Source organism: Anolis carolinensis, chromosome 2 (genome assembly GCF_035594765.1).
Source record: "Anolis carolinensis isolate JA03-04 chromosome 2, rAnoCar3.1.pri, whole genome shotgun sequence".
NCBI classification, from domain to species: domain Eukaryota; kingdom Metazoa; phylum Chordata; class Lepidosauria; order Squamata; family Dactyloidae; genus Anolis; species Anolis carolinensis.
Window position 1 is genome coordinate 273,004,746 of NC_085842.1, and position 144,179 is coordinate 273,148,924.

At 39.7% G+C, this 144,179-nt stretch overlaps 2 protein-coding genes across 3 annotated transcripts; both read left to right on the forward strand.

Moving 5' to 3' along the window:
• Positions 1–9,214: 9,214 nt before the first annotated feature.
• On the forward strand, positions 9,215–32,609 carry nudt12 (nudix hydrolase 12). The gene is made up of 7 exons (XM_003222986.4): positions 9,215–9,352; positions 13,468–13,676; positions 15,187–15,785; positions 18,237–18,404; positions 26,901–27,014; positions 29,775–29,974; positions 30,939–32,609. The coding sequence occupies exons 2-7, from the start codon at positions 13,471–13,473 to the stop codon at positions 31,047–31,049; spliced, it is 1,398 nt and encodes a 465-aa protein (XP_003223034.1). The 5' UTR covers positions 9,215–9,352; positions 13,468–13,470; the 3' UTR covers positions 31,050–32,609.
• A 19,109-nt stretch (positions 32,610–51,718) lies between these two features.
• On the forward strand, positions 51,719–112,172 carry pdzph1 (uncharacterized). 2 transcript variants are annotated; one of them, XM_062972216.1, is made up of 12 exons: positions 51,719–51,875; positions 58,559–61,042; positions 65,247–65,435; positions 70,660–70,827; positions 72,773–72,874; positions 82,987–83,097; positions 93,036–93,214; positions 103,967–104,124; positions 105,796–105,838; positions 107,926–108,112; positions 108,543–108,678; positions 111,898–112,172. In XM_062972216.1, exons 1-12 carry the CDS (start codon positions 51,818–51,820, stop codon positions 111,995–111,997), a joined length of 3,915 nt encoding a protein of 1,304 aa, XP_062828286.1. In that variant the 5' UTR covers positions 51,719–51,817; the 3' UTR covers positions 111,998–112,172. The 2 variants fall into 2 exon arrangements, with proteins under 2 accessions (XP_062828286.1, XP_016850331.1); XM_016994842.2 differs by lacking the exons at positions 51,719–51,875; positions 58,559–61,042; positions 65,247–65,435 and adding an exon at positions 68,499–68,638.
• The last annotated feature ends 32,007 nt before the right edge of the window (positions 112,173–144,179 follow it).

A 144,179-nucleotide genomic window follows, 5' to 3' on the forward strand; every position in this document is an offset into this window, starting at 1 on the left:
AACAGTTAAAACTGGATACAGATGGAAAAGAAACAGATGGTCTGGAGGAGGAATCAGATAAGACCAAGGACAAGCCGACTGGACAAGAAGCATCGAGGGAGCTGGAGACTGCAGAGAGAGGCGGACCAACAGAGACAGACTTACTTCAGAGTCTATTTGCAATGGGAGATCCAAAGGACAGGGAAGAAAAGAGAACTTTAAGGAATTTGAAGGACCTGGATTTAGAACAAATTAAATCTATAGAAAAACAATTAAGAGATCTTAAAAAACAGAAAATTAGAGAGGAGAATAGAAGAATTGAAACGAGATCTTGTACAGAGACTTAAGAATGAACAGCCTAACATTTGTGGAATAATGAAATTTGGACAAATGGGGTTAAAGGGGTAAAAGATGATGCAGGAGGGGAGAGCAGTGGATGGCAACGCAGTCACCGGTGGGAGGGAGTCTGGGAATGGAAGAGAACAAAGGGAAAACTCTTTCAGGTCTCCCTCTGATGGCAGGAGGGAGAGGTCTGGACTCTGGGGGGCATGGGGGAGGATGGGAAGACAAGCAGACAGGGGAAAGAAACTACAGGAGGGTAAATGCAAATAATACCTGGTTATGGGTGAAGTAGTAATAATGTCTCATAATGTTAATGGTTTATCAACTCCACAAAGAAGGGCAAAAGTTATGAAAATGGTAAAGGATTATAAAGTTGGCATTCTGCTTTTACAAGAATGTCATAAGAGAAAGGACCATACTCCATTATTTAATGATAGGATTTGGGGACAGGTGTATGAATCGAGAGGTTCAAATAGAGCACGGGGTGTGGCAATTTTAATTAAAAATACAATAGACTTCCAAGTGGAAATGGTAAAAAGGGATTCAGATGGGAGATGGGTAATGATTAAAGGGAAAATTGAAAAAATTAGAATCACTTTAGTGTGTATATATGCCCCAAACAAAAATCAAAAAAAGTATTTAAAAAAGCTATTTGGGGAAATTGATAAGTTTGCACAAGGAGAAGTGTATTGTGCAGGAGATTATAACCTGGAATTGGTAACAACAAGGCAAAATAGTAATAGAAAGTTAAATATAAGGGAATACAACATGAATGATTTATTAGAAGGGGAACCAGAGAATAATAGATGGACATATTACTCGGGAAGACATGACACATATAGCAAAATAGATTATATTCTGGGGAAAAATACAAACCAATCAGTGATTCTAGAAGCAAAAACACTTCCAATACATTTATCGGATCATGCACCATTAAGAGTAAAAGTAAAATTAGAAATAGAAAGAAAAGAAAGAACCTGGAGATATAACACAGTTTTAAACAGTAGAGAGGAAGAATATGAAACAATTAGGAAAGAAATAAATAAGTATTTTGAGACCAATGACAATGGACAAGTAACTAAAGATATAATTTGGGATGCAAGTAAGGCAGTGATAAGGGGTCACTGTATAAGTTTAGAGGTAAATCTTAGAAGAAGATGGAGGAATGAACAGGATAAGAGAATAAAAGAAATAGAAACCCTGCAAGACAAACATAAAAGGACTAAGGATAGACAGATTTGGAGAGAGCTAAAGGAGAAAAAAAACCAATTAGAAGCATTTGAGGAAAGGAATATAATAAATAAATATCTATACGTTAAAAGCTATTCCCAAAGTTGGAATATAAAATCAATGAAGAGGATGGCTTACTATTTGAAAAAGAAAAAAGAAAAAACATGGATAAAGAGATTGAAAGACGAAAATGGGAAAGAACAAGAGGAGCAAAGTAAGATTAGGGAGATAATGGCAAAATATTATAAAAATCTATATAAGGAAGAGAGGGTAATGCAAGGGAACTTAAATATCAGAGAAAAAATTGCAGAGGAAGACAGAGAGTTATTAAACCAACCAATAACACAAGAGGAAACAATAAGGGCAATTAAAGGGTTAAAGGGAGGCAAGTCACCAGGGCCAGATGGATTTCCAGCAGAATATTATAAAGCATTTATGGAAGAGTTGGCACCACACCTAACAGAATTGTTCAATGAAATATACACTAAGCAAAAAGTCCCCCTAACATGGAAAGTATCAGAAATTATAACTATACCCAAAAAGGGGAGAGATTTAACACAACCAGGGTCATACAGACCCATTAGTCTATGCAATCAAGATTATAAAATATTTACAAAAATTTTAGCAAAAAGATTGGAAACAATAATGCCAAAAATAATCAAAGAGGATCAATATGGATTTGTGAAGGGAAGAAAAATTGGGGATCCAATAAAAAATGTAGTAATTGCAATGAATCATGCAAATTCGAATAAGAAAAAAATGGGAATTCTCAAATTGGATGTTTACAAAGCATTTGATAAAGTCAATCACAATTATCTGTTAAGATTATGTCAACAGTTGAATATGGGGGAAAACTTTTGCAAAACACTGCAACAATTGTACAGCAACTGTAAAGCAAAAATAAGGGTGAATAATGGAAGGACAGGAGAGATACCAATTTTAAATGGTACAAAACAAGGTTGTCCATTATCCCCCACTTTATTTGTAATAGCGATAGAAATGCTAGCTGAAAGTATCAGGAATAGCACCAATTGGACAGGGTACAAAATAGAAAAGGAAGGAGGACAAAAGGAAGAAATAAGGCTTAATTTCTTTGCCGATGATGCAATGATTATTACAAGTCAACCGTTAATTATGGTAAAAGATATTATTAAAAAACTGGAAGAATTTAAAAATATATCAGGACTATTCGTTAATATTAAAAAGTCAGAGATACTATGTCTTAATACCCCACCAAGGGAACAACTGGAGATTAGGAAAATATCAGGGTTAAGATTAGGATTAAAGAAGCTGAAATACTTAGGAGTATGGATATATAAAAACCCAAAGAGTATAGTCAAGGGGAATTATAAACAAAAATGGAAGGTAATAGAGAAACAGTTTAAGAATTGGGAAGGAAAAACATTAACAAGAGTGGACAGAATAAGGGCACTAAAAATGTTTATAATACCAAAATTGACATATTTATTTCAAACATTACCGAACACAGTAGATAGGAAGACACTAAAGACATGGGACAGGAGAATAAGAAAATGGGCAGTCGGAGGAAAAAGGCCCAGAATAAGGGACAAATGGTTAAATGCAAAAGAGGAAGAGGGAGGCTGGGGGATTCCAAGTTTAGAAGTCTATCATGATGCGTTTCAAATCCAAAGATTATTGGAAATACAGTATACTAAAAAAAAATGGGCAAATATGGAGAAGATAATAAATAATACTAAAGAAAAAGAAATAATATTTAGGGAATGGAGTAGGAGAGAAGAAGCAGAATTTAAGGAACCTTTTAAAGGAACAATAAAAGTGTGGAAAAAAAGAAAGAAGAAGCTAAGTCCAGGCAATGAGAATAAGATGGCAACTATATGGCAAATTAATTACAATAACAACGAAATTATAGGCAGAACATTGAGATCAATTGAAAGTAGAGGGAAAAGGTTAGTGGAGGATTTGTACACAATAGATGGAGACCCTGTAGAACAAAAAGAAATTCAGAATTGGATAGGATCAGGGAATTGGATTCAAAGCTGGGCTATAAGACAGGAAATTTTTAGATTGAGAGAAAAAATTAGAGAACAGGACAGTCCGTTTGAGAAGGTGATTAGGAAATGTTTGAGAGAGGAAAAGAAGGTGGCAGGAGATCTGTATGAACAAATTATAACGGTAAAAGAAGAAATAGTAGAGGAAATTTTCCAAACATGGAGAATGGACATGGAAATTGAGAGGGAAGATATACAAAGGGAAATAAGTAATATAGCAAAAGAAAAGTACAATGTATTAAGGGAAGCAAGAAGGAAAATGTTACAAAAATGGTACAGAACTCCTGCACAACTTTCACGGTTTTTACCAGGGATGAAAGATAGGTGTTGGCACGGTTGTGAACAAAGAGGGGTGTTCAATCATATGATATGGGAGTGCGATCGGGTGCAAGAATACTGGAGAATGATTGAAGGAGAAATCAATAGAATGCTAAATCTACAAATAGTAATAGTTAATAGAAATGTACTACATGCAAGGATAACAGAAGTGAAGAATATACAAAAAGAAAAAATGATTGACAAATTAATAGCATGTGCACAAATTGTTTTAGTGAGCGGTTGGAAAGATAAAACAAAATGGACTCTGACGAATTGGTATAAGTATATAATTGATATGTTAAATGTAGAAATCACAAATTGCAAATGGAATAATATAGATAAAATTGAAAATATTGCAATAATCAAGGGGATGTGGGAACCAGTTAAGAACTATTTAGAGAATGTACTAAGATGTGGAGTGGAAAAATTAAGATTGAGATTGATATTTCAAATGTAACTTCTGTAGTTTGTTGTATAAAGTGTATGTACAAGGGGGGGAGGGTGGGAGGGTGGGAGTGGGATAAGATGACAAAACAACAATAAAAAAAATTAAAAAAAAAAAAAAGAGCTGTCTGAAGAACCTGTGCTAACATACCCATGCTCCTTAAAAACAAAACAAAACAAAACAAAGGCCACAGATTTAAGACAGACTTGATGCTCTCAGTGAATGAAGCATCAGCAACCCTTCAAGTGGTACTATTCCACACATGTCTACTCAAAGGTTGATCCTATTGAGTTTAATAAGACTGATTCCCAGGAAACTGGATTTATGGCCTTAGAGATTTTTTTTCCCAACATTGGTGCTCATTTAAAAAAATCAGTATTTAAAAGTTCTCCACCAATCTGCAAACACGACATTGAAAAAGAAAAGGGCCAAATCCTCTTTAAATAACTAAAATGGAGTTGATTCAGCTTTGGCATATTTTTTAAACAGAGTAATAATAATAATAATAATAATAATAATAATAATAATAATAATAATAATACTTTATTTATACCCCGCCACCATCTCCCCAACGGGGACTCGGGGCGGTTTACATGGGGCCATGCCCAAAACCATACAATATGACAAAATATAAAACAACATATCATAACACAATTTAACTGTACAATAAATAATAACATACATTACAATCCAAATTCTGGGCACATCTACGTTGTCCACTTACCGAGGAATGTGCCCAGATCAGTTACGTGATGGCCAAATGCCACAAGGATCCAGAGTAATGTGAGGCAAGGCAGCCTTAATGCAGCCTTGCCCCACATTAGCCGAAGTTGGCAAATACTCCAAATTCAGAGTATCCCTTGACTTTGAGCCTGTGTAAACTATTGGGCTGTTTCCGAGATAGAACCTGCCACAACTTTTTTCTTTGCCATCCCATGTTTCCTGGGCTTGGGCAGCCCAGAGACATAGGATGGCACTTATTGTCCCTTTCTATCCTCAATGTCATGGCAGTGCCCAACCATAACACGGGTCCTACTGGTCAGTGATGTCAGCCAGGGTGATGGGACAATTGGGGAAGGGAGAGGGGAGGAGAGAAGTGATTCCTCCATCTCCTCCTTTCCTTGTCCCCCCCCCCAATCTCCCTGGCCACCATCACTACAGACGATAGCCAACCAGCAAGGACCCATGTTGCACTTGGAGACTACAGTGACAATGAGAATAGAGGGGATGGTAAAGGTAGCCAGCACTCCCTCCTGTCTTCACAGTGGTCAGGGAGGTACCTGTCTCATCCAACCTAAGACTTATCCGGTATGTGCCATGCTGGATAACCCCCGGGATAGTGGATGACTGTCGGTCTGACCCTGTCTCACTCCTACAGTTATCTACCTTAAAGATATATCTCCCATTGATCCAGATAAACACATACACCAATGAAAAGATGTACGGATGCTATTATTTCATAGCTGTCACACAAAACAATCAACTACCCCTAGGAGATGCTATTCTCTGATGAGATTAAGATGTGAGAAAACTATTTGTGGCTGCCAATTTGAACCAAAGTACCACTTTGAGCAAGACATCATGAAGAGCTACCATTGTTCTTGCCAGTTACCTTCGTTTCAGCATGGTCTCCAGAGAAACATGTCAGGGACAAGCCAGCTTTCCAGGGTAAGATGTGATGACAAGCCATGTTTTAAACAAGCCAGCATTTCTAAGATAAGAACAAGCTTTAGATTCACATTGTAGTTCCATGACACAGTAACAAACTGTGGTTTATTACAAGAGATGCAGATTTTGAGATACCATACCATGGCTTGTTGTGACATGTGGACAGAACCTGTGGATCACAGAGGTATTATAACTAATATTCTTTTTTTCCAACATTCAGGGGTTTAATCATTAAAACCTATGGAATTTCATAAGGTATCATGTCACAGATGTGCAATAATGTCAGGTTAACACTGTTAGCTTTATATTATTTATAATCCACTCATAATTTATGATGGTTTTAAAATGCATTTTTGGATATTTTTAATATTGTGGCAATCAGCATTGCATTACTGTCGTAATGATACCTGGGAAGACAGATGAAATCTTCCCAGAGGAATTAAAGATCAAACACATTAAGGATTACTGGCATAACACTGTCACCAATATTTTTTCTCAAGTGTAATGAGGCACGCAAGTATCTTCAACAAGCATGAAGCATTCTCTCTTTTAAAATGTTGTTTCCAATTACTGTTTTCCACTTGTCTTCCTCTAAAAGGCTTAAATGATTTAATGTCATTTAATTATTTAATAAAGTAACCAACATGTAAAAATAGCAGAGTGTAAAGCAGGAAAGATGCCTTGCGGTTTTCAGTATCAGTAAGTATGGAAGGAGACGGCGCTGGAGCAAAGTTGTGAAACAATAATGTATGTAAAGAAGAGAAACATCCTTGGAGTGTGGTCTTAAGAGTCTAGAGGTGAATTGGTTTTAGGATTAGTCAGAGTAAAAAAAATAAAAGACCTGAAAGCTGCTGACTTCTGCTTTTATAAATTATCATTATTAATAATTAATTCATATTAAATATTAACAGTTTTACACATTTTTTGTTCTGATTTTATTCCTTACCAGCCTCCTTGAATTTTTTAGGTTGTATGGCAGCTTATAAACATTTCCAATAAATAGGATGATGGACAGATGGGTAGATAGTCAAACAAAATGTGTGCTATGATTTAAAGAATGTAGTTTGTTGCTGATCAAAACTCTTTCAGAAAACCTCTAGAAATGAAGGAATTCTACATAAATGCACACTTACACTTGTGGTTGTCAGTGGCCCCTTCTACACTGTCATATAATCCAATTTATCAAAGCAGATAATCCACATTATCTGCTTTGAACTGGATTATATAAATCTACACTGCCATATAATCCAGTTCAAAGTCGATAATCTGGATCGTGTGAAGAAGGGGCCAGTGTTGTCAGTTTCACAGCAAAATGGGCTTCTTCAAACTCCTTAAGACTCAGGCCCCTTCCACACAGCTGAATAAAATCCCACATTATCTGCTTTGAAATGGGATACATGATTGCGTTGCAATGTCCAGCCTCACCCATCTCTTGGACTTTACCTGGACATTGCAACACAATAGCTTACTCGGGCAGGGCAATCACCTCTTCCTGCCCCCCTGGGGAAGAACCCATTTCACCACCCTGCGCCTTTGATGAACAGGACCTCTCGCATCGGAAGGAATCTGCATGTATACAGCCAAATCCCATCCTATGTCATTTTTGCATGATAGTATTAATATGTTTTGTTTCTCTGGGGTCTGGAACCTCCAGGCCAGCCCTATTAAGGGGCCATGCCATGTTCATCTCATAAGACAATAGCATTCCTAGGTAGGGCCAGAGATGCCCTCAATCACTTTATTATTTTTCCTGTTCAGTAAAAGGAATCCCATTTATCGACATTTAATCATCCTTTGTTCCCAACCCACGCTGGCCAGTGGCTGTGTCTGGTCAGAATTAGAGGCTTGGCTGCAGCCTATGTATTAAAAGGGGCTATGAAACTGTATTCTGTATGCTATCTACTTTGTAAATGTATCACTAGCTAGCATCTTATCTGCAGATAATACAGTAGAGTCTCACTTATCCAAGCTAAACGGGCCGACAGAAGCTTGGATAAGCGAATTTGGATAATAAGGAGGGATTAAGGAAAAGCCTATTAAACATCAAATTAGGTTATGATTTTACAAATTAAGCACCAAAACTTCATGTTATACAACAAATTTGACAGAAAAAGTAGTTCAATATGCAATAATGTTATGTTGTAATTACTGTATTTACGAATTTAGCACCAAAATATCACGATATATTGAAAACATTGACTACAAAAATGGCTTGGATTATCCAGAGGCTTGGATAAGCGAGGCTTGGATAAGTGAGACTCTACTCTAAAATCTTCCTTGGCTGAAAATCACCTTCTCTCCTTGCTTGCTGGCTAATTTCAATTGGGCCTAATCTGAATGCTCGCCAAAGCAGGGACTCATTTAAAATGGGCAGTTCAGGAAAATCACTTGTCTGGGTTTCTACCAACAGGCATCTTTCTGGTCTCACTGCCAGGGGTTGCCTCCTAAAATGGGGCCAACGATCTACTCATAATTGCATGTTTTCGAACTGCTAGGTTGGCAGAAGCTGGGGCTAACAGCGGGAGCTCACCCTGCCCCCCGGATTCAAACTACCGACCTTTCGGTCAGCAAGTTCAGCAACTCAGTGGTTTAACTCACTGCACCATGGGGACACGAAAAACTATGCCAAGTTTCATTGCTCTCAGTCCATGGGAAGTGAGTCGGGAAATCTTTAATGAACGCCCCTCACATTGTGCTATTGACATTTTTGGTCCTCCTCAAAAGATTTTGACAGCAAAGACTGAAGCAACTGCGGGGAAGTGTGAGAGGCTTAAGGACTTGTAAACGAGACCTCCTTTTTAGACTTCCCACTCAGAACAAATCCAATACAGAGACAAAAAAACAAGAAAAGCACAATGCCTGCCCTGCTAGGAAGTGCCTGGTGTCTCTTTCAGGCCTGGGCAAACTTGGGCCCTCCAGGTGTTTTGGACTCCAACTCCCACAATTCCTAACAGCCTATCGGCTGTTAGGAATTGTGGGAGTTGGAGTCCAAAACACCTGGAGGGCCCAAGTTTGCCCAGGCCTGAGTAGAGTGACTGAGGCACCCAAAGAAGCAAAGTTTTTTGTTATTATTCTCGAGTAAATGTTGTTTATACATTTCTAACAGATGACAGCCCTGCAGATAAACAAGCAGTTCTGTTTGGAACGGCACCGTTTTCCATGAGGAAACAGGGGAGGCCTAAAAGCCTGGCTTTTCCTGAAAGTAGGTCCTTTGGGAGAACTACAGTTCCCAGGATGCCTTTCTTCTCCACCATGATGCGGGGGAGGAGCGTCCTAGAGAACCCGGAAGTGTCGGCGGATTGCTGGAGGCGAGGTGACTTCTGCAGGTTTCCTGGGCCAGGTAACGGGCATTGCGGCGCCTCTTCTCTCTCTCTCAAGCTGCAGGCGGCTTCCTCCTGATCTCACAGGCCTCCTTCTCTCAGTTCCTCCATTTAAACGCATTAGAGGCTTTGTTAGGCTGTCTTCCTTGGACTTCGGTCCCTGACAGCAACCTAGTCTGTCACTCAACCCAAAGTCAGCAGGAAGAGCAAGGATATCACCAAAGAATGGGTGGTATTCAAGAAAAGGAGCCAGGGATGCAGCAATGCTTTCAAATAAACAGAGAAAAATTCACTGGGTTGCTGTGAGTTTTCCGGGCCGTGTGGCCATGTTCCAGATGCATTCTCTCCTAACGTTTCGCCTACACCTAAGGCAGGCATCCTCAGAGGTTGTGAGGTCTGTTGGAAGCTAGGCAAGTGGTGTTTAAATACCTGTGAAAGGTCCAGGGTGGGAGCAAGCTGTCTGTTGGAGGCAAATTTGAATGATTGCAATTGATCACCTTGATAAGCATTGAAAAGCCTTGCAGCTTCAAAGCCTGGCTGATTTCCCTGATGTAAATAAATAACAACAATAAATAAAGAACAACATTCAGAAAACGGGAATCCCTGACAAGAAACAATCAGGGCCAGTTAACACCTCCCAACAAACGATTCCCTCAGGCAGGAAACAGAAGGGCTTTGGAAGCTGCCAGGCTATTCAATGCTAATCAAGCTGGCCAGTTGCAACAATCACACTTGCCTCAGGCAGACAAGAGTTCTTTCTCCCACCCTTGGCATTCCACAGATATATAAACCCCACTTACCTAGTTTCCAACAGACCTCACAACCTCCGAGGATGCAGGCAAAACATCAGGAGAGAATGCTTCTGGAACATGGCCATACAGCCCAGAAAACTCACAGCAGCCCAGTGATTCCAACCATGAAACCCTTAGACAACACAGAGATAATACAGGTAGAGGATCCTTTTTCCAAAATGCTTGGAACCAGAAGTGTTTTAGAGTTTGGAATATTTGCATATGCATACTAAGTTGTCTCCTGAGAATTAATGCAGTTAGACACAGCTTTAACTGGCTCAGTGCTATGGAATCCAGAAGTTGTAGTTTTACAAGATTTTTCTCCTTCTCACCAAAGTACAATCCCCGTGATTTCATTGCATGCCTCCATGGCAATTCAGAATGTGTCAAACAGCATTGTAGATGCAGCCTTAAGAAATAGGGGCCCAACGCCAAACATGAAATTTTAGTTTGTTTCATATACACATGGCTTTTGAGGTTGGAATATTTGTAATAAGGTGCATGAAACAAAGTTTATGTAACAAAGCTTTCAGAAAGTAAAGGTATCACTATCACTATCAGGATTTGGAAGTCTTTCAGATTTCAGTTTCTTTCATGCACAACCTTATTATAAATATTGTATAAAACTGCATTCAGATTATATGCATAAGATGTATGCATAAGCATCTTATGCATTAGATTATATGTATAATGTGTGATCGGCCCCCTCTTTACTGGCCTTCCGCTCAGAAGTTAAAACCTTTCTTGAAATCAGACCTTTCCCAATAACGTATAATAGACAATGACCAGGCAGCTATTGGTAACACATATCACAGAAGGCCATCTCGAACTTGGCAATGTTTACCCAACCTAAAGAAGTGGAGTTTCTAGGATCTTTAGTATAATGTTTTTATGGATAACCTCAGTGGCCTGAGGCCCAGGGAATTTTAATGGGACAGTACATGTATTTATTATTGTTTGTTGTATATGGTTTATGTAATGTTCTATTTGTTTATTTGTATCATTTGTGGTTGTGATGTTGTGCTTTTGTGTCATGTTATTTCTGTTTTAACCATTGTTCGCTGCTTTGAATCCCACCCATGGGAGAAAGGTGGGATAAAAATAAATAAATAATGATAATAATGGGTTGCTGCGAGTTTTCCGGGCTGTATGGCCATGTTCCAGAAGCATTCTCTTGACATTTCACCCAAATAATAATAATATATGAAATACAAATAAACTTAATGGTTTGCCTTGGGACTCATCTCCAAGATACTCCATTTTGTACATATATGCAAGACTTCCCAATGCAAAGAAAAAAAATCCAACATACTTCTAGCCCAAGTACATTGGACAGGGGATGTTCAACCTGTAGTACATTTTGATATTTAAGTCTTAAGAGCTGTTTGTGCTGTGTGACAGCAATAATACAGGATGGGCTATAAAACTGATGGGAATTATATGGCCCTTCTAATGTTGCTAGATTACAATTCCTGTCAGTCCTAGTCAGTGTTCATGAATTATGGGAGATGTAGTCTAACAGCATCTGGAGGGCTGCATGATTCCCATCCTGACTGGAACCAGATAAATTGACAGTGCAATCCTAGACATCTTTACTTAACAACAAAGACCTGTAGATTTAGTGCTATTCATTGCTAGTTAATTGAAGGTTTTATGTTCATATTCTAGTCAGTTCTAAACACAAGCTGATACCAAACTTCATGTCTGAAAGTTCAGCTGTGTGTGGAAATATTTTCCTAGGCATTGCATTGGATGATGGCCTATTAGATCACTCCTATAACTAAGAATGGATCTGTTGTAGAATTAATACAATTTGAAGACACTTTAAGAGCCATAGCTCAGTGCTATGGAATCCTGCATTTTTGTAAGCCACCAGGACGTTTTGGCAGAGATGAAAGACCTTGTAAACTACAGCTCTTGTGATTCCATAGCACTGAACTATGACAACTAAAGTGATGTCAAGCTGCATTAATTCTACAAATGTACTCTCAGTCTCAAATGTTCTCCAAGATCCAGATTAACATGGCTATGTCTTTGAATTCTATTTGTCATGAAGTGACCGTAGAAATGAAGGACCACCAAAAGTGCAAACCATGAACAACCTTGCAAATATCCTACAAGCCTTGTTCAGGACCCGTCACTGAATCATCAGACCATTTGTAGTTTTGACGACTGCATCAAATAAACATTCTATGTACACACCCACATATATCTTCTTTTTTGGACAGTGTACAAGGGGTTATCCTCAGTGGTGTCAAACTTGGGGCTCTCCAGGTGTTTTGGACTTCATCTCCCAGAATTCCTACCAATTGAACAAGCTGGCTAGGGCTTCTGAGAGTTGGAGGCCCAAACATTTGGAGGGCTACAAGTTTGACATCTGCCCTAGCCCTTGATGTGCCATTCAAAACCTAAGCCTCATCTACAATGCCATAGTTTGAAACTGCATTATATCATCAGTGTAGACTCATATTATGCAGTTCAATACAGTTAAACTGCATTACATGAGTCTACACTGACCATGTAATGCAGTTTCAAACTGCATTATATGGCAATATAAATGGGGTCCTACTCTCCCTCCAGCTCTCATGTCCTGGCAGGGGTTGCTATAACTGCTTAACAGTGAGGAGGAGAGACAACAGGGAAACAATTCAAATGAGATAACTTGCTCCTTATGGCCCAGGAAGGAAAGCAAATAGAAGTGCACTCACAGATTGTACCTTCCTATTTTCCTCTTGGAGATACACTGGTTGAATTGTCTCTTTGCCTTCTCCCCTCTACACTGGTAAGCAGTGACACTGGCACCAGAGGGGTGTGATAGCTATTAGGTGAAAGGTTTTGGACATTACGCAAAGGGCTACAGACTAGAACTTTGCACTCTGTTCTGAAAGTGACATACAGGGCAGATAAACCACCCTTAGTCATGCATATGTCGTTAAAGGCATTACAGCGAATGTATCCTATGTGTGACAGCAATCGTTTTCCTGGAGTTAGTGTGGGTCAAGCTAGACATTGCCAAGAATCCTTATATGCATTCTGGGATTTCTGACAGTGCCTGAGTTTTGCAAAGTAAGCTTGTGGTAATTTTCCACAAAATATAAAAATGCAGAAGTGAGCATTAATATTGGAACAAGAAACACATAGTAATTAGAACAAAAACTAATTTTTTTAGAAGCAGGTATAACTGCTTCTAACTATGTTGAAAGTACTTCTATTTTGACCTGGCTTTTTCTAGATAGGTTCATCTCTGAGAACTTAGAATGACTTTATGCCAGTTTTTTTAATCATACTAAATGCTACCTGCTATATACTAATAACACTTTAAGCTCTGTGTTTTATCCAAACAGATAATGGCAGATATCCAAAGAAATCCAAAACAACAATTAATTTTTGAGCTTCACAATTTAGCTGCTATTGGAGACAAGGCCAGGCTTGTGGCTCTGCTCAGTCATTCCCCATCCCTTATCAATGAAACTGCAAAGAACGGTTGGACGGCATTGATGTTTGCTGCTAGAAATGGGCACTTTGACATTGTACAGGTTCTTCTTGAGAAAGGGTAAGAAAAAATGGAAAATTAATTGTTCATTGTATGCTATATTGAAAATTACAGCAGAATGATTGTATTGTCTTTCCTTGTATTCACAATTCTTATACACCCATACAGACTCTGAACTTCAAAGCTAAAATTTAAAAAATGGGATTTAAACATAGATAAAGTCATGCCCTTTTATATTTCAATCTCTTTTACTCTAAGAAATGTGTGTGTGTGTGTGCGTGCAATCCAGGGAAACAAAGGGTGACATCCATTAACCGTTTTAATGTGTGACACACTTATAATATGGGTTTTTTTCTCAAGATAATTAGCAGATGGCAAATATTCATGTTTGACTATACTGTTAATTCAATTACTGACTACTTAGTTTGTGATGGGGTAGCGCTTAGGATCAAGAGCTAATTACACTTACATCTACGTAAATAGATAAGCATTAGGATTGAGATATAGTGGTGTTTGTTGGCCAGTTATATACATATTTAGAAGTAAATCATGCTGAACATTGGATTGCAGTCCTAAGCATACAACCAAACAGTTAATTGTATTGTAAAGGAAGTAGAGACCCCTGCTGTCTTCAGAGTTGCATCATTTTTCTCCAGTAGCTCAGTTTGCAACTCAAAAGCAGCTTTGCCAGACAAGCATGAGTTCTGCAAACCGTTTGTTCTCCATCTGTTTCAGTTTGATTTTTCCCATTGTGTTACACTTAATGACTCTATGTGGATTTGGCTCAGTGAAAGAAAGCATTAATGTTGGAACAAGAAACACATGGTAATTAGAACAAAAAAATCTTGGTTTTCTTAGTAGCTTGCAAGCAATGTTTGCAGTAGTTCAGCAACCCCTAACTGGGAGCCATGTGTGCTTTATTTAGCCAGCCCACTCTTGACATTCTCATTCCTGATAGGCTACGAGATGGCTTGGAGATACAGTAGAGTCTCGCTTATCCAACCTTCGCTTATCCAACGTTCTGGATTATCCAACGCAGTCTGCCTCCCGCTCAAATCCACAGCTGTTTTTCTAGGCAGCAAGGACTGAACTTTTTACAGTTTTAACTTCCAACAATGTTGTTATTGCAAGTTCATTTTATGCAATTCTACCTTGATTTGTAGTCAATTTGTTAGTAGTCAATGTTTTTATAGTCAAATGTTTTCAATGCATTGCAATGTTTTGGTGCTACATTTGTAAATACAGTAATTACTACATAACTTTACCATGTATTGAACTGCTTTTTCTGTCAGTTTGTTGTAAAACATGACGTTTTGGTGCTTAATTGGTAAAATCATAATGTAATTTGGTGTTTAATAGGCTTTTCCTTAATTCCTCCTTTTTATCCAACATTTTCACTTATCCAACATTCTGCCAGCCCGTTTATGTTGGATAAGTGAGACTCTACTGTTTTTTGAAACCCCCTAATTCCCTGATCACATGACAAGTGGTAATGTTGGTGGGATACATCTGGAAGCTGTTGTCATAAAACTTGAAAATATTGTTGATTTTATCATTTCCATTTTAAAAGGTGTGACAAGTCCATATCCAATGCGTCAAGCCAGACTGCACTGGACATCGCTCGGTTTTGGGGTTATAAGAACATAGCTAATTTGTTAGCTAATATGAAGGCTGGAATGGAGCCATTTTTCCTCAACAGTCAAACCAGAGAGCATGAAAACTACTTTTGCAGGACATTTCTGGATAGGAAGAGTGAGAAGAGGACAGATGTTAAATGGCTAAATGCAAAACAGAAGCTGCCAACTACAGTATATGTTCTTTTTTCTAATTTAAATCCATTGGTTGTATCAGAGCAAGGTGAAGAAGATAATTTCCAATCTCCAAAAGCTAAACTTTTTCGACTTCACTATAAAGATGTAAAAGAATTCCTGGAACACACTGAAACCATCACATTGATTTTTCTTGGAGTAGAACTTGAACTGAGAGGTAGCTTACTTCCAACTTTGAATGGGAAAGATTCTAATGAAGATGAAGATGATGGACTAGTTGCTTGGTTTTCTCTCAGTTTAGATGCTACTTCTGCTGACAAGTTTGTACAGAAACATCAGAGCTGTTATTTCCTTCAGCCACCCATGCCTGCATTGTTACAATTGTCTGAAAACGAAGCTGGTAAGAACTTGAATGTTTCTTTTTACTGAAGTGTTGTAACATAAAACGATTACAATAGGGAAACAATTAAATCCAATGAGACGAAGATATAAAAACATTTCTGACTCGGAGCTGATTTAGCAAAGATTTAATATTCCTTTTTATTTCCTTTATGATTTTGTACAAAGTACTTGGCGGGCTTTATGCCAAAGCCCTAAGTTATGTTCTCGGCACTACTTCTCATTATTATTATTTTATATTTTAGAGTTGCTTCACTATTGGGGAAGGGTGGGGAAGAATATAATGATTTATCACTTAACTGCACATTTCAGATTTTTTTTTCTTTCATGTCATGGATGTAGCCTATCTGGATTTCAGTAAGACCTTCGACAAGGTCCCCCATGACCTTTTGGCAAACAAGCTAGTCAAATGTGGGCTAGGCAAAACTACAGTTTGGTGGATCTGTAATTGGCTAAACAAATGAACCCAACAGGTGCTCACCAATGCGTCGTCTTCATCCTGGAAAGAAGTCACGGGTGGAGTGCCGCAGGGTTCCGTCCTGGGCCCGGTTCTGTTCAACATCTTTATTAATGACTTAGATGAAGGGTTAGAAGGCACGATCATCAAGTTTGCAGACAACATCAAATTGGGAGGGATAGCCAACACTCCAGAAGACAGGAGCAGAGTTCAAAACGATCTTGACAGACTAGACAGATGGGCCAAAACTAACAAAATGAAGTTCAACAGGGATAAATGCAAGATACTCCACTTAGGCAGAAAAAATGAAATGTGAAGATACAGAATGGGGGACACCTGGCTCGACAGCAGTAAATGTGAAAAAGATCTTGGAGTTCTCGTGGACAACAAGTTAAACATGAGCCTACAATTTGATGCGGCGGCGAAAAAGGCCAATGGGATTTTGGCCTGCATAAATAGGGATATAGCGTCTAGATCCAGGGAAGTCATGCTCCCCCTCTATTCTGCCTTGGTCAGACCACACCTGGAATACTGTGTCCAATTCTGGGCACCACAATTCAAGGGAGATATTGACAAGTTGGAAAGCGTCCAGAGGACGGCAACTAAAATGATCAAGGGTCTGCAAAACAAGCCCTATGAGGAACGGCTTAAACAGCTGGGTATGTTTAGCCTGCAGAAGAGAAGGCTGAGAGGAGACATGATAGCCATTTACAAATATGTGAGGGGAAGTCATAGGGAGGAGGGAGCAAGCTTGTTCTGTGCTGCCCTGGAGTCTAGGACACGGAACAATGGCTTCAAACTACAGGAAAGGAGATTCCACCTGAACATTAGGAAGAACTTTCTCACTGTGAGAGCGGTTTGGCAGTGGAACTCTCTGCCCCAGAGTGTGGTGGAGGCTCTTTCCTTGGAGGCTTTTAAGCAGAGGCTGGATGGCCATCTGTCGGGCAGGGCCGGCCGGAGATAAATTTTAATGTTAAGCGGGGGTGCTGAAAAGCGCCCCCCCACCGGCGCCGCCTCCCGTGCCCTGGCCCCGCCTCCCACGCTGCAGGGACTGGAGGGACCTCCGCAACAGTCTGGCCAGCTAGACGGGCGAGGGCGAATAGCGCGGGAGGCGGGGCCAGAGTTGGCCCCGCCTCCCGCGCTATTCGCCCTGGCCCCGCCTCCCACGCTGGGCAGGGGGGCGGGGCACCACCCTGACGGTGCCCCGCCTCGCGCCCAGTGCGCCCTGGCCTTGTGGCAGCTGGCCGGGCAAGCCTTGTGGCCTGGCTGGCCTTACCCAGCCGGCAGCCAGCCAGGCAAGGCCAGCCAGGCCAGGGCGCACTGGGTGGGAGGCGGGGCACCGTCAGGGCGGCGCCCCGCCTCCCGCCCAGCCTGATGGCAACCCCCCGGACCTGCGCCCGAGGCGGCGGCCTCACGTGGCCTCCATGGTGGGGCCGGCCCTGCTGTTGGGGGTGCTTTGAATTAGATTTTCCTACTGCTTGCAGGGGGTTGGACTGGATGACCCGTGAGGTCTCTTCCAACCCTATGATTTTATAATTCTATGATTCCAGAAATGGCATTTTCCTAACTCTTTTTGTCTGTGGAATTCTAGCAGAACCTTGAACTCTCTCCCACAAGACATGATATAGGCCTTTCCCCTGTTCTGCTCTAGATTGATACTAAAGTCTGTCATGTTCTATTATCCCTCATGTAATGGATACATGTTTTGCCATTCATATACTTTTCAGATTTTGTCCCATATTTCCTTGAGTTTTGTCCCATATTTCCAATATTTCCCATATTTTGTCCCATATTTCCTTGAGTTTTAACGTTTAATGTACAATGTAATATTCATTGCCTGCTCACGGAAAGGTACAATTTTATAAGCAGTATCTTTTTCAAAATCATAAATCAATTACATTAATTTTTATGGAAATCTGGAAAGTTGGTGTTACAATAATTCTTTGGTGTCAGAAAACCCGCACTGATTGATTATTTGTTGTGGTCATTTTTCAGGAGTCGTTGCCCAAGCTAGATCTGTTTTAGCATGGGACAGCCGATATCAGTTTTGTCCAACATGTGGCAGTGCAACCAAATTAGAAGATGGAGGCTACAGAAAATCTTGCTTGATGGAAGATTGTGCCAGCCACAAGGGGATTCACAATACGTGCTACCCAAGAGTTGGTAAGATCGCTTTCACTGTTATTCTCTTTAACAGCAAGAAAAATTAAGCATTATCCACTTATAATGTGCAGCCTTAAATTATTATCTACCTTTTATTTTCTTACATTGTTCTTCAAGTAATGCTTACAGGCCTGAAATAGCAAAACTGTAGGTCAGGGGTCCCCAAACTAAGGCCCGGGGGCCAGATGCGGCCCATCGAAGCCATTTATCCGGCCCCCACGGCACAAGGGCAGAAGTGGGTTGGGTTAAATGACCCAAGGGGTTTCTTCTTCTCTTCCAACCCTTCTTCTTCTTCTTCTTCTTCTTATTATTATTATTATTATTATTTAATTATGACACAGCAAACAAGATAGATATTCTGGATTTCGTATCACAAAATCACAAGTCGAACATTTCCCAAGTGTCTAGGACTGTGTGATGTATTATTATTATTATTATTATTATTATTATTATTATTATTATTATTAACATTTAGGCTGGGTGGCCATCTGTCAGGGATGCTTTGCTTGTGCATTTGGTGCCCAGAGGCAAAAGGGGGTTGGACTCAATGGCCCAAAGGATCTCTTCCAACCCTCTTTGATATTATTATTGTTGTTGTTATTATTATTATTATTATTATTATTATTAATTGTTATTAATTATTATTGCTTGGTGGCCAACTATAGTCCGGCCCTCCAACGGTCTGAAGGATCGTGAACTGGCCCCCTGTTTTAAAAGTTTGGGGACCCCTGCTGTAGGTTGTGCTTTAAATGTGCTTCTATCTATTTTTAGTGGGCATTGATGGATGTGAACTGTGGTTAACATTCAAGTCAGAGTCCATTTTCCTCCTTCCATGTGCTACATTTGTATAATGGTGAACCTTGACTTCATGTAAATGAGCTGCCGAGTAATGCTCACGGTTTATTCACATCACCTGTAATGGCTTCCTTTGCCTGGCATCCAAATCTAAAATGCTAGTTTGTTTATCCCAAGACAGGACAGTTATTCTTATTCACCTACTGATTTAGGATTGTTTCAGAGAAAGGATCCAAAATCCCAGGTTCAGATGCCATAAAAGTTTAGATTGCTAATTTAATTACAGTTGAGATCAAGTGAGCTATGGTCATTCAGCTTGAGGATTACTAACAATCTAAACACAACTGTTGTGCTTCATTACAGAATAGAAATGTTTTCCCATAGCCCTCAAGAGGACCCATGTACAGCACATCTTTAAAGCACAAAGGAGATACCAGTACATAATTTCAGTATATAGTTGTTCTATTAGACCCGGAGGAGTGTGTGCATGCTGCCATAAAGTTGTTTTCGCAATCTCCTCAAGCTCTCTGCACCACAACCCCCCTCCCCAGAAAATATTTGATGACCAGAAGTATTCACATCAGAAATGAATGAACAGTCAACCATGATAGTGCATTGGAAGTAGCGCTTTAACATATTTAGGACCAGATAGAAAATAATTGTCTGTAGTGAGCTAGAGTTGGGGTGAAAAAAGCATGACATCCCAGTTTAGGAGATGGGAACAGGGATACATGGGTATGAAGCCCTCCAGCATCCTATATGGGTCTGTTGAGCTTTTGCCCTACCCTGCAATGACAATAGCTTACTCCTGCACTAGATCTGCCTTGTCTTATTTATTTTATTTTGTTGCAGGGGAGTTAATAAAAAGATTGTGTGATCTTTTATTTTTATCTCTTCACAACTTTTTACAAACTTCTATTCTGGGGTTGTCTGCACATTGCTTTATTGTCACATAACTGAGATTCTTATCTGATTTTGAGATAATAGCACTACAAGAGACTTGGCTGGTAGAAGGGGTTGACCCAATACAATTACCTGGATTTCAATGTTGGCACACACCTGCTCAGAAAAGAGGGAACAAAGGGCGTGTCTCAGGGGGCCTATGTATATGTATTAAGGAGGAATTACAGTGGCAAGGGGAGAGATTGTGCAAGGGGGATGATATCCACAATATATTGGCCATTAAGTTTAGTTATAAAGAAATGGAGCTTATATTGATAAATGTCTATATCCCACCATTCACATCCTCCTATTACAGTCCTGATGCCTGGGTACAGCTAGATATAATAGTGGAAGAACTAACAGTAGCGTATACCCAAGCAATAATTATTTTACTTGGAGATTTTAATGCTAAATTAGGCCCATCTATACATGATCTAGCCCAATATGGTGGCCTTCCACATGATTTTATTAAAAATCACCCAAAATGGTACTCAAGAGACAAAAAGATCAATAGGTCTGGTATAAGTCTGGCATCACTGATCTTGAAGTGCAATTTACAAATCCTAGGAGGTAAGAACAATAACAATAATTATAATTATAATTATGTATACCCCTATACATTTCATTCTAGCCATACAAGCAGTGCCTTAGATTTTATATGTGTCTCAACAGGCAAGGCCAATCTTTTTTCACAGATCAAAGTACTTTTGAGGGAAGAAAGTGACCATCAACCAGTGTGTGTGAAATTCTTGGGCCCCTCAGATTTAAGACCAAATAATAGGAATGATAACTGGATTATGGCCAACACTGAGGTGATACAAAACAAAAGACTTGCCTGGACCAAAGTAGACATGACAGCAATAGCCAATAGCCTCAAAACAGAGGATATTACAAACTGGAACTCAATAATTCAGTCACACTCAGCAGATTGGCAGACAGTCTCTAATGCATTTACAAATATCTGTGGTAGTCTAAAGGAACATCTTGTCACAAAATCCACTCCTAAAGGTCCTTACTTGAGCAGAGCGCCCTGGTTTGACAAAGAATGCCAACTTCAGAGAACAAAGCTGAGATTGGCAATGAGACGTGCTCAGGGACAACATCTTGTAAATCCTCAATTAGAAATGTTAACCCTGAGACGAGAATATAAGAAACTTATAAAAACAAAAAAGAAAAATCATACAGTCTCGATCTGGTCAGGGCTTGAGTGCTCAGCTAAGAGTCACAACTCAGCTATCTTTTGGCACACAGTAGCTGGAATTTTGAAGGAAAGGAAATTTACATTTGACATACCTATTCCTGCAGAGGACTGGGAAAATTACTACTCCCACCTGTTTGCCTCCACAGAACCTACAGAGACACAGTCACGAGGTAAAGATCTATCAATAAAAGCCCTGCCCCTTTGGCCACCAGTAACAGAAGATGAGATCAGATGTATTATAAATAATTTGAAGACCAATAAAGCCCCAGGGGAAGATTATTTACCCGCTGAGCTATTTAAAACACATCTGGATTGGTGGGCCCCCCTGTTAGCAGGCTTATTTACACACATAAATAACATCTGCCAGATTCCAGTTGGATGGAAGATGGCTATAGTTGTCCCGGTTTACAAAAAAGGGAACAAAAAAGACCCTGGTTCCTACAGGCCAATTAGCCTAATTGATATTGTGGCCAAGATATATGCCAGATATCTCCTGAACAGAGCTGAATGCTGGGAAAAAGAAAAACATATCCTCGTTGAAGAACAGGCTGGCTTCAGGCAGAATAGATCAACTATTGATAATTGCTTTGTTTTAAATCATACAATTGCAAGATATGTCAGCAGAGGGAAACAACTGTATGCTGCTTTTATAGATCTTAGTGCAGCATTTGATACTGTAAATAGAGAGACGTTATGGAAAAAATTAACTGATCTCAATATGGAACCCAGACTGCTGGCACTAATCAAAGCACTTTACACAAACACCTTCCTGAAAGTGCGATTCGGGACGCAAGGAGCCATGACAAACAGTGTAGAAACATACAAAGGGGTTAGACAAGGATGTATATTAGCACCACTGTTATTTAGCTTATACGTAAATGATCTCCCCGAACAGCTGAAGGACCCAGAGGTACATATGCCTAAGTTGTGTAAAACACACTTTAACATCCTACTATATGCCGATGATATGATTTTATTATCATACTCGCAAGTCGGGCTACGTAGGCTGCTGAGAAGATTTAACACTTATTGTCATAACAACGCTCTAACTATTAATAAATCAAAGTCAAAAATAATGGTATTTGGCAAACGACATAACAGACATAGATGGTTCCTGGATGGTGAATCAATAGAGCAAGTTTGCACTTTCACGTACCTGGGAATTGTTTTTTCTGAGACCGGCTCTTGGCTACCACATCATCAAAGAAGCTCAGTCAGGGCAAGAGTACGTGTAAACCAACTGCTTAAATTAACAAATCACAGCCAACCAGGATCTTTAGACCCACTTCTTAAAGTGTATAAAGCGAAGGTTACCCCCATGCTTTTATATGGAGCTGAAGTTTGGGGTCTAAACCAGGTACCATTATTAGAGCAATCACAATCACAGCACCTGCGAAGTTTTCTAGGAGTACACAGGACGACCCCAGCTGCTGCAGTAAGAGCGGAACTGGGAGTATACACAGTTGATGGCTTATCTAAAATCAGGGCCTACAAGTACTGGATAAAATTGATTGCCATGGCAAATGATAGACTGCCAAAACTGTGCCTGTTAGAGCAGATAGAAAATCAACATCAGTCCTCTTGGCTAGTTCATCTGACAAAATACATTAGTAGTTGTGGACTTCCGATTCTGTATCCAAATCTCTTAGAAGAACTAGACCCAAAAATAGTGGCTCAACGAGTACTGGATATAGAAGGCCAAAAAGACATTGCTACCCTGAGTAAAGCTGGCTCATTGAAATGGTTAAGCCGTTTTAAACACACTTTCCAAACAGCCAGGTATCTAAAGACAGAAATGCCTAAACACCTCAGGAGGGTATTTACCAGAGCCCGTTTTGAGCAGCTGGATACGATGGTCAAACACGGAAGGTTTAATCAAGTTCCATACAACGAACGATTTTGTATTTGTGGAGCATCAGAGGTGGAGGATATCGCACATGTTTTGTTCAGCTGTGAATTGTATAAGAAAGAGAGACACCAATGCCTCGGACCATACATTATTCACAAAACACACTGGGACCCACATATTAAAATTTCATTTTTGTTGGCCGGCCAGAATCCTAAAATAACACACAAAACAGCCCTTTTCCTATTCAAAGCCACACAACTGAGAATTGCATATCTGGAATCAATTGGGGTAAACTGTGCAGGTGATGCAGATATTTGACCTGAACGGGGTCTTGTTAACAGCTTGTTTATTTTAACTTCTTTTTTTTACCGCGGGTTGTATGTTGTATGTTGTATGTATGTCTATGTGTTAAATGTTTTGATACGGCCGATGGGCTAATCAATAAAACGTGGTTAACTTTCTTTTTCCCTTCTTTCTCATTGTATATCATAGGCTTTTCCATTTTCTTTCTTTTGATTTGATATTTTATCTTCCAGATTTTGGCTGATGTCTTAGTTGTTCAGGTTTTACAGCGATGTATGCAGAAAGTGGTTCTTAAATCTTCACAAGCTGAAACAAAGGCAAGAATTGTGAGGATAAGATGTAGATCGCTGAGCCAACAGTTGGTGTTTCTAGTGGCATTTCTTTAACAAAGCTAGCAGTCAGCAGGATTTGAAACTACTGCTGGATGCCATTCAGCATATGTATTTTCCACAGGTCATCAGTCTTTGAAACCTACTTACCTAATAGGATTGTCATATCCGTCATTTTGACAGCAAGGAAACAGTCAGTATAAAATGAAAAGCCAAATGAAAATACTAGCTATACATCTGGAAGGTTGAATATCAAAGTGTGAAGAAATTGAGTTGCCAAGTCAATACTAAAAAGTGGTCCCCAGTTTGTTAAATGCATGAATTCAGAGAGATGTCATCACCACACTTTCCATTGCATTACTTCACTGGTCCTTTTGCACCCCTGCTTTTCCTCTTCTGCTCTCATCTCTCAGCTTAGGCTGACAGAGTCCTGTTTGCTGTAATAGCAGAACAAAGCAAGTGCGCAAAAAGAGAGTGGGAAGGCCAAGCACTTGCAACCTTTGTGGAGCTCTACAATGATTTAGATACAGTACCTTAAGACCCGGAAATTATGTTTTTAAAAAAAACTAGGAAAAGCAACATGGAAATATGGGGGAATGACAGGGAAGTTTGAGAGAGGAGGAGAAAGAAAGCAGATGTAGCAAGAACAAGTCAAGGATAAAGAAAAATAAATCAGGAGGAAAAGAGAAGGCAGAAACATATAGCATAAAGGCAAAATATAGAGTGGGGGGGGGGGAAGCAGGAAAAAGGCTTTTCCCCATCAGGCACTACAATGATACCTAATTTTCTTTCCTTAAAAACAATAGTATTTTATAGTTGAATGTTTTGTAGAAAGTGCATGCCTTGAAATGGCCCTCATGATGTCTAGAACTCTCACAATTGCAAAAGGGATGTAATTTGCCAGTTTTTTTCTCAAAGGGATGTATAAGTTGAGTAAGTTTCTTTTCTCTTCAAGAAAGTCTTCAAAAACTGTGGTTTTCTAATACTATTTGCAATGTGGAGCTTGTGCATAATAATCACACATGGCATTTTACTAAGAAAGCAACATTTTCTGAAGTGGAAATAATTTTTGGACAAGATATTTTTACAAATAAATATAATGTTATGTCCAGAAAATACTGTTTTTGTGCAGAAAATACTGTTTCCCAGATAGAAAATGCAGTTTTCCACACAAAATAGCATTGTTGAACATTTGTGTTCTCAAAATATTGTTCTTTTTGGGTTTCCCAACACTAAAAAACCATGGGTTGTTTTTTATACTTTTAAAAAACATGTTTAAGTAATTTTTTTCATTTCATTTCAATTCAATTTATTATTGACCACTAATAGTCTTCTTTCTGAACTGAGGCACAAATGGTTATATGATAAATAAATTAACAAAGTAAAAAAGAAAAGTTGGGGTGAAATAAAATTAGCTGCTAGAATCTGAAAAAGCAGTTATAGATACAATGCTATCAAAAGAAGGGCCAAAACAAGCAAAAGCATTCTCAAACAATCTTACTAGAAAATAATGCATTCTAGAAATGGTGTTCTCTGTGTTAAACAACAGTTTTTGCAATAAAAACCGATTTTTCATGCAACATTTTTCTTCACACACACACACATGCACACAAGATTTCCAGAACTCCCAACTTTTTGGAATATTCTAAATGTTTTTAGTGCGTTTTTGTATACTGTTTTTCAAAAACAAAATAAAAATGTCATAGTACACAGTTCTTTTACCAATTTTACTACTGATTTCAGTGCTAATTTCAATCAGTCATATTTTATTACATAGAAACATCAGAGCAAGCTATGAAAAAAGTGCACATGGCGGAGCAAATCTGAAGTCATGTTTTGGATTTGAAATGCAAAATTTATATTAAATCATCATACATTTTTAGATGTTTTTATGATAATCAATTTTGCAGGCCTGTTAATTGGTGTTCTCTGCACAAAACATCTAGTGAGTGTTTCAGGAACTCTATTTGTATGTGAAAAATTGTGGATTACACTCAAAAGCTAGTTTTTATTCAAAAGAATGTTGTTTTCAAGGTTTTTTTGTGGGCAAGTTACAAAAGTAAAGGGTTCTTTGCAGATTCATTTTGAGAAACTTTCAATTTCTGTATTTTTTTACATTAAACGTTTTCACACAAAAACATTTTTTGCATATAACAAATGGACAATTTTAATGCAAGGTTGCTGGAAAAAAGTTGCAAACGTCATGAATTTTGCATCAAAAACCACTTGTTTTTTGCATGAAAAGTTTGGATTAAAAAATCTACAATTTTTATTTCTGCCCAGGATAATTTTTGAAACAGTTTGGGATATATATATATTTATGGCTGGACGTACACTTAAAAAATGTACCTGTTCCGACTTACAAACAAATTCAACTTGAGAAGAAAAAAAACCTACTGAACCCGTCTTGTTTGTAACTTGTGGACAGCCTATAGTTTTAGCAACAAAGGTTCCAAACCAATGTTTTGATCTAAACTATGCCAGGGGAAGACTGAATCTACTAGAGAATTTTAATGATTATTATCAACTTACTCCAGGTGAAAAACATTGGAAATGCTTGTCCTCGTGTAAACAGGAAAAGGATAAAGAACAGCATTTCAAACAGGATATGGATAGTGTGAAACAGCCTTGAGAGAAGCCAGTTCATCCGTTTCTTCAAACTCTGCATAATGTTTGGAAATAAATATGTTCCGCTGGTTTATTACTCTGTGACTAGAGGAGTTAAAAGCAAGAATTCTTGCTGATTAAGTCACTGTTTTCTGTTGGGTTTGTAACTAGGTCACCTTTTCCAGTATTTTTAGCAAAAGCATGCTGTCGTTCCAGGTAATTTATCTCCTGAGTTTTCATTTTTGGTCTGTGTAAGTATATTCTGTAAGATGCCTGTGTTACAGAAATAGGTGAATAAGTATCTTTAAAGAACCTGCAATAAGATTACTTGCTATGGGGCTTTTAGAGAATTGGATTTCAGGCTTTTAAAGGAGATAAGAATGTTAAATGAGGATGGGTGCATTTATGCTCTTTGTTGCTATGTTTTTAAAGTGTTAAATATGAATAAATTTCTTTAACCCATATTCTAGATCCTGTAGTGATAATGCAAGTTATTCATCCAGATGGTAACCATTGTCTTCTGGGAAGAAAGAATACATTTCCCCAAGGCCTGTTTAGTTGCCTTGCTGGATTTGTTGAGCCTGGTGAGTTTTTTTTTCGTTCAAATTGTGTAACTCCCCCACCCCCCGGTCTAGGTTTCTATTTGCCCTTTGATATCTAAATAATAGTTTGAACTTTGTTTGGAAAACAAATGTACAGTAATTGCTGAGTCTGTTTTTACTGTTAATACATATATTTTTTACTGGCAAAGCACCTCTGAATATTCCTTCCGAAGAAATTCATGACATTAATGGGAGTACTGTAAATTGTCAGCCAGCTTAAAGATACATACATGCATGCATGCATATAATTTTGCTTTACATTCCAAAGTATCCAAGAGGACCTTTGCTTCCAGAAGTTAGTCTATGATATTGGCTCATTCTTCCTTCTCTCCAGATGTCTATTACTGTTCTATCTCTATCATCTTGAAGACTGTTTTGTACTGCCTTTTGTGTTTTCTTCAGTTTTCTCTCATGGTTAAGGTTTGGGCTTCTTAGCTCTGACTCTAGGATGCTCATGACTCTAGAATCTAGCAAGCTCATGGCATTTTGAAAAGTTTCTCCAGAGAATCTTTCTCTGGAAGATTCTCTGGAAGCAGTTACATGGCTCTTTCGTCTTGTGAGCTTAAAGGAATTTTAAGTCTTTCACATCCAACATGCTTTAGAGAAAAAAGTAGGTTGTGATTGCAAGTACAGTTCTTTATCATACTCCTTGGAAACCTGTGTACAGAGACACAATGTCTCTGGTTCTGAGAGATGGTTTGTAGTCATTCTGGTTAGTAGCCATTGCTGATTGTTATTCTTATTATTTTGATTTATTAATATTCTGCCTTTCTCCCAATAATGGGCTCAAGCTGCTCACAGCATATTAAAAACAATGCATGTTAAAATCAATATAAATGTGATTTAAAACAATTACGTAATTTGTAAAGCAAAGGATAAAATTACTTAACTGTTCCATCCTTGTTGCACTCATCAAATTTCATAAAATCTCATATTAAAACTTTCCAGGTTTACAGTCTTATGAATTCCCCAGTTTAGCTCAACTTTGTCTGTCCTGGATCATCCACCATTTTGCTGTAGTAGATATGTGGAGGTTTTTAGGTTCACGTATTATGAGGAGGAAGAAATTTTAAAAATCTTTGCCCTATCTACCATCTCCTCTTACTTGCCTCAGACTCCTGATTGTTTTGGCGGCCATTCCCTGCATGTTTTCCATTTTCAGATAGAAGTAAAACATTGTTTCAGACTGTTTTTTCTTTGCTCCCAATCATAATATTAGCACAGATGTTACCGTTTCTTTGTGGGCCATTGGATTTAGGACTACTGTTACCTGTTGCTGGCAATAGCCTTTAGGATAACCTCCTCTTAAGACAAAGAGTGTGACTAGTGGAAAGCCACAGTATAAATTACAATCATGTTTTGTCACTCTTGATATCTAAAGATCCCTATGGGTTTGATTGTGATTTAAAGATCTCCTCTGCTAAAACATAGCAATAAGTACTGCAGAATTTGAGGCTAGAGCTACAATTCTCAAAGTATTTTTCAGCCCTTGTTTACTGTACTGAAACTGAAGGTGTTCATGTACTTTTAACAACAAAGATACTCATTGTTAAGCTCATGAAAAGCGATGCCAAGATAATTGAAATTGAGGTTCTAAATCTATAACATCAAACTAGTAATTGAAAGTGTACTGCAGTCTCTAATTGAGATCAGTATCCATTAGTACAGGGCTTGTACATTTCATCCTAAAACAAAACTTCTTAAGGTATTTCACAAGTATTAAGAGTTTATTCAGAATAGTTTTAGGAGCAGTTCTTGAAACTGAGTCGAATTGAAAGTTCAGCCCAAACGTCCTGTTCTTGTTGGCTGAAGTGGGTTTAGAGTGGTACATTGGTGGGATCAAGGGGTGCCTCTAAATGCCAAGGTAAGGTGGCATTCCCATTAAGCTGCTGGAAAATTGCAGCTTGCAGCTGTCTTGCTGGAGATTGCTGGGGGAACACCTGAATAGGGTGCTCCAGGACTGAAGAAGAACCTACTTTGAATCTACTGAATCTAGCATTACTCCTTTTCCCCAAATGGCGGTAATCTACAGGGATCTGTCATTCCACTTCACCCCTGTCCCATTTTGGATTGGCAATTTATAGCCATTTTGAAAAGTCAGTATTTGACAGCAGTGGGCTTTCAGGTTCTGGAATTTGTCTGAGCCTTTGAGTTTAGGGAACACAGTAAAAAATAGAGGTAGTATATTATAATACTATTTAAAACAAAATGTTTGAAATGTATTTTTATATTTAAGAAGTCATTGAAAGGCTGCAAAGAGGTGTGGTAAGAGATGCAGCCCATGAAAACACTAGCTTAATAAATTGATTTCTGAATTAATTTGATGCATATGTAGTCCACTTTCCAAATTTGCAGGTTTAACTTTTGAGTATTTGATTATTCAAATATTTGATTCATATGTTCTCTCTAGGAACCTCTATGTCTTCCAGGACAACTCTCTGGTCCACATTTGCTAGAATTAGACCCAAGAGTTACCTTAGAGAACCTAGAGATTCCTGGGAGAGGTTTTTTTATTTGTGTTTTTTGCACTTTTACCAGAGTTCTTTTTCCCTAAACCACATATGTGGAAAGCTTCCTGTACTGCCTTCCTTTCTTTGTTACATTTCTGACCTATTATACAAATAGTGGCTATTTTGGAGATTGTTGAAGATAGCTTCAGATATTTTGAGGTGCTTTATCTCAAAGAATGCAATATTTACATGGAGCTTTTCCAGTGAACAGTTTTTCCCTTTCTTTGATTAGGTGAGACAATTGAAAATGCTGTTCGAAGAGAAGTAAAGGAGGAAAGTGGAGTTAAAGTAGGCCATGTTCGGTATGTCTCCTGTCAACCATGGCCGATGCCCTCCTCCCTAATGATTGGGTGCATAGCAGCTGCAGTGTCTACAGAAATTAAAGTTGACAACATTGAACTAGAAGATGCCTGCTGGTTCAGTAGAGAACAGGTAAAGTTCAATTTAATTTCCTTTTCTTATTGATTGCCCTCTGACTGTATTGGTTAGGGCATGCAATATGGATGTGCTTTTTCAAGCAGATAAATGAGTCCTCGTACTTTTCCTATTGTACAGCGATTACACTGAAATTGAAAATTATGTGTTACTAAAAGAATTGGTGTAGGCAGTTCATCCTCAACTGAGCCTAAAGATGTTGCCAAAACATTGCATGGAAACATTCCAAAGCAAGCATGAAAAGTGTGACAATTCAATGTGTTGTCGAAGGTTTTCATGGCCGGAATCACTGGGTTGCTGTGAGGTTTCCAGGCTGTATGGCCATGTCCAGAAGCATTCTTCAGAATGCTTCTGGAACATGGCCATATAGCCCGGAAAACTCACAGCTACCCAGTGTGATAGTTTTCTGAACCTTCAGCTTTCCTACATCAGCTATTCTCTAATGCAGAGAGAAAATTAGATGAGGCAATAATATTTTATAAGAACACATTCCATAGAAGTATCCAAGTTCTTAGGTTTTGAATTTATAATTTCAAGGTGCTTAAACTTGCATATTTTCCTTTACTTATGTTTATTGAAAAACAAAACTTCGTGTGCAGATATAAGTTGTTAGGCCCACAACAAAACAAATTTGGAGCAATATATGCATTTTAATGTTTTCAGGAAAATGTCATGATACCTTTCGTCTGTGGTTTCTGACCCAAAATTTAGGAATCATATCTCCCAAACCTTGCAGAAATAGTAATAGTTTATAAAGTACATAAGAACAAGCTAATGTTTGTATAACACTTGTATAGATTGTCTTATTGCACTTCTCTAATGAAATATGTGTAGGCGCTAATCTTTGTAAAGGTTTCACATTATAAACTATTAAATCTGACGAACTACACATTGAATCAAAGAGTTGGAATATTCCTGTGTTTGCATTAATCTGTTTGCATACTGTTTTTATATGTTTCAGGTCATTGAACTTCTCAATAAAAGGAACAAGGGAGCTTTTGTTGTGCCACCACAACAAGCCATTGCTCACCAGTTGATAAAGCACTGGATTGGAACGAGTGCCAATCTTTAAATCAAGGAAGTTTATTAACCACAGCTGTACGTGCACTTACATTTTCAAATTAAATTGTATATTATTAATTACCCATTGTTGTTTATGCATCCCATAAATTTGGAGTCTGAATTCTTTACCCCGACCCCCCCCCCCCCCCCCAAATAAACTTTCAAACTCTTGAGGATCTGATACCACTTATATTTGGGAGAGTTGGAGAAAAGTGAGAGAAAAGTGGAAGTAGAAAAAGAATTGAACAAGTCATAGAACTGATTTACTTCAGCTTCATCTTTTATAGATGTCAGGCCTTTCCTGCAGATAGAGTACAAAAACCACAGATACGAATTGTGGGATCCAAGAGGGGGGAAAGTGTCATGCCAATTTTATTAATTCATTCAGATCTGGTTGTTCTTAATGTTATTCTTGCTTAGAACAGATTTTAACTTTCTCAAACTTTCTCATAGGTGAAATGATTCCATCTAAAGGCTTTCAGCCATTCTGAATGGATAAAACTATGCTTTCTCTGATCTTAAAAAGCATTACAAAGAGTCAGTGTTTTTATGCATTGCAGCAGGCCTTTAAAATTGGCACATGGATACCTATATTTCAGATATTTTTATAATTTTAAGAAAGAAGTCTTATGATCAAAACTGAGAAGGGCGGCATGTAATCAGTAAAGTATCCTCTCTGGGATCTCTGCTATAAGCTAGTGTTCTAAGACTTCCGTATCAGCCATATGCTGCTCTAAAAGCCACTTTGAAGTGATTACTCAAAGGACAGTGCCTTGGGATTGTTCTGAACAGAGAATAACACACTATTACATCCTATTATTTGTGGAACTGGAGTTCGGGCTGTATATACACAGCTCAGATGAGTAATATGACTTAGAAGCAATAAGCTCCCTCTTGTGATTGCACAGGTATGTAATAGTTTAAACTTGCCAGAGATTTGGCCCACATGGAGAAGAATTGTAACGATTCACCAATACTTTTCAGTATAATAGTCCTAACAGTGAGAATATAGAACGCATCATGTTGTTTCCAAATTTGCCTTTTTTTTTCTGAAAATGGAATTGTAGCAAATTACTCACCACTACTGTGTATTTTAAAGTTTACATTTATGAATTTTTCTTGTTACATTCTATAGTTTGATGCTGTTTTGTTTTACATTACATTGTTACATAACTGCTGTACATTGCAAAATCACAGCATTTACTGATCACTTTAAGGAGATGTGGTTTAACTAAATTGTTTTAATAATGACAATGTTTTACTATTTTTATTTTATAGGTTTTAAAATTGTATATTTTCTAAGGTTGTGAGTCAGTCTGGATCTCAGTCACTGAGATAAAAGAGGGGTACAAATAAATAAATGCCCTATTCTTCAATTCTGGAGTTGGATTGTGTGAGGTTAGTCAAAGAAGCGCACCTTACTCACTGGCAAGTGCTCCTCCCCCCAAATATTAAACAATATATTTAAAATGTTAAGTAGCTTAAAATATAATAGAAGTTCCAATATTATTACTGTATGCAACTAAAATGTATCTTTTAATAAAAACAAATAAAATCATTTTTGAGGATACTTTATACTTAAAATTATAATAAATCTGAACAAATAATTCTGATTTGAGTTATTTGAGGCTGACATACATGGTATATGCTCAGATCTTCACTATTTTTTATGAAATCTAAATGATATCCTTATAGTTGTGAATGGGCTTCCTTTGTCTCCTGGCAACCATTATTTTTAGACCCAAGTCCACCACTGACCTCACCCCTGTCTTCTCACCCCTGACCTCCTCCTGTTGACAGAGTAAGTCTGCAGAGAAGCTAGAACTGTGTTCAGGTGAATGCAGTCAGGTTCATGCAATTGGAAATCCTACCCTATCAAAATTCATGAAGTCATAGACTTTGTTCAGTCCGACATGGGTACAGCTCCTTTGCAAACCCTCTCTATGAACACTGAAAGTTATCAAGTGGAGGAGATTGAGTTGAACCACATATTTCCAACTCCCTGTATTTGATTGAAAAGCAGATGTATGAATAGGGCTGCCCTGAAACTCATATTAAGCAAAATTCTGGATTTATCCAACACTTACTGTTACACACTTTCTTGTCTTTCATCAAGAGTTTATTGACATACTCAACTAACAAATATACAACATCAGATTTTTATTGCATATTTATATTGGAAGAGATTTGGCACTGGCACATATCTTAGTGTCTGAATTTTAGCTGTATCTGCTGAAACCAAAACTCTAGGAGTATTTGAAATGTTTTGAAAAAAGAACATTAGAAGCTGACTTATTCTGAGTCAGATCATTAGTCTATGTACTCCAGTAGTATTAATCGTGACTACTATCAGCTCTCCAGGATTTCTTCCTAGTAAGGAGTATACCCAGACCTATTACTTTACCTTCAGTCCAAGGAAAGGGTCTTGGTTCTTATGGACTGGATGAGGTTGAACAAAGTTGAAATTCAATCCAGACAAAACAGAACGTGCATAAGCAATTCTTCTGGCAATCAGGACATTTAGAGCATATCACTTTTAGATAATATTTCTACAATTAACCTCACCATTCAGTTACTATTGAATATTTAAATGACACCACTCTAAAACAGTTCCATTCCATATGATGACTAACTTACACTCTCACTTTTCAGTAAGCTTTTTAAAAACATTTTCCTGACTTTAGCACTAGCTCAAGTAACAATAGACCATTGTCGAAGTTTCTCTAAGCTCCTTTTTTTGTCCTCTCTACTTTACTTAGAAGTCTCATTAAACTCATTGGGAATCAGTCTTGATCTTCTCTTTTGCTTTTCCAGCACATTCATTTATTTTTCATTTGCTGATTCAAGTTCCAGTTTTACTTTTTATCAGTGCATTTCTACTAATGATCAGCATGGTAGCATGTAAATATTAGTTATATACTCCCTGCCTATTGTGATAATGCCCCCTCTCTCTCCCTCCCTCCCCCCCTCCCCCCCCCTCTCTCTCTCTCATATATATATATATGACTGTGCCATCTGGCCCAAGTTATTTCTTGATGTTTTTTAAAAAATATATTGGTGTAATTGTAATTCTTGTCTTTTTAAAATCTATTAAATCACGTGAAGGAAAAAGAAGGAGGGTGCCTCTAGGCTGATTAAAGATAGGCTATTCCTGATACTCCCTGGAATTAAACATACTAATCAGATTCTCAGCTTAAGTGACAAAAATAGTAATGAAAAGAACTAGAGCAGGCCAATAATACTTAACAATACTTAACAAGACCTGTCTAGTCTTTTCTCTGTTTGAATGCCAGTTTTTGCTTTAGACCTCTTGGAAAAATAGAATTTGATGAGGTGAGTAGTTTATGTTTCTTTCTTATACCACTTAGATAAATGACAATAATTGCTATGTTTTTCTCCTTCCCTAGTCAGGACACGTGATTATGTATGTCCCTTTTACACTGTCCCGATTAGAAAGGACAGGAAAGGATGAGTAACAAGAGGAGGGGACAGAGGGTTGAAAAGGGTTTTGAACTTATATACCCTATTTAGTTTTCTATACAGCACCCAGTGCATCTGTGTTCACTTGGAGCACATAATAACTGAGCCATAGATCAGTTGTAGAACATATGGTTCACTTTGAAAGCTGGTATTCTGAAGAAAAAGTGATATTTAGATCCTAACCTCTGTAAGTATTTAAATGAACATGTTATTTTATATGTTGCTATTTAAATGTCAGATAAAACTTATGTAATACTTTTGTTTCTTTGAAATGGAAACATTTTCTAATTTTCTTCTCTTTATTGAGAAAGCCCACATTAGGCTTATATAACTTTTGCAGCATTCAGTTATCACATATATACAGCTAAAATGTATATTCTTACCTGAAAATAGTAAGTCATTCCAAATTCAGTAATATGCATTTCTGAATAGTCATATTGAAGGCTATGTTGAACAACAAGTCCAGAACAAGATTTACTTAATGTTTTTGTATGTATTCTGTTTTTGTAGTCTTTTAAATGTAATTTTTGCTTTATGTTTTTAAAAAACTGAAAAATTATACCCAACCTCATTTTTGTAGTACTAAATATAACTTAATTTTTCAATGGAATTTCCTTTCTACGTCAGAACATGGTTTTACTTCTTCTCCCCAACAATACTTACTTTGAAATGTCATGTACTTTTGACTATATGAGACATACTTTTAAGTAAAACTAAAGACAGTAAAACTAAATTCTTCCTACATTTTTTCCAAATATTTGCACTAATATTGGTGTTGCCAGATATTCAAAATAACAATAAGGTGACAGCAGATATTTATGATTTGCCAGGTTGACAGTCGTGAAGTAACTATTCACAAGTTTTTGATATACCTAAAAACAAAAGTAATTATTTCTGCTAACATTCACATTTTGAACTGCATTGTGTGTTTCTTTTTCTGTTTGTGAAAAGCCCATACCACAAAATATGAATTTTGAAGGCTATATAAAAGGAAAAGCTGTCCAATCCTCATAAAGGAAACAGTCCTTACAATAAGGGATACCTGTCAGCCCTATAAAGAACAAGGTTTCTGGGTCTCAAACAAGGGATATCTTTTACAAAAAGGGGCACATGGCAACATTACCCAGCACAGACCTCCAAGTAGATGTCAAATTTTGGTCAGATTAAATACAGTGGCAAAATAGGAATGTATGTATACTTCCTCCTATGGTAAATTTGAGATATACAAATATTTTTGTCAAGTGTTTATTCATCTTTTGTGGTAACATCTATTATCCTTCAATACACTCAGTGAATTATGTTTTTCAATTCAAACTGGTAAGTATAAGTAGCTTTTATCTAATAAGGTTACTTTTGCTAAAGGAAAGTTAGGGAAGCTCTTTCTGGCAATTACTCCTTTCCTCAAGTTCACTTCAGTTGTTGTTCCTGAAAATGTGCCAATCTTCCAGAGAATTTTTTCTGAGCTTTTAAGGCTGTGTGGAAAGAAGAAAAGGCAAAATGTGAAGAAATAGACTGGATCTAAATGATCAATCTGTATTAAAAAGAAAGTCAACCTGAATAGAATTTTGAATTTGCAGTGGTTTTAAGTATTGAGTTTGTATCTGTCTAAATCAGGGGTCCTCAAACTTTTTAATCCGAGGGCCGGTCCACAATCCTTCAGACTGTTGAGGGGCCGGATTATCATTTGGAAAAAAAAATACAAACAAATTCTGATGCACACTGCACATGTCTTATTTGTAGTGCAAAAACAACAACAACGAAAGAACAATACAATATTTAAAAATAAAAACAATTTTAACCCAACATACATTTATCAGGATTTCAATGGGAAGTGTGCTCCTGCTTCTGCCCAATGAGATAGTCAAGTTAATTAGGATTGTTGTTGTTGATGTTGTAGTGTGCCTTTAAGTCATTTCAGACTTTGGGCGAGCCTAAGTCTAAAATGTATTTATTTAATACATTATATACCTCACAACCTCTGAGGATGCCTGCCATAGATGTGGGTGAAACGTCAGGAGAGAATGCTTCTGGAACATGGCCACACAGCCCGAAAGACATACAACAACCCTGTGATCCCGGCCATGAAAGCCTTCGACAACACATATTTATTTAATATTTATTTATTTACTGCATTTATTTACTACATTTGTATCACACCCTTCTCACTCCAAAGGGGACTCAGAGTGGCTTACAAATTATATGTACATACAATATATTATATTATTAGCATAGCACAATATTAGCATTATATATTACTATATTGAACTATACCACTATACTGTAATATTATTAGTAATATTACATGTAATATAGAATATATAATTAATATTATTATATGGTATTATTATTAGTGTTATATTGTATTACATTATAATATTATTATATTATATTATATTATATTATATTATATTATATTATATTATATATATTATATTATAAAACTGAGGGTGGGGGCCAGGTAAATGACCTCGGAGGGCCGCATCCGGCCCCCGGGCCTTAGTTTGGGGACCCCTGGTCTAAATCTTAGCAATCAACTAATGTTCAGTCTACACGTGGCATTTGGGTAATGTGATGTGATTGGAACTTGTAATCTCTGTATCCTGCAAAATGCACTCGGAGATGAACCATGAAAGGGGTTTTGAAACTTTGGCAATTTTACGATGATTATCCAGGACTTAGCTACAAAGGGGCAGAATAAGGAATTGCCTCCCAAAATCAGAATGTTGGCCTGATAAATAAAATTTACCTTTAGTCCCTACAATTCTAACATTGCAGAGAATAAAACATTAAAATTATTCAGACCAATGATTCATATTTGCAAAGTTTCCATTTCCTTGGTAACTCTACCTCACCTTTTGGATTCCTATACTAAAGGTGCATCTTGTCCCATTGCCCACATTCCTTTCCCACCATGTCATTTTTATTTCCTGGAGGCAGTTTTCTCCAGAGCCTTCTCTATTTGCTCTTGTTGAAAACAACCCTATGACAGAGAGTGCTCTGCTCAGATTAGTAATCATTTTTTAGATCCAGATTTCGATATTACGAGGTGAATCAGAAGGAATCATAAAAAACCTTTCCATTGGAGTTTTCAAGACACTTGTATCATTTTGCATCAGAGTGGACAATTGAGATGAAGAAAAAAGGGCTTTTTAAAGAAATCGATGAGAAATCACATGGCAAGCAAAAGGATCATCTCTCCTATGTTCTGGCTTTGGTCTCTTGCCCTGATGTCTATTACATACATTGCAGGGGCAACTGCCAGCCACAAAGAATGAAAGAGATTGACCTAACCTATGCGGGAAAAAGTTGAGGTCATAAAAGTAATAGAGAGCGCTAAAATTGGATTTTGTGGAGCTTCTAAGTTTCAGGTGATTTTGGAGATGTATATTCTCTCCATTCCTGAATAGCAAGGAGGTTTTGGCCATTATCCTGTGACTAGGCTTTGGCTTTATAATGGGAGAAAACATTTTACAAAACGATGTGGAAGCAGTTTGCCTTATAAAATACAGGGCTTTTTTCCTTTAAAAATGCTAAGAAAGCTGTAAGGCTATAATAGTGTGACTGTTCTGGAAATGTGCTTTTGAACCCAAATTGTTTTTCACCATAGGAAGAGGTAATAGAATAAGTGACTCATTGTTTATTTGTTGTGTTGATTCCCTTCTTGACCTTTCTCAATTTCCTTACAACTTCTACTTCTCTTTTAGGCCATTGGTTTACATTATAAAATTGCTTAGTTTCATGCTTTTCTAACAGCCTAGCAGTATGGGTTCATTTCTAAATGAAGGCAATTTAAGTAAATATTTACCAGATATATCGAAAGTCTAAATGTGTACTGGTGAGCCAAAGGTGCTTTTGCAAGCAAACACCTAAATAACGTAACCAAACAACCTAATACTTACAGTGAAAATTTTATAAAATGCAGTAATTAGGTTGGGCAAGGGTAGTCTGTTATGTCTGTTCCTTACATGGTTATAAATACACCGGATGTGTATTCTGAATCTATCTAGGGTGGTAGTAGTGGTTCAGAATAACCTTGTAACTCGATCACTATTTCAGTATGGCATGGATCTAATCCTGTAAGTGGCTAAGCATCGTGGCCATCTTTAAGTCAATGGAGGCAGGGTGTTTGGTATTTTCCAAGTTTAGCAGCTAAATAAAGACCTGAGCTTACATTCATTCCTGTAATCCTTATTGAAGTCAATGGAACCATTCACATGCCTAAGGATTTCCAGATTAATGTCATTGCCATTAGAATCAATGTATCTTAAAACCTGAACAGAGGCAAGTAGTGGGAAAGTTGCCAAGAACACCATTGAGATAGGGTGGTCCTCTCTGTACTAAGACACATGTAGCTTCCTTCTAAACACATCAATTGCTGTGACTTTGAGTTAGCATTCTTCTAAGACTCTTGTGTGTACTCCTGATTTCATTTTTCTATGGTCAGTGCATGAGAGAATAAAAAATACTTCATTGAATGGTGATTTTAGAAAATCTGAGAGCTAAATGATCTAGTCAAGGAGGTAGTGCCCGAAGTAAAGAGTCCTATGTGAGATCAGAAGTCAAATTAGGAGAATTGGTTACAGGTAAGCTGGAACATGGATCTTCTCATGGTCTTGCACAAAAGGTTAAAGGAAACTTCAAGAATTCTAATAAAATCTGTTGTAATCACTGATACCAAAGTTCTTTTTAGAATAGTTCATACCCACAACAACTTTCAATAGCGTATTGACAGTTCCTAACTGCACACATGTATATGTCTTTTTGTGTAGATGAATTGAAACCAAGTTCAGTATTTAAAATAAAGTCTCAAGTGAATTCACTTGTTAGACAATTTATTATTATTATTATTATTATTATTATTGACACAACGACGTTGTATGACACAGCAAACAAGATAGATATGCTGGATTTCGTTTCACAAAACCACAAGTCGAACACTTCCCAAGTGTCTAGGACTGTGTGATGTATTTTCGGATGATGCGTGCAGATCCCAGCAGGGTGGCCTTTTGCAGTTTGCAGATTGTAATTTTGTCAATGTCTATTGTTTCCAAATGCCGGCTGAGATCTTTTGGCACGGCACCCAGTGTGCCCATCACCACCGGGACCACCTGCACTGGTTTCTGCCAGAGTCTTTGAAGTTCAATCTTGAGGCCCTGATAGCGGCTGAGTTTTTCCTGTTGTTTTTCATCAATGCGACTGTCACCTGGGATGGCAACATCAATTATCCAAACCTTGTTCTTTTCCACAACTGTGATGTCTGGTGTGTTGTGTTCCAGAACTTTGTCAGTCTGGATTCGGAAGTCCCACAGTATCTTTGCGTGTTCATTTTCCACGACCTTTGCTGGTTTGTGATCCCACCAGTTCTTTGCTGCTGGCAGGTGGTACTTGAGGCATAAGTTCCAATGGATCATTTGGGCCACACAGTTGTGCCTCTGTTTGTAGTCTGTCTGTGCAATTTTCTTACAGCCGCTGAGGATATGATCAATGGTTTCGTCAGCTTTCTTGCACAGTCTGCATTTTGGGTCATCAGCTGATTTTTCGATCTTGGCCTTAATTGCATTTGTTCTGATGGCTTGCTACTGGGCTGCAAGGATCAGGCCTTCTGTCTCCTTCTTCAGGGTCCCATTCGTGAGCCAGAGCCAGGTCTTCTCCTTATCAGCTTTTCCTTCAATTTTGTCAAGGAACTTTCCATGCAGTGTTTTGTTGTGCCAGCTGTCAGCTCTAGTTTGTAGTGCAGTTTTCTTGTACTGGTTTTTTGTCTGTTGTGTTTTGAGGAGTTTCTGATTTTTGACTTCAATCAAAGCAGGTTCTTCACTTTGCTTTACATATTCTGCCAGGGCATGTTCTTCTTCTTTGACTGCTTGTTTTACTTGTAAGAGTCCTCTGCCCCCTGATCTTCTAGGCAGATAGAGCCGGTCAACATCACTGCGAGGGTGCAGTGAATGATGAATGGTCATGAGTTTTCTTGTTTTTCTGTCCAAATTGTCCAGTTCCGCAGGTGCCACCTTGACGTGGGGGGGGGGGGGGGCTTAACTGCTCCAATGATGACTGAGGGCTGGCCTGGCGGTAGTGTAACTACCGGCAGGTCCAACCAAGCCAGAGAGGCCTCAGCTGAGGAGCAGAACTAAGAGCACCTAACCCATTAGCATTATGGAGAATCAAACCCAAACGAAGTCTATACTGGCTCGGTCGTCGCCCAGGATAAAAAGGACCGCGGTGGATGCTGCTGATTCTGGACATCCATCGACAAGTGGGCTACGGAATCATCAAAACCCAAATGAACAGTCACAGAAGCGGCAGAAATATAGAATGCCAGAAAACCGCATTATTATTATTATTATTATTATTATTATTATTATTATTATTATTATTATTATTTGAAACACAACAAGATGAGTCCACAGCAGACACTCTTTATGCTCTTGTTGCTTCATGGTCAATGTGCCAGGTGTAGTATAAGCAATGGCCACAGGTTCTTCATGCTCATCGTCTTGAAAAATTCCTGTGTTTTCTTCTGGCTCCATATGTTCAATGGGCTCAGAAGTCATTAGATCTTCTGCAGCTGTCTCCACAGTTGTTTTTTCTTCTGTTTTACAGTTGCTTTTTATTTCTTCAAGTTTGACTAAGCACCTTTTTCTTGGTGATGTATCTCCTCTGGTCAGCAAGCCTCTGTTCAGTTACAGCTGAATCTGAATATTCCAGCTTCCATAGCTGGTACATCCGTTTTTGGTATCCACGTTTTTGTGGTTCTGATCTATAATAGCAATTCATGACAGTTCAGTTCTGTGGTATTGAGAATTTCTGCTGCTTCTGTAGTTGTTTTGCTTACAGTTGCCCTACAGGCCCATGCCCTGGTTGCTCAGCAATTGGTCCTGGTTCCTGTAGCCCACTTGTCAACGGGTGCCCAGGAGTAGCACTTGCCATGGTCCTTATTATCCTGGGCGACGACCGAGCCAGTATAGACTTCTTTAGAGTTTGTTTCACCATATTTAAATGGGTTGGGTGCACTTAGTTCTACTTCTCAGTTGAGACCACTCTGGCTTGGTTGAACCTACTGGTAGTTTACACTACCACCAGCACAGCTCTCAACATCATAGAAGCAGTTAAGCCTCCCGCCAACGACAAGGCAGCACCCAATGGGGGGATGATGGTGATGATTGTTGTTGTTGTTGTTGTTGTTGTATTTTTTACCCACCTCTTCTCATAGTTTGAGGCAGAATACAACATGGTAAATAAATTATATCAATATCAATGTACAGATATGAATATTTTCAATGGCTGCTAAAGGTTCCACAGGCCACATAAAAAATAGGAAAAAAGGGAAATGTGTCACCAGTTTTTAGACTTTTTGTGAAGGATGAACTTTTATAGATAAACCAATTTCTTCAGATCCAATACTGAGTGGTATGAACTTACCAGGCATATAACGTATTTATTATGCATTTGTGGAAGCAATAATAATAATAATAATAATAATAAACTTTATTTTTATATCCCACCCCATCTCCCTGAAGGGACTTGAGGCGGCTCACAACAGGGACAAGCCCGAAACAACAACACAACATATTTGACAAAAACTTAAAACATTCCAACGATACACAAAATAAAATAATGGATAATTGTCAGGACCCAGGCTACAGAACACCAATAACCATGCACAGAGGCCGGATTCTATTTAATATCTTTATTATAGGAATATAGAAAGTCAATAAAAACAAGTGAAGAATATAGTTCAGAAGTAGACCTTTCAGGAAAGGTAAAATATAGTCCAGGAAAATAATGTCCAATATGTGATATTAAAGTCCAAAGTTATAATCCAATAACCGAAACACACACTTTGCCAAGCAATAGTGTGGGGAGAAGACAAGGTCCTTTAGTCCATTGAAGCTTGACAACAAGGCTGGAAAACAAACTAGATACTTGGCTAAACAAGTCTTGATACGAGGCAACCAAGAAGCAAGAACAAGGTCCGTGGCGAGGTCCGGGGAACAAGGCAGGCTTGGAACTTGGTCCCGGAAACAAGGAACTGGAGTTGCGTAGTCCACACACGATCTCACTCCTCAAGCTGACGAGTTGACTCCGCAAGGTTTCCTTCGTGGCAAAACACCTAAATAGGGTCTCGTTTCCCGCCAGAAGAACACTTTCCCTGGAGAACTAGAAGTGAAACCCAACTCTGTCCAGATGCATGACTCCTTAGAATTTCCCAAGGGAAGCAGACCTAATCAGCTAATTGTTTGGCTGCGATTCTGGCGCTCCGGCGATTCGCCTCCCTAGCTCCTCTATCTCTATTATAATTGTCCTTTCGAGAAAACGGGGGAGAATTCTGCCCAAGGCTTGTTTGGCTGACTTCTTGAGGGCAAACATCCTCCAGGTGCAGGGGCTCCAATTCTGGCTGAACCGGTGGAAATCCCATGTTTTCCTCCTCGTCTGCCACAATAGTACTAGGAACAGGACTACAAGGCCCATGAGACATCACAATAATACATTAAAATCCAAGCAGATAAAATCAGAGTAATTAAAAGCAAACCAGTGGGGACAGGTTTCATAAAGTGCTGTATCATGGAAATGAGTAACAGTGATAAAATGCTATACGCTTTTAAAACATAACGAAGTATTCTGATGACAGCTCTGTTTGGCCTATTCATTCAAACGCGCTCTGGAACAACCATGTTTTCAGTTCTCGGCGGAAAATGGGCAGGGAAGGAGCTAACCTGATCTCCTTAGGGAGAGAGTTCCAGAGCCGGGGGGCCACTGCCGAGAATATAATATAATATATATTCAAATTATTCAAATATTATATTCAAATATAATAGGATCAGAAAGATGCAAATCATGACCTTTGCCCTAAATTTTCAATGGGCTGGGTGAAACAACTCTTTCAGTTCTTAGCAGTAGTGAAGGTAATAAAAATATCCTTACTGTAAGTCACTTTCCTAGAATTCAAATCTCTCTAAGAAGAATCCTTTTGTGCAGTAGTGAAAATTCTTGTATTAATATATGTAGTATGCCATGAAGCCAGGCCTGTAGCCAGGATTTTGATTCCGGGGGGGGGGGGGGATTTTGGTTCGGGGGGGGGGGAGTCTGAGTGAGAGAGGATCGACCCTAGCAAACCTTTTGTATCATTATCCCAGGACCCCCGTGCATATGGGATATATTTAGCATGGTGATCAGATCATGATATGAGTTTAAATAATAATAAATGTAAGGCCTTCTCACAGATCAAACTGAGAATTTGGGGGAGGGCTGAATCCCCTCAAGCCCCCCCCCCCCCCCCGACAACATGCCTGCATGTCTTTGGCCATACCTCTGTTAATAGATTAAATCTTGTGAATATAATTCAATTCAGCAGTATCTTGTCATCTTGGTCATTTCCTTGGTCAAGAACCACAACCACTAAATCTGTTATTGTATGTCCAGGAAGATTGAAATGTTTTTCACCTACCCAAGTGGTCCTGAAAGGATGGTTTTTAAGTGAAGCTAGCTGCTTAACAAAAGAGAGGGACCTGGATTTACAATATAGTGAGTTTTGAAAATTAAAATCTAAAGGTTAAAATCTAAAGCTTATTCATTTATTATGTGCTGCCTTTCTACCAAAGTGGAATCCAAGACAGCAAACAAAAGGAATTAGTAAAAACTCAACAGTTGAATTTTAAGACAATTCAAATAATTACATTAAAACAGGTTTTAAAATCATCATATTAAAATAATTTTTTTTAAAAAGCATACAAAATTTAAAAAAATAAAGCACTCCTATAAGAAACAAAATTGTAAGCAACTACGTATTAAAAGCCTGCTTAAACAAAAAATTCTTTGGCTATTAGTAAAATGCAGGATTATATGAATTCACTAAAATCATTGGTAAGTTAGTACAACGAGGCTTGATTAGTAAAAACTGGAAAAATGTTTAGCACCTAAAGATCTCAGGTAGTCCCATCCTATGAAAATGTATGCACAGTGTCCCAGTGGCTTCTATACTATTGAGTAGAATTATTTTCTCTGTGTCAGTATTCATTTTTTGGATGGAAACTGAGCCTTGAACTGTCCTGGTTACTGTTATCCCTCCACATTTGCTGGAATTAGGGGCACAGGATCCTTGTGAAAGTAAAAACCCACAAATAAAGAAATTGCTACTTTTTTCCTAGTAGAACACCTTTATAGGAATATCTAGTTTTCCAGTATAACTCTTACCGTCAATGTCTGTTCAAGTCTAACCATATACTTTTCATTGGAGGAAACAGAGATTCCTAGGAAGGTCTTCTCTCAAAATTTCTTGGTCATACAGCATGATAGGAGGAAGCTGACCAGAGTCATACTGGAAAACATAGAGATTTCTAAAGATATTTTAAATAAAATCTGCAAATAATCAAATCTACAAAAATATATTTCTTTTTGATTAAAAATAACCATGAAGGGACAGTCAACTAAACCTTATCCTCTGGCAACAACATTTTCAGTCAGCCAAGATTCTCCTGTCACAGAATTTTCTAAGTTGGAACACTTACGTACATTATTGTTGTTGGTATGTTCGTTCAGGTAATTTCCAAAATCACCTACATTATCTCTACCTAGCACTCAAGCCCATTTTTCTATTGTTGACCAATACTAATGCAAAATTATTAATAGGGTAATATTATTTCCAGTTCAGAGAGCACTTCAACATCAGAACTTCTGATATCTACGTGGTCTCATGCCACTGTGGGTTCTCCTTTTCTTATTATGATGTTTGACCTAATTTATGTCAGCTTCTGGTATAAAATTAAGATTGGAGACTGGGAGGACTTTACAGTGTCTCTCATCCCCTTTATACTTCTCTCAAGTACTGATATCGAGAAGTAGCAGCCAACAATGAAAGGATCAAGGCATTGACATCTACGGCCCATCCCCTGTTCGGATATCAGCCAGCACACCAACACCTTAAATCAAGAAATAGCTTTCTAAGATCTACAGAGATATTCACAGGAACACCTCAGCAAGCGAGAGTCCAAAAGTGGCAGGCTAAAACCCAGAACCTTAATCAGTGGCTGATGTCAGATGAAAGACTCCCCCCTGGGCACACAGAAGACTGGGCGACTTGGAAGACGCTGAACAGACTGCGCTCTGGCACCACGAGATGCAGAGCCAACCTTAAGAAATGGGGCTACAAAGTGGATTCCAACTGTGGAGAAGAGCAAACCACAGACCACCTACTGCAATGCATTCTGAGCTCTGCTACATACACAATGGAGGACCTTCTAACAGCAGCACCAGAGGCACTCCAAGTGGCCAGCTACTGGGCAAAAGACATTTAGTATTAATGCCAACTTTTTTTCTTAAAAAAAATCTCTATGTTTGCAAATCCATTACAACTTGTACCCTTGGTTTGCTTCTGACATAAAGTCCTGATATCTTGTAATGTAAAGGATGCACAGTTACCACAGGAGCTTTTCTACTATATTTCCAACCATCCTCTGTCTTTTTTTATTAATAATTGTTGTTAACTTAACCATCCTTTGATTTCCCATGCACATAGATGTCCCAATTTTCAACTGTGGAACATTGAAGCGTATGTATGAACTGAGTATCTTGAGGTTACTGAGAACATGAAGTGACAATCTGCATTCTGTTGTGTGTCACCACTGCATCCTTTTAACCTAAGATAACATTGTGATAAATCCCATTGTGATAAATAAATTCTGCCTGGGTTTGATTAAAGAATTTTGTCCCATGATAAGATTTGTTCAGCTAACCTTCCTTAGGATATTGCATGGCCCATTAAAAATGATATTTCCTACTGGGAGAGGTTAGAAACATTCTTTATGGGGAGAAATTGTTTAAAGTATTAGTGTGGCTTTTCAATCCAGAAGTATGATGAATTGCTTTATTATTTCTGTGGAGCTTTGAGAGTACCCATTTTCAGTTGATCCTTTTAAGAAGGTTGCACATTTGGGAGAGACTATATACTGCCATAAACTGTGCAACTGCTGTTTAGACTGAGGGGTGAGGGACCCTGAAAAGCATCTTTTCATCATCTGACAGTTAAAGTGTTCCATTTTTCAAAATAGAGATTTTCTGCGTATCATGTCAACACAAGTGACAGAGCTAAAAACTTCCTATCAACACCTTTCAAAATAAGGATATCTTGCTTTTACACAGCTGCCTCTCCTCCCCCCCCCCCCCCCATATAGATATATATAGATATATATGGCTATATGTGGCATTATAAAATATTTTCCTCTTGCAGTACTGTCAATTAATGTATTTGCGCTATCTCAGGTTTTAAAATTGCACTGCCACTGTTTGACCCTAATAATCCCCTCAAGCAGTTAGGCCTTGCAAGCTTCTCAGCTCTATATGATTTTAATCAGCAATTTAAACACTGTATTCAGTGCTTTACTAAACAGGAAGGTCAAAGAAGACATTAAAAGCCCTGCTGGAATTACCAGTGGGATTAACGGAAAAAATGTTTTGTTCATCTTGAAACAGTTGTTTGCCATACATTCTCATGCTGTGGGTGAGTGATTGATGATTACTGCTGTGTAAAAAGCAGCTGAATAAAACTGAGTGCAGGCTAGCCCCAAGAATTTTGCTGCCTATGATAGAGCAACAGTGGTGCAAACCCTCTCACACCAAGATGCCACCAAGCTACACAGAAGATGCATTTTATCAAATGTGGCATAACAATTCCAAAGCACTTCCTCTCATTCCCAACAATGGCAGATACAACAATAACACATTAAATAGCTTTCCATTTGCTATGATTTAGAGACAAACCAAAGCTGCTGCTTCAGGTGGCTATATCACTGCCTTATAACAAGCACTATGACTGCAGCTTGAGTACTGTAGTAGTAGACTGAGCTCAAGAGCAGAGAGAAACTGGGACATTTTAAAAACAACTTAAAAAGTGGGATGACAGAGGATGGTTCAAGACTGTCTCCCACAAATCAAAACAGGTAAAGGAAGGTCATACAAGTGTGTAAACTCATAGACTAACAAAGAAAAGCTAATAGCATAAGATTTGGTAGACAAAGTCTACTTAGAATCATAGAATCATAGAATAGTAGAGTGGAAGAGACCACATGGGCCATCTAGTCCAACCCCCTGCTAAGAAGCAGGAAATCGCATACTTCCTCAGATGCTTCCTCCTATTAGACTAAGGCAGTGGCAGTAGACATGGGACCTCTTCACATGTGATGTTTCACCGGATTTCACCAGCAAAGGGAAAACACGTGGGGCAGCTTGTGGCACCCCGTGTGCCCTCCCGACTCCCCTCATCACATGGAGGGCAGGAGAGGGTGCTTTAGCAGTCTTTCCCTCCCCTCCATTAGATGGCAGAAAGGGCAGCAATACATGGCAACACGCATTGCCCTGTCACCCTTTATACCATCCTATGGACTCTTTAGACCCAAAATGCAGGTAGCTCCATTGGAGCTACCCAAAACACGATTACCTTCCGTGGTTGGGAGGAAAAGTGGGCAGGGCCTTTTCAGTTTGCCTTGCCTTGTTATCCTAGCCTCAGACATTGAACCTGGGACTCTTTGAAAGACCTTGCTTATTTCCCCACTCAAACTGCTTGGAAGTTTGTGTGTGTTTCGGTTATTAGATTTAAAACTTTGAACTCTAATACTGGACATCTAACTTCATATTACTGGACTATATTTGACCTTTCCTAAAATGACTATTGCTGGACTAAATACTCTGCTTATTTTTTTTTTTTACTCTTTTATTTCTTTAATAAAGATATTAGATTGTTTATTGGCCTCCGTGTCTGGTTCCCAGTGCTCTCGCAGCTTAGAGGCGTCACAGAGGTGTACATTTTTAAAGGTCATATACAATAGTGTCCTGCTCACTTCAAAGGATCAGTCTGAACGCAGATCAGAGATAGCTGCTCTCAAATCCAATCTTTATTGAAGAACACATAACTTTGGAAAAGTCAAGAATGACCCAATGTTTACATACAATCATTTTTATCACCTCTGATGCTACGTAACACCACACGTAAATATCATCATCAATTCCCACCCCCAATATCACATTACTACCATTTTCACACACTAGACCAATTATAATTGTTTATATTTTCAACCCCAAGTTCCCAGGCATATTCTATCTTCTTCTGCCAGGTGCTTCTAGGGTTGTTTATGTTATGACTCCCAGTTCAGGGCTTGGTAATTCAGCCCTGTAACTGGGTTCCATGACATGGTGCCCTCCTTTTCTTCGTCCTCCTCTTCGGTTCTTCTTTCATCACAAATCTAAAACAAACCAAACAATAATTCTATGTGTCCATTTTGTCCAAAGTACCCCTATACTTTTTCAGTAAGCTACGATGGAATACAGGGTGTATTTTCCCTAAACTTTTTGGCAATGCCAACTGGAAAGTCACCTCGTTGATAACACCCTGTATTCTGAATGGTCCAATATATTTAGGGCCCAATTTTTTCGAAGGTAGCCCCAATTTGATGTTTTGGGTACTTAACCATACTAGATCTCCTTTCTCCAATTTATCGCCTTCCACCCTTTTTCTGTCTGCGAACGTTTTATACTTTTTGTGTGCTTCCTTTAATGATGCAGTCACTTGATCCCAGCATTCTAACATTTGATTTTTCCATTTCCCTGCCCCTGTTTCCTCATTCTCTGTCCATTTTGGCAACTGGGGCAGAGGTTGTATTTCATACCCGTAAACTATTTCAAAGGAAGTTTTATTTGTTGCTGAATGTATAGTCGAATTAAAAGCTAGTTCTGCAAAAGCCAACCACCTAGACCAGTCATTTTGTCTCATGTTAGAATACATTCGAAGGAACTGCCCAAGTGTCTGCTGAGTACGTTCCACTGCTCCGTTTGTCATGGGGTGGAAAGCAGAACTTAGACTCCTTTCTGCTCCCAGCATTTCCAAAATTTTTTCCCAAAATCTGGCTGTGAATTGAACTCCTCTGTCACTGACCACTCTACTGGGACATCCATGAAGTTTGTAAATATGATTTATGTATAATTCAGCTAGTTTCTCCGCTGATGGTAATTTCGTCAGTGGTATAAAGTGGGCCTGTTTAGAAAATAAATCTAATACTGTCCAAATATAACGATGTCCTTTGCTGACCGGCAGTTCCCCTACAAAGTCCATAGCTACACATTCCCAAGGTCTGGTAGGTTCCACTACTGTTTGTAACAATCCCATTGGCTTCCCTCCTCTCGATTTATTTCTGGCACAATCATCACATTGAACAACATGATTCTTTATATCCTTCCTCATCCCTGGCCACCAACAATGTTTTGCTATTGCCTGGGAGGCATGGGGAAGGGTTGCATCGGGTTTCCTTGGACGGCTCCTTTTAACACGCCGCGCCCCACTCCGGCGGTCGTCCTGCGCGGCTCCCGAAATTCTGCCGCTGCTGTCGGTCCTTCCACCCACCCGAACTCGGGCCTCGCTGTAGCCCCCGCATCTCGCCGTTCCTCGCCGTACGGCACATTCTCCTCCCCTTCCTGGATCTCCGGCTCCTCTCCGCCTTCATCTGCTAATCCACTGGACCCAATTCCTCGCCCCAGTGGTCTTTCCACCCCGACGCCCATTCGGGGGGTTGGAAGCTGGACAGGAAGTTCTATTGGAGTCGGTGGTCTCAGAGTTCCCCGAGCGTGCTGGTGCTCCACTTCGCACGCCATTCTGTCCCGGAACTCCAGTTCCTGCCAGTATTCTTCATCCTCCTCACTCCTCGCCGCCATGGGACTCTGCGTTGAGGCGCGCTGGCCTCTTTGGCTCCAAACTCCTTCCTTACGTGGCTCTGTCTCGGTGCCATATCGGGTGGGTTCCTTCTGGAGATTTTCTTCCAACAGTGGCACCAACCTCCCCACGGTTTCCGACAGCCTGGATAAATTCGTTTCCAGGATGGATAACCGCAGGGCCACGGTCTCCGGCATGCTTCCTCCAGATCCCCAACTGGTTTCTGCCGCCGCCGGAACGCCTCTTCCTCCTCTGGGAATCCTCTGGGTCACGCCGTCCGGCTTGGGGTACCCCGTAGAGGAAGCTATGGCTTGCAACGTCTCTTCCGCCAACGGCCGAGCTCCTAGCAAAGGCCTCTCTGCTCCGTCATGGCTTTGATCTCCTTCTCCACTCATTATCACTTCACTGCGAATTCGCAGGAGGGTGAGAACGGGATTCTTGACTTAATTGTCCTGCTCACTTCAAAGGATCAGTCTGAACGCAGATCAGAGATAGCTGCTCTCAAATCCAATCTTTATTGAAGAACACATAACTTTGGAAAAGTCAAGAATGACCCAATGTTTACATACAATCATTTTTATCACCTCTGATGCTACGTAACACCACACGTAAATATCATCATCAATTCCCACCCCCAATATCACATTACTACCATTTTCACACACTAGACCAATTATAATTGTTTATATTTTCAACCCCAAGTTCCCAGGCATATTCTATCTTCTTCTGCCAGGTGCTTCTAGGGTTGTTTATGTTATGACTCCCAGTTCAGGGCTTGGTAATTCAGCCCTGTAACTGGGTTCCATGACACAATAGAATGTACACATTTTACCACAGAGGAATACTACAGTGCTGAGAATACTATAGGACTATAGTTCCCAGAATCAAATTGACTACATGACCAGCCATTGTGGTAACTGAGGGATTCTGGAAACTGTAGCCCAAAAAGTCTTTTTTCTGAACACTCTGTTTTGTCTCAGAATATAGGGGTGCTTATGATACCTGTTTATATCCTTGACGTGGCCAGAACAATGTCACTAAGATAGCTATTAAGAATACAGTGCCCAACTTTGCATTGTTTTAAACTTTGTATATTGTCTTTTATGACTGTTTTAACTGTTTTAACGTTTTAGTTCATTGTATAACGGTGTAACGGCATCAATTGCCACTTGTAAGCCACCCTGAGTCCCCTCGGGTAAGAAGAGCGGGGTATAAATAATTGAAATAAATAAAATAAGTAAACTGTACTTTGCTGTCTATTGAACAAAGAGTGAAATGATTTTCTGAACACTTTCTGCACCTTAGGATTGTGTGTGGTCCACACCCTTAGAAAGTGACTTGTGGACCAAAACAACCCAACAAGACAAAATATGATATCTCACCAATACCTCAAGGACATTGGTGGTATGCCAGATTACGTATATGTGAAACCCTTCAACCTCTTGTCAGCTTCAGTTTCTTCTGGACTTCTGATCTCATCTGTGGTTATTGACCTGAAAAAGAAGATACATCAAAGAGGAGAGAGAATCTGAAAGTGAATACTATCTAATGATTATCTTCACATCCCATTACAGATCAGGAGAAAGGCAGAGAAACACCCAGCCTCCATCATGAGCAGAAAGAGGAGAAGAAGTTGTAAGGGAAGGAAAAGTTCAGATACCCAAGAAAGTAAGTTTGCAACAGTAGATCATCTAAGTTACTTGAGAGAAAAATGATTAGAATGACCTAGTCAGAAATTCTTAAAGATGCTTTCTGTCCAAGGTCCAGTCACGGAACTGTGGCTTGTGCCAAAGCTGTGGTTTGAGGAATTGTGGCTTTCTTCCAAAGATATATGATAGAAATCAATATGGTGCAGTGTCATAAAGCTGTTTCCTGCTTGAATTACTTGCGTATTGCTTATCTAAGATTTCTTTATTAAACATTTATAAATGGAAGCAACAGCTTTATGATATAATGTTTCAGCCCTGTAGGGGTGTTATTTATCACTCTTTTGGGAAATTGTATTTTAAAAGTGCTTCATTTTATGGAGAAAAAACCCTCTATCTTTAATTTGTGACTGTAATAAGACTGAATCCATTTTTCCCTGGCATCAATGAGTTCAGTCAACCACAGTTAAGTGGAAAATAGAGCATCTCCAAAGGATGCTTTAACCAATCCTAATTAAAAGTTGCAAATCAATACTGGGCAAAAAATATTTTTAATGCTGCTTATGTTTAATTCTATTTTCATGTTTGTATTTTTGTGTATTTTAAGTTATATATTCATGCTTTTATGTCAAGCTGTTTTGAGTCCCCTTTGCAGGGATGAAGTGGGGTATAAGTAATAATAATAATAGTAGTAGTAGTAGTAGTAATAATAATAATAATAATTAATAAATAAATTTTGCTGGAGTATTTTGTGTGTTTTGCCAGTACTGTGGGTTTCTGTGACCATAAAAATATGGTGGACAATGTTTTTAAAATCACTTCCACCCACTTGTCTGAAACAATATCTTGTTTTCACTTTTTCACTCATATCATTTTACTTACATAATAAACAGAAGGACATGTGCTGCCTACCAATAGGGCATTGTGGGCAAAATGTAGTACCCATGGCACTGCTTTTGAGGGTCTCACTAGCCAAATAAAACAACAAAAAGTTACTTTCTGGATGAAAGGAGGTCTCTCTTGGATCAAAATTTGGATCAAAATTTCCTCCATGCTCCATGGAGTCCTTTTTCATGAAAGAAATTTGAAAAACACTGGGATTGTGTTCTCCAAAGTTTGTGTGTAAGAACAATGCTTCAAATTCCCACCCTTTGCCTACCTATGCTATAGGGAGTGACAAGTGCATTTGTTGTAGGCATGTACCATGCATATCTGATACTACACCATTACAGCTCCATGATTCCATTTAATTGTGATGGTCTTGGGATTTGCAGTTTGGTGAGGCAACAGGACTTTCTGGCTGAGAATGGTAAACAACACTCTCTAAACTACAAATCCCATACGTTAGGACCATGATAGTTACAGTGGAATCATAGTGCTATAATTGGTTAGAGTGAAAAAGTCTCAGATCCAGATATTACTTCAGTGCTAGGAATTCCAGCTGCACAGAAGTAATCCTTACCAATATTATGAAACAGCTGAATTACTCCTAGTGTGCCCCAAACCAGTGGTCAATTGAGAATCAAGAATAGCTGACCAAGAACATTAAGACTTGTTTGTACAGTGCAGGGTGTCAAAAGACAACAGCATGTTTTTCATGCAACTTCCACTCCTACTACACCAATTACACTAATTGTTCAGCTGTATGCTAAAATAAAAAGCAATCATTAGGTGAAGGGACAAGAAAGACAAGCCATAGGAGTTTCCAACTGGCTTACATTGTTAGAGTTACAACAATCCATTTATTTTGGGTGTCAAACATTGTCTGAATGTTTTAATGATATCTTATCTATTATTGACATAATCATTCAGGCAGGGTACATGGCCAAAGGAAACACAGCTGCCACCAAATAAAGCAAATTATGTTCATTGTTTGAATGGTGGAAGCAGCTGAGCCTAATGAGCATGTACCACATTAAGGGGAGGGGGTCCTGGGAGAGGGTGGGAATCATACATTATAAATATATGCATCATTTCCAAAAAATAAACCCTTCCAAATATTTTGCAGTTTACAGAATCTGATGCAAGATGTGTAGTATGGCTGTAGAACATCAATGATTTCATAAGAGGAGTAATTTCCCATGATATATACACACAAACTGTCTTCACTCCCTCCTGTTGTCTGTAACAGGAGTGGGAATCATCCAGTACTCTGGTGTTTTTAGATTGCACTTCCAGCATGCTTCACTATATTCCAAGAGCTAATGGAAGTGGTAGTCCAAAAATATTTGGAACACTACAGGATTCTCAGCCCTGCCCTTCCACTTCCTTTCTGAAGGTTTTTTAGATGATACCCCAAAATCTGCAAGGTTTGTTTTCCAGAGTCAAAATGAAATCTTCTTTTGTCATAGAATCATAGAATCATAGAATAGTAGAGTTGGAAGAGACCACATGGGCCATCTAGTCCAACCCCCTGCTAAGAAGCAGGAAATCGCATTCAAAGCACCCCTGACAGATGGCCATCCAGCCTCTGCTTAAAAGCCTCCAAGGAAGGAGCCTCCACCACGGCCCCGGGGAGAGAGTTCCACTGTCGAACAGCTCTCACAGTGAGGAAGTTCTTCCTGATGTTCAGGTGGAATCTCCTTTCCTGTAGTTTGAAGCCATTGTTCCGTGTCCTAGTCTGCAGGGCAGCAGAAAACAAGCTTGCTCCCTCTTCCCTATGACTTCCCTTCACATATTTGTACATGGCTATCATGTCTCCTCTCAGCCTTCTCTTCTGCAGGCTAAACATGCCCAGCTCTTTAAGCTGCTCCTCATAGGGCTTGTTCTCCAGACCCTTAATCATTTTAGTCGCCCTCCTCTGGACGCTTTCCAGCTTCTCAACATCTCCCTTCAACTGTGGTGCCCAAAATTGGACACAGTATTCCAGGTGTGGTCTGACCAAGGCAGAATAGAGGGGGAGCATAACTTCCCTGGATCTAGACGCTATTCCCCTATTGATGCAGGCCAGAATCCCATTGGCTTTTTTAGCAGCCGCATCACATTGTTGGCTCATGTTTAACTTGTTGTCCACGAGGACTCCAAGGTCTTTTTCGCACACACTGCTGTCAAGCCAGGCGTCCCCCATTCTGTATCTTTGATTTCCATTTTTTCTGCCGAAGTGAAGTATCTTGCATTTGTCCCTGTTGAACTTCATTTTGTTAGTTTTGGCCCATCTCTCTAGTCTGTCAAGATCGTTTTGAATTCTGCTCCTGTCTTCTGGAGTGTTAGCTATCCCTCCCAGTTTTGTGTCGTCTGCAAACTTGATGATCGTGCCTTCTAACCCTTCGTCTAAGTCGTTAATAAAGATGTTGAACAGAACCGGGCCCAGGACGGAGCCCTGCGGCACTCCACTTGTCACTTCTTTCCATGATGAAGACGACGCATTGGTGAGCACCCTTTGGGTTCGTTCGCTTAGCCAATTACAGATCCACCTAACCGTACTTTTGTCTAGCCCAAATTTTACTAGTTTGTTTGCCAGAAGGTCGTGGGGGACTTTGTCGAAGGCCTTACTGAAATCCAGGTACGCTACATCCACAGCATTCCCTGTATCGACCCAACTCGTAACTCTATCGAAAAAAGAGATCAGATTAGTCTGGCATGACTTGTTTTTGGTAAATCCGTGTTGACTATTAGCAATGACCGCATTTGTTTCTAAGTGTTCGCAGACCACTTCCTCAATGATCTTTTCCAGAATTTTGCCTGGTATTGATGTGAGGCTGACCGGACGGTAATTGTTTGGGTCGTTCTTTTTTCCCTTCTTGAAGATAGGGACCACATTCGCCCTCCTCCAATCTGCTGGGACTTCTCCCGTTCTCCAAGAACTCTCGAAGATAATTGCCAGTGGTTCTGAAATAACTTCCGCTAGTTCCTTCAGTACTCTTGGGTGTAGCTGATCTGGCCCTGGGGACTTGAATTCGTTTAGAGAGGCCAAGTGTTCCTGGACAACTTGTTTCCCTATTTGGGGTTGGATTTCCCCCAATCCTTCGTCCATTCCGTGTTGCTGAGGTTGAAGATGGCTTTCTTTTTCTGAGAAGACCGAGGCAAAGAAGGCATTAAGTAGTTCTGCCTTTTCCCTGTCCCCTGTCGCCATCACCCCATCTTCTCCTTGCAATGGCCCTATCGCCTCCTTTTTCTTCCTTTTTCTACCAACGTAAGCAAAAAAGCCTTTTTTGTTGTTTTTTATGTCCCTGGCAAGCCTGAGCTCATTTTGCGCTTTAGCCTTGCGAACCTTTTCCCTACAGGTGTTGGCTATACGTTTGAATTCTTCTTTGGTGATTTCTCCCCTTTTCCACTTCTTGTGCATGTCACTTTTGAGCTTTAGCTCAGTTAGAAGTTCTTTGGACATCCATTCTGGCTTCTTTGCACTTGTCTTATTTTTCTTCTTTGTTGGCACTGTTTGCATTTGCGCCTTGAGTATTTCACTTTTGAAAAACTCCCATCCATCCTTAACTCCCTTGTTTTTTAATATCGGCGTCCATGGAATGCCGCTCAGTAATTCCTTCATTTTTTGGAAGTCAGCTCTCTTAAAGTCCAGAATGCGTGTTTGACTTGTCTTAGTTTCAGCATTCCTTTATATTGCAAACTGCAGGAGCACATGGTCACTTGCCCCTAAGGATCCAACCACTTCAACTGTATTGATCAGGTCTTCCACATTTGTTAAGATTAGATCAAGAGTTGCTGATCCCCTTGTTGCCTCTTCTACCTTCTGGACCATAAAATTATCTGCAAGGCAAGTGAGGAATTTGTTGGACTTTGTACTCTTGGCTGAGTTTGTTTTCCAGCAGATATCGGGATAATTGAAATCGCCCATGACTACTATATCTCTTCTTTGTGCCTGTTTGGTCAGCTGTTGACAGAAGGCTTCATCAAGTCCTTCATCCTGACTCGGAGGTCTGTAGTAGACACCCACGACAAGATCTTTTTGAGTCCCGGTTCCCTTGATTCTTATCCAGATGCTTTCAAGCTGGTTTCCCGGATTACAGTCTTGCATTTCTTCTGCAACGTAACTGTTTTTGACATATAAAGCTACTCCCCCTCCTCTCCCCTTTGTTCTATTTCTGTGAAAGAGGTTATAGCCCTCAATGGTTAAATTCCAGTGATGGGAGTCATCCCACCAGGTTTCAGTGATGCCTATGACATCGTATGTGTGGTGCTGTGCTAGGAGTTGGAGTTCGTCTTGCTTATTTCCCATGCTCTGAGCATTAGTGTAAAGACATGTAAGCCCCTGTGACCTCCCCTCGAACTGTTTATTTGGGATTATTCTGCTCTCTGTACTTGGTCCTTGCTGTGTTTGTGCAGCCCTCTGTTTAGCCTTTCGGCGGTTCCCTGTGGTCGTGGGTAATATAGTGTTCGCCAGGCTGTTGTTCCCCTCCCCCAGTGGATCTAGTTTAAAGTGCGCCTGATGAGGTTTGTGAGTCTGTGTGCAAAAAGATGTTTTCCTACTTGTGTGAGATGCACCCCATCGCTTGCCAGTAGTCCATCCTCTTGGAAGAGTAGACCATGGTCAAGGAAGCCAAAATGCTCCTCTTGACACCATTTTCTGAGCCAGTTATTGACCTGTACTATTTTTCCAGCCCTTGTAGAGCTGTGTCCTACAACAGGGAGGAGGGATGAAAAGATCACATGTACATTATACAGTTTTAGCTTTGTTCCCAGAGCTCAAAAATCATTTGTGATCTTTTGAAAAGTATGCCTAGCGGTGTCATTGGTACCTACATGAATCAACATAAGGTGGGGAGGGTGATGGGGCTTTAGGAGCCTGCTGAGCCTCTGAGTGATATGGTGTATTTTTGCCCCCGGGAGGCAGCATGTTTCTCGAGCCATCCCATCCGGTCTGGAAATGATGGCTTCCGTTCCTCTAAGGAGGGAGTCACCTACTACCAAGACCTGTTTCCTTTGACGATTGATAGGGTCCCTTTTGTGCAAGACAGTGTGTATGTCCCCTGAAGAGTGTTCCTGTTGAAGTGAATCATGTAGGTGTAAAGTGTTGTCCTCCTCCTCAACATCCCCAGTGCATTCATCAATGACAATCCATTGAGATACATCCGAGAGCCCATTACTCTCCCAAGGATGTTCCTGTTGCTCCTGGTCTATGATTGGGGATGGAGCATTTGCATGATTACATAAGTGTGACTGTGGTGATGCACTGTCCCCGTCAGGGCTATCCCCTGCGCATTGATCCAGGGTGGTCCACTGAGTGGTATCTAAGAAACTGTGGTCCTCCACAAGATGTGTTTCCTGATCATCCTCCAAACATTCTCTCTTTCACAGACACAATCTATATTTATCTTTAATTTTGGTGTGCATTTTCATTTTGTACATGTGACCATGAAAGAAAAATACATCAGGAGGGGAGCAAGCAAGAGTAAAGCCTGGGTGTATGGTCTGCTTTCTTTGAGTATTTTGATGGTTAAGCTAATGAGCGATTATGAAAATTCTTGAACTAGTGTCACCTCCCCTGGCCCTAGCACCCATTCTACTTCCTCCCATCTTGTATTTCTTTCATGTTTCTCTTGTCTCATCAGTGAGTATACTGCATGTCGTTGAATTAATCACAGCTATGGATATATGCTCAGGAGTGCCAGGTAGGATGGAAAAAGAAAATATGGGTGAGTCAGGATAAATTATTGGCATGATTTTGCTGCATTAAAATTGTTAATAAGGTCTTTGAACAATTAAAACCTAAAGATAATCACAATTGTGTGATTTCCCCCATCTTTTTAGACGAACATTTGCCAAACTTCTGCAGATGCCAGCAAAATGGAGATGTTGAAAACAGAGCAGGCGAGGATCCATCAAAATCTACTATGGATGAAGCCATGGACATTGAAGAACCTGATAAAAACAGAAATTCTTGTAAATTAAAGTGTGTGAAAATAGATGACAGAGACCGCTTTGAAAATGAAGAACAAGATAATACATGTGACAGTGCAAAAGAAGGAAAACAAGAAAAAGAGTGTCCTTTGGGTTTTCCTGGTGAGCAGGATGTCTTAGCAATAGTCAACACTGATAAATCAAGAACCACATCAAATGGAAAAGCTACCATGGAACACATTTCAGAAACTGTACACTGTCATCAGTCAGAGAATGTATTTGCTGCAGAAGTGAAATGTGGTTCCTTCAATGTGAAAGTAGAAGTGAACAAAAATTCATTGTTTAATACTGGAGCAGGATATATGGCTGAAAAATGGAAAAGCCATAAGAAAAGAAGGTATCATAAGAAGCAATGTTGTAAGTTGCAGAAGGCCTGTAATCCTACTACTGCTTTTTCTGGAAAACATGATTTACCATCAAAATTCACGATCCAAGTTGGCAGTGACCAAAATCCTTCAGTGAAAGTATCTATTGGTGGGAAGGAAATAAAGGTAAAATATATCAATAGGAAGCAGAAATTAACAGTCAGTATTGAACCTGGTGATGAAAAAAAGAAATGTAGTCAAGCTTGCAGCTCAAATTATATAAATGAATTTGCTCGGGATACTGATTATTCGGCAACAGAGGCATCATACAATTCAGATTTTGAATCAGACTTCAGTTTTCAAGATAAAGAAGAATCATTCACAAGTTACATATGCCCAGAGTGGTATACACTTATTCCTCCACCAGATGAGTTTGCTGACTCTGAGGAGACTACCACAACTGAGGATGTTTCCTTAAGTCTGGCAGATGATAAGAACGTATCTGATACAGTCTCAGTTGCCTTAAATAATGATGGCAGAAGTGATTTGAGTCAGAAGAAAGATGGTGAAATGATGGGGTGTGCCAACGCAAAAGATTTCTGTAAGGACATGTGTTTTTCAGAATTTAGTTATACTGGGGAACCTCCTCAAGAAGATTACAGTTCCAGAGAAACCCATTTTGGAAATAAACCTAATCGAATGAGTGATATGCACCAAATAAGGAACACTAGCCTGACTGATACAAGGAATATTATGGTGGTCTCACATATGGAAGCAAGCACCTCAAGAAGATACTCTTTCCCAGCCACTTCTGTTGATATATTGTCATCATTCTCTCCTCGAAGAGATTCAGGGTTTTATTCAATGCCATCTTTATCCTTAAAAGTCCTACCTAAGCCAGGCAAAACATCAAGTACTTGCACTAAGAGCCACCATGCAACTATCAGCAGTGCAGAGCTCTCATCCAGTTTCACATCATTGCTCAGTAATCTCAGAGATCTTAAATCTTCATGCTCCTATGCCTTCACCTCTTATGACTATGACATGACTGTATACCATGCTGAGCTGGAAGGAAAACTAAGCAGTGCTTTTTTCATGGATCATTGTTTTGAATTTATGGAGGACTGTAGAGAAGTTGACCAAATGGCTGTGGAAGATTTTCAATCCCTTGCTAATTTCAGTAGAGAACAAAAGGAGAAACGTAGATCAAGTGAACCTCTCATACGATTAGATATGTTTGAGGAATATACTGGGCTTGCCAAAGGTGGGTTTGGTAGTGAGGTTCAAAGGGGCAATCACCATGAAGTTCAAACCTATGGTGAATTAGAAAACAAAGCTCCAGTATATCAATGTGGCTTGATTTCTAGGCACCCATCAAGTTCAAGTACAGATCAGAGTAACATTTTTACTAAAGTTCCTACAGATGGCATTCAAAGTGAACACACATTTCTACAACCTGATGGAAAAACTCAGCAAAACCCTAAAGAATCTGAAGGGATAGCAAAGAAACGTCGAGGATCAGTTATGACTGTAATAACTGGAGAACTAGAACGGAAACTCATTATTCGAGCTGACAATAAGACTATTGCAGATTCTTTAGACGTAACAATGAAAAAAGAGTCCATACGGCCCTGCAGCATAAGGGAAACTTTTATGTCACCTCTATTGGATGTTGAGGAACCAGAACTCGATAATGACTTCCAGAGCTTTACTACAGTGCAGGAAATGTCTGAAATCATCCACACACATTCTATATATGAAGATATTTCTGCTCAGGCCACTTCAGTTTCTAACAATGTAGAAGATGAGCAACATTTGGTTGGTACGTTCCTCACAGAAGCACCAGAAATGGAGTCCAGCAGCCAAGATGTATCGCTATCCAATCATTGTAAAGCACATTTAGTAGAAGATGAAATGCCAGAGTTGCTCAAGCTCAGCTGTGAAAATCTTGAAATGCAAAGAGAAATAAAGGTGGATGTACACCAGAATCCAGTCACATTATCGCCCAAAATCCAGGTCCAACATGCAGGTGAGTAATTTTATATTCCACAAAAACTATGCTTGCATTAAAGCAATTTTGAGAGCTAGCAAGCTTTTGCTGTTGTTGTTTTGGGCCTCAAGTTGTTTCTGACTTATAGCGACCCTAATCAAACCCATCATGGGGTTTTCTTAGCAAGATTTGTTCAGAGGGGGCTTGCCATCGTCTTCCCCTGAGGCTGAGAGAGTGTGGTTTGCACAAGTTTGCCCAGTGGGTTGGCATGGCTGAATGGGGATTTGAACCTTGGTCTCAAGAATTGTAGACTAGTGTTTAAACTTTTATGCTATTCTGGTTCTTTCTAATAAACTTTGCTCATTTTCAAATCCTGCACTATATTGTAACTCTAATTAATAGGAAGCTTCAATTCAAAGGTCTTTGGGCATCTTCTTCTAAGTTAATGATTCTTTTATATGTCAATTTGAATAACTTTTAAAAATAAAAAACAGTATACATTTTGAACAGGAAATGAATTTTGAATAGAATAAACAGTAAATAAACTCAAATAGCAAGCGTAGAATATCATGTATGATCAAAATGAGGCTGCCCTTCTGAAAGTTGGCCCCTTGATGAAATATAAACACATGATGCTTCAATTAGATATTGATTTCACTGATCTTGAAAATGGAATAGAAATTCCAAATTACTAAATAAGTAAATGAATACTGCTTCTAGATTAATAAAATCATTCCAGTATTCAAGAACTGAGTGCTGTTGCTTTTGTTGCCATTTTTTTTACCTATGCACAAAAGAAAAGGGCTGGGGAAGTTATTTGAGTATACTTTAAGCAATAGGGCAAGGGAGGCAATAATAGTCCAGTGAGAATTGAGGCTCTTTTGATGGTGATAACTTCAGGTTGGGGAGAGTGAATTGTTAATAAGCCCCTTTGGTTTTTCTCCTATCCAGCCATTTATGTACTATATTTTTGAGAGTTCCACAATTCTTTGTATTTATGTGGCTTCCACCATTAGCAGGTCAATAATAGTAGACAACTTCACTCAAAGATAGCAATGTTCATTAATATTTCCCTGAAATGTGGAGCTTCAAGAAATGGTCAGAGTCCATTAAAAGTTTTTGTAGCATCTCTGAATATTGGCAAACCAAAGCAACAAAGCCAAACATTTCACAATTGAGGAAAAAAATTTAATGTGTTGGGAAAAAATGAAAGTTATAACACAATTGCTAGCATATCATATTTTATAATGCTTTTATATAAATGTTATCACAAACCTATCTAAATTGTGGAAGCATAAAACAATTTGATGGACAAAAATAGATCCATTTCATGTCATGAAGATGTAGAGAAATCATTATGGTTAAATATTGATGTGGAGAAAGACCTGGTGAAGTAGAGAAGAAGCTGCTGAAGAATGAACTTTATGGGTCTTTCTAATGATTGAAATAATTGCTGTTGTCAACCAATAAAAATTCTTGATACATCAGGGATCCCATGAGAGATATTTCATATAATATAAATAAATAGCATTTGACTTCTTCATGCTATTATATACCTTATACAGCAAGAAAACTATTTATTTACATCTGGTGAAAGACAGCTTAATGTCCTTCCAATGAATTTCTAGTTTACTTCCAACTGAGATGGAAGTAGAATGGACATGAAAACCATTGTGTAATCAGTGTCAAAAGGGTAGAGATTTTATAATTCAAAAAATCATTTTGAAGAGGGTTTAGCATGGTGTAGTTCCTAATATACTTAAATAAATGTTGTCTTGATTTAAAGGAACACTTTAAACCATAACAAGCATAGCTATAATTTGAAATGGATGACATTTGTTTACAAACTGTACTATTTCAAAAGATGCAGTAAAGTCAATTTAATAACTTTAATAGTAATAAATATAAACCAGGAGACAATCAAATATTTTCTCTGAGGATGATATTTTCCCCTGAAAATTGCATCTGAAAGCTTTTGCTAAAGAGGCAGCAAAATGAATAATTCTTAAATTATTCAAAGATAGTTCAATTTTCTCTTGACATAGCAAGATAGGTATTTTACCACTTTGCTCCAACAATTTATCTTTCTTCTCTCCTTGTTCTCCTTCCTCAGAATGCTTTCAAACATGCATGTATGTTTTTCCTTTAATAAAACATGTTTTGTACAGTGGCCTAAATCCAATGGAGCACATCTACTGACAGAACCATTTCTGTCAATGGAATCAGCCGGGGGGCATTTCTTTCTTAACTATAGTATCCACCTCCCTCCACTCCCCCAAAAAAGCCAAATTAAGATGGCTGGGGAAGCTTCCTGGAACTAATCCTTAGAATAGCATTGAGGAATACAGCAGAGAATGGGGAATAGAGTGGAAGAAAGTTCTTCCATACTGGTTCTGCTGCACTATAGCAATGTTGGATTTAGGTTAATCTGGTGGTGTGATGGGTTGAGTATTCAACAATGACTTTGGAGACCAAAGTTTGAATCTCCCACTCACCCATGGAGCAAGTCACGCGTTCATCCTCAGAAGAAGACCCAAAGGCAAACCTTTTTTGAACAAACCTTGCCAAAATGTACCTGTCATAGGCTTATCTTAAGGTAACCATACATTGGAAATAACTTGGAAGACACACAACAATGTTGCATCTTAAGGTGGAAACTAATATTGTAGTAAATAGTCTTCCTTCACACAATTACTTTTTAAAGAAGTATATAGTATCATTTCAAAACAAGTGACTGAATCAATGATGGGTTGTATCCAATTTTAGTGGAAGGCAGACAAGATGATTAAATTCAATGTCTAAGATAGAAGCTATTTAAACAAGAATTGTGTTTCAAAATGAAAACTCCCAACTTTTTATACACACAGTACAATGTACTAAGATCATCAATTCAGATTAGAAGTTCCATTGATTAATGTTACAAGAAAATTTGTGTACATTTATTGGAAACAGTGTTTTTGATGTAACTTTTGACTAACAAAATTGTGTCACTGGATTGTGTGTTTCAATTCATGGATCATTTCAAACCAGAAAATGGACACCCAGTAACAAATTCTTTAAAATGCTGTAGTAGGATACAATCGTGTGCATTCCCTAATGGCGGTAGTTTCATTAATAGAACTAGGAAGGAACAATTTGTTTTTCTTACATAGCTTCTACACACTTTCATATTCTTTTCTTGAGAACTTGGAAATTCTTCAGCTCTACCTGGGATGGAAAGATAGGAGTACTCTCCTAGTTCCACTGAAGGAGCCGCTTTGGTCAACAAATATTTATCATTATATCCTACTTGATGAAACTGATATAAATCATGAATAACTTGTCCCACTGTCTTCAATGGGTCTGATCTGAGCATGATTACATTTAACTTATTATTATTTTTTAAATATGAAAGTGCTGAGTACTCCATGGCCAAATCTATTTGTCAGTCCCAACCAGAGTCTTTGACACTGACTGCATTGACACTGACTTCATTGATTCAGCCAATTGAATCAGTTGCATTTATACTACTGTATGATTCAGTCAATTCAGTAGGTCTGTTCTATTTGGAACCAGAAATTAGTTTAAGACTTAAGGAAGACACAGAGAGTAGGTGTTTTTTATCATATTAAGGATAAAACTCTATTTGTAATTGAGTTTTCAATATTTTATGAGAACTATGATGCTATTTGTCCTTGGGAAAACTATGTATCATATGTTTGGATTCTTTCTTTTTCAGTAAAAAAAAGAACAGTGTCTCAACTTGTATTCTCGCCTAAAATTTGCTTTTTGAATAAGGTAGCTGAATATATAACAATATTAAATCAATATTCATTATTGAACACAATTGCTCCTTAGCAGACAAATTAGGCAATCTACATGTAGGTGTCTCTGTCAGTATTAAACATCATGTATTTACACAATGACTTATTTTGCCATCAATGTTCTTAGGGCTATCCACCAAGTTCAGCGGACTTGCTCCTAACCAATGTAGGGCTCCTTGCAGACTAAATTATTACTAAATTAATTGATAAAACATTTTCCCAATACTGTACTTCTTATATTTTCTCATTGAGTCTTTCATCCTAAAGTGCATAAAATCATAGATAAAAAAGTTACATCATGGTGGCTGGGAGATTGAAAGAGTTGTAGTTCCCAGAAGTAACTGTTCCAAATCCTGTGTGGAAGATCATGAATGACAGCATGCTTTGTAATGTGATCAATCCTATAAATTATCTATATTTTTTTCTCCTACAAAATGTAGGAACAGCATTAGAAAACACAAACATAACCTTGTCCAGTGAGCAAGTATCAAGAGATGAAAGCATTAGTGAATGCATTCAGGAAGAACCCATCGATCGCTGGGCCTTACGAAGGAAACAATTCAAAAACAGCAAAAGGGGGAGTTCAGCTGGAGCAAGTTCCATAACCAGCACTCTCACAGAAGGATCAAGTAAGTATTGCGTATATTTGCAGTGATAATGAGGAGACGTTCCCCAAAGAATTCTGAGCAAGTTTCTTCCAGAAGGAGGTTGAGAATTGGTATCATCAGTGCAGTGTATTTTGGTCTCAACTTTCTAGATATAATAGGGATTCATGGTTCAAAAAAACACACAAAAGAATCAGGAAAAATGTAGGCATTGAGATAGGCTGCTGAAACAGTAGGAATATTACAGTTAAAATGGGCCATGTTCTCATCTAACATATGCTCCTCATATCTATAATTTTGAATAAGGAAGTTTGTGTGTGTGGGATCAGTTAATTTTTAATAGAGGTTCACTGCTGAATAAGGGCTTTCAAAGAATAAGACACCAATGAGGGTGGCAATAAGATACTTTAAAATCATAGATACAGAGAACTCTGGGAAATTCTTGTTTAGCTGTGAAGCTTCTATAATAACTTAACTAACCTTACAAACACACACTTTCTTACCTAAAATTAAAGATGTGAGGAGGATATGTTAGAGGTGTCTTCTGTACCTCTGTGTCCCCCTCCCTCTCTCTGGAGATGTGTGTGTGTGTGTACACTATTCTTCACAATTTCCCCTGTGACTTCCTTCTACTGAATTGATTATCGTTCACCACCCCTAGGGTAAAGTTATTGCTCTATCTCATTATTACGTCTGCTCTTCTTTCACTTGTCTAAAAGTATGCCAAATACACTGGTCTGTTGTCTCAAGGGATTGCTTTCAACTTAAGATGCCTAAATGAATTTACACTGAGTGCTGATGTGTTCCCTAAGAGGGAATTCGAAAGTCTCGGTCATAGCAAATGCTTCAGCTCACACACATCAGCATCTTTGTCTCTTGGCCTGTAAATGTAGTTAGATGAACATGCATAACCAATGCAAGCAAGAGAAAATAAATGATATGCCTAAAATACATAATTAATTATTGCCAACATAACCACTAATAAGAATAAAACATATGAGAAAATACATTTGATCTTAGAAGATCTCTCTATGTTGTCACTTTCTAAGATACCCTGTACAATAGAAATCTTCCACAGATATACAGTGGATCCCATGATCACAGAAATGCAGGATCCCCTCAAAAGTGGGGGACATGTGAATGAAGGAAATGCTATTTTTTTAACCTGAGGGAACACCTCTCTATGTATCTCTAGGTCTTCCAGCATGACTCCATGGTCAACCTCTGCTAGATACTGACCATAGAATCATGCTGGAAGACCTGGAGATTCCTAGAAAGAACATGTTAATCCAATCTGGAAAATAATCAAATCCACAGTGTCAAACTCTCAAATGTGAATGAATTACTGTGCTGTCATAACAGGTAACAGGTGGCAGGAAATAATAATAATAATAATAATAATAATAATAATAATAATAATAATAACAACTTTATTTTTATACCCCACCCCATCTCCCCGAAGGGACTCGGGGCGGCTTACATGGGACCTTGCCCGATAAAACAATCAAATATCAAAACACAGCAATAAAACAGTTATCCAATAAAAACATCAATTACAGTAAAAAAAATCGTTAAAATCAACATAAAACATACAATATTAACACTGGAGACTAATTCATAGAACCCAGGCAACGTACAACATGAGCCGGAATGGGCCGAAATGGGGAAGGTAATTTCACAGTTAAAATGGACAAAGTGCAATATAGCATTGGCAACCCCTCAAGAATGGGGCTATTATAAAATGGGCAGATCGATCAGTCCAACACCAGATTAAGTATCAAAGGCCTTTTGAAAGAGCCAGGTTTTTAAGCTCCTACGGAAGGAGAGGAGGGTGGGGGCCTGCCTGATCTCTCTAGGGAGCGAGTTCCAAAGCCGGGGGGCCACGACAGAGAAGGCCCACTCTCTCGTCCCCACCAACCGCGACTGCGAGGGTGGTGGGAGCGAGAGGAGGGCCTCCCCCGACGAGCGAAGAGAACATGCGGGTTCGTAGGGGGAGATGCGGTCTCTAAGGTAGGTGGGTCCCAAACCGTTTAGGGCTTTGTAGGTGATAACCTGCACCTTGAATTGGGCCCGGAAAGTAAACGGCAGCCAGTGAAGCTCCTTAAACAGAGGCGTTGAACGCGCCCTGTAATTCGCTCCAGTTAGAAGCCTGGCTGCCGATCGCTGTACTAGTTGTAATTTCCGGGCCGTCTTCAAAGGCAGCCCCACGTAGAGCGCATTGCAATAGTCCAGTCTAGAGGTAACTAAGGCATGGATCACCATGGCCAGATCACACTTCTCGAGGTATGGTCGCAGCTGGCGCACAAGTTTTAGTTGTGCAAAGGCCCTCCCGGCCACGGCCGACACCTGAGCCTCAAGCGTCAGCCCCGAATCCAGGAGGACCCCCAAGCTGCGGACCTGCACCTTCAGGGGGAGTGCGACCCTGTCAAGCACAGGTTGCCACCCAATACCCCGATCGGCCGCACGACTGACCTGGAGGACCTCTGTCTTGTCAGGATTAAGTCTCAGTTTGTTCACCCTCATCCAGGCCAACACAGCGGCCAGACACTGGTCCAGTATCCGGGGGGCTTCCTTGGATTTAGGTGGAAAAGAGTAGTAGAGACTATGTCAAACTTAATAGCAAGTCTCACTGGATTGGGAGTAAAAAGCTAAGGTCTTGATATATCTCATAATGCTGCTGCTGCTCAGTCGCATAGTCGTTTCCGACTCTTCGTGACCTCATGGACCAGTCTATGCCAGAGCTCCCTGTCAGCTGTCGGCGCCCCCAGTTCCTTCAAGGTCAAGCCAGTCACTTCAAGGATACCGTCCATCCATCTCGCCCTTGGTCGGCCTCTCTTCCTTTTTCCTTCCATTTTCCCCAGCATCATGATCTTTTTCAAGTAAAATATGTACTGCCTACTACATGAAGTAAAATATTATTAAAATATGTACTGCCTACTACATGAAGCCATGACGTTCATGACAACCTGTTGCTATTTGAAAGTGCTATATCATGAATGTTTTGGTACGTTATGTAACACTATGTTATGTTGATGAGCGCTGTCTGAGTGACTGAATTATCTGTGAATCACTCATCCATATGATCAAATCTGCTCCTGGGAAACTCCCTCTCTGTCTTTACACAGAGAAACCATAAACAGTAATCACTAGGCTTTAAAGGCTGTGGATCTTGACAAAGATAGCTCTCTTACACATGGACCTTCAGTGGTCAAAAGGAAGACAGAAAGGTAAGTTTGTGTGGGCTTCTGTGTGAAAGTCTATATTTGTCATGTTCCGTTCCATGATCCAAGTAAGCTAAGGTTATGTTACTCGTTACGAGGGAGTTAACAAAGAAAAAGAAAAAATGGCATTTTAAAAGTGAGCCACAGAGAAATGTTTACCTTCTGCTACACACTCTAACATACTCTTCTAAATAAGGAGAGGTCATCAGACACTGTAGGAACGTTAGACAAAAATGAGGACAGTTCTATGTTCAGAATAGGAATACATTTTTAATATTATGTTATGACCCCCAAAAAGTGTTTCTGATTCTATTTAACAGGCTACAATGAGATGTTAGTAAATGTGGAAGGAATATTAATACAATAATTTGCAATTTTGATATTTTGATTTTTTTCACCTTTGCTGAAGAATCAAGATTAATATGAAGGCTTAAACCTTACAAGCATCAGTTGATGCTTATTTTAGATTCACTTTTTCCCCTTCCTACGCGCCTCCTCTGCTTGCCAGTTTCTATTCCTGTCATTAGCAAGCATCTCCAAATGTTGTCTCATAATACTAAATCTCCAGAAACCTCATCTGCTTTCCTAAGCAATATAAGTGGACCTAAGTGCTTGTTTGAGAAGGTCAAAGACCGAACAAACGTATTGTTAACAAAATCAGTGGAGCTTCACTGTGATCGAGTAAACTTGAAAGTGTGAACATTTTTGTTTGTATGCTGGTATACAGTTCATCAATTCGTCCCAGATTTAGAATCCAGCAAATGATAAAATATAAGATTGTGTGGCAACAAATTTCTTCTGATCCAGTGTCCATGAAATCTCTAGAAGGGATCTGTCAAGTTGAATGCATCATATCTGCCATGTTTCTGGTTTTGCTGTTTCTTTGAGGCCAAAAGAGAGTGAGAATTGCTAAGCACCTGGCAAGTAAATTTTATATTAGCGTTGGCAAGTCACAAGTTACACCAGCTTGAGGTATATGGTAAAGTGTCATTGTTTCCTAAAAGTACTTGTTTTGTATTCCCAATTGGTCATGCTCATAGGGTTGAAACTAATGAATGCCTGCCAGGGTCCCTCCTGGCCCTGCAACTCTCTTCCTGTACTCTTAACTTTGAACACACGAAAGCAAAGAGATAGATCATAATCTTCCAAGTATATTGCACTCTGGCTAGTTGTGTGGTTCTAGCCCACTGAGACAGAAGTTAAAAAAATGCCCTGTGGTGACAGTGAGAAGAAGTAAAGCTCACTCAAGGTTGAGATCAAGAACATCACATTCCCCAAAAACTCAGAACTCACAATGAATGTTCTTATGTACATACAAATAGAAAATATGATGTTATTGTTGTATGACACCCAGATTTGAACTGAGCTAATTTGGTTCAAATCACTTCCCAGCCATAGATCTAATGACAAATGATGACAAATGATGAGTGAATTCTTACCGTTCAGCTTCAAAATATCTTCCTATATTTATAAGCAGAGTTTGTAAAAGTGACACCTGAGATTTGTAGTGCAAAGTGTCACTTTTAGAACTATTCCAGAGGAAGGGAAGTACATGTTTTCTCATGTTAATGTTAAGATCTGCTTTGTTTTGCTGCAACATTAGTGGACTTAATGTGCACAGTCAAAATAAGTAACATTTTGACTCAACATTATGTCTATACCACTTCAAAATGGTAAACATAAGCTCAGTTTTCCTCATTTTTTGAAAAATATTTTTTAAAATTTTCATCCTTAGTCTGATTCCAGTTATTTGTTATTTTTATATTTACATATATGGGCATTGAATTGCTGCCTGCTGTAAGGCCACCCTGAGTCCCCTTCCAGGGTGAGAAGGGTGGGATACAAATATGTGAAACAAATAAATAAATCTTCCTTACATTGTTTTTTTCTATACATGTGCCACTGGGTCTTGGGCCTCATATGGTCAAATATATCTTCTCCATATCACACAGCAATGTCAGCTGCTGGGGGATTTTGCCACTGATGTACACAAATTTATGTTGTATTTTTTTCTTGTCTCTTTGCAGTAAACTCAGAAGATGGTCGTTCGCTGGATCTAAGTCTACGTAGTGAAAGTGAAGAGAGAGGTTTCTATACCGAGATCTTCCATTCAACTTCTTGGGTATTCAGAGGGGATGATGCCAGTCCAGATAATAGCCCCAGGTGTCTAAGCAAAAGGCCTAGGCCAGTAGCTGGTAAGTGTGTGTGTGTGTCAGCCAGAAATATCATTTCAGAAATATCATTTTTTGATTGATTTACAGTCTAGCATCAACCAGACTTGATGACCACTAGTCATGCTGCTTACTGAGTAATTTTGAGAATTGTTTTCCAAATGACCTAACTCACCCATACATAAAGTAATGTTTTTTAGTATTACAGGTAGCAGAATGTGTCATGGCCACTAAATTCAGCTGGAATGATAACTTTAGAATATTTATGAAATACTTAAACTAAAATATATCCAGGGGCAATATGTTATCCACTGTTCATTGTTTTCCTCTGATTTACTGATTTGGCATCTGGGGCTCCAGATTGGTCCCCCACGGTGGCTTGATTGGGACTCCCTGAACTGCCTTGGAGGAGGCAGGGAGTTCCGGCTGCCCAGCTGCATCCACCATGGATCAGCACCACTGAGCACCCACCACTGATGTTGCAGCTGTCACCAGCCACACCACTTCCACCTACCATCTTGTGGGCACTTTGTCTGCCAAAGCACCATATCTACAAGGAAGCTGGGATGAGGGAAAATAACTCTCCCATCTCCTATGCCACTCAATGAGCAAGTTCTCTACCTATTATCAGCCAAAGCACTCATGAAAAGATAGGTGGGGGTATCATGGCTGGTGATAACAACAACATGGGGAGGGGGACAACAGGGTACTGCCATCCCATGTCCCTGGGTCACCCGAGCACAAGAAACATGAGATGGCAGTCAAAACAACTGCCACTTCCAGTTAGGAACTGGTCTTGACTGCCCCAAAACTCAGGAGATAATTGAAATCCTAGTGTACAATTCTGGTTTTCTACTGATTTAGATAACTCAAGGCAAGGCCACATTAAGGAGACTTTGCCCCAAGTTAAGCTAGACCAGCCCCATGTGGCAATTGATTCATGCACACACCAAACTATGTGGTCAATGTAGATGTGCCCATCCTGTAGATCAGGGTGGAAATCTGGGTGGGGTTCAGGGGTCAATGCTTCCTTCAAATGCCATTCTTCCCATCTCCAACACCAAGCCTAGATATCTCAATTTTCTTCTCAACTTCATTTCCAAATGGTGAACAGAAGTCCTGGGATGCTTGTTGGATGGTGTGAAATTATTTTCATGTCTTTGTATACTTTCTATATGGTCTAGTGGCAAAATCTGTCCAGGAATTACAGCAATTTTTAAAATGAGGGATGGAGTGCTTTGAAGTGGGCTTGAGGGACCAATGGCTTGCAATTTTCCCACATCTAATGTAGGTCCAATGAATCAATGGACCAATCAATGAGAATCAATGAGATAGCAATTAGGATTTTAAATTGCAGTGAATCCATGCAAAACATGATTAAATAAGTATCTAAGCCAAAATGCCCAATATGACTATTTGAACTGAAAGACAGTCTAGAGCAGGCATGGGCAAGTCTCAGCCCTCCAGGTATTTGGACTTCAACTTCCAAAAATCCAATCCAGCTTACTGGCTGTTAGGAATTGTTGGAGTTTAAGTCTAAAATACCTGGAAGGCCAACGTTTGCCCATGCCTGGTGTAGGAGGATTACAGTGAACAAGCTTCACTTTTGGGGGGGGGGGGGGATCCTTTAAAAAACAGTCCTGGCATTGCAGGCCTGCCCATGCTCACTCAGAAGTAAAACCCATTGAATTTAATATGATTGCTGACTCCCAGGAATGTTAGTACATAATTATTGCCTAAGATTGGCAATAATGCACTTTTAAGAACAAAAAAGGTGAAAAAGATTTCCATTAGCACTAATTACCAAGAAATACAAAGTTATGTGACTGGCTAATATACCTTTCTTTGTCATTCACAATTTCTTCTGGTTAGATATGCTTGTTGGAAATAAATGCCTACAGTAGTTGAATGTTTCAGTTATATATGAAATTGAGTATTTAACATGGGTTTATTTGTTTTTAATTTTAAGTTCGTGAAAGAACTGTGAGGATTGCAAAAGGAACTGGGGATTACCCCTGGGGATTCCGAATCCAGTTTTCAAAGCCAATCTTGGTGACAGAAGTGGACACCAGTAAGTGATATCCCTAAAATTCCTTTTTCTTCTGAAAAAAATTCAAAGTAACTTTTATGACAGTCTATTCAAAGAAAGCCTAGAAAGCCAAGGCACTCTGTCATCAATGAATTAATGATGACAGACTGCCTTTAGGCAAAGACGCAGAGGGTTTTTCAACAAGTCTCTTCTGCTCCTTTTATTATTGATGATATGAGGCATATTTTCTGTTTTATAGAAGATTTTTGTGGTAGTCTTGCACGTGACACATACCAATATGTTGAAAATTATAAGAGAAGTGTATGTGCGTGATTGTACCATCAGGTCACCTGCCAGCTTATGGTGACCCCATTAATTTTTCGTAGAGTTTCCTTAGACAAGGAATATGCAGAGGTAGTTTTGCCAGTTCCTTCCTTTGAAATATGGCCTGCACATAGCACCTGGTATTATTCAGTGGTTCACTAATCTACCATTTATAATTGATAAAGGATCATTTCTGGTTGATTTGCATATAAATTAAAAGATGTAGACACTGCCCATGACGTTTTCCTCTCTGTCTTATAACTTCATGCAAAGTTTCAGTAGGAAGATATGGTCATAATTATAACAAAGATCAGTGATCCATAGGAAATAAGAAACTACTTGGTAATTAGGAAAGTACACGGATTGGGCTCTCTGTCTCTAGTAATTGTCTAAGTGGTCAGCATCTTATATGGAATTAAAGCTGGAATACCTCAATTTTCTGTTGGAAAGCTTTACCATTTTAAGGGTGTTTAGGCTTACATGCTCTTTTTTCTCATTCCCATCTCTTTTTTCATTTAACTAAACATTTCAGTTCATGATTGAGCAGAAAGCTCATTCAAAACCAGTAAACTGTGTCAAGAATGGTAATTTTTAATGGTTCACAGAAAGCTCTGGAGTAAATCCTGTGTTCCAGAGCTTCCTGTAAGTTCTAAAGTGATCCTGTCATGACAGAGGTGTGGACAGACGGATTGGGCTGGACTTAGCCCTATCTATGTCCTCATTGCCAATGGACTCATCACTGCACTGCCACCAGCAAGTAACTCTCTCCCAGGACCTTGCTGGAGATGTTGCATTTCTGACTATGTCATGTTAGGCACTGAATTACATAACCAGAAATGTGTCCTCATCAACAAGTCTCTTTGAGAGAACTGGTTATTGGTGGTGATGCAGTAGCGGTGGTCCCAATGTGCTCTTGGTAAAGTCAGACATGTGAATGCCCAAAATGTTCCCAGAGCTGCATTACAGCCACTCTGGAGCCCTTTACATCAGATTTTTTTTCTAGGAAGATTAGACACAATCTTAGGGCCCATCCAGCTTTAAACAAGGGAGTTTCCATTTCAAAAAGGAGGGTGGCTAAATGCGTACTAATTCAGACTAACTGAGGGAAACCGTGGGATAAAAAGATCACCTTTTATCCCATTTCATGCAAAAAAAAACATAATGTTTTCCTTCCCTCCCCCCCCCCCCCATGGGAACTGCTCCAGCTAATTTCCATCCCTTTTAAAAAGCCCAAAACAGCCGATTAGCTGATTGGGCTGTCAAACAGGCTCACTGCTGATTGAAAGGAAGCACAAGTGGAGAGCCAGTACAACTCTATGAAACTCTTTATTTAACACTGTAAACACTGTAGCACTGTAAACAGCGCTTTAATAAATAATTAGGGAAAGGGAAAAATCCAGCGGAATGCACACAGTCAAATATGATTGTATTTATTATATTTGCATGTGCGCATATACAGATCAGCACTTTATATATATATATATATATATATATATATATATATATATATATATATTCCAGTGGATGTCCCCTTTCTGACCTCCATTTTATCCCGAGACACAGAAGGGAGATCAGTGAGGTTGGCAGGGGAAGAAAGCCGGGACTGGCAGGTCTGTTTGAGGATCTACTATGAGGTTCCAGGGATTTTTTGCCCCTCTTCTAAAACCCGCAATTTGGCGCTGTCTGGAAGTGCCCTTAGTCAAAACAGTATATCAGGTGCGTCCCCCCCCCAATAAAAAACCAACCTTAAAATGCATCTTACATTATAACTGCTTCATTTGCATATTACATTACAATGGTTTAATTATATCCTCCACTCCATCATCTTGGGCAAGGCACACACTCTCTCAACTTCAGAGGAAAGCAAAGGCAAACTCCCTCTGAACAAATCTTATCAAGAAAACCCCATGATAGATCATTATAAGTTAAAAACAACAACAATTATATGCTCAAAAATAAGAAAGTGTGATTCTGGAACACACAGGTAGGATTCAAATGACTGTGAAACAATGCATATACACACTGAACGTGCTTATGTAAGTTTGCTTCTATTCCTAGCCTGACTTTATATAAGGCTTTCCATGAAAAGCACATGCCATTTTAAGCTGCCGATCAATAATTCAAAGATAGATACTTTAGCATGTGTGGATCAGGAATGCTTTTATATCTCACCAGCAACAGCTTTTCTTTTTATATTCAAAGCCTCTATTATTCTCTACATAATGAAGATGGTAAAATGGTTAAAGAAAAGCAATCAATGCTTAGAGGCTGCCTTGTATTGATTCTATGAATTGGGAGGGCATCTATTTAATGCATCATCCTTATAGAAAAGGGAGGAAGGGTCTAGTTTGCTATTCTAATCCCCAAAATGTAATTTTGTAGTCTTTTTATGCGATCCCTCACCATCACTTTGCCTTTATCTTTCATCTCTCCATAACAGTGTAAACTTTATCTATTTACACTGATTTTATTCCTTTTCTATATTTACATATGCCTTTTCATTTTTCAGCTATCAATGAGTAAGAACATAAACTGTCACAGACAGAACGCCAGCGAGTAAAACAAAACTCAGTTTATTGAGGTTACAGAACTAAAAACGCACGTAGGAAACCAAGAACAGGGCAAACACTTGACTTCAGTGTGATAAGTAACAAAAAACAGCTCAGTTTGAGCTTAAACGGTTCAAAGGGATAAACTGGGTTAAACAGAAGTATAATCCGGATTAAATCAAAAGTGCTTACTTCAGCCTGGCAAACAATGCAAACAAAAGAGGATCAACAGGAGTCAGAATGTAAACAACAGACTGGTAGCAGATTCCTCTCTGCTACTCAGAAACAGCAGGAGAATAAACCAGGCTTGTTTATTCCTTCCTGCAGCGAACGAAAAGCGTGGTCGTAGTCAGGATTCAGTTTAAGGTTCAGCGATATCCAGGTCCAGGCACAGCAGTCAGGGTAACGGCAGTCAGCAGGGTCCCAATCCGGTCCAGAGGTCAATAGCCAAGCGTAGTCGTCTAGAAATCCAAAGGTCTCACCGATAGCCAGCAGAAGGAATAATCCGGAATCGAAGTCAGTCAGTCCAGCGTCAATCCAGTGCGAGTAGATATTGCCCGTCAAAAAGACGACGGAGGTCCAAGGTATCCAGTAACGAATCACACCCGTCGTCAGGAAGTTCCCCAACAAAAGCCCAAGCGTCCGTCCAGATTACCTTGCCCAACGCAATTAGACATTGGTCCCAAACCCCAATTTATCCCAGTTCAAACTCATCATCACTGTCAGCTGCCATCCCAATTCCAGGTGCCCCAACATCATCATCCTCATCAGAGCTTAAGCACCTTTGACTACGCCCCACAGCATCCCCAGCTGTGTATCCCGCTCCATCCCTCCAGCCAGTCCATGGGTCTGATCCTGCAACCCGCCAATCACCTCCCATGCTTTCATTGCCTGTTTCCCCAACACCCAAATCCTCCCTCACACGAGTCCATTCCATGTCGTCCTCCTCCGAGCTGGCCATCTCTTCCTCCAAACCCTCAGAAAAACCCTCAAATGAGTCCTCATCTGTCGGGTCTGTAAACAAATCCCGGAGCCGTTTTCTTTCACGCTCCTCGAAAGAGTCTGACTCTTGAGGAGTCTTATGACCCCTTCTTCTTTTACCGGAGCCCGAAGGCTCAACCATAACACTATCCCCCCTCACAAAGGCCTCACCCTCCAAAGGTGGAGACACAGCAGAGACCTCCGTGGCTACAGTATCCCGTTGCCCAGAAGTGTCCAACTTTAATAAAGAGCGATGGAATACAGGATGGACCTTAAGAGAGGACGGCAAACGTAATCTAAACGCCACAGAAGAGATCTTCTTAACAATAGGGAATGGCCCTAAATACCGTGGTCCAAACTTTCCCCCAGAATGTTTTATATACTTAGAGGATAACCAAACCAGATCCCCCTCTTCTAACTCCTCCCCTGCTTGCCTATGTCGAGCTGCTTGAGTTTTCTGAGCTGCCTTGGCTTCTAACAACAACTTACGAACGATATCATGTAAGGCAGCCATTTCAGATGAGCGATATACAGGATCAGAAGAAACCACATTGGTTGACGATGCCACTCCCCCCCGCGGATGGAAACCATAAGTCAACTCAAATGGTGTGTGTCGACTGGACGTATGCGTAGCGTTATTATAAGCAAACTCGGCTACCGACAACCACTTCACCCAATCACCAGGTTGTTCCAGGCAAAAGCAGCGCAAATACTGCTCCAACAGTCCATTAACTCTCTCAGATTGTCCATCCGTTTGCGGATGGAAAGCAGAGGACACATTCAACTTGGTTTCCAAACACTCATGGAAATGCTTCCAAAAACGAGATACGAACTGAGGAGCCCTGTCAGACACAATAATCTCAGGAGCCCCATGCAAACGGAAAACATGCTTAGTAAAAAGTAAAGCCAATGTAGGAGCCGCCGGAATCGTTGAACAAGGTATAAAATGAGCCATTTTAGAAAACAAATCTACCACCACCCAGATACACGTGTAACCCCCAGACCTAGGTAAATCAGAAATGAAATCCATAGAAATAATTTGCCAGGGTCTTTCAGGAACAGGCAGTGAAGACAATAATCCCCTAGGGCGCCCGACAGGCGTCTTGCTCTGTTGACATACTGCACAACTATCACAGTAACGAAGAATGTCCTGTCGCATTTTAGGCCACCAATAATTTCTGGTAATAAGTTGTACAGTCTTAAACCTACCAAAATGCCCAGCCATCGGCTCATCATGATGTGCCCTAATTACTTCCAACCTGAGTGAACCCGCCGGTACATAAACTTGCCCATTACGCACCAATACCCCCTCCTGTTCCTGTAAATGAGGTAGCACAGTACGAGTCCCTACCGAAAGCAAGATGAGTTGTTCTTGAGTCCAGTTATCATTCTTTTGAGCCTCTAGAATCTGAGTGTGTAGCCCAGACTCATTTTCTACCACACATAAAGAAGCAGTTGGTAATATTGTCTGACGCACTGTTTGCTCGCAAGTTTTAAACTCTGGTTTATGAGACAAAGCATCCGCCCTTAAATTAACCTTCCCCTCCACAAACTGAACCTTAAAGTTGAACCTAGAGAAAAACAAGGCCCATCGAATCTGGCGTTGATTCAATTTCTTGGCAGTCTGTAAATGTTCTAAGTTCTTGTGGTCAGATCTGACCACGATTTGATGACGTGCGCCTTCTAACCAGTGCCGCCACACCTCAAAAGCCACCTTTATAGCCAACAATTCCTTTTCCCAGATGGTGTAATTTTGTTCAAAAGGTGTTAGTTGTCTGGAATAGAATCCACAGGGACGCAAGGTCCCTGATGAATCCCTTTGAGATAACACAGCCCCCAACGCATAGCTAGAAGCATCTGCTTCTACTATGAATGGTTTATCAATGTCTGGATGTATTAGTATGTTATCATCTTGGAAACTAGATTTCAACTGTTCAAACGCATCTCGAGCCTCCCTTCCCCACACAAACGGTTGCTTCTTACGTAATAGCTGTGTTAAAGGTACAGTAAGTTTAGCAAAGTTTGGAATAAACTCTCGATAGTAATTAGCAAACCCCAAAAAACGCTGTACATCTTTTTTAGACTTGAGTTCCTGCCAGGAGTTGACAGCGTCAACCTTGTGCGGGTCCATTTTTAGTTCTTTTCCTGAAACTACATGTCCCAAGAATTCCACCTCTGACACGTTAAACACACATTTGGAGGCCTTAGCAAAAAGCCCATTATCCCGTAAACGTTGCAACACCTGCCTCACATGTTGCTGATGTTCCTTCTTATCTTTTGAGAAAACCAATATATCGTCCAAATAAACAACCACAAACTGATTAATCAAATCTCTAAACACGTCATTTATGAACCTTTGGAAGACGGCGGGCGCATTACATAACCCGAAGGGCATCACACGAAATTCGTGACATCCGTAGCATGTATTGAATGCCGTCTTCCATTCGTCACCTTCCCGTATCCTAATCAAATTATACGCCCCCCGTAGGTCAAGTTTAGAAAAGATCTTAGCCCCTTGAACCCTTGAGAGAAGCTCCGAAATCAAAGGTAGCGGATACCTATCACGAATGGTATGCTTATTAAGAACCCGATAGTCACATACTAGCCTAAGCTCCCCTGTCTTTTTAGCCACAAAAAACACAGGTGCAGCAGTTGGAGAGCTAGATGGACGAATAAACCCTTTGGCTAGATTCTCATCAAGGAATTCTCTCAAGGCTTGTCTTTCAGGTACCGTTAGAGCGTACAACCTTCCTGCTGGTAACTTAGCGCCTTCCACCAGTCTAATCGCACAATCGTATGGTCTATGAGGCGGTAACTTATCTGCTTTCCTCTTACAGAAAACATCTTGGAATTCCCTGTATTCAGTAGGCACACCCTCCATATCAATCTGGGAAGAATTTAAAGCAAAACATCCCTGCCTTTTAAAAGCTATAGTACGCTTCACCCAATCCACCTGAGGGTTCACCAAAGTTAACCAATCCATTCCCAGAATTACATTGTATCTTGGTAACCGTGTGATGTCCCATACAAATTCTCCAGTTACCCCTTGCACCTCCCATGTTATTCCAGAGGTTTCTCGATTAACCACCCCAGATTCCAGTAGTCTCCCATCTGCCCCTTCCACCCATATATCACATGCTTTATGTATTGTAGGGAGCCTATGTTTTCTTGCAAACCCAACATCCACGTACGAGACCGTAGCCCCTGAGTCCAGCAGTGCCAGAGTTGAAGCAAGTTCCTTTCCCCCAACAGATAGAGAAATGGGTACAAAAACATGTTTCTTTCCCTCTAGTGACTGCCTTGTAAGCCCTAGTGCGTTGGACTCACATCGCACTAGGGCTGGCCTTTTCCCGAAAACTGAGAAGGCTTGATGTTACAGTTCCTAGCAAAGTGCCCAGCAGTCCCACAATACAAACATAATCCTAATTGCCTTCTACGATCTTTTTCTGCCATTGACAACTTTCTAAACACCCCGAGTTCCATAGGCTCCTCCCCCTTAGCCACAGGTGCCCTAGATACAGATACAGATGGCGCATACATAGCCCGAGATTGTTTACGAGATTCAAACCGGGCGTCCAAACGCAAAACCTTAGCCACCAAAGCGTCCCAGTTTTCTGCTGTCTCTAACCGCGCCAGTTCATCTTGAAGATGGTCACTTAAACCAGCTATAAACAAAAGCATAAATGCGTTCTCCCCCAGTCCAATTGATGGCGAAGAGAATTAAACTTATTCAAATAGTCCAAAACAGACCCTTTTCCCTGTTTTAACCGGTAAAGAGCTCAGCTAGCATTCTCCATACGGAGGGGATCCCCAAAAGTGTCCGACAATAATTTCTTGAAGTTAACCAAATTATCCTTGACTGGGTCATTACCCAAAATCAAATTAGTTGCCCACTGTCCCGCTGAACCGGTCAGTAAACTCAAAATAAATGCCACCTTGCTGGTGTCCGTAGGAAAAGCTTGTGGGCTAATCTGAGAAAAATAAAGTTCAACTTGAGCCAAAAAAGTAGGCAATTTGTCCCGGGATCCATCAAAACGTTCAGGAGTCATTACATGTCCCTTAGCTGGCTGTGCTGCTTGTGCAGCATAAAATGCAGCCTGCAGCTGATCAAAACGAGCCTTGAGTTCCTCCATCGTCTTCTTGACGTTGGTACCTCACTGAATTTTATGGCGTTGGGCAATCTGTCACAGACAGAACGTGAGCGAGTAAAACAAAACTCAGTTTATTGAGGTTACAGAACTAAAAACGCACGTAGGAAACCAAGAACAGGGCAAACACTTGACTTCAGTGTGATAAGTAACAAAAAACAGCTCGGTTTGAGCTTAAACGGTTCAAAGGGATAAACTGGGTTAAACAGAAGTATAATCCGGATTAAATCAAAAGTGCTTACTTCAGCCTGGCAAACAATGCAAACAAAAGAGGATCAACAGGAGTCAGAATGTAAACAACAGACTGGTAGCAGATTCCTCTCTGCTACTCAGAAACAGCAGGAGAATAAACCAGGCTTGTTTATTCCTTCCTGCAGCGAATGAAAAGCGTGGTCGTAGTCAGGATTCAGTTTAAGGTTCAGCGGCCAACGATATCCAGGTCCAGGCACAGCAGTCAGGGTAACGGCAGTCAGCAGGGTCCCAATCCGGTCCAGAGGTCAATAGCCAAGCGTAGTCATCTAGAAATCCAAAGGTCTCACCGATAGCCAGCAGAAGGAATAATCCGGAATCGAAGTCAGTCAGTCCAGCGTCAATCCAGTGCGAGTAGATATTGCCCGTCAAAAAGACGACGAAGGTCCAAGGTATCCAGTAACGAATCACACCCGTCGTCAGGAAGTTCCCCAACAAAAGCCCAAGCGTCCGTCCAGATTACCTTGCCCAACGCAATTAGACATTGGTCCCAAACTCCAATTTATCCCAGTTCAAACTCATCATCGCTGTCAGCTGCCATCCCAATTCCAGGTGCCCCAACATCATCATCCTCATCAGAGCTTAAGCACCTTTGACTGCGCCCCACAGCATCCCCAGCTGTGGATCCCGCTCCATCCCTCCAGCCAGTCCATGGGTCTGATCCTGCAACCCGCCAATCACCTCCCATGCTTTCATTGCCTGTTTCCCCAACACCCAAATCCTCCCTCACACGAGTCCATTCCATGTCGTCCTCCTCCGAGCTGGCCATCTCTTCCTCCAAACCCTCAGAAAAACCCTCAAATGAGTCCTCATCTGTCGGGTCTGTAAACAAATCCCGGAGCCATTTTCTTTCACGCTCCTCGAAAGAGTCTGACTCTCGAGGAGTCTAATGACCCCTTCTTCTTTTACCGGAGCCCGAAGGCTCAACCATAACATAAACTAAAACAAAGGTTATCAAAACGGATGCATATATACCTGAATTAAATTAGGTAAATTGGGAACAAAATTAATAACTGGCAAATACCAAGGAAATGCTTGAGAGAAAAACATGTCCGAAATGCTTTTAATGCTAATCATTTTATAATTATATTTTACCTTTTGCATGATATGCCTTTCTAACTGTATGTAGTTAAAATTTTCAAAGTCACGAAGAGACCTCAGGGCAGGAGAAAGGCAAGAGATGATGATGATGATGACGGTAATGGTGATGATGGTGGTGGTTATGGTGATGATGATGGCGGTGGTGGTGATGATTAGCAACAACGACAACTCAACAAAATCCTTGATTTCTTGGAAGCAAATGTGCAATACAATTGATAGTTTTGATATGGTTTTCTGACACTCCAGATCTCTTTCCTAAGATGGTAGCTAGCTATCCCACCCTACCCTAACAGGGAGACCTTTAGCCCATGGGCCTAGTATCCAGATCTGGCCTAGAAAGCATCTGAGTCATCACAGTCCTCCATTAATATCAACTTTGCCCAGCTTGGAAAAGAGTTATTAACTATATTCAATCCCAGATTGGAGAAAAGAGTGGGGATTTCCTTGTGTGCATTGATGATTAAACATTGCACATTCTCCCTTTTCCACCGCTAGCTGATACATATAGATCTCTGATACCATTCTATTACTTGTATCTTCACAAAACAGCTGTCCTGCAGGTCTATCTAGAAGCAGGACACTTGGAGAAAAATAAAGAGCAACTTGCATGACACTGCTTGAATGTTAAGCAAGTGAGGTTTGTTAAATATTAAAAGGGATGAGAACATCATTCCCACAAAGCCTAGATAGAAAACTCTGTCTCTAACCTCTGTTGGTTATATTTACATATTTATAATGTGAATGATGTTGGGCTGGTATTTGAAAAATGTCCTTATATAAAGGCAATCTCATTTCATTGTAGACAGTGCAGCAGAAGAAGCTGGTCTCCTGATTGGAGATATTGTGATGGCTGTCAACGGCACAGATGTCACCAGTATGCCACACTCGGAAGCTGCAACTCTGGCAAGAAAAGGTAGTCATATCCATATAATCAATAGTATTTGAGGTTTTGATGATTTCCTTGCAAAGCTCAAACATTTTTCCATTATGTTCAAAATAAACAAATAAGTATAAAGATATAAATGTGGAAAAATGAAATAATGGGAACCTTTGCATACAACTGTACACAGCACAAGCAGTGCAAATAATGCAAATTATGAACTCAACTTTTTTGTATCAGGTGCGACTTGAGAAACTGCAAGTCACATCTGGTGTGAGAGAATTGGCTGTCTGCAAGGACGTTGCCCAGGGGATGCCTGGATGTTTTTATGTTTTTACCATCCTTGTGGGAGGCTTCTCTCATGTCCCCACATGGAGCTGGAGCTGATAGAGGGAGCTCATCTGCGCTCTCCCAGGGTTGGATTCAAACTGGCAACCTTCAGGTCAGCAACCCAACCTTCAGGTCATCAGTTCTGCCAGAAAAAGGGTTTAACCCACTGCGCCACTGGAGGCTCCACATGAACTCAATTGTAAATAAAGGGGGGAGATAAAGGGGGGTGTATATACAGTAGAGTCTCACTTATCCAACATAAACGGGCCAGCAGAACATTGGATAAGCGAATATGATGGATAATGAGGGATTAAGGAAAAGCCTGTTAAAAATCAAATTAGATTATGATTTTACAAATTAAGCACCAAAACATCATGCTATACAACAAATTTGACAGAAAAGGTAGTTCAATACGCAGTAATGTTATGTTGTAATTACTGTATTTACGAATTTAGCACCAAAATATCATGATATATTGAAAACATTGACTACAAAAATGTGTTGGATAATCCAGAATGTTGGATAAGCGAGTGTTGGATAAGTGAGACTCTACTGTATAATAATAATAATAATAATAATAATAATAATTCCTCCACATGCTTATTTTTACAGTTCAGTTCATTTTAACAGATGAACTGGACTGTAAAAATAAAAGAATGGGGGAGGAATTATTATTATTATTATTATTATTATTATTATTATTATTATTATTATATTTATATATACCCCGCTTTATCTCCCCAAAAGGGACTCAAAGCAGCTTGACATAAAAGCATTAGCACAGAATTTATAATATACAAATTACAAAAATTAAAACAGAATTAAACACAAACAGCACTTTTAAAAATCAGTTAAAATCCATCAAAACATATTCAAAGTCAAAACCACAGCACCCCGACTTGATCTAAAACACCTTCATCTTTAAAAGCCTGCCTGAATAAAAAAGATTTAGCCTGCCACCCGAAGGACAGCAAGGAGGGGTCATTCTGACTTCCCTGGGCAGGGAGTTCCAGAGTCAAGGGGCATCTCAAGCTTGGTTGGTGGAATAAGTGAGAAGACGCACTCACTTATTCCACCAACCAAGCTTGAGATGGAGGTGGGACTGAGAGAAGGGCCTCTCCTGAAATCTCAGGGCTGAGGCAGGTTCAAATAGCATGGGCCTGAACCTGACCTGAACGCCTAGGGCTTTAAAGGTCATAACTAGTACTTTGAATTGTGCTCCATAGCAGACTGGCAGCCAGTGGAGTTGCTTCAACTGGATGGTTGTCCACTTCCTGTAGCCAGCCCAGTTAGCAACCTGGCTGCCGCTCTTTGGACCAGCTGAAGTTTCCGAGCACTCTTCAAAAGCAGCCCCAGGTAGAATGTGTTACAGTAATCCAGATGGGATGTAACTAAGGCATGTATCACCATGGCCAGATAAGGCTTCTCAATGAACAGGTACAGTTGTCGTACAAGTTTTAATTGTGCAAAGGCCATTGCAGAAACCTGGGCATCCAGGTTCAGAACTGAGTCCTGGAAGCCCCAAACTGCAGACCTGCGAGAGTGTGACCCCATTCAGCACAAGCTGGATCCCTATTCCCTGGTCTGCCTTCCAACTGACCAGGAGTACCACTGTCTTGTCTGGACTAAGTTTCAATTTGTTTGCCCTCATCCAGTCCATTACAGATGACAGACACTGGTTTAGGGCCAGGACAGCTTCCTTGAAATTAAGTGGAAAGGAGTACTAGAATTGGGTGTCATCTGCATATAGGTGGCACCATACTCCAAAACTCTGAATGATCTCTCCCAGCTGTTTCATGTATATGTTAAACAGCATAAAAAACAAAATGGAATCCTGAGGAACCCCACAGGCCAGAGGTTTGTACAGGAGTCCCCTAGCACAACATTCTGTGTACAGCCCTCCAGGAAGGACCAGAGCCACTGTAAAACAGTGCCTCCTGGTTCCATCCCAGCAAGACAACCCAAGAGGATACCATGGTCAATGGTATCAAAAGCCACTGAAAGATACAGGAGAACCAACAGGGAAACACTCCCCCTGTCCAGCTCTCACCCACCAAGGTGACCAAAGCTGTCTCTATTCCATAGCTAGGTCTGAAACCAGTCTGAAATGGAATGTGCATCCAAAAACATGAAGCCAAGCCATCCTAAGGTGACCTTGGGATTTTCCTCTCAAGATTAAATTATTTTGTTAAAATATATTTTAGTTTATAAAAACTTATAAAATATATGTACTATTTTGGAGATGGAGTTATTAATTTACCTTAGAGATCAGTATCGCAATGGGCTTGAATGATTCATTTTTCAAACTGTTTATAGCCCTGATTTTATCTGTACGGCTAAAAACTTTTATGGATCATTAAACGAATGTATGAGTGAAAATTCATGTTGACTAGTACGGAGGGTGAAGATGAAAAACCTAGATTCCTGGTTAACGCTGGACAGGTTGAAAGAGAGGAAAACAGTAAAAAGGAACAAATAAGAGAGAGCAGAAAGGAACTTCATTTCTTTATTATTTCTATATATGTGTTATATTCCAGCTTTCCCACAAATTGGGACCCAAACAGTTTATAATGTAAGTTAAAATAGAATAGCCAAAGCAGTATGTCTAATTAAAATATAATTTTTAAAAGATTAAACAAGCATTTCCTTTAAAAAAAAAACAGCATCTCTATTCTCAAAACAGTTGAGGCATGAAGGCTAGTTTGGGAAGAAGGTACTTCTCTGTCAGTGAAATGAGCTGTAGAGGGAGCCAGTTGGGTCTCAGTTGGGAGGAAGTTCCACAGCTTAGGAACAGTCTTCTGTATCCTCACCAGATTAGGCTGAAAATGGTGGGACAGAGAGAAAGCCCTCCCCAAAGAACATAACATTTCAGCTGGCTGATATGAGGAGGTAAGGACTTTCAGATAGTCTGTGTTTAAGTCATATAGGGTCTTATGTGATCTGCCTCGAGCCATGAGGAAAGACAGATAAGAAATAAAATTGTTTTTGTTGCTGCTGTTGTTGTTAGAAAAAGAATGTGTATAGACTAAGGGGTGTAAAATCCAGTAAAGAGTTAACGTCTGCTAGTGATGAATAAGCCACTGCCCAATGGACTCTTTTGATAGTGAAAGTGGAACTACCTAAGTAAACTTAGTGATTTTAAAGCCTTAATATTTAATAATAAAACTTTATTTATACCTCACCACCAACTCACATAGGAACTTGGGGAGACTTACAAAATATCACATAAAGATGTCATACATAAAATGCATAATACATAAAATAAACTACATCAACATGAAAACAATAGTAATATTACATAAACCAGGTATATAAATTGGATAAAACCGCTATCAAAGTGGAATCAGTTAAAAGATCAATATAATGAATTGAATTATATTTGTAGACAATTCAATTACTTTCAAGTTCTGGCATATTACATGAATGGGTCCTAAGCAAGTGTGGTGTAGTTGGTCTCATGCCAGCATTAATTTAGTGTGTAATTCTCTTGGCAATGAGAACATCCCACACTTTGTCAAAGCACTGAAGAAGGAAAAGTTGGTGGGAGGAATGTTCAGCAATTGAGCCAATTCTAGCACAACTTTCCAAAATAAATAAGAACCAAAGATGGATGTTGACATTGAGAACAAAATGCAGTAAGATGTAAGTTAGATCTGAAGGAGGCACACTGCCTGTGATTCAATCTCCATGTTCAATATATCCACCCTCTTTTGAGTCAATACAAAATCTTTGTTTTCTTTTCTGCTTTAAATGGAATAATAAGTATGATGAGAGGAAATGTTTAAGCCTCATTATAGAAGGAGCACTTGGCCTTTTAGCCCTACTCAAACCCTTCTTAGAACCCTGGATTAAGATTTCATAATATTCATTTCTGATTGCTACTCCTTTTATGTTTACATCCTATCCCAATCCACAAATTTCCAAACCTGAAGTTGCTTCATTCTTACCAAATATAATAAATGTTATTATTTATTTATATCCTGCCTTTCTTTCAAAACCAAATGCTATAAAAATATAGAAAAGTTTCAGTAAGTCCGTGTGTGTATAATAAACAATTGATAAAATTAAAAACATTAAATATTTAAAATATTAAAATTCATTAGAATTCAACAAACTAACCTTAAAACAGCACCACACAGCATTGAAAGCCCGATTTGTAAAAGTCTGGCATCATAAAAATGTTTTAACTTGCTGAGCAAGGAGAGGGCCTTTTGGCCTACCTAGTTCAAAAGTCTGGGAGCAGCTGCCAAGAATGTCCTTTCCCTTGTTCCCACCAAACAAGTCAAATGAGAAAGTAGTGGAATAGAAGGAAAGATATCTATGTTCAATCTTAGAGCTCTAATGGGTTCATAAAGGGAGATAGGGTTCTTCAGATAGTCTTGAGCAACGGTTCTCAAAGTGTGCTCCACAGAGCCCTTGGGGCTCCATGAAACATACTGAGGGGCTCCATGGTTTCCTCCTCCTCCAATTTTTCCCTCCTCTTTCCTGCTCTTCACCCCACCTTCCTTGCCACCAAAAGCCTTTTCCCCTCACCTCCTTTACTGCCCGGATCCTTTCCTCCTCTCCTTCCTTGCTTCCAAAACCCTATTTCCTTCTCACCCCCTTGCTTTGATTGTGCTTTTCCTGCATGGCAGAAGGGGGTTGGACTGGATGGCCCCTGGGGTCTTCCATTGAAATACTGTTGAGTTTATGATGATTAAAATTGTTCTTCATTTTAAATATTGTACTGTTTTCTTTCTGTCTTTCTTTTCTTTTCTTTTTGCACTACAAATGAGATACGTGCAGTGTACATAGGAATTTATTCATTTTTTTAAATTAGTTCTTACACTCTCCATCCATCTGCCACTGGCCCGGCCCATCTGTCAAATTTTAAAACACAATGTGTCAAAATGTTTGCCCATACCTGATACATATATACATTAAGTATAATATAATATAGGTAATATAATATATAAACATTTACTGGGGCTCCACAAGAAACATTTACTTCAAAAAACTTTAAGAACCCCTGGTCTAGAGCCAAGCCGCATAGGACTTTATAGTCCATTACTGGCACTTTGAATTTCTGCCCATCAAAAGACTAGCAGCCAATGAAGCTGCTGCAACAAAGAAGTCCTGTATAACTTTGTGCACCTGAACACTCTTTAGAGTTTAAAAAATGAGTGGTGTGCCTGTAGAAAATAAATAGCTAGAGATCTTTGGCACTGTACAATTCTAGCAGTGTGTTTCCACTTTAACTACCATGTCTATACCCTATAAATATCTAGGATTAATAGTTTGGTGAGACCTAAGAGCCCTCTGCCTGAGAATTCTTAATATTTCTCCTTAAAGTGCAAATACCAGGATTCCATAGCAGTTAAAGTGGAATCATGGTGTTAAAATTATGTTGTGTGAGAGGACTGAAACATTCCCCTTGCCCCCCACAATGAATAACATGTAAAATGCATTACCAGTTAAAAGAAAAAATATTGCTTTGTTTTGAAAGCTACTGTAAGTTATTCACATCCATTTCTCCTAAAAATAATTTGTTACAAGTAACCACTCTTGCCACAACAAATTACTTTTAAGCTCTAGTCATTCCTGGATGTGTTTTGGATACTGGAGACAGATCTGAATTTGCACTAGGAAGTTGTATTTTACAAAACAGACACCAATTTTTCTGCTTTTCCGCCAACCAGCAAGCCTAGGAGCTACAGCTCTGGATCAAACCTAACCGTTTTATACCACTTGATAGGCTTTATTGGAAGTTCTGTAGATCTTTCCTCACATGTATAGACAACATGGCCACTACATAAAAACACTTTCGGCTTCCTCTAGCTTTCTAATCCTGCCTGATTTTTGCAACATCTTGCTTGATGTAGTGATGTGCCATAGAAATCTGAAAAGCTTATACACATTGTACCTTTGTGTTGATCTCTTAATAGTATTATACTATCCTCACTACTGTGGGAGACATCATATGATGCAGAATGAAGTTGTGTTCGTTCAATCAATGAAAGAATATAACTGAAGATACATGAAAACGTTTTTTTGGTGTGCTGAACAAAGTAAATCATTACAGGGAGCTCATCAGTTTTTTTTAGTGAGTACTTTTTTGTGATTTCAAGAAAAGAGAAGCAATTAAAGAGAGATCAGAGAAACCAAATGGAATTTCTGTGGTTTTAGAGAAGCTGAAAGTGTCACAAATTTAATCTTTTTTAGCTTTAGAAAGTGAGCCTGCCTATGAACATTGCAACTTCACTGCATTAGAGAAGCTGACTTTGACAATAAGGGCAAAGTACTTTGGATATGTGGAGACTGATGGGGCAATAAGGTGACTGTGGACCAACAAAAATGATTGGGTTAGATAAAAGACCCTCATTTTCTCTGTATGCCAGCTAAAATGTCAGGGGGAAAGAGCACATTTAGCAATATTGCTTTAGGGGAGACAAGCCTCAAAGACAGATGGGTCCCAACAATAGCCTTCAAGACATCAATCTTCTATTTATGCCTGGTGTTTCCTCAAGAGACAAATCCATAGCTGGCTCAATAAATATATTAGCATGTCTGAGTATAGAAGACCAATATCTTATAGATCCAGCCAACATATTACTTGATGGGGAAGGAGAAATTGAAATTTGGAAACTTTTCCCTGGGACAGATTTAAAATCCAAGTGTTTTCTTAAATGCATGTAGAAGCGGCGGTGGCACAATGGGTTCAACCCTTGTGCCGGCTGGACTGCTGACCTGAAGGTTGGGTTGCTGACCTGAAGGTTGCCAGTTCAAATCCGTGAGATGGGGTGAGCTCCCATCTGACAGACGGCAGCTCTAGCTTACTGGGCCATGAGAGAAGCCTCCCAGCAAGATGGTAATATTTCCAGGTGTCCCCTGGGAAACATCTCTGTAGACAGCCAATTCTCTCACATCAGAAGTGACTTGCAGTATGTTCTCAAGTTGCTTCTGACACAATAAAAATGCATGTAAATAACTTCTTGAAGTCCTGAACTTCTCCATGATATGACACAAATTTTGGAAGGTTTGATAAATAAAAAGATATTAACAAATATATATTCGCACATACAGAATTAATAACTTATCCAATTTTCAAAAGAAATGTCTTTGGATATCATCTGAGAATACTCTCCTCTTTTCTATACCCTCTAACTGTCTGGATTTGGCAGCAACAGTCCGGATTAATTGTCTGTCCTCCTACATTTTCAGCTACTTTTCAAATGTCCCAGTTTCTTACACTTCTTTTATCTTTGGCCCTTTGTCCCCAGCTTCCTTCATTTGTTCTTATATAAAAATGGATGTCAACTTGATAAGTTTTTATAAACAATGAATAAGAAAATTTTTCACATTTTAGATGTCATTTTTGTAAATCTTAACAAATTCTGCTTTCAAATTTTGTTTGTGTCTCACACATTAATCACCGTGGACAAATTTGCTTTTGGACTCCACCACTATTGGCTATGCTAGTTACATCTTGTGGAAATTATGGGCTAAAAATATATGGAGAACTTCAGTTACCCACATTAACGTAAGTGATGGGGAAAAGCAAGTATTCCTACAGAGAAGTTGATCTGCTACCCCATTCCATATCCCCTGAGAGAGGCTTCCTCCAATTCCTCTTCCCCTCCCCCCTCTTTCTCTCATTCACACACATACATGCATAAATACACAAACTCTGTACCTCTCACTTTCTTGCAATGTGTAAATTATTTATTAGAGGAAGGGTGCCATGTAGCACTGATCCTATACAACACATTTGCTGGAAAATGCTTTTGGCAGGTGTGTAAAAGATCCTATGAACATAGGGAAAGATAATAGATAACTTAGTAAAACAGTATGGGCTCCCTTGGCTTCATAGTCAATGCCCAGGCAGAAGTGAGTTTGCACACTAAAGTTCTGTGTGTGATGATGACTCTGAAACCTGATTGCATATTTTTCTTTTTCTGTCTCTTCCAAAAATCAAAAGAGCGCTCTCTCTCTCTCTCTCTCTCTCTCTCTCTCCCTCTCCTCTACAGACATCACATGTATCTTCATCAGATTCCCAGCTCGAAAGTTACCCCCTCTCCCAAGTTTAATACCTATGTCATTTAAAAATGAAAAATACCCACCTATCATCTTTTCACCTTTAGAGCTTATTATCATGTTTCCCCAAAAACAAGACACTGTTTTATATTTACTTTTCTTCAAGAAGACACTGTATGACTTATTTTCAGGGGTTGTCTTTTGTTATATATTCATGGCCAGTACTCAAGCAGTCAGATGGTATGATGGACAGGTGCCTCCCTCTGTCCGGAGGGGGCTGCTGCTTCTGTGAGGGAGGGGACACTGTGGCGGCCAAGTCTGCGACAGCGAGAGAGGTGCTCCAGCGAGTAGTCCTCTGGCATCCTCTTCCAGCAGCAAGAGCACCAGCAACTACTCTGTGGGCAGGGTGGGGGCCCAAGTGGGTCCCACCCTCTTTGCCTTCTTAGAATCATAGAATAGTAGAGTTGGAAGAGACCTCATGGGCCATCCAGTCCAACCCCCTGCCAAGAAGCAGGAAATCGCATTCAAAGCACCCCTGACAGATGGCCATCCAGCCTCTGCTTAAAAGCCTCCAAGGAAGGAGCCTCCACCACAGCCCTGGGGAGAGAGTTCCACTGTCGAACAGCCCTCACAGTGAGGAAGTTCTTCCCGATGTTCAGGTGGATTCTCCTTTCCTGTAGTTTGAAGCCATTGTTCCGTGTCCTAGTCTGCAGGGCAGCAGAAAACAAGCTTGCTCCCTCCTCCCTATGACTTCCCTTCACGTATTTGTACATGGCTATCATGTCTCCTCTCAGCCTTCTCTTCTGCAGGCTAAACATGCCAAGCTCTTTAAGCCGCTCCTCATAGGGCTTGTTCTCCAGACCCTTAATCATTTTAGTCGCCCTCCTCTGGACGCTTTCCAGCTTGTCAACATCTCCCTTCAACTGTGGTGCCCAGAATTGGACGCAGTATTCCAGGTGTGGTCTGACCAAGGCAGAGTAGAGGGGGAGCATGACTTCCCTGGATCTAGACGCTATACCCCTATCGATGCAGGCCAGAATCCCGTTGGTTTTTTTAGCTGCTGCATCACATTGTTGGCTCATGTTTAACTTGTTGTCCACGAGGACTCCAAGGTCTTTTTCGCACACACTGCTGTCTAACCAGGCGTCCCCCATTCTGTATCTTTGATTTCCATTTTTTCTGCCGAAATGAAGTATCTTGCATTTGTCCCTTGCAGCATTGCCCCTTACCAGGGCTTGCCACTACTTCTGCTCCCTCCATTTGGGAAACTTTGGAGTGTCTTGCGCCCTTCCCTTGCTTGGGCAGGGAGGAGGGCATGCTGATTTGAGCTGGTAAGCCAACCACAGCAGAGGGAAGGGACAGCTGCCTTCTTTACCAATCCGCACCGGTGCACTACATATAAGCCACACCCCAAAAATAAGACATAACAGAAGGAAACAGAAATTTTACTAGAGTTGTCTTAGGCGAACAACTCACTCTGGGTTCTAAGATTTCCTCAAGAGCAAAGAGAAGAAACTTCATATGCCTCCCCCATTTTATTTTTATACCTTATATGTTAATCTTCTTGGCTTTGTAGAATTATCTTTAATTTGACATTTATTATATGATATTCTCACAACATTTTTCAGGTCCGGATATCTTGACCTTGTTGGTTGGCTCTGATATCAGTCGTTGCCCCAATACCCCTCGTCCAACATGTCGGGGATATCTACATAAAAGGACGCAGTCAGGTTTCCTGAAGGGCTGGAGGAAGAGATGGTTTGTGCTAAAGCATGATGGTTGCCTTTACTACTATAAACACAAAAAGGTAAGGCCCATGCATATATGTCTTGCTTATAATGTGGTGGATTCCAGAATTTCATATTCACATACAACTTTTAAGATTTCATGTATGTATAGAGATACTTTCAAAGCAGATAGTGTGTTCAGAACCTGACACAACAAGCAAATATGTCATTTATCATTTCAGCCATCTAATGGCCTCAGAAGCACATACATGCAGCTTTAATAGGCTTTCAATCTGTGTTTTAAATATTTATTATCTGCATAACCATTGCATTTTTATTCCAGCTTTTAGTGAAATTGCATGTACGGCTTTGTTGCAAAAGGGATAATGATATCTAGAGGAGGGCATTGTACACAGAAGTTCCAGGATCTGTTATTGACATTTGTAAGGCTGATATGTTCTTCAGGATCTAATGGCAGAGGCTGTTTATATATCTCAACTTTTGAAAATTGTCCATACCATTTGACAATAGTAAGACACTATTTCATTTTGAATTCAAATCATACTTAGATGGCTTGTGTATAGACATTACCTTTTGCTATTATCTGTTGTTGATATGTGCCTTTGAGTCATTTCTGACTTATGGCAACCCTAAAATGATTCCGTAACCAAATTTTCTTGGCAAGATTGTTCAGAGATGTGCTGTTTCCTTGTTTTGAATGGACTTGCCCAAGAACAGTCACCGAGTGGGTTTCCATGTCTGAGCGAAGATTCAAACTCTTGTCTCCTAAAGTCCTACTTTAAAACTCAAACTACTATATCAGTATTTATTTATAGGACAGTATTATCTACCATCCCATAAAGATGAACAGTCTTAATTTTTTACTCTTATTGAGCAATTGTATAAAAGGTGAACAGAAAGGCAAGGATGATGATGATGGTGATGATGATGATGATGATGATGATGATGATAATAATAATAATAATAATAATAATAATAATAATAATAATAATACAACTGGTGATACAAAATCCAGCATATATATTTCATTTGCTGTGTCATACTATGTCTTTGTGTCAATAATAATAACTTTATTTTTGTATCCTGCCCCATCTCCCCAAAGGGACTCAGGGTGACTCACATGGAGACCAAGCCCAAATGCAGCATAAAATCCAATATCAAAATGCATTTAAAACATGTAAACTTATAAAAGCAGGCATATAAAATACAATAAAAACATACTCAACCAACCAATAACCAAGGCGCAGTTAGCATATTCAAGACTGGAGTGAGGCAATAGAATGTATATATGTGAAATATCTTGCAACCTCTAGAGCTGGGCCAGAATAAAGTGCAATGTCTGGGTATAGGACAGTGTCAATTGTGCCAATTAGAGGCAAAACTTTCATGCTAGATGACATCATACCGGTAGTTTTGCCAAAAACCATTTTTCTGGACTCCTATATATCTTAATTTTTGTAGCTCATACCTTAGAGGGGGAAAACATTCTTATTGATTGAGGGGTGAAAACATTAGCTACTGCTTTGGCTTGAACACTGTTCAACTGTTCTTCACTACTCTTTGATCTTAGTGACAGAACAATATAATCCAGGACGCTTCTTCTGCACAGCATGAGTATCATCTTGCTAGAACCTTCTTAGAATCATAGAATAGTAGAGTTGGAAGAGACCTCATGGGCCATCCAGTCCAACCCCCTGCTAAGAAGCAGGAAATCGCATTCAAAGCACCCCCGACAGATGGCCATCCAGCCTCTGCTTAAAAGCCTCCAAAGAAGGAGCCTCCACCACGGCCCAGGGGAGAGAGTTCCACTGTCGAAGAGCTCTCACAGTGAGGAAGTTCTTCCTGATGTTCAGGTGGAATCTCCTTTCCTGTAGTTTGAAGCCATTGTTCCGTGTCCTAGTCTGCAGGGCAGCAGAAAACAAGCTTGCTCCCTCCTCCCTATGTCTTCCCTTCACGTATTTGTACATGGCTCGTGAAGGGAAGTCATAGGGAAGAGGGAGCAAGCTTGTTTTCTGCTGCTCTGCAGACTAGGACACGGAACAATGGCTTCAAACTACAGGAAAGGAGATTCCACCTGAACATCAGGAAGAACTTCCTCACTTCATTCTTAAAAACAATTACTTGTAAAGCTGTGTTGTTATTGTTGCTTTTAATAGTATTTCAAGGTGATATTACTTGTTCTTTATATATTAATCTGTATTGTTTAAAAAAGCACATAGGAATAATAAAAGGATAGCATAACATGTGGAAAGAAATTCCTGTTTCTAAAGCTCACCTTTAAAAGTTACTTCTGAAAGTGGTTATTTGTTGCACCAAGAAAAAAATCCTTTATATTACATTATTGTTAGAATTTATCTTGTCTACACTCCTGTTATCTCATGTTTTCTCATGCATGTTAACTTTTTCTTCATACTTTGAAGAGCCAGTAGTAACTTTAACTATGTCCAGGAGGTGGAGTACTTTGATCAAGAATATATCTCAAAATAGCGGCAATTTACTGGGTGTTCCAATATGAGATTGTCATTTGTCATCAGAATAGGGCTGAGGAAATTTAGTCCATTTAGCCATCTACTGCCCCAGGATATGGATGGTTATGATGTGGAGATAATGAAATTCAATTTTTAAGACGCATCCAGAATTGGACTGTTTCTTAATTTGTGTGTGTGTTACAAATTTCACTCCTCATATATTACTGCTGATTGTTATCAGATCTAGAAAGAGCAATTTCTCTAATGGAATACTAGGAACAAAAGGCTTCAAACTAAACAAAAATGACATTTACCCGATTGCTAATTGTTGTTGCTGTTTTTGTTGTATGCTTTCAAAACTACACTGACTAAACCATCGCATAGGATTTTCTTGGTACGATTCATTTAGAGAAGGTTTTCTATTGCCTCTCTCTTAGGATGAGTGCCTATGACTTGTCCAGAATCACCCAGCAGGTTTCTATAGTTAAGCAGGAATTCAAATGCTGGTCTCCCATAATCCTAGTCCAGCATTGAAATCACTACACCAAACAGGCTCTACTCCTAATTGTATTAATTACTTTTGAAAAGTAAAATGCAGGTATATAAGTCCCAATAGTGATCCAAATCCTAGCCTCCTGGGCAAAATGGAGGATGCTCTACAATAGTAGCTCCCAACCTTTGGCCCACAGACATTTCAACTCTCAGAATTATTTGAAAGTTAGTTAGGCTGGTGATGGCTTCTGGGAGTTGAAGTTCCAAATACCTGGAAGATCAAAAGATGGGAACCACTGTGGTACAGGAAAACCAGATGGCTTACCATTGCTTTCCACTTTTCTAGCCCCAAAACAAGACTGCTAGGTCCTTGACGAGAAGACAGCAATACAAATTCACATTTGTAAGATAGGCAAGGCACTGATATTCAACTAGATATTCAAACAAGTGTTCACTTTGGCAAATGCTGCTTTTTAAAAAAAAGCCTGCATATGTGTTTGTGCATGTTCATGTTAACAGTTGACTTATGGTGACCCCATGAATTTCAGGCAATTGAGCTTTATAATCTATTCAGATGTCATATGAGAAAGGAGCAGAAATTGTCACTCTGGCGCAGAACTGTAAAATAGCTTTCTAACCTTCTTACTTCCAGAGACAACATCCCAAAGGTAAATTATTTTTTAAAGTAAGTATACATGTCAGTCGGTGCCTCTAGGAAGCCTGAGGGCAAAGAGCTTGTCCAATGAAGTAGGAAATGACAACTCTGGAAAACAAGAGGAAGAACATGAGCTTCATCAGCATGCTATTGGGTCACTGAGACAACATAGGTCAACAGACCCTAGGCTAATAAAATATTAATATATGGCTTAGCCCAATTATTACCAGAAGGAATTGGGTTCTGTTATAATGAATCTAACATAGTTCTTCCTTATTTCTCAGCCCATTCATCTGTAAATCAGATGACACCTACACACACATCCCAAATCTAGCAAGCATAAAGTACAGGCAGAGATACAGACTTCTCTCATACGCATGCACATCCACTTGCCCCATTATCCAGGTGACTGCTTTACCTGAAGAAGTTGTCAACAGACAATCAGAACGGCAAGATGCCATTTATTCCATCTGCTGCACCACAAGGAGACACTGTCAACAAGCAATCAGAACAGAAGCTGAGAATAGTGCATTCAACACTAATCAAATTGTCTACACACTGTCATCTTTGACAGTACTGATCACTTTCCTGGAGAAATGAAATTGAGACTTGTGCTTGGGCTGCCCCGCAAAACTAATTGAGAAGAATTGAGAAGAGCCACCACCTCTCAATGTGTATGGAAACAAATGCAACCAGTAGGGCTGTGCGATCAATGAAAAAAACGTTTCGAAACTCCTTAAAAAATTATGGGGTGCCAGCACTTCATTTTTGAAGTGTTTCTAAAGTATCATTAGTGAAAATTCCATTACTATAACAAGAGTAACTAAATTTTGTTACTTTTTCATTATAGTAATTGTGCAAGTGGGGAAACTTCAGGGGCTCTCTTCTACCTCATTTTTACAGTGATTGGGGTGAAACTTGCGACAATGGTAGAACACATCTACCACTGTTAGCCCATCATGTTCCAGAATATTTAACATATTTTGGGGAATTTTCATTTTTTATAAACAAGATTTTTTTTAAAAACTACAAGAGGTGTTTCCTTGAATTTTCTCTGCAATGACACAAGATAACAGGGGATCATTTCCCACAACTATCAGAAATATTCATACAGCTATGGATTTTAGGGAATTTTTTTTAAAGCTTTGATAAAAACGTTTCTTATAGATCTTCTACTTAGAGATTTCTTCCCAGCCTAGCCCAGAGATTTACTTACTAGAAGTATCAGTCAATCCTTCTCTTTGCAGATTCAACAATTTATTGAAACTCTGGCTGGCTGTTGCTGTGGAGGGACAAATCTCTCCTCTATTCTGATTGGGGCTTTCTGATGTGGAGCAGAATTCTGGGAAATGCGGTTTAGAGCAAGACCTTCTGAATTATCTGGCATAGGGCTCCTCACCTTCCCAAACTAAATTTCCCAGAATTCTGTGCTTTCTCAGTCTCTTTTCCAGTGATCTCTGCTTTCTCCCTGCTGCTTCTCTCCTAATGGCGAGAGGCCATTAATTAAAGGAGAATGGCAGCCTTTTTGGTTTTGCTTTGCTTGCTTGCGCTGAAAATGAAACTGACTTTAGGAAGTTTCCGATGTTTGCAAAATTCAAACGAAAAAGTATTGGTTAAGTTTCATTTCTTAAGTTGAACTCTCAATCCACATCAAGGTGAGGAACTTCTGGGTCCTCCAGATGTTGTTGGATTGCAAATCCCATTATCATTCACCCCTGACTATCCCCCCCCCCCCAAAAAAAACCCAGGAAAGCTGGAAATGCTTACTCTGATTTAAGTCAACAAGATATATAGCTGTGCAGCCAATAAGGTCAATGAGAAGATATTCCAGAGTTCAAAAATCTAGCAAACTATAGGACAAAAATGATGGTGCATTCACTGACTCTTTTAGAAACCAACAACCTGTATTATTTTATTTCTTTTTCTCCTCACTTCATCCCCCAGGCAAGGTCTTGCAACATGGAGATAACATATAAAAATTCCAGGTAGAACTAATCCATGCCTCCTATCTCCTTTCCTAGTAAATCTATATTTTGCATGCTGTCCACTCTGCCAGAAGAAGCTGATGAGAGATGGACCGTGTTTGAGTAGCATCAGGCTATGTCCCTGCATGACAGTGAAGACATCATCCAGGATTTTCCAGGGGGTCTCTGCCGATCCTACAAGATGATGCCACAATTGTGGATCTGGCTGTAGAAACATAATCGGACATTACACTTCTGTCCTCCACACTCCACTGGTCATGTTGGGGGGCAGCCAGCATGCAAAAAGATTGATGTACAGGAGAGTTTGGTCATTGTGTAAAGGAGGTAGAGGGTTTTGACCAAAAGGTGAGATGCCAAGACTTAGTGTGCGTAATTCACTAACAGGTTATCAGCCACACAGACACAGACATATATATATATATATATACACAGAAAGACAGACATGCACAAGTTATATAGAAAGGCAGAAAATGTTTTAAATCACCTGAATTTCTTACAGCGCCCTCCATGCCCATATATATATATATATATATATATATATATATATATATATATATATATATATAGAGAGAGAGAGAGAGAGAGAGAGAGAGAGAGAGAGAGCGAGCGAGCCTTCTTGGGTTTAGACTTTTCACATTGTCTTGTTCAGTGATAGAATGTTCAGGGCCTTCTTTTTTCAAGCCTATGTATTCATTGCTAAATCTAAGTGCTTTATATAAAAGGCTTAACTATAAATAGATTTAGGTCTGAGCTATTCCTCCTAAAGGTACAATGAGAATTTGTTTTTTATTCTGACAGAGAGCTTTATCCAGCACAGGCAGAGAGTCGCCCCATTCTTTATAACCAGCCTGCAATCTGATTTCATTTGCAGAGCATCTCTGATGCCCATTGTTACTAAATGTGTTTGCTAATTAAACACTAACCTTCTATCTGAGTTCTCATCCACAAAAGCTTATGCCACAATAAATCTGTTAGCCTTCAAGGTGCCATGACTCATTTCTGGCTGCCCTTTGTGTTCCTCTGAAGTGATTAATTTTCTTTACTAATGGAAATCACAAACTGCATTTGCTGCGGTAGGGAGTGGCCGCCAAGCAGTAGCAAAAAGATGCATATAGCATACATATGCTAAAGCTCATCTCCTTTCTTTGTGTGCCATTGCATCAGAATATGAGACCACCCAATGAATGTGCTTTTTTAAAAAATATTTTTTATTAGGGTTTTATAGAGACAATTAGTAAAGTTTGTTATACAACGAAAGTGGGAGAACAATAATTTTTATAGAAAAGTGGGAAAAGATAGAGAATAAGGGGAAGAGAAAAAGATAAAATAAAAATATAATAATAATAATAATAATAATAATAATAATAATAATAATAATAAAATGAAGAAAAAAGGAGAGAGAGAAAATTCCAAAAAAATAGAAAAAAGAAAAAAAAGGTTGACTTCCATCTTGCTTTTACTGAACTTTGAGTTCATTTGTAGTCAGTATATTACTGTAATAATATAACAATACCTTTGTCTTCTTCTCATCTTGGAATTGGTTAACTTCAGCTGATGTAGGGTCTAATTTTATCTGTTTTAGATAATGTGCTTTTGTGTTGGGGGCTCACTGGCATTATGAACCATAGGTTTAAGGAAATGTTCCAGCTAACCCAAAAAAATGGCAAATAATAGCCAGTGTAGTGAAATGGCTTGAGCGTAGGACTATGACTCTAGAGACCAGGGTTTGATTCTTCATTCTGCCATGGAAGCCCACTGACATTCAATAAGTCACTCTCTCTCAGCCCCCCGCCCAAACCCCAAGATAGGGTTGCCATAGGTCAGAAAAGCACATAACAATGACAACAATAACAAAGACAAATGTAGGACCTAAATACCAGATTCCATGTGCCTTGCACAAAGGAAGGTGCTTTTCCATTTGGCCAAAGCTGCTGTTGGATTGAATTTGTTTAATAAGCCTCAGAGAGATGGAAAGGAACTTGGCTAGGAAGGCACCTTCCTTGCTCTCTCTTCCACTGGCAAATAAAAACCTTGCTATTCTGTCAGGCTTTTAGAACATTGCTGTGATAAGCTGTTAATGGTGCATTGTTAATTAATTCCAAAGAGTATTTAGTAGTCAGTGTGCAGTATTCACTAGTGTTTTTGTATGCATTTCATACAAAAAAATTGGAAATGATTGGAACTGAATTTCTCTTTTAAAAAGAAAAAACTTTGGGGCATGTATGGTTGTTTTAGAAGAGAATTGTGCTTTCTGGAGGGGTCCAAGTACATTTCAATACCCTTGCCATGGTTGTTTGTTCATTTGTTTTTCTAGTGGCAAGTAAGGGTATCGAAAACAGGGTTTCATGTGACCTACAGACTGCATATAGCTAACTCATGGTTTCCACTGTGACCAACAATGGTAGGAAGGTTTTTCCCCCCAAGAACCACATGGAGACACTACCAATTGAACTTCCAACGTTTTGCATGCAAAGCATATGCTCTTCCACAGAGCTGCAGCTTCCCCCTTGTTTCTGGTCAACCTTTTTAATAGTTATTTTTATGACTGACTAGCTTGGGTACCTGGCAATAACAGGGTTATTTGAAAAGGATATTGTTTGTTTTTGGATGTTAGGTAATATCAATTTGGTCTTATGTTACACTATTTCTTAGAAAAAAACTCAGTCTTTCCTGTTGTTTTTTATGAATGCTCCCATTAGAAAATGCATAAGGGTGTGGGTGAATTACAATTCCCAAAAATCTTGAGCCAATCCTCCCCACACTTCAACAGTATTAACAGCTGGCCATGTTGGGTCTGTGTGCCAAATTTGGTCGAGGTCCGTCATCTGTTGGGCTCAGTGTTCTTTGAATACAGATGAACTATAACTCCTCAATGCCAATGTCAGTCACCCCCAAATCCCACCAATATGCACAGTTGGACATGTTTGGTCTGTGTGTGCCAAGTTAATTCCAGGTCCATCATTGGTGGAGTTCACCTGCTCATAGGCTGCATGTAAACTATACATCCCAGTCCCTACAACTCCTATAAATCATGGTGAATTCTTCCCAAAACCTTCTCTCTAGTATGTTCACTTGCTGTGTGCTATAGAAAAGAATAGGAAAGGGTTAAGGGAGAGGCAGTGGGCGTGGTCATGCAAAGGGTTAAGGGAGAGGTAATGGGCAGAGTCATGCAAATTCCCCACCAGTGGAGAGAGAAAAGAACACTGGGATATGCTCACTGTAACCTGCAGTGTCAGTGGAGGAAGGGCTTTGGTGGCTCCCCAGCACTGTGGGTTAAAGCTGTTTGTGGAGGCCGGAGGCTCCGTGTAAGCAGACACCCTTGCCGCATACACACATACACATTTTCACTTTTTTATGTGTATAGATTTAGATTTCTGCTTCTGTAATGAGAAGACATCACTTTCAGTTTTCTTATGGAGAAAAGAAGCATTACTGGAATATTGAAGGTTGTGTTGCTTTAGAAACTGGGCAAGAGATAAAACACCATGTGTAGCAAAACTCATCATGTTGTCTTGTTGTAAACAAGAATTTCATATTTTCAGAATCGTTCCTTAGAAGAAGTAACAGCTTTCCTTTGCTGACATTGTCTTAAAAGAGCTAACCGGGGAAACTTATGTTTATGTATTAGCTGAGCGACAACTACAGCTAAACTTAGCTGAGCTAAAAGTGGAAGAAGCATTTTATTCTGCCCATTTTCTGACAATATTAGGGAAAACTCCTATGCATCATGGAAATGCATGCAAATTACTTTTCGATTTATACAACATTTTGACACTCACCTGCTACATTATTATCTTACCTCGTCTGTGTCATAATATTTTTCTAAATTAGTACAACACATCAGAGTAATTTGATAGTATCTTGTTGAGAAGTCCAGCAAAGGTTTAAGGGATTATTGAGTGGAAAATATTTTTCAGATTTGAAGAACAGAAGAATCAAATAATATGTAGAAGCTTATTTAGCAGTAAATGGTTGAGAAAGTATGATATGCTACTCCCTACAAGGAATAGCCAGAAAGTTAGAAGTCACTTGTCTACCCTGTTTATTATTTATTTAAGATATGTCCATTCTAGTTTAGTTTAATATGTTTAGTTTGTAGTTGCTGTGTAGTTTTATCTTGCATGTTGGTTTATCTAGTAAAAATAGTGTGTGTTTATAAAATTATTTTGAAGGAAATGCATGTAAATTACTAACAGAACATTATCTCTTTACTCAAACATATGTACTTAGATGTGTATCAAAGTAACCATTGTAAAAAAAAAAACTGATCTGAAAGGTTACGGTTGGATAATCATAGGCAAGATCTATGTAAGGGTTCCAGTTTACCAGTATTTGACTGGAATGCTGTATGTGGGTTTTTCCATAACACTCTCTGAAATTACTACACAAGAGGCTGGAGAGAACACTGAATCTATAGGGTTAATTTTTCATTGCAATCTATTTTTTTTTTGTATGCATCATTGCCAATGTTATTATTTCAAATGGAAGCATAGCAGCCAACCCTACATTTTTAGCAGCTGGCTGTCAATCATAAAACCAAACCAACTTTGTCAAACAAGCCCCCAAGTTTCACTTAGGGTTTGGATGGAAGGCATGATAATGTCTCATCTCTGAATCACTGTATAATTTTATTATCAGCTTATTCTCCCACCATCTGTTGTAAAGCCTGCAGATACCATAGTGGTAGCAATGGCAGAGGTGGAGGAATCTGGCCAAAGAATCAGAAGAACGGTGGATTCAGTCTGGGCCTCCTCCGTTCCGGCTGTGCTAAAAGAAAAACAGAACTATGAATTTTTCAGAAAGGGGCAAGAGCCAATATAAAGTAGCATAAGACTTCTATTGCCTACCTAAGGGTGCATTTACACTGTAAAATGAATGCATTGACACCATTTTAACTATCACGGATCAATATTGTGGGATTATGATTTTGCAAAGTCTGCAGCCTTCTGCCAAAGAGTTAGCATTGAGCAATGGCAGCTAAAGTGGTATCAAACTGCATTAATCCTACAGTGTAGATGTACTATGAATCACATCATCGCAGTCCTGTGGAATTTGATTCCGAACTTCTGTTCTCTGTAAGTTTGCAGTCTTTGTTTGTTTTTTGTAATTGTAATAAAAATGGGAGATTATTTTCAAGTAGTTTTCTTTGCCAGTCCCTGTCCCCTGATTTTTCTCCAATAGTTTTGTCTAATGGCTTTTTCTTTGTTGCAGGATGAAGGGAAGAGTAGACCCTTAGAAGTGACCAAGTTAGAAGGGGCTGAAATTGGCATGGACAGCAGCCTTGGCAAACCTTTTGTATTTAAGTGTATTCCTCAAACGGGAAACAGGACTTTCTATTTCTGTGCCACATCAAACCAAGAGATGAAGAGGTACATAATCCTCTGAAATTCATTTCATCCTTTCCTTTTTTTAAAAAAAGTTTGCAAAGTAAATCTTGTATATTAAGGTCAGTTGTATAAATATATCACTTTTGTGCTGGATATCTAGTATTGATGTGGGATATGATACTGAGGTTTCTTTTTTACAAGAATCTTTCCATATAAGCATTTTTTTTCTCCATTTGTTCCCTCTTGGAGTTAGTTTTCTTTGTTCTTTAATATAAGAAGAGTCATGCTGTAACAAAGCAAAAGCTGTTCTAGTTCAGCATCCTCTTTCCCAGAACAACCAGCCAATGCCTCTGGGAAGGCCAGAAGTAGGACACAACCCAGGCTCCCTTGCTCTTCTTTCCCATCAACTCATACCCAGAGGCATGCTTCATTCTAGGACTCCAGTGCATGTGCATTCCCAATATATTCTGTACATATGCAGTTTTTCTCTTTGGTTGTTAATCCGAAGAATTACTTTAAAGCAAGGTTCATTTAGGAACACAGACAGAGAGAGAGCAACCAGAACGTTAATGCACTCAGAGTCAACTGTGCCTCCCTCCATGCACTCATAATTTAATATACGGCTATGTATGTCTATCTTTCAAAAGCAGGAAAAATGTGTGACCTAGCAAAGTATTTCTTCATGCTTTTATTAGAAATGCTGTAGAGGATATTAGTACCTGTTTTGCAAGATACTAACTTCACTTTGAACCTAGCCCTAGATAAAATCTAAAATTGAAGATTCAAGACCAAACTAGTGTGAGCTGAGTCCCCCAGAATCATATGTAGTTGAGCATCATCTAACATTATGAATTAGATGTGTGCTTAGTAGTTAAGTGCTATGAAATATTAAGGCATCCTTTGTTGAGACCACCCCACTCTCAAAGAAAAAAGCCAGACTGCCTTCAGTCTACATTATACTCGCTTACTTAGGAGTAAGCTACACTGAATACATGGAGAGCCCTTCTAAATACATATTGTGCTCATAAGAGTAGTCATATTTAAGGATGTTGTAATATAGTATCACTCATGTATTGTGTGACTGGTACCATGGTTTCATTTATCCATACTAGACAAAAACTCATGCCTTCCAGAATGATTTTATGGTATGCTTCTGTCAATTGCTAGAGAGATGTCCTCTGTAGTCACTTACTGATCCTCCAACATGGCTTCATGATATGATTCCACCAGAAGTCATTCATTCAGTGGGGTTTGCTACTATCCATGGTTTTCTATAACTGTGTTAAGTCCAGGTATGCATTTTCCACAAATGCAGGAGATGTACCACAATACTGCTGGGATATGAATTTATGCTGCCCCTGCAATAAGGAAAAAACAGTAAAAATGTCTACCAGTGTTGACCTCCTCTTAAAAACAGTACCAGGATCCCTGTGGACTTGATCTCCATTCCTATTACATGTATTTGAATTAATTTGATTGGCATCTGAATTAACTAGATTGATATCAGAGCCTTATTTGAACACAGCATCTTCCACTTGTCCTGAATGCACTGGGTTAGCAGGTAACTGCCTTACTTTGTTTAATGGTAGGACCAGATCTGCTACCAAATATTTTGTTATGCAGGCCATTACCATGTGTCCTAAAGTATAGAATGATTTCTATAGTATTTTTGCTTGCCAAGCATGCTTATTGTATCTGTTTATTTCCCCATAGATGGCTAGAGGCAATGGAGAAAGCTGTGCATCCTGTTCATCAGGTAAGATTCAATTTCAGAATCACCAGTATATCAAGATAACAGATTTTCTCCAGTCCTTCCCCTTTCTCTACCACTTCATTTGTTGGAGTCTTTATATCACCCTCTGCAAAATAGTGTATTCATTTTTCATCTTATTTAGGGGTTACTATTCCAATTTAACAAGTTATACATACAATAGATCTTACACACTATGAAAGACATGCATTTATCTTCCCAAAGTCAATGAAAGAGGCCTATGTTGGTCCTTTACCCTATGTGTGCACACACAGTAATCCAAGAGTCCAAGTAGAGTTAACTGCCATGCTAACTCTACAATTACTCTCATGTGCCACCTTAAAAACTATTGGATGTTAGGGATGGAAAGAATGCTACTAAAAAGAAAATACATTTGCTAAAGTGTACAGCAAGTTCTACATAAAACCAAAAACATTCAAGCAGATAAATATAAGATCTATGCATAATTTTAAAATAGGTTAAGTGTCATTAAGAGCAGTACAGAAAGAGGTTTACTTGTTGGGAAATATGATTATATGCTATTTCTGCCTCTAAGTAATTTTAACTCCTTGAACAACAAATTATTGTGATTACCTTTTCTTGTCACATTACATTTAAGATAACTGTGTCTTCATTCCTTTTTATACGAACAGATAAGAGACATAATTACATAACTGATTTTTCCAGTAATTTCTGTTTTCCATTTTCTTCTTTAAAAAAAACCCAAAAGGAGCTATCAGAGCACAGTTGCAATCGTTTTATGTTTTATAAGCTTCCAAAAGATTTTTAGAATAATAAATTTCCTAAAGCCTGGACACTGACCACATTCACAGATGAGGGCAAGCTTTACTATAGTTTGCTGATATCTCTAGTTTGTTGTGAGGTGCACATCTGCCTCTACTAAGAGGCCATGGTTTGTTAATGAACTACAAAGCATAATTTGAATCCATAATTTATTGTTGACTCATGAATTCTGGCTTGCTTAAATCCAACCTATGAGTTCAGCACTGCATTATGCTTTGCACAAACCATTGTTTATTGTGATCATTTAAATTTTCCCACCATGTCATCCTAATGTGAAAAGAATGATGCATCTGTTCCATGAATATGGTGTATCACTTATAAGCTCTTCCTTACGTCTTTCTACAGTACAAAATAGTTCATAGTGGAAGGTTAAATTAGGATAATGATATTTCCAGAAGTATTGCCTATTCCCAGGCATACCAGAAGTCCCAGAAATATAATTTAAAGGAAAACAGATAATCTAAGGCACATTCTATATTGTAAAGTTTCTCTCAAGGGACTGTTGATGGACAAAGACATACCATATGTTCCTACATTGCTTACAAAGTTTGTAGATAAACAAGCACATGAGTTTGATGAATGAATTGAAATAATATGGTCTATATCTTAGTCATCAGGGCAGTATAGCCTTTAGATATATTTCCTCGTGAGATGGCAACTTTTTTTAATTGTCAAGGGTTCTGTTATTGTTTTGAGACCTGTTCTGCATAATCAGCCATAGAGACAGTCTCATATCTTCCATTACATAGCATAATATTTGAGCAATAATAGATGTCATATCATAAAATCATAGAACTGTGGAGCTGGAAGAGACCACAAGAGCCTTCTTGTACAGCCCTTTGCCAAGCAGGAATACACATTCAAAGCTCTTCTGACAGTCATCCAGCCTCTTTTTTAAAACTTCCAGAGAAGGAGACTTCACCATATTGCAAGGCAGCATATTCAATTTTCAAACAGTTGTTATCGTCAGGAAGTTTTCCCCTGATGTTTACATTGAATTCCCACTTTGAATTTCATGTTCCATGTCTTATGAATAAAACTAGACAATTTATTAGTAATAGGATCGAACAGGAAGTAGTCTGTAAATTTCTGTGATTTGGGGAGGGAAGGGAGGTTGGATGAGATAAAATCAAGATATATTTTATGATTTATTACTGTACTGTAATATTACATGTATTGTTGAAATGTTATACAATTATTTTTAGAAAAACGTATTTTAGGAAAATTTATAAAGCTTTTAACCTCTAACACTGCAGGAAAAGTGATATTTTTCTAATCCAAACATACAGAACCATGTATGGGTAGATGTGACCATGCACAACACGAGCCTTCCACCACTTGCTATCAAAAACCCTGAATGCCTGGGACTTCTTCATCAACTGGACAAAAACAAGGACATGTGGGTTCAACACTACTGCATCTTGAAAGATGGCTGTTTATACTTTTATGCCAGCATACGCTCTACACATGCCCTTGGTAAGTGGTAGGTTTTGTCTTCTTTATTTAATAAAACATTGAGTCCTTCCCAGTTAATGCATAAAGGCAAAACATCAGAATTACATGGCAAAAATGACAAGGTTTTTATGAAATCAACAAGCCTCACCTATTGGCTTCCTTCATATAAGCCTGGCATGACCCGGGCTCCTTCACACTACACAATTATGGTACTATGATTCCTCTTTAATTACCATGACAACATGGCATCCCTGGACCTATAACTTGATGAGGTATGTGTATTGTATGTTACATGGAACCAAAGCATTAATGCTTTAGTATCTTCAGCAAAGATTTTTCATACTATGCTGGAAATAGCAAGTACTGAATGTAGAACCATCACTATGCATAATTTCTCCTCTGTCACTCAACAGTGACTTTCCTCTTCTCCTTCCTTCTTTTCTTCCTTTAGGTGGGATATACTTGCAGGGATACACTGTGAGTGAGCAGGCCCTTGGCTCCAGGAGATCTGTGATTGAAGTGAAAGCACCTTCTGAGGAGTTTAAAACTTTCTATTTGTGTGCTGAAAGTGTGAATGAAAACAAACGGTAAGATATATATTATTATTTTATTCATTGGATTCATACATCACCTTTTTCCCCAGAATATATATACTTTTTTGCAATGTCCCTCATCTAAGATGTCTTTTCCTAGGCCCCATCTACAGTGACAATCAGTACCATACATTCCATTTATTTATTATTATTTATTTGCAGTATATTCCACCCTTCTCACTTTGAAACGGATTCAGGGCAGATCACAATGCAAACATGGCAAACATTCAATTCCATTATTAGATATTCAGCACACAGACAGACAGACGGTAGAGGTGATTCAATATTTTTCCAACTTTCGGCTTCAGAAGGTTAGCTCGAATCTGGCCACAGTGGGAGCTGTCGCTTCATCTACTAGGACACCAAGTCCTTTTGATCATAATATTCCTCCTTGCTCTTCAGCTCGCTATCATAAATTAAATTAAATTAACCTCCCCGCATTAAGCGGTCCCTAATTTCTCTACTTACAACTGCAGCTGTTTTTGAATTGCTTAAGTGGACTGTAAGCTGGGCTATTAAACAGTTGGAGGCTCAATCCAACCATGGGCTTTGATCTCATGACCTTTTGGTCAGCAGTGATATATTGCTGCTGACTATTAACCAGCTGTGCCACAACCTGGCCCATTCAATGGGACTGAACTGCAGTAATGCGAGGCAAGGCTACTTAATGTAGCCTTACCCCACATTACCCAAAGTCAGGGGAAATTCCAAATTCTGACTCAGCATTTAGACTTTCCTCCAACTGAAGGGCATTGAGGACAGTTGGACTGGTTCCCAAAGGGGACCATCCACAACTATCCCCACTTCCATCCCACTATCCCCAGGCTTGGGCGGGTCAGTAACATTGGATGTCAGTCCCCTTCCTCCCCCACTCCCCATGTTGCAGTGGTCTCTGACCATGACATGGGATTTATATGTTCCTCATTGCTTGCCCTGACATCAGCTGAGATGATGGGGAGCATTGGGAAGGGAGGCAAGAGGAGGGGTATTTTCTCCTCTCTCCCTCAGTGATCCATTGTTCTGGCTGATATTGGGGCAAGCAACAGGGCACAAGTAGGTCCTCTGTCATGGGAAGAGATCACCGTAACACAAACACAGGGGGCAATTAGGGTGGCTGCCGAAGTGGTGCTGAACGATGTTCTTTTGGGGACTAAGTCATAGGGACTCCTCTCTACAGTCGCTGCAACAGCAGGCAGAGTCCCTGTGCAGACACTTATCAGAGCAATCCAGTGTCCAACATACTGGATCAACCCTGAAATATGTGTCTGCATAAATGTGCCTTTAGTTTCTACCTGCCTATATCCACACTTTCCTTTAACTGTAGATCAGATCAAAAAAAGAGGAAAGTGACCTTGGAGTCATTGTCTGGGTGACTGAATGTCTTCCAGTAGAAATAAAATATGCTCTGAATGTTGATGGCACAATTAGAGGCATTTTAATATCTGTAGTGCAAGATGAATTTGAGTCCAAAACCAATAGAATTGAATTAGCTGATACATTCTTATTCAGCACTTTCATCCTAGAGCTTTCTTTTGAAGTCTTTTGTTTGAGAATGGGTCCTTTCAGGTCACATAGGAGAGGAAGTAGAAACAAATGTGAGTTCTGCCTTCATAAAATCCTGGAATTCTAAAAGAACTTTTTGGGAACCTAAAAAATCAATAGAAACATATATGCAAATGCAGGAAAATCTACAAATAACAAGATCAACACTGTAGAATCGGGCCAATGCATTTGGACTAAGTAATGACTAAGGTACATCACAGCTGTCAGAGCCTGAATGTGAATGACTGGAAGTAGTGTAGTTGCTTGTAACATAGTTGTTTGTAGTGTATTGGAAGAGTAGATAACAAGAAAACAACTTCATTCCATTTAAAAAATAATGGAATGAGGGAAAATAAAATTACTTTAACATTCTACCTTCATTTAAAATTACCATGAAGGGGCATCTTAGGGCCATTTTGCCAAAAAAAATTCAATTTTTATGCTATTATAAATCTTACCTTTTCCCAAAAGTAAAAAAAGTAATAATTAAAAAACAGTGTTGCAATGAGCAATTAATTTTTAATGCTAGGATGAGAATGAATTGCTCTAGAAAAAACCTTTGAAGCTGTGGTATTACTGATGACAAGATCTAATCATATGATTAGTGTGAATCCAACTCAAAGAATTCAGCCCACTTTATCAACAGAACAAATGTGAACATGGTTTTTGGCAAGTTGAATGTTGTTGCAGACTTACAGAAAATATAGGTCTTATTTTGGCTTAACTTGCCTCAGCTTTCATACATTTCCAGACCTTGGTGACTTGCAGACAAGTCTGGTGTCTGTCATGTACAAAAATATTGAAATCATCAGGCAGCGTTCTTTGGCTTCAAATTCCATTTTCTAACACAGAGGGGGGGAAATATATAGTGACATGCTAGCTCTGTGCTTTCTCTCATCACCCTTTTCATGTTGACGACAGAGGCCTGAAGAAGAGATCCTGTTCTAGTCATGGAGAATCTCTTTTCCATGGTTGGAATCATCATAAGCAGAAAAGCTTCTCTACTTAAAATGCAAGATGTACCCACAACAGTGGTTGCAGGAAGTGGAGCTAGTGTGTTTGTGCATGTCCTCGCTCCTTGCATGTTGTTGACATTTTTCTTCTAAATGCAGCCTCCAGAACAACAATTGGAACCATATGGCAGTCCAGATATGACTGGGCTGCAGTCTCCATTATCCCTCACCGTTGGCACTTATAACTAGAGTTTATAGGATTTACAGCTTCAGTAACTGTTTATAGAATCATAGAATGAGTTGCAAGGTACCACATGGGTAATCCAGTCTAACCCGTTCCCATGCAGGAAAACACAATCAATACACATTCTTTGCCCTGGCCCACACAATGTTTTTAGTGTCATGTTGTTATTGTTTTGTTGGTGGTGGTGTTTAAAGATGCCTGGGTTGGAACTGCATCAAAAAATAAGAATTTGTAGAATGCAATATGGCAGCACATGCAGAGAATTATGTTGAAAACTAGGACTACATTTGCATTCCTCCTAACGATAGTTTACAAACTTTGCAAAGCTGCCAGCCATCACTATGTATGGAATAACATTCACTGTACTATGACTTGTTTATATGTTGTATTCATGCCACACTACTCTAAGCTCTGTTTATCTCACTGTTACACAAACATTGTTAATTTGGTGTCCTGCCTTTTCCTCTCTTCCAGGTGGATTAATTCACTGAAAGCTTCTGTCAGTAAGTGGCTTCCATTAAACCAGGCCATTCAAGACTTCATGAACCGGCCATTGGAGGAGACCAGGATGTGATGGCAGTCTAGCCTCTTGTGTACTATTTCAGAAAGAGGAAGCTGGTACAAGCGAATGTCTTTATTGAAAAATAATATAGTAACATTTGACAATGGTGTGGGCTACAACTCTCATGAGTTACACATTACACAATTTTGTAAACATTAGTAAATAAACAAAAAGTCATGCACTTGAATTCTTGTCTTGTTGATTTGGTTCTTGCAAAACCCTTTGGAGGATCTACAGTTAAGCCCACAAAATATGTCATGATTGTATTGTCATTCTAGAAAACATTGTTCTCTTAGGGGAAACAGAAGGTTTAATGTTGCTTCTCAGTGGAATTGTTCTGTCCTTTTTCACCACATCTTATTGAATAAAACTGCTGCTGTTTCTCGTCATTCCAAGGAGTTTAAAGTATATTTGGAAGCCAACACTAATGGTCAATTTTAAGTTATAAATAGAAGCATATAATTTTGTGCTCACACACTTCAACTGACTTGATCATAGGTATATCTTGTCACTGTAATACATTGCTGTTTTTCACAGTACTGGAATGGTATTCTCTGCCCATTGTTTCTTCCAAATTCTTATGGAAATCATAAAGGAATATTCCAGTATTATTTTTCAAATGTTTTCGGCAGTATCCAATGATTGTTCAAGGAGAAAGCAAAACTTCTCCAAAGAATCAGAAAGTAGTAGTCACGCTATTGTTGCTAAAGAACTGGGGGAAATTGTCCATCTTAGTTCAGTGACATATTTTAAGCCACATAGTTTCACATATTTTCAGATGAGGGGTTCAGATTAAACTAACCCTAACAGAAACCTTTCACAACATTTTCCAGGGCTGTAGGAGATTTTTCTGAAAGATTCAAATGAGGCTTCTGCATCAACAGAAATACTAGCAAAATGTGAGGAAACTTTGCAATGTTCCTGTCATTAATTTCAAGGTTCTGCAGATTTCAGAAGCTCATTCACCTAAAACTCAATTTAAGTAATTCTATGCAAAGTATAGCTTCAGTATCATACATTCAACATCCATATCAAGAAATCAGAGAATGCTTACAGGATTAAATTGACAGTGCATAGCTAGCTGTGCATGATCTTCAGTCCAGAGTCAATAGAGGGTACTCCAAAAGCTGAAGATAATACCTTAAGTCTTCCTGGCCTATTGCCTTTAAACCCCTTTAACTCCACCATCTGTGACCTAATGTGACTTCACTTAATTATGCTAAAATCTAAGTAATGATTGGCTGTTACTACTGCTTAGCTCTAGCCCTTGCAGTCTCGGCATAACCTCTTCCATGGTCAACAAGAGTGCCCCTGGTTTTTTATATGCCCAGATTTAGCATTTAGCAAGTACATCCAACACTCTCATGACCCCTTTAGAACTGAGAATTTCCACTCCACTTGTCATCTCTTCAGTCATATGTCCAAGTACAAATCAATAATGCTGTAAGCTCTTTCTCCATTGTATATATTCCTTTGTATCATGACCTAACCCCGGACCAGATCATCAGCCCCAGAATGTCAGTTCATAAAAAAAAAACTGAGCTTTATAGCTGGTTAAACTTTTGTGTTATGACACAGATAGGCTATTAATTACATCTTAACAAATCTACATTAGCCTATCTCTTTGAAACTTTGTAATTACAAATTGGATTGGCTTTAAATCTATACGTATGTATTCTTTCCTTCTTCTGGTGCTTTACATCTTTGTTTGCCTGGCGTATGCTTGTACCTCCTTTTTATGGCAGCTGTCAGTAAATCATTTTACCTAGTAACCAAAAAGAAAAATGATACTGTCTTTTCTAGTGCAATTTGACTAAGAATATTAATTATATATTGCACACAAAGATGAGGCAAGGTGGCGCACCCACCTCAGAGAGCTGGATGAGAGGTCAGCAAATTGTGGCACTCCCACTGCAGAAGCATCACAGCCACATCACCACAGCATCTCACTGTCACAAGTGCCAGATCAGAATAGCAGGCATAGCAGGGATCCTTAGAGTAAGTCTTCTTAAACTGTGGGCCCTGATCCCAAATGGGACCCCCTTAGCTCAATGTTGGGAGTCATTAAAAATATGGCAACAGCAAAAGGTTTCTGAATGCCACCTAAACCTTTACACAAATCTGTAAACAACATGCAGTATTTACAGTGGATTGCAGAAAATACTTCAGTTGTACTTCACAAAAAGAAAAATCAGCCTGTTTAGAAAGTTTTTCAAATGCTGATTTATTATCAGTAAATGTTTGATTTTTATACCTATTTTATACATCTATATACCCGAGGTCATGTAAAAATTTCTCAGGGAGAAAGGCGTTAATGAAAACAATTCTCAAAAAGGGTTTGCAAGAGGAAAAAGTTTAAGAAGCCCTGCCTTAGAACAAAGGATCAATTTCTTGGCTTTTTTGAAGCTCCACAACAGCTGCAAAAAGTGGCCAACCCAGCTTTCTGGAGAGTTTCTGAGATCCAAATGCTTCCATTTTCAGGGATCCGTCCTGAAAACAAGGTACTGTGGAAATTGTATTTAATTTATTCAGATGGTTCACAATCAAGATGAGCCAGAATTTACTAAGGCAGCTACTAATGTGTCATCTTAGACTTACGTATCTGTGACTGGTTTGTATTCAAGGACCCTACATATTCCTGCTTTAGAGGAACCATGAAAAAACCCCTATCCCATTTATTGGGCATTAGCCAATGTGAACAATAGGAGTCTCTTCCCCTATCAGTCAGAAGACAGCTGACATTTCCACCCACCTCTGTACCAGCGATCTCCAGTGGGATTGCAATGGAGTTCTACTTCTGCCAGTTACAACACAGATCATACACAGGATGGAACCATCAGACAGCTAGTTCTTGATAGAGAGGGGAACAGACCTCCATCAATCACAGCAGCTGCTAGCTGATATGGATGGACAGTGAATCAAGTCAGGAGATAGAATGTAGCTATGATGACACAGTCATCTTGCCATTATTGTCAAGGTTTGTCTTACCATCAGGAGAAAGCTGAATGTTGTTCATTGTCCCATATTCCAGCATCTCAGAAATCCCAAAGTTAAAGGAGATGCATGGCTGAACAAACAATACTGCAATGGCCATAAAAGAAAATTTGTGTAGTCATGAAGTCAGGTTTGTGACATCATAATTACTGACTAAATGGAGTATTTTTCTAGTCATTTGTGGTGAGAGAGACATGAACATGAATGTTTATATAAAGAAGACCACGGGTATGTGGTTTCTACACTGAGGAGAAGACGTTGCTTAGTATCTGGTATTAGATTGTTGAGTAACAGTATCTCTCTAAACAGAGATACAAAAATCTTATTTGTTCTTCTCTAGGTAACAAAAACCATGATTTTGTGGAAACTAGTTCTCCTTTAACTGTACCAGCATAGTCTCCATTTTGTTTTAATGTAAATGCATTTTAAGGCAAAACCACGGTAGCCAGAGTAGTCCTTTAAATGATCAGCATGGCTGGATTCTTAAGAGGAAAATCCATTTGTCTAATACCCAGTCTTTAATGACATATCAAACACATATACTCATCTACTATACTGGCATACTGCCCACTCACAAGATGGCATGCTATTTTTAGCTGAATGGGAGAAATGGATAGGTTTTTAGAAAGAGTGAAATGTGAGAAAATGACATTTCTCTCCCATATATGAAAATTGTAATGCCGATTAAGATGGATATTGAATCAAAAAGATGTTTATGGAAACTTCCAGAATTACATATTAATTTTTCATCTGAATAATCCTAGCAATGATGATGATGATGAATGTACTTACTAAATGATGCCATGAAAAATATTAATTAACTTGGTTCCTGTAAGTGCTCCCTACTAATTGATTCATAGACTGATATTTCATTTTACTGCATCAGGAGGGTGAACCTATTGCCAGTCTCAGAACTCCATGATAACCATGGGTCTGTCCCAAGTGATGTCTGGTTCTGCTCATGCTGGTAGGCACACTCTGGGCTGAGTTTTCTGTGCAGGATGAGGTGATGCTGGTAGTGGTGTGGAGAAATCTTCCACAGTTCCATTGTCATGGACCAATCATTACTTGGTCAGATTTAGACTCAGTGGACTCAACACAGAGGGGTGGGGACCCGATTAAGATGGTCTGCCCCAGGAGGCTTCTGGATCTGGATGGATTCCTGATGGCTTTGGGATATTTTCCTGCTACCCAGGCAGGTCATCTTGTTGAAGTCCTGGTCAATCTCTGGAATGGGGAAATGACTAGGGTGGTAGACACGATTGCTATGAAGAGTCCCTTCTCATGAAGTGGAGTTAAACCAATCGCTTGGTTTACCTAGGAACTAGCAGCAATAAAACATGTGAGATGGAGACTAGAGCAACAGTGGCAGAAATTTCAAGAGTGATTCCGACTGGAATCATAGAATCATAGAACCATAGAATAGTAGAGTTGGAAGAGACCTCATGGGCCATCCAGTCCAACCCCCTGCTAAGAAGCAGGAAATCACATTCAAAGCACCCCCGACAGATGGCCATCCCGCCTCTGCTCAAAAGCCTCCAAAGAAGGAGCCTCCACCACAGTCCAGGGGAGAGAGTTCCACTGTCGAACAGCCCTCACAGTGAGGAAGTTCTTCCTGATGTTCAGGTAGAATCTCCTTTCCTGTAGTTCCGTGTCCTAGTCTCCAGGGCAGCAGAAAACAAGCTTGCTCCCTCCTCCCTATGACTTCCCCTCACATATTTGTACATGGCTATCATGTCTCCTCTCAGCCTTCTCTTCTGCAAGCTAAACATGCCCAGCTCTTTAAGCCGCTCCTCATAGGGCTTGTTCTCCAGACCCTGAATCATTTTATTCGCCCTCCTCTGGACGCTTTCCAGCTTGTCAACATCTCCCTTCAACTGCGGTGCCGAAAATTGGACACAGTATTTCAGGTGTGGTCTGACCAAGGCAGAATAGAGGGGGAGCATGACTTCCCTGGATCTAGACGCTATTCCCCTATTGATGCAGGCCAGAATCCCATTGGCTTTTTTAGCTGCCGCATCACATTGTTGGCTCATGTTTAACTTGTTGTCCACGAGGACTCCAAGGTCTTTTTCGCACACACTGCTGTCAAGCCAGGCGTCCCCCATTCTGTATCTTTGTTTTCCATTTTTTTTTCGAAGTGAAGTATCTTGCATTTGTCCCTGTTGAACTTCATTTTGTTAGTTTCGGCCCATCTCTCTAGACCAGGTGAGCATAGATATACTCATGGTGGTATAGTGCTATTAAAGTCCTACTTTTATATTAAAAAATAAATCTAGAGAAATCCTTAAGCAGAGGATTCAAATTCACCTACAAATTCACCAATGTGCCAGCATCACAACTGACTCCTCCTGAAGTCATAATACAGCCAAATATGTATAAAATACCTCTGTTTTGACCCACAATGACTTCCTGCTGGGATGTTGGACAGACAAGAAATGTTTCACTTCAGTCTCAACTGTGGCATGTAATTTCCTATTTTCAGACAATTTAGGAGCATCAAAGAAAGAGATTCATACAAAGAAGATGTCAGATTGGAGAATCATATCATTGTCAATTGCAGCAAATAATAATTACTATTTACCATAACCTTCAACTGTAAAAGAAGAAAAAGAAATTCGGAAATATGTTTCCTGGAATCTAGGGATGGATGAGAATTTCCCTTCTATTTTGAGGAAAACTCTGAAACAAATCTGGAAGTGATTTACCCACTTAGCCCTTCCCTTTGCCCACTTGCTACCATCCAGGTAAGTATTTCCAGTGCCTTCCTTCAAAGAGCAGGTAAGTATGTCCCAGCTGAGATAAGACTGCTTTTTAGACTACATCTCTCAGGATGCTCTCTATACCAAGGGCCGACTCTGGGCGTTGTAGTCCAAAACAGCAGGGCTTCAGCTGTTTTAGTGGAATTCCATGCCGTAAGTGAGCCCCATCGGGCCATGTTGTTGTCGTGATGGATGAGGTTTGTATGCATGGAATCCATCCCCCTTCTTTCAGGTCTAGAAGGTTAAGGCACTGGTGGAAGAAGGAAGGAAGGAAGGAAGGAAGGAAGGAAGGAAGGAAGGAAGGAAGGAAGGAAGGAAGGAAGGAAGGAAAAAAGGGAGGAAGGTTAATTCCATCCTTGCTTGGGTCTCCAAACTGGTTGAGGCCGAAGGAAGAGACAAAGCTGAAGACCTACATTCAAGACCAAGCAGTTCCCTGGAAAGGAAGCACGCTTTGAACGCAAGAGGAACACAAGGCACCATAATGCGTCGGTTCTCACTGTTCCCATCCTTTAACCTGGCAATGCAGGCTGCGGCTGGTTGCCTGAATTGGAGCCGAGAAGGAATTTTTCCTCGTCAAACCCAAATTGGCTCTGGGTGGAAACGGGTTTTTCGCCTTCTCTGCATTGCCTTTCTCCTGGTTTGCTGCAAATCTCCTTTGATTTGTGGCTCAGGAGGAGTTAAAAAATGGGTTTCCCCAGGAGGAAGAATGGATCCTCTCTTTGTTCAATAAAGTACACCAATACATGCTCAAATAATACTAGTGTGTTGTGCTGTGTTGTTGCTTCATCTAAAAGTTCAAACACAGAAAATAAAATATATGGCTGCAAACCCTTTTTTCACCATAGTTCTAAGTATACCATCTTTGATACATTTTAAAAAAATATTACCTTTCCCATCAAAAACACCTTTTTCAAAAAAAAACCCTGATTTTGTCTCCACCTTCTAGAATAGGCAAGTGATCGACCAACAGTGCCCCTGGTATGTCTCAGTTGAATTTCTCCCAGTCTTTTTTATTATTCCCAAATATTATTGCAATACTTCTTACTCAGGTGGCAAAGATAACCTGCTGTTAGCATATTGAAAATACCTAATTCCCAAACCGTCATCATGAACTTTATGTAAATATTGCATAAAATGTTTATGTTTGATGGTTTATAGTTTTAATAGTTTAATTTATAGTCCTATGTTATTGTTTAGATGTGTGATAATACTGTTTTAATCGTATGTGAGGCACTGAATTTTTGCCATTTATTTGATGTGAACCGCTTTGAGTCCCCCCAGGGGTGAGAAAAGCGGTATATAAATGAAATAAATAAATAAATAAATAAATAAAATATTCAGCACAGCCCTGTTGGAAAATGGAAACGTGGACCTCTTCAAGCGGTGCTTCTCAACCTGTGGGTCCCCAGATGTTTTGGCCTTTGACTCCCAGAAATCCTAACAGCTGGTAAACTGCCTGGGATTTCTGGGAATTGAAGGCCGAAACACCTGGGGACCCACAGGTTGCGAACGACTGTCTTAAAGGATATTAGTATTATTTAAGAGTCGGTTTAGGGGCATTTTAAAAACCATGGCAAACTTTACTGCAGCTGATGTAGTTAGAAATTGTTGGGTAGCTGTTGGTCTCAAAAATAACCCTCGGTGGGTAATACTACCAGGATATTGCAGAGTACCAGTACTAAACTCGGTAATGAGAAGGGATGTGTGTACGGTGATAAGGGATGCCTTGTAGACAATTTTATGGTCCAGAAGGTAGAAGAGGCAACAAGGGGATTGGCTACTCTTGATCTCATCCTAACAAATGCAGAGGACCAGATCAATGAAGTTGAAGTGGTCGGATCCTTAGGGGCAAGTGACCATGTGCTCCTACAGTTTGCAATTCAAAGGAAGGCCGAAACAAAGACAAGTCAAACTCTCATTCTGGACTTTAGGAGAGCTGACTTCCAAAAAATGAAGGAAATACTGGTGCCAATACTAAAAGACAAGGGAGTTAAGGATGGATGGGAGTTTTCCAAAGTGAAATACTCAAGGCACAAATGCAAACAGTGCCAACAAAGAATAAAAATAAGACAAGTGCAAAGAAGTCAGAATGGATGTCCAAGGAACTTCTAACTGGTCTAAGACTCAAAAAAGACATGCACAAGAAGTGTAAAAAGGGAGAAATCACCAAAGAAAAATTCAAATGAATAGCCAACTCTTGTAGGGAAAAGGTTCCAAGGCTAAAGCGCAAAATGAGCTCAGGCTTGCCAGAGACATTAAAAACAATAAAAAGGGCTTCTTTGCTTACGATGGTAGGAAAAGGAAGAACAAGGAGGCGATAGTGCCTCTGTGAGGAGAAGATGGGGAATTTCTGACAGGGGATAGGGAAAAGGCAGAACTTTTTAATGCCTTCTTTGCTTCAGTCTTCTCACAAAAAGAAAGCCAGCCTCAACCTCAGCAACATGGAGCAGATGAAGGATTGGGGGAAATCCAACCCCAAATAGGGAAACAAGTTGTCCAGGAACACCTGGCCTCTCTAAACGAATTCAAGTCCCCAGGGCCAGATCAGCTACATCCAAGAGTATTGAAGGAACTAGCGGAAGTTATTTCAGAACCACTGGCAATCATCTTCGAGAGTTCGAAGGCAAAAGGTAAAAAAAAAAAGTCCATGCAGCTACATTTTGCCTACAGAGAGGCAAAATGCATCCTCACTGGGAGAAAGAAAAGCAGAAGTAACAATGGTGGAGACCACATGGCCTACCCGGGGCAATTTTCAACTTAAAAGGAAGTTCCCTTACAGAATACCATTGCTACTTCATCAAAAGGGGAGGAGACAGTGGCTAGAGGAGAAAACAAAAGACAAAGCCATTTAGGACAACATGGTGTAAGAATGTGGGGAAATTAATAGTTGAGCTTGGCCCTTCCTCTAGGCCACTAGAAACTTGATGACACAAAGACTTGTGCAGTCCAGGGATGAAACCCAATGGAAATAACAGTACAGTTGGATTTCTGAAAGCAATACACAGTTCAAAAAAGAAAGAAAGAAAGAAAGAAAGAAAGAAAGAAAGAAAGAAAGAAAGAAAGAAAGAAAGAAAGAAAGAAAGAAAGAAGCTTGGTGTCTTGGTTTTAGACCTCTTTCTGGTATAGTTTGTGGTGCTGATTCAGAAAATTGCACAGATTGCAGCTGCTCTAGTTTCTTACATACAGTTCCATGATTTTTATGGAAGAGCAGATGGTGACCGGTACATGCCATGAGTGCACCAAAAATTAGAGCTCATAGGGAAGAACTGGTCCAGTTTTTGAAATCACTACTTCAAATATACTCAGAAACAGGACTACCATTTCAATCATTAAATGTGTGTTGGCTAATATCATCTGTGTGGGCTTTGAAATGATAATCTAAGAAAAGACATACTGAAGAAGACTAAACCGTAACGGCTATATCCAATGGAATCCTGAGCATAATGCCCTCCCCCTAACAGTAAACCCCAGGATCCCACATGATTTTGCTATGAGAATAAAAGGGGAATCAAAAGGCCATAATTCTATGAGACTTTGTGTCTTCAAGCATGATTTTTAGAGTGAACCTCCAACAGAAATTGACCATAGAGACCACCCTTGAAGATCTACAGATTTCTGGAGATAATATATTAATTAAATCCATAAAGAATGAAATCCTTAAAGATAAAACTTGCAAATATGGAGGGCTAACTGTAGTGCGACAGGGCCCCGTGCAGTATGTTCCATCATAACAGAAAGAGATGAGCTTAGGATAAATTCTCCATAATGATGAGTTGTGTACAAGTTTGACTAAACCTAGGAAAACCATGTATAATTTTTAGAAATTATTTAAAAGCGGCAGTAATTATAACATGAATAAGTCATGACACATACATCTTTTCAAGTTTACAATCCTCATGATTTCCAATTTAAGTTTACTTTACAAATGCTTCAGGTGTAATTTAAAAACTCGAAATGTTTTTTGCGATTATCCTTGCTGGGAATACTTTTGGAAAAGTTAGTAAGTGTCTTTCATGTTATTCATGGAAAAATGTTTCATAGATAGATAGATTAGAAAGATAGGCAGACAGGAAAAGTATCACTATGCAAAGGGGTCTTGTAGCTCCTCTGATGAATTTCTCTCAGCTATGTCTTTAAACTCTATCCCAGTGTGAAAAGAAAGGAGAGATAAAAATAAAGAAAATAATAATAATACCCTGAGATCACAACACAGGCATTTATTTTAATTATTATTCTATTTAATTTATGTTTACCCTCCTGTCCTCTCTTTAAAAAGAATCAAAATTATTCCCAAAAGGGATTCAATAATATGTTCCCAGCACAGCTGCTTTCAAATACTGTAATATGAAATATAAGCCACCTACAAATTCACCAATATGCCAGCATCACAATGCACCCCTCCCGAAGTCATAATACAACCATATAGGTATAAACACCCGTGTCTCTGGGCCCACAATGACTTCCTGCTGGGATGTTGGACAGAGAAGAAATGTTTCACTTCAGTCTCACTTGTGGCTTATAATGGTCACTTGTAGGAAATCCAATATTCTTATTATTATTGATCACGACCTTCAACGGCAAAAGAAGAAATTCAGAAATGTCTTTACTGGAATCTAGGGATGGATGGGAATTTTCCTTCTGTTTTGAAGAAAATCTAAAACAAACATGGAAGTGATTTTACCCTCTTAGCCCTTCCCTTTGTCCACTTGCTACCATCCGGGTAAGTATTTCCAGTGCCTTCCTTCAAAGAGCAGGTAAGTATGTCCAAGCTGGGATAAGACTGCGTTTTAGACTACATCTCCCAGGATGCTCTCTATACCAAGGGCCGATTCTGGGCGTTGTAGTCCAAAATAGCAGGGCTTCAGCTGTTTTAGTGGAATCCCATGCCCTAGGTGAGCCCCATCGGGCGGAGCCCAAAACGGGCATTATGTCGTCGTGATGGATGAGGTTTGTATGCATGGGATCCATCCCCCTTCTTTCAGGTATAGAAGGTTAAGGCACTGGAGGAGGAAGGAAGGAAGGAAGGAAGGAAGGAAGGAAGGAAGGAAGGAAGGAAGGAAGGAAGGAAGGAAGGAAGGAAGGGAAAAAGGGAGGAAGGTTAATTCCATCCTTGCTTGGGTCTCCAAACTGGTTGAGGCCGAAGGAAGAGACAAAGCTGAAGACCTACATTCAAGACCAAGCAGTTCCCTGGAAAGGAAGCACGCTTTGAACGCAAGAGGAACACAAGGCACCATAATGCGTCGGTTCTCACTGTTCCCATCCTTTAACCTGGCAATGCAGGCTGCGGCTGGTTGCCTGAATTGGAGCCGAGAAGGAATTTTTCCCCGTCAAACCCAAATTGGCTCTGGGTGGAAACGGGTTTTTCGCCTTCTCTGCATTGCCTTCCTCCTGGTTTGCTGCAAATCTCCTTTGATTTGTGGCTCAGGAGGAGTTAAAAATGGGTTTCCCCAGGAGGAAGAATGGATCCTCTGTTCTTTGTTCAATAAAGTACACCAATACATGCTCGAATAATACAAGTGTGTTGTGCTCTGTTGTTGCTTCATCTAAAAGTTCCAAAACAAAAAATAAAATATGGCTGCGAAACCTTTTTTCACCATAGTTCTAAGTATACCTTCTTTGATACATTTTAAAAGAATATTACCTTTCCCATCAAAAACATCTTTTTCAAAAAAAAAGAACCTGATTTTGTCTTCACTAGTGAGAAAATATTAAAATATTCAACACAGCCCTGTTGGAAAATGGAAACGTGGACTTCTTCAAGCGGTGATTCTCAACCTGTGGGTCCCCGGATGTTTTGGCCTTCGACTCCCAGAAATCCTAACAGCTGGTAAACTGGTTGGGATTTCTGGTAATTGGAGGCCAAAACACCTGGGGACCCATAGGCTGGAACCACTGTCTTAAAGGATATTTGTATTATTTAGGATTAAGTTTAGGGGCATTTTATGAACCATGGAAAACTTTACTGCAGCTGATGTAGTTAGACATTGTTGGGGAATCTGAGCTGTTAGGCTCAAACACAACCCTCGGTTACGGTAATTCCACCAGAATATTGCAGAGCACCAGGAGTAAACTCCATAATTAGAAGAAACTTATGTGCAGTGAGTAGGGATGGCCTTCTAATATGTCGGATGGTCTGGACTGCAGAGTCAGAACTTTAGGTTCAAAAAGGTTTATTAAAGTAAAAGGAAATACATTCTTTAAAGTAGGTAAAAGATAAGACGATTCCATGCAGCGACATTTTGCTTACCGAGAGGCAAAATGCGTCCTCATTGGGTGAAAGAAAACCAGAAGTCACAATGGTGGAGACAGCATGGGCTTCCTGGGGCAATTTCAACTTAAAAGGAAGTTCCCTTACAGAATACCATTGCTACTTCATCAAAAGGGGAGGGGACAGTGGCCTGCAAAGAAAATAAAAGACAAAGACATTTAGGAAAACATGACATAAGAATGTAGGGAAAGGAATCCCTGAGCTTGGCCCTGTCTCTAGACTAGCTACTCAATGACCACTACAAACTTGATGATACAAAGACTTGCGTAGTCCAGGGATGAAACCCAATGGAAATAATAGTACAGTCGGATCTCTGAAAGCAATATACAGGCCAAACAAAAAATATTCTTGGTGTCTTGGTTTTTAGACCTCTTTTTGGCATACTCTGGGATGCTGATTCAGAAAATTGCACAGACTGCAGCTGCTCTAGTTTCTTACATACAGTTCCATGATTTTTATGGGCGAGCAGATGGTGACTGGTAGATGCCATCAGTGCATCACAAACTGATGCAATTTTTGAAATCAGTAATTCAGATATACTCAGAATCAGAACTAACATTGTAGCCTTTAAATGTGTGTTGGCTAATACCATGTGTGGACTTTCAAATGATAAACTAAGAGAAGTCATGCTGAAAGAGACTAAACCATAACGGCTATATCCAATGGAATCCAGAGCACAATATTCTAGAATTCAAAATGCACTCCCCCTAACAATATACCCCAGGATCCCACATAATCTTGCTATAGGAATAAGAGGGGAACCACAAGGCAACAATTCGATGAAGCTCTAGCTTGTCCATTAATTACCAAAACACCTAGAGTACTTGGGATTCCTAGAAAAGTGTTTTCTTTAGGTCCTCCAGCATGACTTCTAGAGTGCACCTCCAACAGAAATTGACCATAGAGACAGCCTTGAAGATCTACAGATTTCTGGAGATAATATATTAATTAAATCTATAAATAATTGAATCCTTAAAGGTTAAACTTGCAAATGTGGAGGGCTGATTGTAGTGCGACAGGGCCCCGTCCAGTGAGGTCCATCATAACAGAAAGACCACCATTAAAGAGATGAGCTCAGGATAAATTCTCCTTAAGGATGAGTTGTGCACAAGTTTGACTAAACCTAGGAAAACCATATATAATTTTTTAAATTACTCAAAAGCTGCATTAATTGCAACATTAATAAGTCATGACACAAACATTTTTTCAAGTTCAGAATCCTCATGATTTCCAATTTAAGTTTACTTTTAAAAAGCCTCAAGTGTAACTTAAAAACTCGAGATGTTTTTGTGATTTTCCTTACTGGGAACTTTTTTGGAAAAGTTAGTAAGTGGCTTCCATTTTATTAATGGAAAAAATGTTTCATAGATAAGACAGAAAGATAGATTAGATAGATAGATAGATAGATAGATAGATAGATAGATAGATAGATAGATAGATAGATAGATAGATAGATAGATAGACAGACAGACAGACAGACAGACAGACAGACAGACAGACAGACAGACAGACAGGAAAAATATCAGTATGCAAAGGCGTCTTGAATTTCCTTACAGACCAAATGAAAGAAAGAATCTGGTAGCATAATCCTTCATAGTCTACTTCCTCTGATGAATTTCTTTTAGCTATGTCTTTGAACTCTATCACAGTTGGGAAAGAAAGGATAAAAATAGGGAAAATAATAATAATACCCTGAGATCACAACACAGCCATTTATTTTAGTTATCATTATATTTATTTTTATCGTACTGTCCTCTCTTAAACAAGGCTCAAAAATATTCCAAAAGGTGATTCAATAATATGTTACAATACTATGCACAGGTGCTTTCAAATACAGTAATATGAAATACATGTAAGGCACCTACAAATTCACCAATGGGCCAGCATCACAATAGACCCCTCCTGAAGTCATAATACAACCATATATGTATAAACACCTCTGTTTCTGGACCCACAATGACTTCCTGCTGGGATGTTGGACAGGCAAGAAATGTTTCACAACAGTCTCAATTGCGGCTTATTGCAGAAAATCTATTATTATTATTATTATTATTATTATTATTGATGATGATGATGATGAAAACCTTCAACTTAAAAGAAGAAAAAGAAATTCAGAAATATGTTTACTGGAATCTAGGGAGGGATGAGAATTTTCCTTCTGTTTTGAGGAAAATCTGAAAAAATCCGCAAGTGAATTCCCACTTAGACTTTCCTTTGCCAACTTGCTACCATCCAGGTAAGTATTTCCAGTGCCTTCCTTCAAAGTGCAGGTAAGTATGTCCCAGCTGGGATAAGTCTGCTTTTTAGACTACATCTCCCAGGATGCACTCTATACCACGATTCTGGGCGTTGTAGTCCAAAACAGCAGGGCTTCAGCTACTTTAGTGGAATCCCATGCCCTAAGTGAGCCCCAATGGGCTGAAATGTCGTCTAGATTGGATGAGGTAGTATGCATGGGATCCATCCCCCTTCTTTCAGGTATAGAAGGTTAAGGCACTGGAGGAAGAAGGAAAGAAGGAAGGAAGGAAGGAAAGAAGGAAAAGGAAAAAGGAAAAAAGGGAAGGTTAATTTCATCCTTGCTTGGGTCTCCAAAATGGCTGAAACCGAAGGAGGAGATGAAGCTGAAGACCTACATTCAAGACCAAGCAGTTCCCTGGAAGGCAAGAAGAACACAAGGCACCATAATGCATCGGTTCTCACTGTTCCCATCCTTTAACCTGGCAATGCAGGCTGCGGCTGGTTGCCTGAATTGGAGCCGAGAAGGAATTTTTCCCCATCAACCCCAAATTGGCTCTGGGTGGAAATGGGTTTTTTGCCTTCTCTGCATTGCCTTCCTCCTGGTTTGTTGCAAATCTCTTTTGATTTGTGGCTCAGGAGGAGTTAAAAAATGGGTTTCCCCAGGAGGAAGAATGGATCCTCTGTTCTTTGTTCAATAAAGTACACCAATACATGCTCAAATAATACAAGTGTGTTGTGCTCTGTTGTTGCTTCATCTAAAGGTCCAAACACAAAAAATTAAATAGATTGCTGCTAAGGTCTTTTTCCACTGTAGTTCTAAGTATACAGTCTTTGATAAATTTTAAAAGAATATTACCTTTCCCATCAAAAACATCTTTTTCAAAAAAAAACAACCTGATTTTGTTTCCACTTGTGAGAAAATATTCAGCACAGCCCTGTTGGAAAATGGAAACGTGGACCTCTTCAAGCGGTGCTTCTCAACCTGTGGATCCCCAGATATTTTGCCCTTCAACTCCCAGAAATCCTAACAGCTGGTAAACTGGCTAGGATATCTGGGAATTGGAGGCTAAAACACCTGGGGACCCACAGGCTGGAACCACTGTCTTAAAGGATATTAGTATTATTTAGGATTAAGTTTTGGGACATTTTAAGAACCATGGAAAACTTTACTGCAGCTGATGTAGTTAGAAATTATGGAGGAATCTGAGTTATTAGGCTCAAAGATAACCCTCGGGTACGGTAATTCCACCAGAATATTGCAGAGAACCAGGAGTAAACTCCATCATCAGAAGAAACTTATGTGCGGTGAGAAGGAATGGCATCCTTATCCGTAGAATACCTTAGGATTGCAAAGTCAGAACTTTAGGTTCAAAAAGGTTTATTAAACTAAAAAGAAATACATTTTTGACAGAAAAGTCTTGGAGCTAACTATCTTGCAAAATCTCATCTTCTAAACAAGGTAAAAGGTAAAAACCGTCCATGCGGCTATATTTTGCTTACAGGGAGGCAAAATGTGTCCTCATTGGGAGAAAGAAAAGCAGAAGTAACAATGGTGGAGACCGCATAGCCTTCCAGGGGCAATTTTCAACTTAAAAGTAAGTTCCCTCACAGAATACCATTGCTACTTCATCAAAAAGGGAGGAGACAGTGGCTAGCAGTAAAAGCAAAAGACAAAGTCATTTAGGAAAACATGACATAGGAATGTAGGGAAAGGAATGCCTGAGCTTGGCCCGGCCTCTAGGATAGCTACTCAATGACCACTAGAAACCTGATGACACAAACGGTTGTGTAGTCCAGGGATGAAACTCAATCGAAATAACAGTACTGTCGGATCTCTGAAAGCAATATACAGGCCAAACAAAAAAATATCCTTGGTGTCTTGGTGTTTAGACCTGTTTTTGGCATACTTTTGGGTGCTCATTCAGAAAATTGCACAGACTGCAGCTGCTCTAGTTTCTTACATATAGTTACATGGTTTTTATGGGTGAGCAAATGTTGACTAGTAGATGCCATTGGTGCATCAAAATTTAAAGCTCACGGGAGAACTGGTGCAATTTTTGAAATCAGTACTTCAAACATATTCAGAAACAAGACTACCATTTCAGGCATCAAAATGTGTGTTGGCTAATGTCATCTCTGTGGGCTTTGAAATGATAATCTTAGAAAAATCATGCTGAAGAAAACTAAATCTCAATGACTTTATCCAATGAAATCCAGAGCACAACGGGCTAGAATTCAAAATGCCCTCACCCTAACAGTAAACCCCAGGATCCCACAGGATCTTGCTATAGGAACAAAAGGGGAACCACAAGGCAACAATTCTATGAAACTCTAGCTTGTCCATGAATCACCAAAACACCTGTAGCACTTGGATTCCTAGAAAAGTGATTTCTTTAGGTCCTCCAGCACGACTTCTAGAGTGCACCTCCAACAGAAATTGACCATAGAGACCAGCCGAAGATCTATAGATTTCTGGAGAAAATATATTAATTAAATCTATAAATAAACGAATCCTTAAAGGTTAAACTTGCAAATGTGGAGGGCTGATTATAGTGCAACAGGGCCTCATACAGTGTGGTCCATCATAACAGAAAGACCACCATAGAATCATAGAATCATAGAATAGTAGAGTTGGAAGAGACCTCATGGGCCATCCAGTCCAACCCCCCCGCTAAGAAGCAGGAAATCGCATTCAAAGCACCCCCGACAGATGGCCATCCAGCCTTTGCTTAAAAGCCTCCTAAGAAGGAGCCTCCACCACAGTCAGGGGGAGAGAGTTTCACTGTCGAACAGCTCTCACAGTGAGGAAGTTCTTCCTGATGTTCAGGTGGAATCTCCTTTCCTGTAGCTTGAAGCCATTGTTCCATGTCCTAGTCTGCAGGGCAGCAGAAAACAAGCTTGCTCCCTCCTCCCTATGACTTCCCTTCACGTATTTGTACATGGCTATCATGTCTCCTCTCAGCCTTCTCTTCTGCAGGCTAAACATGCCCAGCTCTTTAAGCCCTCCTCATAGGGCTTGTTCTCCAGACCCTTAATCATTTTAGTCGCCCTCCTCTGGACGCTTTCCAGCTTGTCAACATCTCCCTTCAACTGTGGTGCCCAAAATTGGACACAGTATTCCAGGTGTGGTCTGACCAAGGCAGAATAGAGGGGGAGCATGACTTTCCTGGATCTAGACGCTATTCCCCTATTGATGCAGGCCAGAATCCCGTTGGTTTTTTTAGCTGCCGCATCACATTGTTGGCTCATGTTTAACTTGTTGTCCATGAGGACTCCAAGGTCTTTTTCGCACACACTGCTGTCAAGCCAGGCGTCCCCCATTCTGTAGCTTTGCATTTCATTTTTTTCTGCCTAAGTGAAGTATCTTGCCTTTGTCCCTGTTGAACTTCATTTTGTTAGTTTCGGCCCATCTCTCTAATCTGTCAAGATCATTTTGAATTCTGCTCCTGTCTTCTGGAGTGTTAGCTATCCCTCCTAGTTTGGTGTTGTCTGCAAACTTGATGATCATGCCTTCTAGCCCCTCGTCTAAGTCGTTAATAAAGATGTTGAACAGAACCGGGCCCAGGACAGAGCCCTGCGGCACTCCACTTGTCACTTCTTTCCAAGATGAAGACGACGCATTGGTGAGCACCCTTTGGGTTCGTTCGCTTAGCCAATTACAGATCCACCTAACCGTAGTTTTGTCTAGCCCACATTTTACTAGTTTGTTTGCCAGAAGGTCGTGGGGGACTTTGTCGAAGGCCTTACTGAAATCCAGGTAGGCTACATCCACAGCATTCCCTGTATCGACCCAACTCGTAACTCTATCAAAAAAAGAGATCAGATTAGTCTGGCATGACTTGTTTTTGGTAAATCCGTGTTGACTATTAGCAATGACCGCATTTGTTTCTAAGTGTTCACAGACCACTTCCTTAATTATCTTTTCCAGAATCTTGCCTGGTATCGATGTGAGGCTCACCGGACGGTAATTGTTTGGGTCGTTCTTTTTTCCCTTCTTGAAGATAGGGACCACATTCGCCCTCCTCCAATCTGCTGGGACTTCTCCTGTTCTCCAAGAACTCTCGAAGATGATTGCTAGTGGTTCTGAAATAACTTCCGCTAGTTCCTTCAATACTCTTGGATGTAGCTGATCTGGCCCTGGGGACTTGAATTCGTTTAGAGAGGCCAGGTGTTCCTGGACAACTTGTTTCCCTATTTGGGGTTGGATTTTCCCCAATCCAGGTTGCTGTCCATTCCAGGTTGCTGAGGTTGAAGATGGCTTTCTTTTTGTGAGAAGACCGAGGCAAAGAAGGCATTAAGTAGTTCTGCCTTTTCCCTGTCCCTTGTCACCATCACCCCATCTTCTCCTTGCAGTAGCCCTATCGCCTCCTTGTTCTTCCTTTTTCTACCAATGTAAGCAAAAAAGCATTTTTTGTTGTTTTTTATGTCCCTGGCAAGCCTGAGCTCATTTTGCGCTTTAGCCTTGCGAACCTTTTCCCTACAGGAGTTAGCTATACGTTTGAATTCTTCTTTGGTGATTTCTCCCCTTTTCCACTTCTTGTGCATGTCTCTTTTGAGTCTTAGCTCAGTTAGAAGTTCTTTGGACATCCATTCTGGCTTCTTTGCACTTGTCTTATTTTTCTTCTTTGTTGGCACTGTTTGCATTTGCGCCTTGAGTATTTCACTTTTGAAAAACTCCCATCCATCCTTAACTCCCTTGTTTTTTAATATTGGCGTCCATGGAATGCCGCTCAGTAATTCCTTCATTTTTTGGAAGTCAGCTCTCTTAAAGTCCAGAATGCGTGTTTGACTTGTCATAGTTTCAGCATTCCTTTGTATTGCAAACTGCAGGAGCACATGGTCACTTGCCCCTAAGGATCCAACACTTCAACTGTATTGATCAGATCTTCCACATTTGTTAATGTGGAAACAGGCAAAACTCTCGCTGAAGGCCTATGGTAGGGAAATAAAAACAGGAAAAAACAGCATTTTATACCAACACTATTGCTCTAGCACAAAAATGACCAGCAGAGCTGTTTCAGGTGGTTAGGAGCCAAATACAACCTGTCCCAAAAGAGAATGTCACCCATACAATAGCACACTGTGAAGAACATGCCCACGATTTTACAGATAACATTACTCAGATTCACTCTGACTTAGATGGCACAATTAATACAACTCCAGTGGCTGTAACCTTGGCTCCTGCTTGTCCAGCATTGAAGGATACTTTTCAATTTGTGCAGCCTGAGGAACAGGATCCTTGGAGAGGTGAAAGCCACCACATGTGCTTTAGACCTCTGTCCTTCCTGGCTCATATAACACACCAGAGGGGGACTGGTGGAGTGGGTCAGGGAAGTGATTAATGCCTCCTTACATCAGGTCTCAAGGAGGCTGTGGTAAACACTCTGCTAAATAAACCTTCCCTGGATCCCACTGTCCTTGACAACTATAGGCCAGTGTCCGATCTCCCATTTCTTGGCAAGGTACTGGAGCATGTGGTGGCTTTTCAACTGCAAGGGTTCGTGGATGAAGCAGATTATCTAGATCCATTTCAGTCTGGTTTCAGGCCTAGTAATGGGACAGAGACAGCTTTGGTCACTTTAGTGGATGACTTATGCAGAGAACTGCACAGGGGGAATGTGTCCCTGTTGCTTCTCCTGGATCTTTCAATGGCATTTGATACCATCAATCATGGTATCCTTCTGAGTCATCTTTCTGGGATGGGGCTTGGAGATACTGTTCTTCAGTGTCTCCGTTCCTTCCTGGAGGAAAAGTCTAAGGAGGTGGTGCTGGAGGACTCCTGTTCAATTCCTTGGCCACTGGCCTGTGGGGTCCCCCAGAACTCCATATTGTCCCCCATGCTATTCAACATATGCATGAAACTGCTGAGAGGAGTAATCCAGAGTTTTAGAGTGTGGTGCCATCTATATGCATCCATAACTGGGACTGGCTACAGGAAATGCAAGTTGGGCAGGATATATAATTTTAAATATAATTTAATTGTATAATCATTTTATTGTATCTTACCTGTATTTTAACAAAAAAATTATTGCTGTATTTTACATGTATTTAAATGTATTGGGTTGTGTCATGTTATTGTAAGCCACCTTGAATCCCTATGGGGAGAAAGATGGAGTAAAATAAAGATACCGATACTGATACTAATAATAAAAACATTGGTAAATTGCATGGGGTTTTTTTTATTCTCGTGTCTTTCACTGCATATATTTAGCACTATCTTTTAATATTTTTATTACACATAATATAGTAATTTAAGAATTCAGTCCTATTCGTGAAATATTAAGTCATATTGCATCTGCATTTTCATAGGACAGAAACCTGTCTTGGAGGAAGACCGCCGCGATGTGCTTCTCACAAGAGCCATGACAGGTGCTGATGACTGCTGGACAGACCACAGGTTAATCCGATCCACGATGGCTATCAAGATCATCCCCAAATGCAGACTGCAAGGAAGAAAAACAAGGCGCAAAATGAACACCCAAGCCCTTCAGGAGCCTTCCAAACGAGCCCTTCTCCAAACAACACTCAAGGATCATGTACCCACAGAACACCCCGAAAATGTTGAGAAACATTGGAACAAACTGAAGACCTCCATCATCACAGCCTGCGAAGAAACCATTGGATACCAAACTAAGAAACATCAAGACTGGTTTGATGATAACGACAAAGAGATCCAACAGCTAATTGATAACAAAAGGAAAGCCTTCCAAACATGGCAGAGAGACACCAACTGTGCTGCCAAGAAAAAGATCTATGCCAGTGCAAAAGCTGAGGTCCAAAGAAGGACCAGAGAACTCAAGAACATCTGGTGGACAAAGAAGGCTGAAGAAATCCAACACCTTGCAGATACCCATGATGCTCAGGGATTTTTCAAAGCCACAAAGATCATTTATGGACCAAGGAACCATGGCATACAGCCCCTACACTCATCAGATGGACCCAAAATTCTGAAGGACAAAACATCAATTGCACTACGTTGGAAAGAGCACTACCAGAACCTGCTGAATCACAGCTCCAATGTGGCCAAAGAGACCCTCTCACAAATCCCGCAACAACAAACCAGGGATGAGCTTGCAGCACTGCCTAGTTTGGAAGAAGTCAGCAATGCCATCAGCCAACAAAAAACAACAAAGCCAGCGGACCTGATGGGATTCCTGCTGAAATCTTCAAAGAGGGTGGACCTGAGCTGATACAACAACTCCACCAGCTCATTGAAAAGGTGTGGATGACCGAGAAAATCCCAGCAGACTTCAAGGATGCCACCATCATCACCCTTTTCAAGAAAGGGGACAGAACAGATTGCGGGAACTATCGTGGTATCTCCCTTCTAACCTCCGCCGGGAAAATCCTCGCAAGGATCTTTGCAAACCGCCTTCTCCCTGTCTCAGAAGACACCCTCCCAGAATCCCAGAATGGCTTCCGCCCCTCCAGAGGAACAGTGGACATGATCTTCACTGCTCGACAGCTCCAAGAAAAATGCAGGGAACAAAACCAACCTCTGTACATGGCATTCATTGACCTTGCAAAGGCATTCGACACAGTGAATCGCAGCGCTCTCTGGACCATCCTCCAAAAAATCGGGTGCCCTGACAAATTTGTGAACATCCTGCGGCTCCTCCATGATGACATGATGGCAACAATCTTGGACAGCAACGGCTCTCAAAGTGACCCATTTAAGGTGGAATCAGGTGTCAAGCAGTGATGTGTTATTGCCCCCACCTTATTTTCCATCTTCATCGCTATGATACTTCACCTTGTTGATGGGAAGCTTCCCACCGGAGTGGAAATCATCTATCGGACAGATGGCAAGCTATTTAACCTCAGCAGACTGAAAGCCAAAACCAAGGTCACCACAACATCTGTTATAGAACTCCAATATGCTGATGACAACGTAGTCTGTGCGCATTCAGAAGAAGACCTACAAGCCACTCTAAACACCTTTGCAGAAGCATACGAGAAGCTCAGCCTCTCACTGAACATCAAGAAAACCAAAGTGTTCTTCCAACAGGCACCAGCTAATCCCTCTGCAAAGCCAGGAATACAGCTTAACAGTGTAACATTAGAAAATGTTGACCATTTCCGCTACCTTGGTAGCCACCTCTCCACAAAAGTCAACATCGACACTGAACTACAACACCGCCTGAGCTCTGCGAGTGCAGCATTTTTCTGTATGAAGCAGAGAATGTTTGATGACCGGGACATCCGTAGAGATACCAAGGTGCTTGTTTACAAAGCCATTGTCCTCCCAACCCTGCTCTACGCCTGTGAAACGTGGACTGTCTACAGATGTCACACCAAACTCCTGGAGCGTTTCCATCAGCGTTGCCTCAGGAAAATCCTGCAAATCTCTTGGGAAGACAGGCGGACAAATGTCAGTGTGCTGAAAGAAGCAAAGACCACCAGCATTGAAGTGATGCTCCTACGCCATCAACTCCGCTGGACTGGCCACGTTGTCCGAATGCCCGATCACCGGCTCCCAAAGCAGTTACTCTACTCCGAACTCAAGAATGGGAAACGGAATGTTGGTGGGCAGGAAAAGAGATTTAAAGATGGGCTCAAAGCCAACCTTAAAAACTGTGGCATAGACACTGAGAACTGGGAAGCCCTGGCCCTTGAGCGCTCCAATTGGAGGTCAGCTGTGACCAGCAGTGCTGCGGAGTTCGAAGAGGCACGAACGGAGGGCTTAAGGGAGAAATGTAGCAAGAGGAAGGAGCATCAAGCTAACCCCGACCGGGGCCGCTTTCCACCTGGAAACCGATGTCCTCACTGCGGGAGAATATGCGGGTCAAGAATAGGTCTCTTCAGCCACCTGATGTGCATGAGACTGACTGTTTGCAAAAAAAACTGACAGGGAAGAGAGGCCAGCTTGGAGGTCAATATTCCTTTGTTAGCAGATGTTTTGCTTTGCAGCATTGGCAGTAAATGGACTGCAGCAACAAGAGATAATTTATAGTGAACAATTTATCATCTGGTTGTAAGATATGATATGACAAAAACAGAGCCCAAGGTCTCTTGTATCAGGCCGGAGATCAAGAACAAAACTATATTTAATTATTTAGCTTTCCTTGGACTATTGTTTGCATTTCTGTCATAGGTCAAATTAATTTTTGATTCGGTATACAGAGAAATGTTTGGATCTTCTTCCACTTTCTGTAGACAAGTGTAATGGTTTTCCAAGCCTAAATATTTAGATGGTGTTTAGTAAGCAGGCCTTCAGAACTAGAGCTATTGACTGGATCTCCTTCCATTTCATACAGTGGAGTAGCCTTGAAACCTGCACAGAGAGCCCTGTGTCACACATAAAGGTTTTGGAAAAATCTGCAGTAGTGCAGAAAAAGACATAACAGCTGTCTTATATTAAAGGGAAGTTTTTTTTCATGTTAGGAATGACTTGAGAAACTGCAAGTCGCTTCAGGTGTGAGAGAATTGGCCGTCTGCAAGGACGTTGCCCAGGAGATGCCTGGATGTTTTTGATGTTTTTGCCATCCTTGTGGGATGCATCTCTCGTGTCCCTGCATGGGGCTGGAGCTGATAGAGGGAGCTCGTCCACACTCTCCCAGGGTTGGATTTGAACCGGCAACCTTCAGGTCAGCAACCCAATCTTCAAGTCATCAGTCCTGCTGGCACAAGGGTTTAACCCACTGCACCAATCGGGGCACTGAGGGGAAGATGTGCCAGCCTTTATCCTGAGTGCACAGGTCCCACTGCTATGTTCACAGATCCCCTTCCCTATGGAGGTTCTGTTGTTCCTACAAAAACAAGACTGATGAGAAGCTGCCTTATATTGAAGCAAAATACTGGTTCATATAACCTATCATTTCAAACTCTGAGTAGAGAGGACTCTCCAAGTTTTCAGGAAGAATTAATTCCTAATATTTCTCTATATTTTCATATCAAAATACTCATCAGGTCTGACCTTGTCTGGCTCCTGTAATCAGACATCATCCGAAGGGTTCACAATCTTTGGTTAGCTTAAGACAATCATTCTGTGTACTTTTCATATACCTACAAAGTCAAATCAAGAATGGGATTACCTGTATGGAACAGCATGTCTGTGTATGGAAACAGTGAAAATGTGTTAGGAATCATAGAAATCATAAAGTTGGAATAGACCCTAAAGGCCATCCAGGCTAACCTCCTGCCATACAAAAACTAACAAAGCACCCCCAACAGATGGCCATCCAGTTTCTGCTTAAAAACCTTCAGAGAAGGAGATTCCACCAACTCTAAAGCAGTATATGACACATTTTGTTAGTAATTCCAATTCAATTATAAAAGATTTTCCAGTGGGATATTGATCCTTTATAGCTAGCGGTACAGATATTGGCTGGAAGCCTATATGACCTGTTATATTGTGTCATTTTACACACACTTAGCTATGTGTCATTTTACATATACGCATACATTCTTAGAGGTACTAAGAAACCCCTTTACTGAATTGTAAAGATGCATAACGAGACATATGTATCAAACTACAATACACATCTTATGCTATGTGCGTAAATGCACATCAGAATTTGATATGCATTTATATTCAATACACATGAGTGCATCCTGTGCATCAGTGTGCAAGGATGCATATTAGTGCACAACACACATCATATGATATTTGTGTCAGCATGTGTTGTGTGATGATATGCATTACAAACCAATGTTTATTGGGTACTTTACTGTCTCAGTTACATAGAAACATAACAGAAGCCCTCGATTGTATACAGATGTTACAAAACTGTGTAATTCTAATTTCCACAGTCATAAGTCCACTGATGGAGATGTGAGATCCCAATATAAATTCTGGCAATTATTTTCTCCAGAAGTGACTTCCCAGAAACATACTTAGCATTCTTTCACATCAATGCACTGCTTGGTATGTGGCCAGAATGTCTATTATACACCAAACAGAATAACAGTATTCAAGGCTCCATTTGATTAAGTGTTCACTATATTTATTTAATCTCCTTGGATTTGTTTACTCAAAGTGCTCACTTGAAATTTTATGGAAAGGCCCTGAATCCAGGTCTGTAATTGTCTTAGAAAGGCATTTTCAAGAGAGAAAATGGAAGGAGGGAATGAACAGGAGAAGAGTGCAAGGGTGCCTCCTGAGTCTGCATTTACTGCTTTTGCTGTGTGCTGAAGAACAAAGACTCTGAAGCAATAGCTGAACAATTCAGAGTGTACAGCTGTTTGCCCTTGACAACTTTTAAATGGCCTCCAATGAGAAAACTGCTCTCTCCTTGACAATCTCTCTCACTCTCTCTTATGAGAAAAGCTACAAGGAAAATCAGGAATGCGGGTTATTTCTGGATTTACTCTGTGCATGAGGACAGAAAAAACAAACACAGATGAAATGTTATTTGCAAAATTGCTATGCCATGAGTCATGTCATCGTTGACTTTGTCACATGTCACAACATCTCTGTGAGAGACAATCAATAAGAGTATAGCTTGCCAGCTTTTGAACTACCACTTAGTCTGGCCACCTGATCATGAATTACAATGGCATAAATTGGACACATGGAATTGCAACTCACTTTTGTTGGTTACTGTAGAGGCTGGAGTTTTGCTGCTTTTGTACAGTAATCAAAATCCCACAAAGCCTATCTTTCAATCAGTATGGTCCTTTAAACATGGCCATTTATGAGTTACAGGAAAGTGGAGGGGATGATTGAGGATGTGTATAGCACTTTTCCTGTTGGATGCACTATAATAACACCATCCCATATTAGTGTTGTTGTTATTTTTATTTATACCCCGCTTTATCTCTTTTGGAAGAGACTCAAAGCTGCTTGACATCAAAGCACTGTTGTTGTTTTTGTTGTTGCTGCTGCTATTATTATTATTATTATTATTATTATTATTATTATTATTATTCATATGCTGCTTTTTCCCAGAATGTGACCCAAGGCAGTTCTCAGGCAGTCAAAAATTAATGATAACATTTAAAGATAACTTAAAATACCGCAAAACAAACAAAACTTTTAAAAGATAAATAAAACATAATAAAGCCCCCCAGCTTATACATTAAAAGCCTCCTTAAACAAAAATGCCGTTGCCTGCCAACAAAAGGAAAGCATGGAGGGGGGGGGGGCAGCCTAGCCTCCAGTGGTGCAAAGAATGGGAGCAACCATTGAGAAGACTCTCATTTCCTCACCAAGCAAATCTATGATGGTGGCAAGATGAAGAGAAAGTCTTCCCCTGAAGAGCATAGAGCACTTGCAGGTTCACATTGGGAGATACGGTTTGGAACAAAGCCATATAGGATTTTAGAGGTTATCACCTGCAGTTTGAAATCTGCCCTGAAATGAACCAGTAGTCAGTGAAGCTGTTTCAACAAGGGAATTACATGCTCCTATAACTGGCCCTGGCCAGCTTTCTGGCTGTAGCCTTTTCTGCCCACTGAAGTTTCCAAACATAGCACGATGTAGTGTGCCCATGACTCCCAGACATTCTTGCAGATACTTGTCACAGTGCTCCAGGAAAGTATCTGGATATGTCTGTACACATTGCTACAGGAAAGTATCTGGATTTGTCTATACATATAATTGCTCCCATACTCTCCAATAACATGGAAATGGCTCAGTTGTGGGAGAAATGTTTTTGTTTGAAAATCATTATAAAATATTAAGTATGACTAAGCATTTTTTACAGAAAATTATTCTAATAACTGCAGTTATTAAAAATATAGAAAAATTCTTTCTGATTCTCCTTCTTTTGTCATCACAATTCCGTGTGGATTACATACTCCATATCCCCACCTTTAAAATAAATAAAACAAAACACATACAAAAATTAAAAAACATAACTGACTTCTCCCCCATCCTCAAGCCAAGGCAGCTATCAAAATATTATAATATATTATAATTCTACCAAATGCTAAACATTTGCGAAATACAGATGAACATATTTCAAATTGTTGTTGACCCATAACTCCCAAAGGACCCCAAAACCCACGATCAAGTAAGGTGCCATGAAGGCTCTCACTAGCTGACATCAAAGGACAACCTTTCCCCAGAAACACAGTCTGGCTGATATCAAAAAATCCCATTATTCCTCTGGGTGGTTGGCATAATCACCTGGTGTCCATCCTTCCTGACCAACAATAAACCCTTCCACCCAAGAATGAATTAATCCCCAGCTGGCTGAAAATTTCACTGAGTCACCCAAAACCCTGCCTTTCTCTTTTCCTAGGGACCCATTGTTTTCCCAGCCTTGTCAAATCCTAGCTGAAACAATTAAACCCATGAAACACTATCAACCCTGAACTCTGCCCACATTCCTTTCCTCCAATACTTAAAGAAGGTGGACACGGATAACAGTCACAAGCATCAAACTAAGAATTTAAAATTCCCACTAAATAAGGAAACCAATCAGCTGCAGCAGTAGACAGCACACCTACACCAATCAGCATGCAGATCATAACTTGCACCAATCAGTGCTCAGAGCAGCAAAAGTCCATCCATTGTTTTATGTTCAATTTGAGAATGCTGTCTCTCCCACATCCACTTTTGGCCACAGTGAATAAAGACTCCTGATTAATTTTGATATATTATTTCAGCTCCACAGAACTGCGGGTTTGGGATCCCAGCGTGTCTAGGCTCTGAAGGATCAACTTGCTTGAGTCTGATTTGATCCTTCAGAGCCTATTCACACTGAGAACCCACAGTTCTGTAGAGCTGAAATCATAAATCAAAATTAATACATAGCCACAAGTGATATTGATATAATTTGAACAATTTGGCTGAAATTCAATTCTTATAATTTCATCTTTAATATATCATCTTAATATTCCCCCAAGTATTTCCATTCAACCTTACCATATTTTAACAAGTTCTTTCTGATATCATAAAGTGTTTCCCCTTCATTCTCAATTATCCTATTTCACCAATCCAATCTGCTACATAAAAAAGTCTTCCCATATGTGATGAAGGAAGTGTTTCTGCGAGGGAGTGGTGCATGGGGCAATGAATTTGCCCTGCTGTCCCTCTGTTCAGCAGTGAAGCGAGACACTTCACCTAGCTTTTATGATAAGGTTGCAAATATATCCTCTATGTAATATCTAATCTTTATAAACATATTTGAAGAAGTATTGCTTGGGCTTTTGTGAGTTTGTCTCAGGCCTAGACAAATCTTTTTTTTGTCTTGGGATGGAGTCTCTGTCCTTCCTCGGGCTTGGTACTGTCTCAGGCTTGTGTGTCTCTCTGTATGGCATGGGTCTGTCTCTCTCATGTATATTTAAGTAGGTGTGTCTTTGTGAGGATATCATTAATGTGTCACATAATCTTGTATGTTTATTTGGGTAAGTATATTGTGGATGAATCTCTGTCTCATGTAAGTCTCTATCTCTGCCTTAAGCTTAAATGAGTTTATCTATCTTGAGCTTGGCTAATTCACTTTTCTGTCTTTTTCACAGGCTTGGGTTTGTGCCTGTCCTGTTTCTAATGGCACATCCAGACAGTCCCTTAAAGGTGCGAGCTCCCGCGTTTTCACACCCCATGTAAAAATTAATTCATTCACCACAAAGCAGGAAAATCCTGCTTTGTGGCAAATGAGGAAGGAGAACACACAAGAGGAGAAAATAGAGGAAATAAAAAACAAATGGTCAAGATGATAGATAGATGATAGATAGACAGACAGACAGACAGATAGGGTAAAAACAGATAAATCCAATACAAATATTATAAAGAAAGTAACAGAACTTTGCACATGGCTAAAGATAACAATATAGTGGAAAATGTGGTTGAGGAGGTGGGTGATGGGGGAATAATACGGGCATCTTATTTTATTTTTCTTTATTTTTTATTATCATCTGCTTAGAAATTTAGCAGAAAATGTTAGTAAGATAAAGGATATGTAAAAGTTTGAGATATAAACTAAAGAAATGAATAATACCTAAGAATGCTGGGTACAAAATATCCTAGATGTAATTTTACCAAATGAAAATAAGTGTAAAACAATGGGATTTACAAATGTTTATGCAAAAGGTTTACTGAATATCTACACCTAATTGAATAAGTGTCAATAGTGTGATGAAAATGTATTAAGAAGCAATGATAATAAAAGGAAAAAAGGTGAGTCTCAATCTCTGTCTCTCTCTTGGATGTGGATGAGTCTCTGTCCTGTCTCTGTATTGAGGTTGGATAAGTTTATTTGACTCAGGCTTGAGTGAGTGCCTTTGCCTTGGGCTTGGATGAGACTCAGCTGCTGTCTCAGGCTTCGGTGAAGCTAAGTCTTATTCTTGGGCAAGTCTCTGTCCTGGGCATGGTTCTGGCTCTGTCCCGGGGTTGGGTCTGTCCCTTCCAGTCTCTTTCTTGGGCTAGGGTGAATCTTTGTTTCTGTCTCAGTCTCAGGTGAGTCTCTGGCTCGGCCTCTGGTCGGTCAAGGCTCAGGCTCTGGCTCGGTCTCATGTATTGGTGAGTCTCCATCATCATCTCATGCTCAGGTGAGTCTCCATCACAATCTCATGTTTCGGTGAATCTCAGTCTCCAGTACCAATGAGTCTCTGTCGCATGTTCAGGTGAGTATTGGTCGAGTCTCAGAGTTCAGCTTAAGTGGGTCTTGGTCTTGGTCTCTGGCTCAGGTAAGACTCTGCCTCAGTCAGGTCCTGGCCTCTGGCTCAGATAAGTGTCCATTTCAGTCTGCATCTCCTGCTCAGGTGAGTCTCCATTTCAGTCTCTAGAGTCTCCATCACCATCTCATGCTTGGGTGAGCCTCAGATAAGGCTCCAGCTTGGCATCGGTCTCATGTTCCAGTGAGTCTCCATCTCGGGCTCTGGTTTGGATGAGTTTAGTCTGAGTCTCTGGCAAGTTTCCATGCTCAGGTGAGTCTCCATCTCTGGTGAGTTTCTGTCACCATCTCCTGTTCAGGTGTGTCTCAGTCTCAGATGAGCTTCAGTATTGATCTCTGGTGAGTCTACGTCACCATCTTATGCTCAGGTGAGGCTCCGTCTTGATCCCTAGAGTGTCTCCATCACATCTCATGCTCGTGTCCAGCATGGGTGAATCCCAGTGTCCATTTCTATGCCTCTGCCTTAGTTGAGTTCCCATCTCTATCTCGGTTGAGTCGCCATCTCTGCTCCAGGTGAGTCTCCATCTTGGTGTCTGTCTCTGGTGAGTCTTGGGTCAGGTTTTGATTAATCTTGGTTTCAATCTCTGACAAGTCTCTGTCACCTTCCCATACTCAGGTAAGTTTCTGTCTCTAGCTTAGGTGAGTCTCAATGTTCGTCCTTATGTCTCTGCCTCAGTTGGGTCTCCATCCCTACCTCAGCTGAGTTTCCATCTCTGCTTCAGTTAAGTCTCCATCTCTTGTTCCAATTTGGGATTGGGTGATTCTCCATTTCTGCTTGTGTGTTGTGCTTGGCTGAGTCTTTTTTCACTGTATTGTGTTCAGCTCTGGCAATTTTTTCTGGCAATTTTTTCTCAGTCTTCAATTAGACATTCTTTTTTGGTCTTGATGAGTCTCTATCTGTCTTGGAACAGGATCTGTCTCTGACAGATCTTTCTCCATCTTGGGCATGCCTCTGTCTCAGTTAGGTGGGTCTGGGTATTTGTTTCTATCTTGGACTTCAGGGGTTCCTGTTTCTGTTTCTGACCTTGGTTGAGTCTTTGTCTCTGCCTTCATCTCAGGTTTTGTTCAGTCTCTGTCTAGGTGAGTCTCTTTGTCTGTCCTGGGCTTGGCTCTGTCTCTATTTTGTGTTTAAATATGTTTGTAGGTATGTCACTGTAAGTATATTGTCTAGGTATAACCCAATCTTTGTAGATATAGTTTAATATATATGTACCTGTGGCTTGGCTAAGTCTCTGCCTTGGGGTTGGATTACTTTCCAACTCTGCCTTGGATTAGTCTTTATCCGCGGTGACTTTCTTTCCCCATCTTGTGTGAGTCTCGGTCTTAGTGTAGTAGTTTCTCTCTCCAGTTAGGTTTTGTATCTGGAGAATCTCTCTGTGTTGGGTGTATCTGTCTCCAGTTTGCATAAGTTTCCAATTTTGCCTTGTGATTGAGTGAGTTTCCATATGTGTCTCAAACTTGAATTAGTCTATCTCTGGCTTTGAAGAATACTTTGTCTCAGGCTTGGCTGAGTATGTTTCTCCAGTTTCAGTGAGTCTTTGTTCAGGCTAGGGTGAGTCTCTCCCTATGGTTTGTGTCTGTCTTGGGTATATATGTTAATAGGTGTGTCTTTATAAGGATATCATCTATATATCTTTGCAAATTGATTTGAATATGCAAGTATGGCTTGAATGAGTCTGTGTCTCAGTCTTTGCTTCGCCTCTAGCTTGGGTTTGTGCAAGCCTCTGTATTGCTGTCTCAGTTTTGCATTTGTCTCTGTCCTTTCTCTATCTTGGGAATGGGCCAGTTTGTTCTTTCTGTCTTTTACTTGGGTTTTTCTCTAGGCTTGGGTCTTTTGAAATCCACAAAAGTGAAACGCACAAATATAGAGGGTCAACTGTACCACTCTTCTGAAATATTGACATTCTTATCATGTGCAGGAAATGTGATGATCTGCAGGCTAATCATAATATGCATTTATGCCCAAAGCAAAAACTGGCATCCTCTCGCATCAAGCTTTCATACATTGCTTTTATCACATCAGCAAGGAGTGGTTTTCTCAGATCAGAAGACCTGAAACTGAATGAGAACAATTGAAACACCAGCTGCTTCTGCTAGGTTTGCATCTACAAGACAGCACTAAGATTTCATGAGAAAAGATCAGATGGAATATTGTATAGAGCAAAAGAAGCCTTGGTGAATTGTGTTGATATACCTAGTCCCAACTCCCTGTCTCTTTTGATCCCTACTATCTTTTCTTGTCTTGTTTTTAACAATAACAAGGTGCATGCTATCAGCAGGAGATGTCCTTTATTTTCCAAACTTCAAAATATTATGCAATTAGTGTTCTTGTCTTTTAAAAACAAAGTCACAACCTTGAAAGAAAACAC

Coding starts and splice junctions, on each gene's coding strand:
- nudt12 (XM_003222986.4), top strand. CDS start 13,471: ATGGCAGATATCCAAAGAAATCCAAAACAACAATTAATTTTTGAGCTT. Junction 13,677..15,186: donor CAGGTTCTTCTTGAGAAAGG/GTAAGAAAAAAT, acceptor CCATTTTAAAAG/GTGTGACAAGTCCATATCCA. Junction 15,786..18,236: donor ATTGTCTGAAAACGAAGCTG/GTAAGAACTTGA, acceptor GTCATTTTTCAG/GAGTCGTTGCCCAAGCTAGA.
- pdzph1 (XM_062972216.1), top strand. CDS start 51,818: ATGAGCAGAAAGAGGAGAAGAAGTTGTAAGGGAAGGAAAAGTTCAGAT. Junction 65,436..70,659: donor CACTCTCACAGAAGGATCAA/GTAAGTATTGCG, acceptor GTCTCTTTGCAG/TAAACTCAGAAGATGGTCGT. Junction 104,125..105,795: donor TCAAACCAAGAGATGAAGAG/GTACATAATCCT, acceptor ATTTCCCCATAG/ATGGCTAGAGGCAATGGAGA.